The 144,179-nt window shown below is 43.1% G+C and overlaps 3 protein-coding genes across 8 annotated transcripts; 2 read left to right on the top strand and 1 right to left on the bottom strand.

Moving 5' to 3' along the window:
• The first annotated feature begins 948 nt into the window (after window positions 1-948).
• Window positions 949-67,654, top strand: golga1 (golgin A1). Of its 6 annotated transcripts, none has more exons than XM_070862665.1 (24): window positions 949-1,071; window positions 2,462-2,652; window positions 3,270-3,624; window positions 8,580-8,670; window positions 19,570-19,644; window positions 19,978-20,075; window positions 23,185-23,217; window positions 27,240-27,368; window positions 29,288-29,457; window positions 31,223-31,334; window positions 33,907-34,032; window positions 34,287-34,382; window positions 34,504-34,599; window positions 35,012-35,107; window positions 35,264-35,416; window positions 36,973-37,068; window positions 41,488-41,577; window positions 51,769-51,871; window positions 53,159-53,319; window positions 56,847-57,005; window positions 60,285-60,344; window positions 61,805-61,984; window positions 63,572-63,658; window positions 63,762-67,653. In XM_070862665.1, exons 3-24 carry the CDS (start codon window positions 3,493-3,495, stop codon window positions 63,843-63,845), a joined length of 2,427 nt encoding a protein of 808 aa, XP_070718766.1. In that variant the 5' UTR covers window positions 949-1,071; window positions 2,462-2,652; window positions 3,270-3,492; the 3' UTR covers window positions 63,846-67,653. The 6 variants fall into 6 exon arrangements, with proteins under 6 accessions (XP_070718766.1, XP_070718765.1, XP_070718771.1 ...); XM_070862666.1 differs by lacking the exon at window positions 949-1,071 and adding an exon at window positions 1,084-1,164; XM_070862664.1 differs by lacking the exon at window positions 2,462-2,652.
• A 394-nt stretch (window positions 67,655-68,048) lies between these two features.
• arpc5lb (actin related protein 2/3 complex, subunit 5-like, b) lies at window positions 68,049-73,439 on the bottom strand. Its single transcript, XM_070862674.1, has 4 exons — window positions 73,079-73,439; window positions 71,496-71,567; window positions 69,971-70,147; window positions 68,049-68,705 (listed from the first exon to the last, which is right to left on the bottom strand). The coding sequence occupies exons 1-4, from the start codon at window positions 73,217-73,219 to the stop codon at window positions 68,643-68,645; spliced, it is 453 nt and encodes a 150-aa protein (XP_070718775.1). The 5' UTR covers window positions 73,220-73,439; the 3' UTR covers window positions 68,049-68,642.
• A 436-nt stretch (window positions 73,440-73,875) lies between these two features.
• Window positions 73,876-82,307, top strand: LOC139232459 (large ribosomal subunit protein uL29). Its single transcript, XM_070862675.1, has 4 exons — window positions 73,876-73,902; window positions 76,457-76,593; window positions 79,144-79,225; window positions 82,120-82,307. Exons 1-4 carry the CDS (start codon window positions 73,888-73,890, stop codon window positions 82,267-82,269), a joined length of 384 nt encoding a protein of 127 aa, XP_070718776.1. The 5' UTR covers window positions 73,876-73,887; the 3' UTR covers window positions 82,270-82,307.
• The last annotated feature ends 61,872 nt before the right edge of the window (window positions 82,308-144,179 follow it).

Genomic DNA, 144,179 nt, shown 5'->3' on the forward strand with positions numbered 1-144,179 from the left:
TCCGCTGCCTGCGCTTGATTTCTGCACGCTCCCGGCGACGAGACTCCAAGTAATAGGATTGTCAACATTCAAAAGGGAGTTAGATGTGGCCTTTATGGCTAAAGGGATCGAGGGGTATGGCGAGAAAGCAGGAATGGGATACTGAAATTGCATGATCAGCCATGATCATAGTGAATGGTGGTGCAGGCTCAAAGGGCCGAATGTCCTACTCCTGCACCTATTTTCTATGTTTCTATGGAACTATTCTTGGAGGTGCCATCACATGATCTCCAGCCTCCAAATGTCCCACCAAGTCAAACACTCTCCCCCTCCCCCATCTCCAATATTTTTATAACTGCAGAGAGTTGTTGATGCCAGTTCATTGGATATATTCAAGAGGGAGTTAGATATGGCCTTTACGGCTAATGGGATCAAGGGGTATGGAGAGAAAGTAGGAAAGAGGTACTGAGGGAATGATGAACCATAATCTTATTGAATGGTGGTGCTGGCTCGAAGGGCCCAATGGCCTACTCCTGCACCTATTTTCTATGAAAATGTTCAGAGAAAACATCCAATATTTTTCTCCTTGGTTCCTTGCAGCAGTGGCGAGAGGGTGCATTCCTGGAGGTTCCAGGTCAATCTTGGAGAATTGACCATCTTAAATCTTGGAGAATTGACCATCTTAAATCATAGTGAGATGAATTAACTTGGGAAGCTGTGGAGGTTGGACCTCCCACTGCTCACAGCCTGGGGGCGCAGCAGAGCCTCGCGGTCGCCTCTTGACCACGGTCAGAAAGTTGTTGGCATCGCAGCGCGCAGCCGAACCCGCTCAGCCCTGCCTTTTGTTTTGATTGACTGAGCGACGGGCCAATCAGCGGCCGGATTGCATCAGCGAACGGCCCGAAAAACTGGCCGTCAGTCTAACGGCGGCTCCAATTGGTCGGGCTGCGCCTAGCAGCGCTCCGAAACCGCTGGAAACCCGGTGACGTTGCGGTGGCGGCCACATCGGCTGAAGTGAGGCGAGAAAGGCCGAGGGCGCGATGGAGCGGGTGGTTGGCGTCGCTCGGAACTGTGCCGCCGGCGCGCACTGAGGTACCCGGCTACTATTAAACCAAAAGCAATGCCCGCCTCGTCTGACCGGGGCCTTTCGGCAGCCCGCTGATTCTCTCCAGACTTTTGTTGTGGGTGAGAAAGCAGCTGACGCTTTTTAAAAATATTTTTTTAATATTTCTGTTAATAGCCCCCTTACCGCATTTTCGGCGAGTTCGCTCCATTGCTCAGCGGCGGCTGGCGCCGACTCTTTCCCAGCCGGCCCCCGGCAGCAGAGGCTAGGCCGCTCACCGGGCTGGTCCCCCTCCTCCTCCCGGCTGCCGATTGGCGCGCAGCTATGGCGGCTGTCCAATGAGATTACTGCTGGCAGCAGCGCGCTCGCTGATTGGTCCCTTGTCCTGACAGTCAAGGAGCTGTCAGCTGCTGTTCCCCGCCCCCCTGGAGGATTGTGACTTTTTTGAAGGGTAAAAATATACACACTTTTCCAGAAATTGTACACGCTTCATTACAATTGCACGATTCTTCGTGCACGATGCACGTTTTGCATCGTTCATGACATGACCTAAGCTCCCACTTCAAACAAAACTGATGCTACTTTTACCCCCGTGATGTTTGGAATTGAACAGCCTCTGTGCATGTTGTTTTTGTTCCTGGCTAAACGGATTCCCGTTGGCTTTTTTTGGTTTGAATAAAACGAAGATAATTTTTGCACAAGTCTTTCTTCATACCAAAGAAAAACTTTGGTAAAGACCCTTTCATATAAACCCCAAAGTGCTTTACAGCCAATTGAGTACTTTTGAAATGTAATCACTGATGTAATGTTTCAATGCACAACATCTATCCACCATGCTACTGACTTCCTCAAAAAGTTAAATTAGATTCGTCTCTGATCAGCTGATGCCTCTCCACGGGCTCAGTAACTATCTCAGATGATATGTTACATAGAAACATAGAAAATAGGTGCAGGAGTAGGCTATTCGGCCCTTCGAGCCTGCACTGCCATTCAATAAGATCATGGCTGATCATTCCCTCAGTACCCCTTTGCTGCTTTCTCTCCATACCCCTTGATCCCCTTAGCCGTAGGGGCCATATCTAACTCCCTCTTGAATATATCCAATGACGTGGCATCAACAACTCTCAGTAACCTCCCCACAATTGATGTTAAACTGACAGGTCTGTAGTTACCTGGTTTCTCCCTCCCTACCTTCTTTCCTTCTTAAATACTGGGGTGATATTTGCAATTTTCCAATCCAAATGCACAATTCCTGAATCTGGAGAGCTTTGTAAAATTCTGACTAATGCACCTGCAATTTCCTCACCTAATCTACTTCAAGTCCATTCAGTCATGATTTTTTTTTCAGTAAAGATAATGAGTACCTGTAGTAGTGTGATACAAAATGGTTAAATGTAAGGTTGTACCCACAATCATTAGATGACTTTGCAACTTCGGATTAAGATACATAACACCAGACAAAGTGCTTTCCCCAAGGGAAGACAAGTGAAAGAGCCCACCAAACAGACAAGCTCACCAGCAAAGGACGGTTTTGGCAGAGTTCTTGGAGCTGGACACCTATCTGCAATCTTTGATGGGAAATGGAATGTGAGAATGCAACACCAAAAAAGGCAAAGTTGTTATAACGATGTATAAACTTAAAATTATTTTGTCTGTACTTTTGTCCAATGTAAATTAAATGCAAAGTACCACTTACTGTGTGGTGCTGTTGCTGAGCTCAGGCGCAAACTTCCAGCAACTGCTTTCCTGCTTGTTTTTTTTACGGTTGCATGGCCTTATTTTATTGCATGGAACTTTCAAGATTGAGCCAGAGGTTGAGAGTTGAATCCCCATTCCAGAGACTTCACGCAATCTAGACTGACACTTCAGTGCAGTACAAGAGGGAAAGCTGCATTGTTGGAAGTGCCGTCTTTTACATGAGGCATTAAACCAAGGTTATCTCTGCCTTACAGGATAGCTCATCTTCGGGTCAAGTAGGGAAATGGTTTAGAAATGTTTCCCTCATTCCCTCCCCACACCCCCTTCCCCGTATTTATATACTTTCATGTAGTCATCAGCTTCCTGGCACCTACTAAAGCTTCACAGGGAGCAGAAATACAAATCTCATGGGCTTGTTGTAGAATTGCTGTGGATTTTGTAGTTGGATATGAAACTCCAGCTGTGCTTGTATGATTGCACTTGAAGATCAGTACTTTCCTGATCTAATGTATTTCTTTTTGCCTGACAGGTGCTTATTACGGATACAATGGAATTTTTTGCAGTGGGATGTAAAAGTGAGCCTTGCTAAGGAGCAGCTGAGCGCCAAACGGAGTGCATTATTTTATAAAGTACAGTGAAGTTCTTCCAAGTGCAAACCTCAAGCTCCAGATAAACTTAAAGCACTTGGTGTTTGAGGCAAACTTGTCATTGGATGATTTGGAACTCCCCTCACAAAGGATAGCTGTAAAACCATGTTTGCAAAACTGAAAAAGAAGATCGCTGAAGAGGCAGGTACCACCTCACGGCCTGGTATGGGCCGGATTCCAAGATCGGTCAGCAGAGATTCCATTACCTCAGTAGGAGCTGACTCGGGAGATGATATTGTACGTATGGTGATTTCTATAATTTCATAGATTATTGATGTCTAAGTAGGAGATCTTGGAAGAGGCTTTGTAGACGGGCAGGATGATTTCGTCAGGTTGCATCTTACATAAGAGCATAAGAAACAGGAGCAGGAGTAGGCCATTTGGCCCCTCGAGCCTGCTCCGCCATTGAATAAGATCCTGGCTAATCTGATCATGGACTCAGCTCCACTTCTCTGCCCACTCCCCATAACCCTTTACTCCCTTATCGCTCAAACATCTGTTTATCTCCGCCTTAAATATATTCAATGACCCAGCCTCCACAGCTCTCTGAGGCAGAGAATTCCATAGATTTACAACCCTCTGAGAGAAGAAATTTCTCCTCATCTCAGTTTTAAATGGGCGGACTCTTATCCTAAAACTATGTCCCCTAGTTTTAGTTTCCCCTATGAGTGGAAATATCCTCTCTGCATCCACCTTGTCAAGCCCCCTCATTATCTTATAAGTTTCACTGAGATCATCTCTCATTCTTCTGAACTCCAATGTGTATAGGCTCAACCTATCCTCATAAGTCAACCCCCTCATCTCCGGAATCAAACTAGTGAACCTTCTCTGAACAGCCTCCAATGCAAGTATATCCTTCCTTAAATACGGAGACCAAAACTGTATGCAGTATTCCAGGTGTGGCCTCACCAATACCCCTGTACAGTTGTAGCAGGATTTCTCTGCTTTTATACTCTATCCCCCTTGCAGTAAAGGCCAACATTCCATTTGCCTTCCTGATTACTTGCTGTACCTGCATACTCACTTTTTGTGTTTCATGCACAAGGAGCCCCAGGTCACTCTGTACTGCAGCACTTTGCAATTATTCTCCATTTAAATTATATTTTGCTTTTCTATTATTTGTGCCAAAGTGGATAACGTCACATTTTCCCACATGAAACGCCATCTGCCAAATTTGTGCCCACTCACTTAGTCTGTTTATATCTCTTTGCAGATTTTTGTGTCCTCCTCACAATTTGCTTTCCTACCCATCTTTGTATCATCAGCAAACTTGACTACATTACACTCAATCCCTTTATACACATCATTAATATAAATTATGAATAGTTGAAGACCCAGCACTGATCCCTGCGGCACCCCACTAGTCACTGTTTGCCAACCGGAAAATGACCCATTTATCCATGCTAATATATTACCCCCAACCCCGTGAACCTTTATCTTGTGCAGTAACCTTTTATGCGGCACCTTATCGAATGCCATCTGGAAATCCTAATATACCACATCCACTGGTTCCCCCTTATCCACCCTGCTCGTTACATCCTCAAAGAACTCCAGCAAATTTGTCAAACATGATTTCCCTTTCATAAAACCATGCTGACTCTGCTTGATTGAATCATGCTTTTCCAAATGTCTTGCTACTGCTTCTGTAATAATGGACTCCAGCATTTTCCCCAACGACAGATGTTAGGCTAACTGGTCTGTAGTTTCCTGCTTTTTGTCTGCCTCTTTTTTTTAAATGGAGGGGTTACATTTGTGGTTTTTCAATCTTCAGTTGCAGCTGCCTGCAGTCTGTTTGTCTGTTACTGCTATTCAAGTAGACTGTCGTAACATCTTTAATATGCTTTGTGAGGCATTTATTTTATATCTTTGTAGATTTTTAGAGTTGGAGACAGCAGTGTAAGAACATAGTTTTGTTAATGTTGCTTGTGAGTCTGCTGTGCTGTACAGTACAAGCTCTTATCTTTGAGCCTTGAAGGCTGTCTGAAGTGTAAACCTGTATGACACGGAGATGATGAAAAACAATTAAAGACATTCTATAAATCCATGTGCTTTCAGATACTTTCTATAAGGAGAAATATAAAGGGTATTAGAAAACAAACAGGGGGAGATAGCTCCTGTTGAAGAGCTAGCATCAGAACAGGCTGAACAGCCCCCTCTCTGTGCTGCTATGATTCTATAAGTGCCCAAACTTATCAAACAAAACACAGTTAACGATTGATAATTGCAGTATAATTTCAGCTTTACATACGCCAGAACACAGTGCAGGGTTTCAGACTGAAAGCAAGACTTTAGAAATAAACACATTCTATTAATTTATTTGGTACAATACTTTTATTTCCTGCAAGGACAAGGACAATGGATAGGGCAAGTGATTTTGGCATGATGCGACATCCTATGGCAAGTGAACAAATCCTGTACATTTCTACACTTGTGTAGTGGATTTGTTACCAAGTGTGCAATTTTGTGTAAGAAGTCCCACAGGCACAGAAAATGCATTTGTTTAAGTGGATCGGACTAATAACAAATCACTTGAGCTAATAATGGTGAATAGTTAACCAGCAATACCAACCGGGCCATTTAACGTCTGGAGAAAGATCATTTTCCAAAAACCTGTAGTACCTTGTAAATTTAGATTTTTTTCACATTTTGAAATAAAATGTTCTAACCAATCTAGCATGTTTTGAGCATATTTATATTTACAATATTAGCACATAGTTCCAACTGACAGCGAGTACTGGAATAATGAGACACCTCATTTTGAAACAAATTCAAGAACAGAGTCACAGAAGCAGATTATAATGAACTTCCCATTTCACAGATTTGTTGGGTCATTGATGGCCATTCAGGGCTCCTTTGGAAAAAGGAGGACCCTTGTACATGGACCACAACCAATCAGAAGTCTGTAAACACTTCAAAGCATAATCGAATTTTAATGGTTGGAAATCTCTGGCTGCACTCGGTGTGATTTAATGACATGAATTCAAACTTATACCAACAGGCTGTTAACATGAGTCATTCCAGTTATTATTTATAAATGAAGCTTGTGAATTGCTTTCCGTATCCAGTTTCAGTGCCCGTGGCTATTTTGTATATATTGAACTCTGGCCTTGAATCATAGTGAAAATCGCTCATTAATTGGAGAAACAGAATCACAATTAATGTTTGTATGTAAAGTTCTTACAGACATCTCAGTACCCTCTGCCTCCTCAATTTTATCCAACACCTGATGTAAATTGATAGCTTTACTCTGCTTTAATCAGTCAATATGGCATTTGAAACATGTTAGTATTTTGGAATTGATTCTTAAAGGGATTCTTTCTTTTCATGAGTACTCCTAAAATTGAAGTCATAAATTGCTAAATGCATGCCACAAGTCAGGAAAAACTACTTCTGTTTTTAGTATTCTGATTATGAGGGCCAATTAAAGCATTTATTTTTATTTATTCATGCTCTGAAACAAGAAGCTGAAATAGGCTTCACTTGCTTGAGGCATATTGCTTGACACACACGCATGTTTCGTTAGATTTTAATATCAGACTGCACTTGGTAACCCTGAACGACATAACCCTCACGTTTATTTGGTTTTCCATTTGGATTTGCAAGATTTCACATTAGTAGATTAAAAAAATATACGAATGTGGTATAGTTGTTCAGGCGACATTAGATAAAATAAGTTTCTGTGCCTACATTGCAACCTCTTGCTGGTCCGGATGCTGGATGGCATTGCTATATAATATTTGGAGGTGTTTTCCTGTGCTCGGACCCCAAATCATGGCTCTGTTATAATTGGATATAAACAACTTTTCCATGTCAGTGACATCTCCAGAGTGTCCTTAAGGCAAGGAAAATCAACATGGCTCTTTTGTTTGAATGAGGATTTTGATTATTTTTATTTTCTTTAAAACTGTAAACGGATATTTTCAAAAATGCATTAGAGACTCTCCTGTGGTCCTGCTCACATCGCTGCGATGTTTTGTAAAGTCAGGAGCATGACATCACGTGAAACAGAATGCGAGATATATATCTCCTAAAGGCTAGAATTGCTCTGCATTCATGAAACAAGTGGTGGGTTCACTTACAGATTGCAGATGAGAAGTCTGGGATGTTGTACAGATTAGATTACAAGTCGGAAACATTGTGGAACTGATATTTTCTTGGAGAGGGACCTGCGACAAACAGCATTTTGCGACTGAGAGGCAGCTGAGTGCAGGGGGTAGAAAGTGTAAATGATCCTAATTGTAAGAATCATTGTTTAAATGTTCTACATTTACACCTAGCGTGGAACTATTCAATTATTAGTTTATTTTTTCTTAATTATCTGGTCTGCTGCACTCATTTTAAAAAAAAAAGTGGTAGGTAGGTAGTCACGTGCAAAGCGTAACCCAGTTGGGTTTGGTAGAATAAATTTGCCTAGTTTAGAATAACCTTACCCATGATTGAATGATACAGAATCATTACAAGAAATGTTACACAACCATCATTGAGACCTAAAAAGGCCGTGTCTCTTAGCTGTGAAAATAATCGTGGGTTGTACTGCTGCTTGTTTTAGTGTTGGTCCAAATAAGTACCAGTTTTTATTGATTTTCACCCCCCAAATTTACCTGAGGGTTTTAAAGTCAATCATTTTTCCCTGTTTGCCAGTTTTTGATGCTAAAATTTGATAGCTGGAAGTCAAAACTGTCAGGTACCTGCTTTAATCTTCAAATATCAGTTCGCATGTTGCATTCACCATTAAATTAAAACACTTAAAAAAAATTTAAATTAGCAATAAAAAAAACTATGTTAATGATGCTTAATTATGCAGTAAGGTAGATCAGGAAAAAACCTGGATTCAACAGCTGCTGCCTTCAATGTTTGAGTCATCAATGACTGCAAGGCAAACTGTATGTTGAGGTGTGTGCAGCAGCCTAAAGTCAAGCAAGTAATGTTAACATTCGGTAAAGTATGAGTGACGCAACACGTGGAGCATTGTATCCAATAGTAGGCACTGTACTTACAAAAATATAGTAGAAAGGGATTAGAGTTTTAGATCACTGCATAGGGACTCGGGAAGTGAACCCGCTTCTAATTTGGGGAAAGTAAATGAAAGAGATCTGTATTTCTTAAAAGCACATAGTTTAAATGGGAGAAATATATGAACCAGATAATTTGTAATGATCCCAAATTTTTAACTTTTCCCCCTCTTTTGTAAGGCCTCTGACAGTAGCTGTTCTCGAGAGGATCTGTTGTCCCAGCTGCTACGCCGAAATGGCCAAGTTCGAAAGCTGGAAGTCAAACTGTCAGGTACCAGCTTTAATCTGTAAATATCACTTTGTATGTTGCATTCACCATTACATTTTATTTCTGCACTAACATTTCTCCTAAGATAAGAGAATGTAAAAATGGAGGAATACTTCTTGAAATTGCTTCACTAAGTTTACCTTTTTAAGAAGTAAGTGATTTTCTACAAATTTGGATGCATGCCACTGTTTAGAATGATTTGGTTGTAAAGCATTGTTTGAGGAATACCACAGCAGTGTGAGTTTTGACCTACATCTAATTTTGAAAATAAATTAAGATGCTGTATCTCCTTGTAGCTTATTGTCTAAATATGAACCAGATAATCTGTAATTATTCCAAATTCTTTTTGATCTTTTTCCCTCTTTTGTATGGCCTCTGATGGCAGTAAGTGTTAAAAACCTGTATTTGCTCTTCAGTGCAGTATTCTGTTTGTTTTGTCCATAATGTAGTTTAGGGTCAAAGACTATTTTCAAGTTTTTCTTTCATGTATATGTACATATTTTCCTCACTGGTGTGATATTGCTATCTTTGGTCACAATAATCACAGTCATGCCCATAGAATTACTATGTGCTGTGCTGCAGCTATAGTTAGTGATTGTATTTTTAGGCAAACGCCTAACATGCGTTCCCATTTGCCAGGTAGAACGTTATTTCTAAGCTTGTGTCTTTCTTTCTTGCCAGATATCTTAGAGTTGTGCTGTAAATTATATTCATCAAACAGTAGATTAGTGCGGGATCTTTCAGTACTAGATGCTTCTGCTTTGTGAAATAAATATTTTATTGTCAATTAGTTTGTGGCCCAGTCCAGTGAAATAGTATATTGGTGCCATGTATGGGTTGTGCCACTGAAGGGTGCTTGCCACAAAGAGAGGAATTCAGAGGCTGAGTGAACGTGCAGCATTCCAGAATTTCTCATTGTTCCTGGCTACATAGCGCAGGCAAATGCCTGGGAGCAGGTTACCCATCATTTTGTGCAAGAATTAAATCTCGACAGGTAGAGGAGATCAAAGGGTGGGGTGAATGGAAAAAAAATGAAACATTTTCAAACTGTGATGTAAGCATCCATTTCAATTTAAGATATCTTGATGATTTGACAAAAAAAATTTGAAGAATATATTCAAATAGAGACATATGAAATAACATTTTATCATTTCAATAGTCTTATATTCACATTATGGTCAGAAGCTTGTTTTTGTGCAAATTGATCTTAAATGTGCTTTGTTTACATGGGAGAGTCCAATTCAGTTCAGATCAACAGGTCACATATCTTGTGTTTATTATAAATGAACGAAGCCTGATAAATAATTCACAACAAAACAGCGAGGTAATTGTGAAGATCCTCCCTACACAAGTATAACAAAAGGCATATTCCAAGAGTAATGGATAATGGGTGATAATGTTGCCCATTACCCCTGTTTGAATAAAGTATCTGTTTATATAACCGATTAAATCTACTTTATAAGTCCTATCTAGATTGTGGCCTGTAATGACTTGTACAACATTCAATTTGATGTGACTTGTACACCAACAACAATATGCATTTATATAGCACCTTTAACATAGTAAAATATCCCAAAGCACTTCACAGGAACGATTATCAAACAAAATTTGACAGCAAGCCACAGATGTTAGAACAGATGACCAAAAGCTTGGTCAAAGAGGTAGATTTTAAGGAGCGTCTTAAATGATGGAGAAAGGTAGAGAGATTTATGCAGGGAATTCCAGAACTCGGAGCTTAGGCAGCTGAAGGCATGGCTGCCACTGGTGGGGCGATGGAAATTGGGGATGCGCAAGAGGCCAGAATTGGAGGATTGTAGGGCTGGAGGAGGTTACAGAGCTAGGGAAGGACGAGGCCATGGAGGGATTTGAAAATAAGGATGAGAATTTTAACTTTGAGGCGTTGCCAAACCAGGAGCCAATGTAGGTCAACGAGCACAGGGGTGATGGGTGAATGGGACTTGGTGTGGGTACAGGCAGCAAGGTTTTGGAGGAGCTGCAGTTTACAGAGATTCAAAGTGGAAGACTGGCCAAGAGAGCATTGGATAGTTGAGTCTGGAGATAACAAAGGCATGGATTCATTGTTATCTATTCTCCTCTGAACTATTATTAATTGCCCTCGTATCTGGATATGGGTTCCTTTCTTTGGTTGGAAAGGACTGGGGGAAACTGTTTTGGGCCCATTGCAGCAATGACAAATTGACTGTAGTGTAAGAGGTTAAGGACTATTGTAAACTCCAGAGAGGTTGGAAACTATGCTCACAGTGAAAGCGAAAGGTTAAAGGAGATGTAAATAAAGCTACGCCATCTTCCCCAGTTGCACACGGAACAATAATATTAGGAACAGGAGTAGGCCATTCAGCCTCTCAAGCTTGTTCCACCTTTCATTTAGATCATGGCTAATCTGTATCTTAACTTTATCTACCTGGAACTTTGTTTCCGTAACCCTTAATACCCTTGACTAACAAAAATCCATTATTCTTCGTTCTTAAATTTTAAATTGACCTCATCTCAACAGCTTTTTCGAGGTAGAGTTCAGACTTTCACTATCCTTTGTGTGAAGAAGTGTTTTCTGACATCACCTCTGAAATATCTTGCTCTAATGTTAAGGCAGTGCCCAGCACTGCACACAGTACTCCAGATGGGGTCTCACTAGAGCTCTGTGCAGCTGTAACATAACCGCCACCCCTTTGTGTTCCAGCCCTTTTGAGATACAGGCCAAAATTCCATTAGCCTTTTCAACAATTGATTGTACTTGTCCACGAACATTTTATGATTTCTGTACTTGGACCCCTAAATCACTCTGCTCATCCACAGCTCCTAGCTTCTTGCCATTTAGAAAATAACATTTTAAAACACAGGGGTTTCTTTATTGAAAGACTGTCTCAACTACCAGACATCCCAAACGTACTTTACAGCCAATGAAATATTTTTTGTAATGTAGGAAACGCAGCAGCCAATTTGTGCACAGCAAGCTCCCACAAACAGCAATGTGATGATGACCAGATAATCTGTGTTAGTGATGTTGATTGAGATATAAATATTGGCCAGGACACTGCGGATAACTCCCCTGCTCTTCGAAATAGTGCCTGGGGATATTTTACGTCCACCTGAGAGAGCAGACGACGCCTCAGTTTAATGTCTCGTCTGAAAGACAGCACCTCCGACAGTGCAGCACTCCCTCAGCACTGCACTGGGAGTGGCAGCCTAGATTGTTGTGTTCAGGTCTCTGGAGTTGGACTTAAACCCACAACCTTCTGACTCTGAGGTGAGAGTGGTTCCACTGAGCCACAGCTGACATAGTTGGAACTTTATAGTACTTGTCTCCTGAGGTAAATTTTGAGTCTATTTGAATGTTTGTGGTAAATTTATTGTATTGTTCTGTGAAAGAAATGAGGTATGTTGTGTATTTGCATTGCTGGAGGAGGTTATTAGCATTGCTAGAGTCCAAGAAAGCCGTTGACAAACCAATGAAAGATGTTATCAAATTCTCGGAAGCCATTTTGAAACTTTAGCTTTAGATGCTGCATTATTAATGCAGTCCAGGCCGGATCCATTTTTAATGTTAACATGTTCTTTCAAGAGGGGAGTATGTTTTGTGTTGGTGTGCCATCCATGAATTTGTGCCGAGAGAACTAGGAACTGTTGGCAGTTCATCTGCTGGATGTGTGTGGTGCTGCAGTCGTGAACTGTTATCTTAGTAATGAACTTGTCTGCTGTTTTGAAGGGGACAAAATGGTCAGATTGTTATCTAATTATATTCGTGATTTTCGTAACTCACTGGAACATGGTAACGTCTTGTTGCACAGGAAATCAAACATTTTTTGTCAGAGCGATGGTAAGGGTTATGTGATATACCTTGTACCATAAATCAAAGTACTTTACCTTGTGAAATGTCACCAATAAAATTAACTTTTCAAAATAGTTTTCTTAATACTTTCAAGGTTGTACTTGTCCTTGGAGCTTTGCATTAAAATGGCACAGTATGGTGAGTCAGGAACTCGAGATTAAAGTTTCAGGAGATGTTTTAATTTTTTTCCATTCGCTTTGAGGTATTTGCATCATGACGCGCTTCACCACTTATACAATATTCATTTAGGATTTGCTTAGACATAGGGTGCTACAATTAACTGACTGCTTTAGTTTGTTTTCAAATGCAAAGCAGCAATCTAAAAGGTTCAAATTATGTTGATAGACTACTTGGGTTTCTGCTTTATAGTATTATTGAACTTCCTCGAGTGGGTTTCAGCAACTCTCATCTCTGTAAAGTGTTTAGAGTGTTCCTCTTCACATGGACCTGACACCCTGCCAAACTGCTGTGACAGTGAAGCAACTTATAGTTTTTTGTTCATTTTCTGAAACTGATATGAAGTGGTCATTTTTCCAGTAAGGTGCATGTGTTTCTGGTTCTGCGAAGGATCAATATTGTCTTGATGCCACAAGAAGAATGCTGCAATATTATTCCACCATCAGCTTGGCGTACGGGTAGCAATATTAAAATAGATTTTTGTGCTTATCTTGTTCTGTTCAAGTGTTTTGTGCTCATTGTTGGTTGAATAAGATTTCACTTTTTTTCTGTGTGAAATGATATCCAAGCTGTCCAGTGATTGGGACACCAACGTTTGGTGCAGTGTTAGTGAAGTACACACCATTAAGTTGCTGTAGGGGAAGAACATAAGAATTAGGAGCAGGCGTAGGCCATATGGTCCCTCGAGCCTGTTCCGCCACTCAATAAGATCATGGCTGATCTTCGACTTCAACTCCACTTTCTCATATACCTTAATTCCTCAGAGTCCAAGAATCAGTTGATCTCAGCCTTGAATATATTCAACGACTGAGCATCCACAGCCCTTTGGGGCCGCGAATTCCAAAGATTCACAACCCTCTGAGTGAAGAAATTCCTCCTCATCTCAGTCTTAAAAGGCAGATCACTTATCCTGAGACTATGACACCTAGTTCTAGGCTCTCCAACCAGGGGAAACAACCCCTCCGCATCTATCTTGTCAGTCCCCTTCAGAATCTTGTATGTTTCAATGAGATCACCTTTCATTCTTCCAAACACCAGAGAGAATAGGCGCAATCTACTCAATCTCTCCTCCTAGGACAACCCTCTCATCCGAGAAATCTCTCCAGTGAACCTTCATTGCACCACCACTAAGGCAAGTATATCCTTCCTTGGATAAGGAGACCAAAACTGCGCACAGGACTCCAGGTGTGGTCTCATCAAAGCTCTGTACAATTGTGGCAAAATTTCCTTACTCTTGTACTCTAAAACTCTCGCAATAAAGGCCAACAGGTCATTTGCCTTCTGAATTGTTTGCTGTATCTGCATGCTAATTCTCTGTTTCTTGTACTAGGACACTTAAATCTCTCTGAACACCAACATTTAATAGATTCTCACCATTTCAAAAATAGTCTGTTTTTCTATTCTTCCCACCAAAGTGAATAACCTCACATTTCTCCATGTTGTACTCCATCTGCCACCTGTTGGCCACTCACTTAACCAGTCTATATCCCTTTGCAGGCTATTTGTGTCCTCCTCACAGCTTACATTTCCACCTAACCTTATATCGTCAGCAAACTTAGATACATTGCACTTGGTCCATTCATCTAATTCATAATACTGATTGTAAAGCTATAGAAATAGCTGAGGCCCAAGCACTGATCCTTGTGGCACCCACTAGTTACAGCCCAGCAATCTGAAAATGACCCGTTTATCCCTACTCTCTTTTCTGTCTGTTAACCAATCCTCTATCCATGCTAATACATTACCCCTAACCCCATGTGTCCTTTTTTTTGTGGCAGCTTATCGAATGGAATTCCAAATATACTACATCCAATGGTTCCCCTTTATCTACCGTGCTAGTTACATCCTCAAAAAAAACAAATACATTTGTCCATCACAATTTCCCTTTCATAAAACTATGTTGACGCTGCCTAATCATATGATTTTCTCAGTGTCCTGTTACCACTTCCTTAATAATGGATTCCAGCATTTTCCTGATGACTGATGTCAGCTAACTGACCTGCAGTTCCCTGTTTCCCTTCTCCTTTCTTGAATAACGGGATTATATTTGCTACCTTCCAATCCGCTGGGACCGTTCCTGAATCTAGGGAATTTTGGAAGATCACAACCAATGCATCCACTATCTCTGCAGCCACCTCTTTTAGAACCCTAGAATGTAGGCCATCAGGTCCAGAGGATTTGTCGACTTTTAGTCCCATGAGTTTCCCAAGTAATTTTTCTCTACTGATATTAATTATTTCAAGTTCCCCACTATTTTTTGTATAAATTTTGAGTCTTCTACTGTTTTTTTAATTCGTTCATGGGATGTGGGCGTTGCTGGCAAGGCCGGCATTTATTGCTCATCCCTAATTGCCCTCGAGAAGGTGGTGTGAGCCACCTTCATAAACCGCTGCAGTCCGTCTGGTGAAGGTACTCCCACAGTACTGTTAGAGAGGGATTTCCAGGATTTTGACCCAGCGATGATGAAGGAACGGCGATATACTTCCACGTCAGGATGGTGTATGACTTGGAGGGGAACATGGAGGTGGTGGTGTTCCCATGCGCCTACTGCCCTTGTCCTTCTAGTTGGTAAAGGTCGCGGGTTTGGGAGATGCTACCGAAGAAGCCTTGGCAAGTTGCTGCAGTGCATCTTGTAGATGGTATACACTGCAGCCACGGTGTGCCGGTGGTGGAGAGAGTGACTATTTAAGATGGTGGATGGGATGCCAATCAAGCGGTTGCTTTGTCCTGGATGGTGTTGAGCTTCTTGAGTGTTGTTGGAGCTGCACGCATCCAGGCAAGTGGAGAGTATTCCATCACACTCCTGACTTGTGCCTTGTAGATGGTGGAAAGACTTTCGGGAGTCAGGAGGTGAGACACTCGCCACAGAATAAAGTTTCTGGTTGATGGTGGGGGATTCGATGATGGTAATGCCATTTAATGTCCAGGGCGGTGGTTAGACTCTCGCTTGTTGGAGATAGTCATTGCTTGGCACTTGTGTGTCACAAATGTTACTTGTCGCTTACCAAACCAAGCCTGAATGTCGCCCAGATCTTGCAGCATGTGGGCATGGATGCTTCATTATCTGAGGAGTTGTAAATGGCACTGAACACTGCAGTTATCAGCGAACATCCCCACTTCTGACCTTATCATGGAGGGAAGATCATTGATAAAGCAGCTGAAGATGGTTGGGCCTAGCACACTGCCCTGAGGAACTCCTGCAGTGATGTCCTGGGCTGTGATGATTGACCTCCAACCACCACAGCCATCCTCCTTTGTGGTAGGTATGACTCCAGCCAGCGGAGAGCTTCCCCCCTGATTCCCATTGACCACTTTTACTAGGGCTCCTTGATACCACACTCAGTCAAATGCTGCCTTGATGTCAAGGGCAGTCACTCTCACTTCACCGCTGGGATTCAGCTCTGTTGTCCATGTTTGGACCAAGTCTGTAATGAGGTCTGGAGCCAAGTGGTCCTGGCGGAACCTAAACTGGGCAGTGCTGAGCAGGTTATCGATGAGCAAGTGCCACTTAATAGCACTGTTGACGACACCTTCCATCACTTTGTTGATGATTGAGAGTAGGCTGATGGGATGGTAATTGGTCAGATTGGATTGTCCTGCTTTTTATGAGCTGGACATACCTGGGCAGTTTCCCACATTGTTGGATAGATGCCAGTATTGTAGCTGTACTGGAACAACTTGGCGAGAGTTGCGGCTAGTTCTGGAACACAAGTATTCAGCACAACAGCTGGGATGTTTTCGCAGCCCATAGTCTTTGCTGTATTCAGTGCACTCAGTGGATATCACATGGAGTGAATCGAATTGGCTGAAGACTGGCTTCTGTGACGTTGGGGATCTCCGGAGAAGGCCAATATAGATTATCTACTCGGCACTTCTGGCTGAAGATGATTGTAAACGCTTCAGCCTTTACTGTTGTACTCACAAAGCCGGGCTCCGCCATCAGTAAGGATGGGGATATTCACAGAGCCTCCTCCTCTCGTTAGTTGTATAATTGTCCATCACCATTCATGATTGGATGTGACAGGACTGCAGAGCTTTGATCTGATCTGTTGATTATTGGTTCGCTCCCTGTCTATGGCAGGCTGCTTCCGCTGTTTAGCATGCATGTAGTCCTGTGTTGCAGCTTCCCCATGTTGGCACCTCATTTTTAGGTACGCCTGGCGCTGCTCCTGGCATGCTCTTCTACACTCCTCATTGAACCAGGGTTGTTCCCCTGGCGTAATGGTAGAGTGAGGGATATGCTGGGCCATGAGCTTCTCGATTATGATGGAATACCATTCTGCTGCTGAAGGCCCACAGTGCCTCACGGATGCCCAGCTTTGAGCTGCTAAATTTGTTCTGAATCTATCCCATTTAGCACGGTAGTGCCACATCACACGATGGAGGGTGTCCTCAGTGTGAATACAGGACTTCGTCTCCACAATGACTGTGCGGTGATCACTGCTACCAATGCTGTCATGGACAGATGCATCTGCGACAGGTAGATTGGTGAGGACAAGGTCAAATAGTTTTTCCCTTGTGTTGGTTCTCTCACCACCTGCCGCAGGCCCAGTCTGGCAGCTTTATCCTTCAGGGCTCGGTCAGTAATGGTGCTGCCGAGCCACTCTTTGTGATGGATACTGAAGTCCCCTACCCAGAGTACATTCTGTGTCCTTGCTACTCTCAATTCTTCTTCCAAGTGGTGTTCAACATGGAGGAGTACTGATTCGTCAGATGAGGGAGGGCGGTAGGTGGTAATCAGCAGGAGGTTTCCTTGCCCATGCTTGACCTGAAACCATGAGACTTCATGGGGTCCAGAGTCAATGTTGAAGACAGGTACAAAGTATTTGATTAAAGTCTCTGCCATTTCCTTGTTCCCCAATATAACTTCTCTCTCAGCCGCTAAGGGACCAATGTTTGCATTTACTACTCTCTTCCTTTTTACATACATGTAGTAGTTGTTACAATCTGTTTTTATATTTTTTGCTAATTTGCTCTCGTATTCTATTTTTTACCGTTTGTTTTGGTCACCCGTTGTTGGGGAGAGGGGCTAGTAGAGGTCAGGTGCTTCCTCACGGTGAGGGAAATCTAGGGACAAGTCATTCCTGTTTGTATTGCGTGCCTCCTTGTCAGCCAAGTCATCCTAGAGTAACAATTTTAGAAGAGGAACCACTCTCTTGACTGAGGTGGTAAGTGCTCCTTGGAGACTGGGACAGAATTTAGAGCTTATCATCATCGTCATTATAGGCAGTCCCTCGGAATCGAGGAAGACTTGCTTCCACTCCTGAAGTGAGTTCTTTGGTGGCTGAACAGTCCAATACGAGAGCCACAGACCCTGTCACCGGTGGGACAGATAATCGTTGAGGGAAGGGGTGAGTGGGAGGGACAGGTTTGCCACACGCTCTTTCTGCTGCCTGTGCTTGATTTCTGCACGCTCTCGGCGTTGAGACTCGAGGTGCTCAGCGCCCTCTCGGGCGGTCTTTGGCCAGGGTCTCCCAGGTATCAGTGGTGATGTCGCACTTTTTCGGGGAGACTTTGAGGGTGTCCTTGTAACGTTTCCGCTGCCCACCTTTTGGCTCGTTTGCCGTGAAGGAGCTCCGCATAGAACACTTGCTTCGGGAGTCTCGTGTCTGGCATGCGAACTATGTGGCCTGCCCAGCAAAGCTGATCGAGTGTGGTCAGTGCTTCAATACTGGGGATGTTAGCCTGGACGAGGACACTGATGTTAGTGCGCCTGTCCTCCCGGGGATTTGTAGGATCTTGCGGAGATACCGTTAACCAACAAGTGGAAACCAACCAGCAAGCAGCTACTATAGGCTATGTGGTAAATCTCTATGCATGTTGCTGTGATACAGATCATACTTGGGATACTAAACAAAAAAGATTGTAGGTCGTGTACCATTTGTAGTTTTCAAACCACACCTAGGTTAAAATAGTGTTTAATATTAACCTCTTAACAACTATAGTCACCATTTAACAGGTTTAAGAAAGTTTTTTTTATCATAGACAAAACTAATTGTTGGTGAAACTTAAATCTCCCTCCCCTGTCTATTTTGTTTTAATTGAGCCTTTTCATCAGAAAGTTTTCTTGTACAAAGCATTATTCAATGTTACAGTACAGGAACAGGCAATATAGACCAACTTGAATGATTGAGTTGTATGTGTCTTGTATCCAAACCTAATTAATTAACAGTAATTATTTGATAAATACCAGTTTTGTTTTCAGCGCAGAGTACATTGAATCCAATAACTAAGTTTGACTTTGTATTAAGATAAAGCTGCTAATGTTTAATGCTGACAGATTTAATTTTTAGAAGTGGGTTTGTTTTCACACTTTTGGCTTTACTAAAATACTTTTTTCCAAGTACTGTTTCATTCATTGTTTCTTTAATAGATTCAGTGAGGTGGTCGGTTAGATATTTTTGTTGGTTTTTAACTGTTCAAAGCTGTGAGAAATCTCTGGGGAACATGGTATGTGAGCACAGATTAAATCCATGTGAAATTTGCATGTTTTCTGAAAGTTTAATATTACAAGTTCAAATGATGACAACTGGTTGAAAAGACTGATAACATATGTTACACATGGATTACAGTGGTTTCTTCCAGTAGTTCAAACAGATGTTTCAATCCGATTCAGTCTTTAAACTCCACATGCTCCAGCATATATTCTAACACTTACTTCCCCTAATGTGCTATGTTTGTTAGTCCCAGAGTTGATCTTTCTGTTTACCATTAACAACATGTTAAGGGGAAGCCATCAACACATGTTCTCCTTAAAAGTAATGATTTTCTGTTGGGAGAAAATCATTTACATCCTTCACTCATGATTATCCTGTGTTTTGTTTTCTTTTTTGCCTGTTTTGAACTCCTGGCCTGCGTCCCTCCTCCCCTAACACAAGATTATGCTGAGCAGCTGCGAAATTTGCAGAAGACAAAAGAGAAGCTTGAGATTGCATTAGAAAAACATCAGGATTGTATGTACTTTACTCTATTGTTTCTATATTAGTCGTTCCATTTCATTGAGTTTTTCAGATGGTATTTCATTAATTACATGTAAAAAAAAAATTAAAGCCAAAAACCTTTCTTAATTATGTTATTTGCAACTGTGTCTTCGAAGTCATAGGTAACTGTTTTTATTGTAGAAAACTACAGAACAACATTTGAAAGAGACTTTTTCAAAAGAACCAAAATTAATTTTAGAATAGAAAGTGCATTGATAAATTAATTAAAGGACATTATAGTTAGATGTTTAGTGCAGTTTCATTTACTGCAAGGCAGTAATTTTTTGTATTTCAAATTTTAATCAGCCTCAATGAGGAAATTTCAAGAACAGAATGAGGCATATCAAGCCAACAGAGCAAAGATGGCAGAGGGAATGGCACAAGCCTTGGAAAAGAAGGATCAGGTAACCTATACTAATATTACAGAAGCAAGTTAACATTGTGCTGTGCTACACCTAATATTTAGTCTGAAGTGGCTATGCAGCATGGAATGTATGATGATAATTGCAGCTTTTAAAATCATTCTAGAATTCCTTGCAGATAAATTCTGCTCATTTTTTGGGAACAACCAGAAAAATACATTCTGCTTTCCGAAAGAATTACAAAAGGCATTTTTTTTTTTTTTAATTGATGTCTCGCTTTAATTTCTCCCCCAGAGCAACACCTCCATTCTACAGCTGATTTTTGCAATCCACTGCTTTGACCTTTGCAGTAAGAAGCACACAGGAATGGCACAGTTTGACACTTGCTCTAAACTAGCATAATTTTCTGCCCCTATGGAAAGCTTCTTCCTTCCACTGGTAGCATTTTCAGATGGAGCTGCTAAAATTGGGAATGTGTGTATACCCTACCAGTTCATGGCACAGTGATTCACAACACCAATGCACTGCCAAGAAATAAGTGTATGTTATACAGATCAGTCAAGAGACCCAACTTATAGATTTCCTAAATATCTTGTTAATTTATGTGCATTAATTTTATGGAGTGACTCCTGACAACGACTGGAAGCTGTGCAAATTAAAAAAAATAACAGGCAAATAAAAAAAATAACGTTCACAATGGTTCGTGTAGCTCTGTGGTGACAAAGCCACATTAGCTCTCAGTTAAAAGGCTTGTTACCGAAATCGAGAGCATCCAACCACCCTAGCTCCAGAGTTAAAAGGGGATGTGATATTTTTAGAATTGTAAAAATCTAAATGTTAATTTAAAGAGGCGAATAATTATTTTTGATAAAAGGGAACGTGAGGGGATACACCTGTTTAAATTGCTGCCATCACGCCAGACTGAAGTCAATTGAAGGGTTAATTTTGAACCGGCGCCCCTTCCACGTGTCAAATTCAACATGACGTGAGTCGCAACTGAGATCTGTATCACTTGTCAGGGCTGTCGATACGGGAGTGGTTAGACGAAATGTCTGATCATTATCACAATCCCCTTTCAAACATGTGGCCCATACCTGAATAAATTCTACAATTCACACAATTAATAAATTAAACGACAACTGGACAAGATTTTTTTTTATCCGCTTCTTAATTATTTTGGGAAGTCCGACGACGACATAGTAACATAGAAAATAGGTGCAGGAGTAGGCCATTCGGCCCTTCGAGCCTGCGCCACCATTCAATAAGATCACAGCTGATCATTCACCTCAGTACCCCTTTCCGGCTTTCTTTCCATACCCCTTGATCCCTTTAGCCGTCAGGGCCATATCTAACTCCCTCTTGAGTATATCCAACGAACTGGTCTCAACAACTTTCTGTGGTAGAGAATTCCACAGGTTAACAACTCTCTGAGTGAAGAAGTTTCTCCTCATCTCGGTCCTAAATGGCTTACCCCTTATCCTTAGACTGTGACCCTGGGTTCTGGACTTTCCCAACATTGGGAACATTCTTCCTGCATCTAACCTGTCCAGTCCCGTCATATTTTATATGTTTCTATGAGATCCCCTCTCTTCTAAACTGCAGTGACTACAGGCCCAGTCAATCCAGTCTCTCCTCATATGTCAGTCCTGCCATTCCAGGAATCAGTCTGGTGAACCTTCGCTGCACTCCCTCAATAAACTCCCTCAGATTAGAAGACTAAAACTGAACACAATATTCCAGGTGAGGCCTCACCAAGGCCCTGTACAACTGCAGTAAGACCTCCCTGCTCCTATACTCAAATCCTCTAGCTATGAAGGCCAACATGCCATTTGCCTTTTTCACCGCCTGCTGTACCTGCATGCCAACTTTCAATGACTGATGTACCATGACACCCAGGTCTCGTTGCACCTACCCTTTTCCGAATCTGCCGCCATTCAGATAATATTCTGCCTTCGTGTTTTTGCCACCAAAATGGATAACCTCACATTTATCCACATTATTCTGCATCTGCCATGCATTTGCCCACTCACCTAACCTGTCTAAGTCACCCTGCAGCCTCTTAGCGTCCTCCTCACAGCTCACACCACCACCCAGCTTAGTGTCATCTGCAAACTTGGCGATATTACACTCCGTTCCTTCATCTAAATCATTGATGTATATTGTAAATAGCTGGGGTTCCAGCTCTGAGCCCTGTGGCATCCCACTAGTCACTGCCTGTCATTCTAAAAAAGGACCTGTTTATCCCGACTGTCTGCTTCCTGTCTACCAACCAGTTCTCTATCCACGTCAATACATTACCCCCAATACCATGTGCTTTAATTTTGCACACCAATCTCTTGTGTGGGACCTTGTCAAAAGCCTTTTGAAAGTCCAAATACATCACATCCACTGGTTCTCCCTTGTCCACTCTACTAGTTACATCCTCAAAAAAATTCTAGAAGATTTGTCGAGCATGATTTCCTTTGGACCGATCCTGTCCCTGCTTTCCAAATGCGCTGCTATTTCATCTTTAATAATTGATTCCAACATTTTCCCCACCACTGATGTCAGGCTAACCTATAATTCCCCGTTTTCTCTCCCCCTCCTTTCTTAAAAAGTGGTGTTACATTAGCTACCCTCCAGTCCATAGGAACTGATCCAGAGTCGATAGACTGCTGGAAAATTACCACCGATGCATCCACTATTTCTAGGGCCACTTCCTTAATTACTTTGGGATGCAGCCTATCAGGCCCTGAGAATTTATCGGCCTTCAATCCCATCAATTTCCCTAACACAATTTCCTGACTAATAAGGATTTCCTTCAGTTCCTCCTTCTCACTAGACCCTCTGACCCCTAGTATTTCCGGAAGGTTATTTGTGTCTTCCTTAGTGAAGACGGAACCAAAGTACTTGTTCAGTTGGTCTGCCATTTCTTTGTTCCCCATTATAAATTCACCTGATTCTGACTGCAAGGGACCTATGTTTGTCTTGTCTTCACTAATCTTTTTCTCTTCACATCTATCGAAGCTTTTGCAGACAAACAAAAAAAACATAGAACTGCGCATGCGCAACTACTTCTGGTTCGTTGGTAGCAGTCAATATAAAGGGTTTGAAGTTTTTTTTGCAATTGCAATTTGGAAAAGAAAAAGATAATTGTCATTTTTATTTCCAGGACTGGATGGTGAAAGTTTCAATTCTTGAAAAGGTATTGCATTTTCTCAGCTCTTTTAGTATTGCCTATTATTATGAACTGCTCAATTAAATGAAAATGATAAACTGGCTGGTTGAAAAGAAATAAGAATGGTGATATTTAAACGTTCGATTTTTCTGATTATACATTCCGGGCCAGCATCTTGTCTGCTGTAAGAACCCATCAGGAAATGGTGTTTATGCACGCCACGATTTTCTGGCAGCCATTTTGTGCACAGCAAACAATGATTAGATGAATGATGGGTAATCTGTTTTCAATGGAATTGGATGAAGGAGGTCTGATGATGTAACGGGGCATTGCAGCTTCACCGTGACAACCCCAAGGTTGAAGGACTCCTAGATTGCATCCAAGTGGCCTTATGTGCTCCCTTTATCAATGCCATTACCAACATCAACAGGAAGGAATTCCACTTGTTTAATGCCCAGCTTGTCTGCACGCAGCAGTACCGCATCATGCATGCTTGCTTTCCTGATAGCTGTCATAATGTCTTCATTTTAAGACAGTCTACTGTGCCAACTTTCTTTCATTTATTATCTCATTATTATATCATGCGACTACCAGGATGGTAGAAGGCAAACTAGATAGACCCCGATGTTCCAGAAAAGCAATGACTTATATTTGCGTGCCTTCCCATGACAACAGCTAGCACTGGTATAATGTGGTCAATTCTGCCACCAGAGTCACCAAAGAGTACACCATTCCAATTTTGAACGTTCTTAACTTGAAACATAAGGTGCATGCTATTCAACTTTGTCTTACAAACAGGTCTCCTCTAAATACCTTGGAGGAAAAAAAACATCCAGAGGCAGCAGGGGGATCAGTCTGAGGAGCGGAAGAGGATTCAGAGGTCAATCTATTGATCACTGCAAGACAAATTCAAGCCAATCTTGTATTGTAGACCCTCACTTGATCACATTTGACCAATGCTTCAGCAGTACTGTCTAAATCTTACCTCTCTGCATCACAAAGATGCTACCATCTACACATCCTTCTCTTCGACTTAAACACATACTGCTTGCATTCAAGCTTTCTCATCAAAGCCACTGCCTAACCTTGACAAGGACAATGCCTGCATACACAATAATTTTTTATCATGTGCTTTCCCTTGGTGTTAGTTTGTGACATGTGAGCTACTAACATTCCTAGATGATGTCTGAATGGCAGGAGTGTCATCATCATCATAGGCGATCCCTCGAAATGAGGATGACTTGCTTCCACACTAAAAAAGGACGAGTTCACAGGTGTTTCAATGAAGGACCCGAACTATATCCTCAAGGGTGGAAGATGCCTGTGCGTGGATTTTTTTAACATGTGGTGGCTGTTGCACCACATGGGCCTGACAGAGCTAGGTCTTGGTCCAGTGGCAAAGATTACCCAAGATGACTGGAGACCAGCTCTGCTGCAGGGACCTAGTGCGTGCACACATCGCAGTGTGGGCTGGCCTGTGCTGCCCCTGGTCCTGCACTCGTGCCTCTCCTGGGCCCCGATCACGTTGCTTTGCAATCTCTCGCCTCTCCTTCGCCCCAATCTCACCGCTCCTGATGTATCTGCCCACGCTCCAATCACCAACCTGGACCTTGATGACATCACTCTTCGTTGCCGTCGCCCTCCTGCACCAGCTCGCATTGCTCCCTGGAGTAGTATGCCGCCACACTGCTCCCGGGCAGCTTGTCACTCCTTTTATGGCCCCGACCTGCCGCTGGTGTTCTCACTCAGGTCGGGGCAGGAGTGTATGAAATGGCCAGCTGCTGTGGGTCTAATTAAGCCTCTTTGAAACGAGGTGGCTTTTGTCTTCTGGAAGCTAAGTCCAAGATGAACCTGTAACTGGCCCTGCCTCCCTTCTACCACCTGTGCAGGTATTTTGTGAGGCATACTTAGAGAAGGAAGATAGGTTAGAACAGGTTGCTGAGGAACTCAGTTCACATGTCACTTTCAGGAGATGGAGTGACAGGAGGACTTTAGTTTGCTAACAGGTAATGCAATGTGCAATAAGATGAGGTAGGAGAGAACCCTTATAAAATCCTGATGAGCATGCAGTAGGCATCTGACCTGTTGTTCAAGTTTATGAGAGTCTTGGAACTCAGAACTGAGCCCTCTGAGTTGTCGGGTGTGATCTTTATTTGCTTGGTCAGTTTGCTTTTGATAATCAAAAATCCCAGCAACAGTTTGCATCACTTAATGTTACATAATTGTGTGTGCTGTTGTGTTATTTTTGTTGATTTTCTCACCATTTCTCCTGGTGGTGCAGGGGTACCTTGTTCTGGGGTGCACAGCCACAGATGCCAACAGCTATGTGATGCCTCCTTTGGGTGGCCATTCTTCAAACATGAACCTAGACAGGCAGTCTTACTATGGCAGCATCATATTTGATCCTGTCCTCTTCTGAAGTACACTCACACACACTTTCTAACAGGAGTCATTGGATATTGATCAGGAGTAACATTCCTGGGTAATTTTCCTCTCTCGAGAAGGCTAACTTTGTTCCCCCACCACCGACCCAGCTGAGATCAGCTAACAACTTAGACTAAGCACTAAAACTAGGACCACCTTTTCTGAGTTGTTGAGAAGCACCATGCATACGCCAACTGAGGCATTGGAGATGTCCTATATCTATATTTCTTATAAAGCCTGGATCACTCCTGTCATATGATATAAACTCCATGCATTCACTGGCATTAGGAAAGAAAATTAACCAATTGGGTTCACTCCATTTTTTATATATTGGTTGTGCTCTCATGGCATTGCACACAGGGAGTTCGGGCCAAATATATTCTTTATGTATTTGGACTAGCGTAGACTGGTATTATTCATCCACCATTTTAAAATCATACATTTTGTTCTCATATGCTATTATAAATTTGTATGCCCACATTTACAGTGGAAACGGCCTATGTAAATTTGTCATGCTATAATTTTTTGTTAATTCTCGGGATGTGGACATTGCTGGCAAAGCTGGCATTTATTGCCCATCCCTAGTTGCCCTGAGAAGGTATTGAATCACTTTCTTTGTAGAGGTTTGATGCAACTGAATGGCTTGCTAGGCTACTTTAGAGGGCATTTAAGAGTCAACCATGTTGGTGTGGGACTGGAGTCACATATAGGCCAGACTGGATAAGGACAGCAGACTTCCTTCCCTAAAGGATATTAGCGAACCAGCTGGGTTTTTACAACAATTTGACAACTGCATGGTCATTTTACTGATGTCAGCCTTTTTCTTCCACATTTAAAACACATTTCAATCCATAAATTCTCAAACTGCCAAAGTGGGATTGGAATGAACCATTCTCTGGATTATTAGTCCAGTAACATAACCACTATACCAGTGTACCCCGTACCATCATCCTGCCAGTGATGGCGCTACAGCATGTCCACTGGGAGCAGCATGTGGTTACAGGGTGACATCTTTACATAGGCAGTTTCCATTATAGATTTCTATGGCCCTGTTTATAATGGAAAACATTGACAGGAAGCACACTATTTAAATATATTTTATTTTTTTATATATATACACACAAAATATAACAACTTGTATTTATATAGCGCCTTTAACATAGTGAAACGTCCCAAGGCGCTTCACAGGAGTATTATGAGATAAAACAATTTGACACTGAGCCGCATAAGGAGAAATTAGCGCAAGTGACCAAAAGCTTGGTCGAAGAGGTAAGTTTTAAGGAACGCCTTGAAGGAGGAAAGAGAGGCGGAGAGGTTTAGGCAGGTATATATATTACGCACACATATACATAGGAATCCATGACGGGAGTATTTTGCCAAGCCTGAATCACAGATTGTCCTTCAGATATATTTTATATATCACAAGTTCATCTGAACTTCTCAATTGTGTTACATCCTTTTAAACACACCCACCGAGCTAGGTGTCTATGATCTATACAGAGACCTTATGAAAAATGTTTTTCATGATTGCTTGATGGCATTGATTTTTGGGATATAATTGTGTATATAAAAAAAGCATTTGTAAATTTTAATAGTCTTTCCTTTTCATTAATTACATTTCTTAGGAAAAAGCAATGTTTGAGAATCAGCTGAAGCAGATGAAGGATCACAGTTTGAACCTGTTCCAGAAACGAGATGAGCAGGATGAACTGGATGGATTTCAGCAGCAGGAACTTGCCAAAGTCAAACATATGGTACAAGAAATGGAATATAAACATTCTTGCAAGAAGATCTCATTGCTCTACTTGGTGGCTGTCTAGTTTGCAGTGGATGTATTTCATTTTCCTAAATAGGATTTGGAACTGGGCAATCTTTTGGAATTAATTATTTCAATTCTTAAACCAGGGACATTCTAGCTTATATGGATTAGTGCTAGTGTCTTTGTGGATGACATTGGTGCATATCCACCTATCGTCTAAATCCGTGCTCTGATTAATTTGCGTAAATCTCAAATTAATCATGGTGCTAATAGGTCAGGGGTGTCCAAATTGCAGCCCATGAGCCACTGGCAATCCAGCTCTTGAAGCCTGGGTAACTGATCTATTTGCACTTAAATGCCTTCTTCACTGGTTGTTCCGTTTGATTTTTGTGGGCTTGACTGTTTGGAAAGAGCTGTTCTTGGCATTGTTGCCTCACTGGTGGCTTAATCCTCAGACAGAACACCAAGATCTGTCAGTATCAGTAATTTGAGATTTACGCAAATTAATCAGAGCATGGATTTAGACTATATATGCATATGCACCTATATGATCCACAAAGACTAAACACAATGGACATCCCTACGCTATGCTATTATGAGAGCTGCAGGGTGACCTTTTTAATGTCATGGTACCTGGTCACGATACGTTGCCCAACATTCTAATACACTTGGTCCACTGTTTGCTTTCAACTTCTGCTAAGGATGCCAGGCTCATAATGAACAATATTTAACAACTTAAAAATGATGAGTGTATATTTTACATTGTAATAATCCAAGGCCTGAGTTGGTGTATGTCATCTCAATCTAAATACTGAATTATAGCTTTGAATTTATCGCTAATGCTATAAATATTAGCAGTGAATTCAAAGCTATAATTCAGTAGATTGAGGTGATATTCACAAACTGAGACCGTGGTTTATTAAATGCCTGAATCACACAAGTGAATTGCAGCCTGTTGTACAGTAGAATTACATCCACAAGGTTTGTTAAACCCTGTACAGGACTACAGTGTTTTTAACCACTACATTTTCTTTCTTGAAAACAGCAATCTTGTTATCAATATCCAGGTTTAAAATAAAATACATAATTTATCACGCATGTTCAGGAATCTTTATCTAAACCAAATGCCTGTAGTTAAACAAAGTATGATCTAGTCTTTCAGACATTCATTCTTCTGTACCTTTAATACTATGTTATTTTTGATTCACAAAGTATTCTTAAGTTGGAGTTGGAAGTAGACACTAGAGCAAAATTTGGCACAGTTGTTTTAACATGACACGGAACTTGCATCTTGAGAGTTATGTTTTAACCCAAGCCTCGATTGAAATTAATGCTTGCCTACTGTGATGGGGTTTTCCCCATTTTAGGTTCCAACCTCCATGTTGGAAATTGTTCCACGTTCCTGAACCTATGAGTGCAGAACGGCAATCTGTTCCCAGCTCTCTGCCAATGCCACACTATATCCACACACTGGAAGACACACAAGAGATCTGGGTCCTACCATGTGGGGATAACTGGTTTCAGCTGTCTGTCTATTGCCTTGATGTCCTGAATGAAATCTGAATGCTCCATGGAAGGAGTTATGCATGTGGAGCCTGCCTCATTACTTTCTATGATGGAGCAAGTTAATAAACCGATCTGCTGCTACACTGTGATTAACCAGGCTTTTAATAAATGTGACTGAATGGGAAGTGACTGTAAAGTGTGACAATTGTGAAAAAGTCGCTGTTCTGTTGCCTCTATCTTTTTTTTCTCTTTTCCTTAGACTATAAATTAATAACCTGGTTAATAAAAGTGAGTGCTGGGAATGAAGTGTGTTGTAATGTTTGAAACTTAACCTTATCTTAAATGGCATCTTTTAGTTTTTGAGCTAAAGCTAACCAATAAGAACTTGTTCTTTTGTCTGTTATATAGCTCCTGAGGAAAGAAGAGATGTTGTCCAATATTGAAAGAGAACTTGAAGAAAGGAAAACCGAGTTAGATCAAACCAAAGAGGAGCTGAAGATCTCCGATCAGAAACTCTCAAATCTAGACGAAAGGCTGCAGCAGCTCCAGTCACTAAATGCGGATATTAACGAGGAAAGGTATAGCAGGAAAAATTCAATAGTCGTGTTCCAAATCGTTTCCTCCCCTGTGATCTTTACAATTTTGTTTCGATTCAAAATGAACTGGTTATTTCTGACTTTCAAACTTGTTCTGGTTAGATATATTCTAAAATTGGACTGGTACAGATGCATTAGCAAGACAGATAACACACAAAATATTCTTTTTTTAAAGCTAAAACTTTCAGCAAAAGACAGATTAGGTAGAACGGTAAGTTTAATCCTGTTCACCAAAGCATTGTCTGTACAGCAGAGGTTATAGTAAAGGGTATACTGGGTGCACCCATTTTTTTTTATTTGGGAGGATAAGATATGAATGAGGATGAACTGTAAAGGTAGATTTTACAAATTCCCGCTCCTGATTCAATTCTTCATGCTCTGGAAATGCATATCATGAACTTGGTCATGGAGGTCAGTTGGCCCTACAGAACTTTTCATCCATTAAGATTAATGGATAGAAACTCCTGCAGGGCCCATGATTCCAAGCCCAAATTTCCGATATCTGCTCCCAGTGCGCAAATATGTACAATCTTCTCTATAGTGTGTTATGATTTGTCCTGATTAACATGTCCTCCACTTGCATATACATACTATATGTAATCATTATTACCATTAAACCTATTATGTATAGCCAATGATATACATCACTCCTGGCTCCAAAGCCACAAGGTAACAAATGCCACACGTCAAGGCGATGCGGGTAGCTATCTTATGATCCAGATTGTAAAACTTTGCTACTGTAACGCATCATTTTATGCAGTCTCTTATCAATGATTCTTTTTGAGACCAAAGCCTAGATATTAATACTTTTGGTAATATTAATAGTTGAATGTTTATCACATTTATATGAATTAATTTTTTTGCTATTGTATTGCCTGTGTTAAAGTAGCAGATGAGGGAGCGTCTTAACACGCATTGCTAATGGCAATTTCTACAGTCAGACAAGTATAGTGGTATTACGAGAAGCAAGAAGTGTAATTATGACAAAGCGATCAATGGTATACTTCTGACTTCAGGCTTTCAACCTTACAGTACATGTAACATTGTATACTTTTAAAAATAAAATTGAATTAAGCAAATACAGTAAAGAAAGACAGAAGTTGCATTTAAATAACACCTTTCATTACATCAGGACATACCAAAGTGCTTCACAGCCAATGAAGTACTATTGAAGTGTCATCACTGTTGTAATGTAGGAAAATGCAGCAGTCAATTTGCACACAGTAAGGTCCCATTGACGGCTATGAGATAAGTGACCTGATAATGTGTTTTGGTAATGTTGGTTGGTTGATAAATGCTGGCCAGCACAGTGCAAAAACTCCAGTGCTGCTCTCTGATTAGTATCATAGGATTTTCTACATCCACCTCTGAGGACAGGCAGGGCTATGGTTTATTGTTTATTTATAAAAAAAGATGACATCTCTGATAGCGCAGCACTCCCTCAATACTGCACTGAACAGTCAGCCTAGATTATGTGCTTAAGTCTCTGGTTCTACTGCACAATCAAAGTTTTATTTAAACAAACTGCATTGTGTGCAATGCAGGTATTCAGCTGCAGAGTACATTGTAGCAAGGCTATGTTTGTGTTATTGTGTGTGAAATGATGGTACATTTTATAACTGCTATGTTGTCTAAAAAGGCCATTGACCGACAGATAACTAGTGCTGATTGCTTACATATTTTTGCTGTCTGTAGTTCTTTGTTTTGCACTTCCGTTAAATCCTGTTGAATTTTCCTTGTTGCACAGAGAGGAATTTCTGGCTACAAAAAGAAGTGCAGAAGAGAAGATAACCGAGTTGGAACACAGAGCACGGGAATTACAGGATGTAATTCAACGACTCTCGGCTGATTTACATAAGGTACAAAAGCTTAGTGTTTTATTTCAAATGATAAAAGATTCAATAATCACCAGTAATGCACTTCTTTGTGCAACTTTATAAGCTGTTTTATTAGGTTGGAATTTGTAGCCAATTGGGTTTCAGTTACAGTAAAACAGCATCTGTTCATTTCTTGTTTGCTGGAACCTTGGATTAGTCACATATAAGTTTACATGTTTAAAAGCTATGAAAAATAGCTGTTGCATGTAGTAGCTGTAACCGGTACATATATTGTTATATAAAGTTTTACTTAACTCTCAGTGTTCAGTCTATGCAGCAAGTCCATGTCCTAATATATAGGGAAATAATTATGTACAGGGGCACCTCATTTAGAAAGTAAAAATAAGCGCTTTGAGATGTCCGGTGGTCGTGAAAGGCGCTATATGGGGATAAGGGGTTATGGGGAGCGGGCAGGGAAGTGGAGCTGAGTCCATGATCAGATCAGCCATGATCTTATTGAATGGCGGAGCAGGCTCGAGGGGCCGTATGGCCTACTCCTGTTCCTATTATGTTCTTGTATAAATCCAAGTATAAACCATATCATTAAAATATTTTGGTGTAGCATCAATCTTCTCTTGGTTTTAAACAAACATCTGAAGAAAGGTAGAGAAGGAGCAAATTAAGCTGCATAAATGAGCCATGTGCTTTGCGATACATCAGTCAATGAAATTGAATTCTGACAGGGTCCTGGGATGTTACTGAGAATGATCATAATTCTTAAAATCATAATGCACTCCACAGAGGGGTTCATTTCTCTTTGTGTTGAAAACTATTCCTTTATTTGGAAGTTGCTGAAGCAGTCAACTAGTTGAAAATCTGTAATGTGTTCCCTGTCTTCAATTATAATTTATTGGAGAAGAAGGGATAATACAGAAGTGAAATACTTGGAACTTGTAATATACCCTGGGCATTTTACTTGCTTTTTCTCCTGAAAAAGTAGGTTTCAAGCTTTTGGCTCCGAATGCAATGCCATCGAACTATTGAGAGCTTGGTGACTCGTTAATGTATTTTGCATAATTACCTTTTTGAAATACTTCATTGTTTTGACTTGGATGGCATGGTGCCACAGTGTACTGGTGCAGATCTCTCAATGGAATGGGCCGTTGTCCAAGCAAGCTATTGCCCTGGGATATTTTTAATGGATGTTCTGAGTTTAAGACGCTCAATGCCAGAAAAGTGGGGGGTTTTTTGACCAAGAAAAAAGGTTCATACACAATTACCTTTCTTTTGTCAATTCTCTGTCCTGTCCTAAAGCTTATAGTATGGATTCACAGAAACCTTCTGCCAAATTGCTCTGAAGGCATTTTTTTTATAAATGAGACACTGACCCGGAATTTGCGGTATGTAATAACAGCAAATGAACAGCATGCGCACTCTAACGCAGAAATCCTGAAGTTGTAATCAGTCATTCACTGCTCTCACACACCCCCCACCGCCCCCCCCCAAACCAGCACAATCAGCGTAATCTCTCAAATCATGGAAACTGACACAAACTTTGGCATTTCCACGGTAATACCGCCGTTAAATATCCCATTAAACGTTGGACCCATTTGGAAGGTTATGGCTCTGAAAAACTAATGTTAATTTTGTGGAGTGTCAAATTTATCTAATTTAATAAAAATTTACATTTTGAAGGAACTTAAATTTAAAAACAATGTTGTTCATCTTTATTTCAGATTTGCCTTTTCCTCATGTGAGAGTGCCCCAATCTTTGTCTTGCTCTCTAACATTTTTTAAAAGTTAGAATCATAGGATCTTACCCAGTTTCTGGTTCGCTGTCTGAGAATTCTGCGTTCTGATTGGCTGCTTAGACAGCTTGTTGACGTCACAGCAGCTCTTCGCTGGGAATCCCCATTAACTTGCATTGATTTCAATTACATGTCGGAAAAGCCGACCGTCTCGTCACCAAGATCGCGAGATCTTTGTGGGAAGCTTACTTCAGGGCCAGTGGTGAATGTCTTTGCTTTGCCGCTGACCACAAATTACCAGCCAGTGAGTTTTGCCAGGCTAACGGTAGCATTATGGTTGAGCCTAATTCTCTCCTCCTCTAACTTCACATTTTGTGCATTTTCCAGCCGGGGTTGCTGGGTTGGAAACATGCTGATCTTCCCCGCTCTGTCCTCGGAGTACAAGTGCCAATTGTAAAATTCCGACTTCCATCCCATATGAGATAAACTAACTCTTTCATTCTCACTGGCTTTTAGAAACAGTGGAAAATACAGTGCTACAGCTTATTGTGATTCTTACATACAGGCAACTCGCGATTATCCGCACACAGATCCAATGGGAAACCGTTGTAAACGGGATTTAAAATTTTGGCCCGGGAAAGCATCGGGCCGGTGCGTTCAGAGTCCTTTCAGTCCGGGAAGGCATCAGGTTTTAACTTTATAATGTTAATCGCTCTAATGGAAAAATCGTTTACCTGGCATAGCCCAATTCCCGAGGGACCCAGATAATGGAGAGTTGCCTGTACTAGCGAGTTAGCATTTTCAGTGGTTGTAAGCAGTCATTAGTTAACTTGGCTTCTCATTGTATCTATGTTCTTCTGAAATAGACATCTATAGAGACTGAGGAGAAGGGAAAGATTATTGAGCATCTGCAGGCAAAAGTATTTTCCCTAGAAAAAAGGATAGAGGGAAATTATTCGGATGACGAGCATGTACAGGAGCTGCTTAAAGAGGTATTAACGTAATGAAAATTGCTTAAATTACACACACTACTTCAGTAATTAAATGATTCAAGCTTTTCAACAGATTTTCTGTTGCTTGATTAGCTCTTTTTAAATAAATTGTCATACTTTGAGTACTACTGTAATTTTTTTCCTCAGCACTCAAATCTTTTTACTCCGTCTTTATTTAACATATTCAATAGCCATTAAAATGGAGTTGGAATCATGATTGTATTGTGTTGCTAACCAGTTACTGTGCTCTGCAGAAATCCTATCTGGAGCAGAAACTGGAAGAAACAAGGCATCATTTGTTGAAAGCTAAGACTGGCCACACTGAGGCTGTCAGCACTCTCGAAACGCAGGTACATACTTACTGCAGGCGGAAAGTTTAATATCAAATAATACATTTCAGCAATTCTTCTCACAAAAATCTGTTACATTTTTGTATTGTTTTTTTTAAATGGTTCCCCAAATTTGTTTTAGATAGGTAAACTAAACAATGAAGTGGCAAAAATCCAGACTTTGATGAAGCAAAAAGATAATGAGATGCAGACTTTCAAAGACAAGAATGCTAGTCAGGTAACTACTACCCCTTTGTGTATTACTGAACAGTGACAGTAGTCCAATTACTGAACCACTGTCGGCAACTTGTGGAATGGCTTAAATTTTTAACATGGCCTGACAATGAGTGTTTTAAAAAAAATTTTCTTGTGTATGATTGCAGGACACAAATAACAGCACCTGGTTGAATGAATGATAGTCATGTTCATTGATCTGATGTTTTCTTAATGTTGCCAATTTTAGTATAATAACCAGCAACTGTAAAGTTGAATAAACCATGCATTGTGGGCTCAGTTTACTCACGCAGAGAGTGTATACATAGTCTGTGTGCTAAAACCGCGTCTGTTGTATGACATGCCTTGGAGTCTTGTCGGCATCTGTTTGCTCTGGCCCTAGTCCATCTAGTTCTAATATTCTGATTGTTTCCCAGATCAGTGAACTTGAGCAACGGTTACATTCTACAAACGAAAAGCTAATGCAAAAAGAAAGTGATGTGAATGAAAAAGAAGTTCAAATAAAAAAGATAGTAAGAAAAATTAAAAGTATATCATTATTATGAATCCAAAATGTACATGAAAATCGACTTTTAGTTTTTAAAAATAATCTTTCAAATTTGATGTCGGTATTTGTATATGTAGTAAATTTCATTGAGGTTTTATTGATGAGAATGATTTTTCCTTAGCAAGGTGAAAGTGAAGCCGACAGCGATAGATTACATCATCAGATTGCTGCTTTAAGACATCAGCACACAGAAAGGACTAACCGAGTGGATGCCCAAGTAGCTGCCCTTGAAACTGCCCGTGAATTTGACAAAACAGCCTCGCAACACAAAATCGTAAGTATCGTACTATCAGTGTGGTTTTTTTAAATGAGGGTCAGAAACTACCTTTTTTTTAGTCCCCTTTTTATTCTTGGATCTCAGTGGGGCGTAAGCTTCCTACTGCCAAGGGGACAAGTGGGTAACTGCTTCAAGTCCTTCAGTAATGCTGCTGGGCTGTTCACTTTTAGCTGCTCAATGGTGACTCTCCCTCTGCATGGAGAACTGCTTGACCATTTGCTTCCTTTCTTCAGCTCAGTAGAATGGGAAGGGGTGCAATCCATGCCCTATCTCTCAGTGACTCCAGGTATTGGTGCTCCACTGTAACATGCTAAGATCCAGTGAAGTTTTACATTTTAATATTCCAGCAACTCAGAAAAGCAAACTAACCGGGAGAGTATGGAAAACAAAACCAAAGTCTCTTTCATGTGCATGATCTCCCAGCTGATATCCCTGCACACTTTGCTACCAGTGTGTTAAGAAACTGTCCTTTTATTTCTAGCACCTTGGTTTAAATTGATGAAATAGACTGCTTTTTGTGAGGGTTTTAGGAGGTGTTTAGGAAATTTCAACCCAGTTCCAAGTCGGTGAAAGCCCTTCGTGTAAAACTGCCTCAAATTTGGCAATCTTGATCAAAGAGACGGCACTGATTGCTGATGAAAGAGATTGAAAATGCTACTGCTGCAGGAGAGGTATTTTTCTGAGCTTGGGACTAAGACATGTTGGAGCAGAGAGAACATTATTCTGCACCTGCCTAATTTATACCTGACATGCAAGTGCTTCGTGCTGACTGAAATGAAAGTATTCTGTTTCTCAGCATGCTGAACATAAAAAGGAGTTTTTTAAGGCATTCATTTGCAATTATTTAAAAGAGAGGATGTCGCATAAAGTCGATCCATTTAGCATTGCAGCATTTTTAAATATTTTTGTAAAACTATGGTGTAAAGTGAAAACATGTCAGATTTCTATTTGCATATACAGGTTGAACCTCCCTTATCCGGAACCACCCCTTGTCCGGAACCATTGCCAGGTGGCGCATGCACAGAACTCCAACATGAACAAATTGAAGTCCTTCCTCGCTGACGACCCCCACAATTGCTGGCCTGACCCCACGATCCAACCCCTTCCATGATCTCTCTGCCGCACTCCCAGCCCCAAGCCATCTAGCCCCGATATCCCCATGCTCAGTACCTGTACCATCCAATTTAACATGACCACCCCTCATCCGGAAAAATCCCTTATCCGGAACAGGCCAGGTCCCGAGGGTTCCGGATAAGGGAGGTTCAACCTGTATTTTCATTATATTTACATCAGTATAATTGTGTGTGTGCGTGTGTGTGTGTGTATCGCTTTTTCTAGGTTTATAGGCTAGATTGGGCAATTCTTTGAAGTGTTTTCCCTCTTGGCCTACATCTTAACCTTGTGAACGTCTGTTATTTCCTGGTGTGTGTAAGACCATCATCCCAACCCTCCCTCCTCCTGGGAAATGTCTTGTAGCTGAGATTCAGTATATACAGCTTTGCAATAGCCTAATTGTGGAGCACAAGCATCTGTTTATCTTCATTTGTGCACAGAGCCAACTCCAACAGAAAAATGAGGATCTAAGTGACAGACTTAATGAAGCTGAAAATGCATTGCAGAATGTTGAGTGTGAACGTGAAAGGTCAAAGGTTAGTACCATATTCTAAAATTATATTCAAGAATGGTTATTTTTAAATTAATGTTTTAAGATATTTTCTTCCACTCCTTGCTATAAAGTCACTACCGATCCAGGCTGAGAAGGCAGGCCCAAGATTGCTTCACAACCTTTGCTGATCATGTTGTATGACCTGTTGCTGGGATGTATGAAAAGCACCCCATTCCAGAATCCTACCTTTTTTCAGCTTTTTTTTCTTGTTTCAGCTGTACGATCTTTCTCATTCCTTTCTTTTCACTTACAAGAGACCCCCTCTATGACACTGACTTTTAGAATGATACTAAAAACCTATTTGAAAAGGATTGATGTACATAGCTTTTAATATGTAAACATAGAAACATAGAAAATAGGTGCAGGAGTAGGCCATTCGGCCCTTCGAGCCTGCACCACCATTCAATGAGTTCATGGCTGAACATGCAACTTCAGTACCCCCTTCCTGCTTTCTCGCCATACCCCTTGATCCCCCTGGTAGTAAGGACTACATCTAACTTCTTTTTGAATATATTTAGTGAATTGGCCTCAACAACTTTCTGTGGTAGAGAATTCCACAGGTTCACCACTCTCTGGGTGAAGAAGTTTCTCCTCATCTCGGTCCTAAATGGCTTACCCCTTATCCTTAGACTGTGACCCCTGGTTCTGGACTTCCCCAACATTGGGAACATTCTTCCTGCATCTACCCTGTCTAAACCCGTCAGAATTTTAAATGTTTCTATGAGATCCCCTCTCATTCTTCTGAACTCCAGTGAATACAAGCCCAGTTGATCCAGTCTTTCTTGATATGTCAGTCCCGCCATCCCGGGAATCTGTCTGGTGAACCTTCGCTGTACTCCCTCAACAGCAAGAACGTCCTTCCTCAAGTTAGGAGACCAAAACTGTACACAATACTCCAGGTGTGGCCTCACCAAGGCCCTGTACAACTGTATTAACACCTCCCTGCCCCTGTACTTATATCCCCTCGCTATGAAGGCCAACATGCCATTTGCTTTCTTAACCGCCTGCTGTACCTGCATGCCAACCTTCAATGACTGATGTACCATGACACCCAGGTCTCGTTGCACCTCCCCTTTTCCTAATCTGTCACCATTCAGATAATAGTCTGTCTCTCTGTTTTTACCACCAAAGTGGATAACCTCACATTTATCCACATTATACTTCATCTGCCATGCATTTGCCCACTCACCTAACCTATCCAAGTCACTCTGCAGCCTCATAGCATCCTCCTTGCAGCTCACACTGCCACCCAACTTGGTGTCATCCGCAAATTTGGAGATACTACATTAAATCCCCTTGTCTAACTCATTAATGTACAATGTAAACAGCTGGGGCCCCAGCACAGAACCTTGCGGTATCCCACTAGTCACTGCCTGCCATTCTGAAAAGTACCCATTAACTCCTACTCTTTGCTTCCTGTCTGCCAAACCAGTTCTCAATCCACGTCAGCACACTACCCCCAATCCCATGTGCTTTAACTTTGCACATTAATCTCTTGTGTGGGACCTTGTCGAAAGCCTTCTGAAAGTCCAAATACACCACATCAACTGGTTCTCCCTTGTCCACTCTACTGGAAACATCCTCAAAAAATTCCAGAAGATTTGTCAAGCATGATTTCCCTTTCACAGGTCCAAGTCAGCATGGATTTATCATGTCACCTCGTTCCAAATGCGCTGCTATGACATCCTTAATAATTGATTCCATCATTTTACCCACTACCGATGTCAGGCTGACCGGTCTATAATTCCCTGTTTTCTCTCTCCTTTTTTTTAAAGTGGGGTTACATTGGCTACCCTCCACTCGATAGGAACTGATCCAGAGTCTATGGAATGTTGGAAAATGACTGTCAATGCATCCGCTATTTCCAAGACCACCTCCCTAAGTACTCTGGGATGCAGACCATCAGGCCCTGGGGATTTATCAGCCTTCAGTCCCATCAATTTCCCCAACACAATTTCCCGACTAATAAGGATTTCCCTCAGTTCCTCCTTCTGACTAGACCCTCTGACCCTTTTTAAATCTGGAAGGTTGTTTGTGTCCTCCTTAGTGAATACCGAACCAAAGTACTTGTTCAATTGGTCTGCCATTTCTTTGTTCCCCGTTATGACTTCCCCTGATTCTGACTGCAGGGGACCTACGTTTGTCTTGACTAACCTTTTTCTCTTTACATATCTATAGAAGCTTTTGCAGTCCATTTTAATGCTCCCTGCAAGCTTCTTCTCGCATTCTATTTTCCCTGCCCTAATCAAACCCTTCGTCCTCTTCTGCTGAGTTCTAAATTTCTCCCAGTCCCCGGGTTCACTGCTATTTCTGGCCAATTTGTATGCCACTTCCTTGGCTTTAACACTATCCCTGATTTTCCTTGATAGCCACGGTTGAGCCGCCTTCCCTTTTTTATTTTTACGCCAGACAGGGATGTACAATTGTTGTAGTTCATCCATGCGATCTCTAAATGTCTGTGCAGTTAATTCATCCATCTTATTCCGATTACTCCTCGCATTGAGGCACAGAGCCTTCAGGCTTGCCTTTTTAACACACTTTGGACCCTTTAGAATTTTGCTACAAAGTGGCCCTTTTTGTTTTTTGCCTTGGGTTTCTCTGCCCTCCACTTTTACTCATCTCCTTTCTGTCTTTTGCTTCTGTCTCCAATTTGTTTCCCTCTGTCTCCCTGCATTGGTTCCCATCCCCCTGCCATATTAGTTTAACTCCTCCCCAACAGCACTAGCAAATACTCCTCCTAGGACATTGGTTCCGGTCCTGCCTAGGTGCAGACCGTCCTGATTGTACTGGTCCCACCTCCCCCAGAACCGGTTCCAATGCCCCAGGAATTTGAATCCCTCCCTGCTGCACCACTGCTCAAGCCACATATTCACCTGAGCTATCCTGCGATTCCTACTCTGACTAGCACGTGGCACTGGTAGAAATCCCAAGATTACTACTTTTGAGGTCCTACTTTTTAAATTTAAATGGTTCTGTGCTTATATGTAAAACACATATGTCCGACTGTTCTAGTCACAACCATTGTAATATCTTTCCTACTCTTTCATGATTTGTATTTTCAACATATAACATTCTTCTTAAAGTGGTATTAGTATTTTTTTTCCCCCACCCTCATGCTGATAACGTTCTACAGCTGGGATGGTAGTGGGAAGCTTGCACAGCAGACCTCTCTCTCCGGCCATGTGGAAAGCGAGTAGTTGGAAAAGTTTTCCCTCTGTAAAGCGGCATGTTCCACTGCTTTGAAGCACTTATTGACCCAATCAAGAAACAGTAATCCTATCTAGTGCAGAGAGCAAACATAGAATAAAGAAACCTACAAAATCATTATAATAGGAAATGCCCCCTGTGCGAAAGGTTTCTGCTGTTTCCAATTATTTTATCATCATGGTTTTAACAAAATTATTTTGCAAAACACAGAATAGAGCAGGCAACCCCAATGGGAGGAAATATCCTTGGAGAAGTACAAACATCAAACATATTCTCCCTTGTACGCTTAATAATTTGTACTTAATCTATTTTAATTGAATTCATAAAAACACTATTCATTAACACTTCACTATTTCATCACAAATTCCTGAAACTTAGTTTGGATAGACGCTCTTAAAAAAAATACCCAACTGATGTCATTAACAGACCCTTCAGGTAAAAGTTCACATTTATTCAGTAGGATCAACATTCATCTGGTAATCTGATGTTGATTAGAAGTGTTCAGGCTAGTTGTGTAATGCTGAGCGCAATTCGATGGGTGTCAAATCTTTAAACATTGAAGTGAGTTGAGCACATTTGAGGGCCTCAATTTTACCTAAAATGGCAAGTCCCCAGAAAGATTCAGCAGTGTGTAATTAGCAATATTTCTTCTAGCATTTAAGAACTTAATAATAAAAACTGAAATGTGCACATAGAATCATAAAAATTTACAGCACAGAAGAAGGCCATTTGGCCCATTGTGTCTGTGCCGGCTGATAAAGAGCTATTCAGCCTAATCCCACTTTCCAGCTCTTGGTCCGTAGCCTTGTAGGCTACGACACTTCAAGTGTATATCCAAGTACTTTTTAAATGAAGATTTCTGCCTCTACCATTCTTTCAGGCAGTGAGTTCCAGGTCCAAGGGGCTGAGTACTTTCCATCCATCACTCCCTCACAGCACAGAACTTGAATACTCATATTAACCAGTCTACGAAATTTCAGCGACATTATTAACCTGCTCATTCTTTAGCACAAATCATAGTTACACAGGATAATTTGCTCCCCCATAATTAATAGGACCAGAAATATTTAATTTGTGTGTAACTTGTACATTAGATTTTACAGTATTAGAGATGTTGTAAACATAATTTGAGTGTGATCCTTGTGAATTTTTAATAGGGTAATTACACTAACAACATTCAAATGTTTGAATGCAGGAAGAATTAAACAGCAGAGAAACTGTAAGTGTTGAAATTGCCAAAGCGTTAGAAGAGACAAGAAAACAGAGGGAGGAATTGCAGCATAAGGTTTGTTCCAATCAATAGTGTTAAAGCTTCAGTATGTGGTATAAAACGGTTATTAAACAATTCAGAGTATTTTGTTTGACATTCTAGCTGATTTTCTTTGCCCACAGTAAGTCGGTAGGTAAAGATGTAGGAATCTGCAGCTTCTAAGGCTTATGAAGCTCCATCTTGTGGTAGAAGTGTTCAGCTGCCGGTGTGTCTGTGTCACAAAGGTGAAGCCTAATTAAAGGATGTGAAACTTACATAGCAAATTTAATATATTATAGATAGATGTCAACACTGTATCGTGCCAGATGCCATCTTGGTAAAGGATGGACAAGAGGCATCCTTTACCCACATCTGAAGCAGGCATTAGACCATTTACCTAAGAAATAAGAGGCCTAGCGCCTGCTTCTCGTCCCTGCTGCAACTTTGATTTGCCCTGAGGCAGCCAGTGGCGGGTAAACCAACGGTAAACACCACGTAAGTAATAATAGGTAAATACTGACCATAATCGCCGCTGCTCCTGGTCGCGAGACCTCATTTCCGACTCCGACTTCCAGGAGCCCCTGCCCCCAAAACAGTACTCCCAAGGTCTGCAATCTTCCTATCCGATCCCTGACAGCACTCCCAATTTCTCCCCCCCCCGCCCCAAACAGTACTCCCAAGGTCAGCGATCTTCCTACCGATCCCTCATCGCACCCGATCGCAGACTCCGAGGCCCACCCGTTCCTCCTCCAGACCCCACGCCATCCATCCCAAATACTTAACCTGGAAATTGTCTCCTACCGCAGCGCCATCTACATTATGATGAGTTCCGAGGCCCATAATGCAGAGCTCCTCGGACCTCTCCATTTCATCACGTGCTGTTCACACTGAGCGGGTTAGGTGCCCAAAATAGACGCACCCAAATTTCTAGGCCTAAGTGTTTGTGATTAAAAAAATATATTTTCTTTGTCTAGTTTTGATTCAGTAACCATCACTTTACATAGGATTACATTGGATATACGACACACAAACAGGCCATTCAGCTGTGGCTCAGTGGGTAGCACACTCGCCTCTGAGTCAGAAGGTTGTGGGTTCAAGTCCCACTCCAGAGACTTGAGCATAAAAATCTAGGCTGACACTCCAGTGCAGTGTTGAGGGAGCGCTGCACTGTCGGAGGTGCCGTCTTTCAGATGAGTTGTTAAACTGAGGCCCTGTCTGCCCTCTCAGGTGGATGTAAAAGACCCCATGGCACTATTTTGAAGAAGAGCAGGGGAGTTATCCCGGGTTTCCTGGGGCCAATATTTATCCCTCAATCAACATAACAAAACAGATTATCTGGTCATTATCACATTGCTGTTTGTGGGAGCTTGCTATGTGCAAATTGGCTGCTGTATTTCCCACACAACAACAGTGACTACACTCCAAAATGTACTTCATTGGCTGTAAAGCGCTTTGAGTCGTCCGGTGGTTGTGCAAGGCACTATATAAAATGTAAGTCTTTACTTGCTGTCATTCGACCCAACCAGTCCATGCCGGTGTTTATGCTCCACTCAAGCCTCCTCCCGTCTTTCCTCATCTAAATCTATCAGCATAACCCTCGATTCTCTTCTCCCTCATACACTTGTCTAGCCTCCCCTTAAATGCATCTATATTATTCACTTCAACCACTCCCTGTGGTAGCGAGTTTCACATTCTCACCACTCTTTGGGTAAAGAATTTTCTTCTGAATTCCCTGTTGGATTTCTTGGTGACTATCTGCTCTTTCCCACAATTGAAATATTCTCTCTCTATCCACTCTATCAAAACCTTTCAAAATTTTAGGTCACCTCTCAGCCTTCCTTTTTTCAATAGAAAAGAGACCCAACAAGTACATCCTTTCCTGATATGTATATTCTCGCATTTCAGGTATCATCCTTGTAAATCATCTCTGCGCCCTCTCCAGTGCCTTTGTACCCTTTTTATAATATAGCAACCAGAACTGCACGCAGTAGTCTGTGTGGTCTAACCAAGGTTCGATACTGGTTTAGAATAACTTCTCTACTTATCAATTCTATACCTCTAGAAATAAACCCTAGTGCTTGGTTAGCTTTTTATGGCCTTGTTAACCTGTTTTGTAACTTTTAGTGATTTGTGTATTTGTACTCCGAGATCCCTTTGTTCCTCAACCTCGCACCTTCCAAGTAATAAGTGACCTCCCTATTCTTCCTAACAAAATGTAATACCTTACATTTATCTCTGCTGAACTTCATTTGTCAATTATATGCCCATTCTGCAAGTGTATTACTGTCCTCCTGTAATTTGTTGCAGTCCTCCTCAATATTGACTATTGCCCCCAATTTGATGCCGTCTGCAAATTTAGAAATTGTGTTTTTGATTCCAAAGTCTAGATTGTGAATATACATTGTGAACAACAGTGATCCCAGCATTGATCCTTGTGGAACACCACCCCCCACCTTCTGCCACTGTGAATAGCTACCTTTTATCCCCACTCTCTGCTTTCTGTCTTGAAGCCAGCTAGCTATCCATTCTGCTACTTGTCCCCTGACTCCGCATTCTCTGACCTTGTTCATCAGTCTATTATGGGGTACCTTATCGAAGGCCTTTTGAAAATCTAGATAAATTACATCGACTGCATTACCATTGTCTACTCTCTCTGCTACCTCTTCCAAAAAATTCAATGAGGTTGGTCAAGCAAGACTTTCCCTTTTGAAATCCATGTTGACTATTCGTTATTATATTTTTTGTTTCTAGATGTTCTTCTATTTTCTCCTTTAGTAAGGATTTCATTATTTTTCCTACCACCAATGTTAAGCTGACTGGTCTATAATTCCCTGGACGTGTTCTATCCCCCTTCTTAATTTGCATTGGAGGCTGTTCAGAGAAGGTTCAGTAGGTTGATTCCGGAGATGAAGGGGTTGACTTATCAAGATAGGTTGCAGCTCAGAAGAATGAGAGGTGATCGTATCGAAATATATAAGATAATGAGAGGGCTTGACAAGGTGGATGCAGAGAGGATATTTCCACTCATAGGAGAAACTAAAACGAGGGGACATCGTCTCAGCATAAGGGGCCGCCCATTTAAAACTGAGATGAGGAGGAATTTCTTCTCTGAGGGTTGTAAATCTGTAGAATTCTCTGCCCCAGAGAGCTGTGGAGGCTGGTTCATTGAATATATTTAAGGCGAAGATAGACAGATTTTTGAGCGATAAGGGAATAAAGGGTTATGGGGAGCGGACAGGGAAGTGGAGTTGAGTCCATGATCAGATAATTAAATGGCGGAGTAGGCTCGAGGGGCCAAATGGCCTAGACTTGCTCCTATTTATGTTCTTAAATATCGGTATTACATTAACTATCCACCAGTCCTCTGGCACTATACCTTTTTCTAACATTATTAAATATGAGTAGTAATGCATCTGCTATCTCTTCCCTAAATTCTTTTAAAATGTGTAAATGCAATCCATCCGGACCGAGGGTTTTATCTAATATATCCCCTCTTTTTTTATTTTAAATGTACTTATCTCATTACTAATCTCATCATCCAATGTCATGTCCACCTGTTCTATCTCCCTGGTAAATGCTGAAGCAAAATAATTATTTAATATTTCTGCCACCTATTTATTCCTTAATGGCCCTATTCCCATCCCAACCTTCCCTTTTTAGTGATGTGCCTGTAAAATATTTTACTATTTTGTTTTATGTTCCTTGATAACTTAATTTCATAGTTTCTCTTTGCCTTCCTAATTGTTTTTTTGACTTCTTTCCTAATCTTTTAGTATTCTCCCTTATCCTTAGTACACTCCCTTGCTGTCTATGTACTTAATTTATGCCTCTTTCCTTCCCCTTAATTGTTCCCTTATGGCTTTATTCATCCATGGAGTCTCATTCGTGTTTAGTTTGTTCTTTCCCTTTAGCGGAATATATTGTTCCTGCACTTTGAACACTGTTTTAAATGTTTCCTATTGCTGTTATACATCGGTTTTTGCCAATATTGTTGCCCATTTTATTTTCCCGAGTTCTACTCTCAAAATCAGCTTTTTTCCAGTCTATTACCCTGTTTTTGTCATACTTATGTTCTTCTCAATTATCATCTTAAAGCGTATTACATTATGCTCACTATTGCCTAAATGTTCCCCTACTTTTACTTCTCTTATCTGCTCTGGTTCATTTCCAATTACTAGATCCACTAGCGAATCCCCCTTTGTTGGGTTAGAAAGGAGTCCTATACACATTGTAGGAATTCCATTCCCTTTTCCCCTTTACCTACCTCTTCTGTCCAATTAATATCAGGGTAGTTGAATCCCCTGATTATTCTATGGGCTGGATTTTCCCTTTAAATCGCCCCCGCCCGATCCTCAGCGGTATTCCGGCAGTTGCGTCTTTTTCTACCACCGGAATGCCGCTTGTGTATCCTCCCACGGTTTTCGGGTGCTCCATGGCAGCGAAGTGGAGCGGGCGGTGTGTGGCAGAGGAGGCCTAACGACTCGGGAATCTTCGGCTCCCAAGTTGCGTGGCTGTCAAGCTCCGCCCCCCCCCCCCCCCCCCCCTAGAGGCACCGCGAGAGGTCAGAGATTGCCGGCCTGAGATTGCTGGGGTGGGGGGGGGGGGGGGGGGGAAGAGAGAGAGATTGCTGTGGGGAGGGAGGGGGGAGAGAATTATCGCTGTGGGGTGAAGGGGGTGAAACAGACTGGCGGGGGCGAGGGGGAGAGACTGGGGGGGGTGAGATGGGGGTACTGGGGGGAGTGAGGGGGAGAGACTGGGGGGGGATGAGGGGGAGAGAGATGGGTGAGTGAGACTAATGTGAGTGAGACTAGTGAGTGAGAGAGGCTAAAGGAGTAACTAAAGCTTTGTTAGACCATTTATATTATTGCCTCACACTAGAAAATACTACAATCCATTTAAAAATGCATCAAACTGTGGAGAACTATAAAGATCTGTGTAATATCAAACAAATCTGTCAGATCTGTGTCTATACCGCCCACTTAAGATCCAGTAAGACTTGCTTTTTCAGGACGGTGTTAAGGTCCGGAGGCAAATGGATCTTAATGATGAAACTTCCAATTTGGGTGGTAATATATGGGCGGACAGTATCGAATACCGCCCGGCGGTAATGACTGGAATTTATTTGATTTGAGAGGAAACTCTAGCCCAATATTTTTTACTTATTTCCCTAATTTGTCTACATATTTCTTCTTCCACCTCCCCTCCACTATTAGGTGGTCTGTCGACTACACCTATTAGTGTGATTGATCCTTCATTATCTTTTATCTCTGTCCATATGGATTCTATTTTTGTGTTGCAGACAGCTGTCTCACTTTTTTCTACTGCAACTGCACTTCCCCTTTTTCCCCCTCTCTCTTTTCTAAATATGTTATACCCTGCAATGTTTAAATCCCAGACCTGATTTTTCTGTAGCCATGTCTCAGTAATCCCTACTATGTCTGGTTCTTTGCAACACATGATTGCCTCTAGCTCCGCTGTTTTATTACAGACTTTATATGCATTGCTGTACAGATAATTTAGCTCATTTTTAATAGGATTTCCTCTCACTTTATGTTTAACAATCTTTTTAGACTGCTGTTCTATAACTCTATTTGTTCCTTTGCTGTCAATGCTCTCAATGTCCTCCCTTTATTCTTTCTTATGCTCTCTTTTCCTGTTTTGTTTATATTTAGGCTGGTTACGTTTCTTGTAGTTCCCTCCCCTCATCTCATTAGTTTTAACGTCTTTGCCACTTCCCTATTTACCTTTCCAATGCGACACGAGTCCCATCCCGGTGATCTGTCTGCTTCTATGCCACTTTGCATGTGGCTCGGGCAATAATCCAGAGATTATTACCCTCGAGGTCCTGCTTTTTAATTTAGAGCCTTACTCCTGATACTATTTCAGCAAGACCTCCTCTGTGTTCCGACCTATGTTGTTTGTTCCAACACGGACCACGACAACTGGATTTACCCCCTCCCATTCCAAGTTCCTCTCCAGCTGCCATGAGATATCCCTTACCCTGGCACCGGTTAGGCAACAACCCTTCGTGATTCTCATTCTTGGCTGCAGAGGACGCTATCTATCCCCCTAATTATAGAGTCATCTATCACTACCACATTTCTATTCTGCTCTTCCCTCCCTCGGACAGCCTTCTGAGCCAAGGTGCCTTGGTCTGCATTGTGGCTGTCCTCCCCGCAGTCTGTCTCCTTGTCCTCACAGTAGCGAGTACATCATACCTGTTGGACAGGATCAGTGTCTGCAGCACCTCCTTCTCAACCTCTCCTAAATCCCCGCTATACGGCTCCCTGACAGTCATACCCTCCCTTTCCTGAACCTGTGTTTTCCTCTGGGGTGTGACTGTTTTCTGGATAAAACTGTCCAGAAATTCCTCCCTCTCCCTTATGTGTCGGAGTGTCTCCAACTCTCAATCCAGCTCAGTTGCTCTGAGCCGGAGAGATTCGAGATGGAGACATCTCCTGCAGACGTGTTTGCTCGGGGCAGTCTCGACACACAACCTGCTCTGCCATTTTAGTCTAGCCTTATTTTATTTATTTAATTAGTTAAAGACTTTATTCAATGATTATTTATAATTATATTAATTAGTTTAACTAAGTTAATTTATAAGTTCAATACAGTACTTTTATAGTTTCCCGCACCTAGTTTAAATCACAGTCCTAGGTTAGTGAGAAAAGAGAAATAAAAAACCTCAATACTCACCCACCAATCACCTACCTGCTGTCCTTGATTTTGGGGGAAATTGTCGAAGGTTCCACCGCTGCTGATGCCTCCTTCAATTAGGTCCTTCCTCCTCTTCTCCGAATTCCCACTCTTGCCAAATTCCCAAACAAAATACTCTGGTTAAATGCACTCCAGTTAAGACATTCTGGGCAGATCTAGTTACAATACATAAGTAGTTTAAAACAGGACTGCAGTTTAGATCTCTCTCAAATTTATTTTGATAGTGTTACTTGTTTGGTCAGTTACAGGCTAGAAAAAAATAACACAAACAATGCTATTTCAATATGATGTATATTGGTTCAGTTTGTATATGACTGACAGTTGCTGCTTAAATTTGAGTGGAATATTAAAAATCCAGGATATCTTTCTCGGATGCAGAAAGGGCTATTTTGTTGGCAAAGTGTTTATTTGAAAATCCTGGAGTCGAGGAAAATCAGTTTGAATTTTCAAGCAAGACTTTACATTAATTAAACTCCCACAGTGCTCAGAAGTTCCAGGAAATTAAACACTGTAATATTAAAAGTAACTTGCAAAGTATGGGCTTAGTTCTTAGAGTTACGGTCTTATTATTTTGCCCACTTGAATAATTAGGCAGAAAGATGTGTACTGTAAATATATAACAATTATATTACATGACTGATACTTTAAGTGCATGAACATCTTTTGCTAAATTTAATTTGTTTGATATATTAAAGTTGATGTGATGTTCTACTGTGTTCAAAGACTGGAGTGGGATCTTCTGGAGGCAAAGGTTAAGTCCAGTAGCTAAAACAATTACCAGACACAGTTTGCTGTCCATTTCCTGGACACATTGCAGAAACCTTGCCTCGATGTCAAGGAAAAGATAGACAGTCCTGAAGGTAGGGTGAGTTGGGACAATCCAATGAGATTGATCTAAGATATGAAAGCTAAAATAATGTAGGGTAAGAAGATTAGAAAAGATCCAAAATGTAACATGGAACTAAAAGAAAACTTGATTAATACAAGAACTGGATGAATATCTAGTTAGGAACAGAAAGGATAGCTGTAAGGATAAATTGAGATGAGGAGGATCAAATACTAACTACACAGATCATGGAAATATATTGTCAAGGATGTAGAAGGCCATAGATGGATATTGTAATTTGTAAGGTTAGACATAGGTTTTGGATTTCCACTTAATTTAATAGAGTGGGGATGTGATAAAAATTGAAGAATCTTTTCACATGCAGGGAAATGGAGCTGAGTCCATGATCAGATCAGCCATGATCTTATTGAATGGCGGAGCAGGCTCGAGGGGCCAAATTGCCTACACCTGCTCCTATTTCTTAAGTGACTTGGATAGCATCTACAATAGAATAAACCACATAAAATTTCTGGCGGTAATGGGCTTCGATGAAGCAAATGTCGCCTCCTTACTTCATGCTTGTTCTTACAATATGATAACCTGTGTCTGCTACAGCCATGCATAAGTAACATCAGAACAATATTTTAAAAACTATAATGTGGAATTTAAACAAAATTGTTTTTCCACAAATAAAAGGTTTAAAATATTGGCCTGGAAATTGCGGTCGGAAGCTTGCTGCCCGCGAAAGCCTCTGAACCAAAAGAAACCTGCATGCTTCCCTGGTGTCTCCAGGGCTTCAGACTGTTCTGGTCCTGGGTCTGCAAGTGCATGCGGTTCGCAAGCATCCCTGGGTTCACGTGGGCCAGGCTAACCAATGACAAAGGGCGATTCCTATAGTGCTTACCGAGATTTCATTTACGAACGGAATCCCCATAAATGTAATAGAAATCACCTAATAAATAAAATTTCACACCACTTCAATAAAAATAAATGATCACCAGTTCAAAATTAATTAAAATACCCTTTAATTGAACATTTAAAATTAAAATTAAAATTTTTTTGAAAAATAAATTTAAACCATTTTAAACGGGACAAAACTTGCCTCAACTAATTTTAAATGTAAGTGAATATTTAAATCATTTAAAAAATGTTATTTTAAGATTTATTTTAATCCTTGCACTGGCAAAAGATGGCCATACGCCTGCTTTTACCAGACGTAAGGGTTTTGTGGGTAGCCCAACGTTGCGCCTGCGAAAGTGAATTTACAGCGGATGCGGACGATCTATCGATGAGAAACATGACTGATCGCAAGTTCCGGGATTTTGCACATACACATCGCATGCGGAAACCCCAAACTTGAGGGGCCATTCACATCACTTACGCCATCATAGGCCCCATAAATTCCAGGCCATTGCATTTCAAACAACTGTATTTTTAATTGCTCTTTTTGAGCAAAAACCCTTTGCTTTACACCACTACAATGTTTAATGTTCAGTAGAATTAAGAAAAGTATTCTCTGGGTATGCCAAAAATAACATTGTGTTTTCTTTATATCAAAAAAAGGTCTGTCTTCCTGAACTACGTGAGAGAACCAGAGTAAATTGAGAGTAGCGTATCTAATCACAATATAAACGTGATCCCTGGAGGGCTAATTTCTTACAATCCTTGTAAGGTATAAAGAGGAAAGCTTGTGCCTTTATAAAGTTTGGTTGCTCTGGTTTTCAAATTGGACAACTACAAGTTTTTAAATGTAATTGTAACAACTTCAGTAGTCAAATTTTATATAAAATTTAACAACTATATTATACCAGACAACTAATTATGGTGGTGCAGGCTGGAAGGGCCAAATGGCCTACTCCTGCACCTACTTTCTACGTTTCTATATAAATAGTCTCTCCTGTCTTTATTTTTTGAAACACATCCGATACTTTTTAGCCATCCATTGTCCTAAAATGTGTCCCAAGTCAACCGGGGTTTCCTCATGTCTCCTTTTCCACCATCTTACATTTTCTGTACATGTAAGACCATTGAGAGGATATAGCTTTAGTTGGCACCCTAGGTACCCTACGTAAGAAAGTATTTTTAATTGTGGAATTACAACTTGTTTCATTGTACACTAGAGCACTTTTTTAAAAAAAACATCCATGCATAATAATTAAAACCTAATATATTTCAAGCTTCTAAGGTTGGGCTAGCTTTGATGTCAAACACATTCTAACTAAAAGCTCATTAACTAATATCGCAAAAAATTCATAAACCAGAGTCTGATGTACATTGCAAGTATGCTGTTTATTAGGATATGTAGGCGCTTAAACGGTTAGGTTACCAATGTCGTCCAACACCTCAGTCAGAAACCACCAGAAATTATAAAAAGAGTTTATTTTCAAAGTTAGCATTAGTCTTAATTTTGGCCATTGACTGCAGAATGATCCTGCATTGACATGACACTGCCACCATGTGTTTTATCAATGGATTACTGTCTGAGAGTCCATAGTATCAGGGATTTGTAACCATACCACTTCATATTAGAAAAGCCTGTAGTTTCTGGAGAGAGGGGGGCTTTGTGATCATGATGCTTGTTTTTATTGTACCACTGTGCTAACCCATTGCCTAAGGTAGGTACAGTTGCACCAAGAAGTGTAAACACGAGTTGAATTTGTTTAAACTTTTCGCACTGATAGGTGTTAAAATTGACAGAAACGCTGGATGAAAAAAATGCTTCAGTCTTGCAGAAAGATAAAGAATTAATCAAAATGGAAGAAGATTTCAAGAAACTTAAGCAAGGTTTGAAAATATATAATTTATTTAAGATCAAATAATATTTGAAGGAAAACTGAAGAAAAATGAAAATCAACCAGACAGTTAAAAAAATAAATAAACCTTGAACTACATTTTAAGGTCTAAGTAGGGGAACAGTTTATTTTTTAGCTTTAGCCTCTGGAAAACGTTGATGTGATAATATAAGCTTTGTTTGATCATTTCACTTCAACGAAAAATGTTTTAATCCACATATGAATAAAACAGATCAGAATAGACGCAAAGTCAGTGCATGCATCACAATTATTAAAATACCAATTTGGTTGCAGGCAACTTTGTTCTTCTCAGGGTTGTGCTAAATCAGGTATTGCCCAAAATGTTCACTTATTTTAAAAAAAAAGCTTTCTTGGTGAGTTTATGATCAGAGCCATGTCTTTGGGAAAAGGTGCTGAGCAAAGATTAGATGCTTGCCTACAGTAATGCAGTGAAGTTACATTGTGGTTTGCCCTGATTGCTCATGTGTACCCTCTAGTAGCTAATTACAAAACAGCAAAAGCCGAGGCCTGCTTGCCATGTGGGGTGGGCTATGGAATTGTAGGATATGGAGGAGCGGCAAGGTCAGGGCGAAGGAGCGGCGAGAGATTGTAGAGCGACGTGATCAGGGCCCAGGAGAGATGTGAGTTCGAGGCCCAGAAGAGGCGAGGGCCCAGGGGCAGCACAGACCAGCCCACACTGTAATATGTGTGCGCACTAGGTCTGTGCAGCAGAGCTGGTCTCCAGTCGTCTTGGTTAATCCTTCCCACTGGAACAAGACCTAGCTCTGTCAGGCCCGTGTGGTGGCTGGTGTACAACAGCCACCACACGTTTACAAAATCCGCGCACAGTCATCTTCCACCCTCCAAGATGTAGTTCGAGACCTGGAATGTCGGGTCCTTCATTGAAACACCTGTGAACTCATCCCTTTTTGGCGTGGAAGCAAGTCATCCTCGATACGAGGGACCGCCTAAAGAGGAGGAAGGATGATATGGAATACTAAAAGAGATTAGAAGATACACTTATTCAATTGTGGATCAAAGCTTTGGCTTTTCAGAGACACATGGTACATATTTTCTGTATTTGTGTCTGTAGTGGAATATACTGAGCAGTATGAGAAAGATGAATCTTCATAGATCTTTTTTGTCCCCAAAGTGTTTTATGGTTGTTTCAATGTTATGATTGAGTAGTGCTTCACTTGTGGAAGTGATAAATGGTTCTTAATTGCATATATTTAATTACATTCCATTTTTTAGAAAATCTTTTTTAACATTCCTCTAGACAATGAAGCTGTAATGTCACAACTGCATCAGCTACAAATGGAAAATGAAACTTGTAAAAGTTCAACAGCGGAAAGAGAGGGGACAGTGCAGAGCCAGTTGAGTGATCTCAAGTTGCAGATGATTGAGAGGCAGGAATTGCTGGAGGCCAGTCAAAGGATGGTAGGTTATTTTCTTTCTCAGCCATGTGTACAATTTCTGTACAGTGTGTTACTGTAAGTGGCTGGATGGACTTGACTTTAACGCCACCATGGCTCAAGCTTTTTGTTTCTTGGTGGTTCTGTGTGAAGTTACCTGTCATTATTGTTTCTGGATCAGTATGAATTCAATATGAATTCAGTCATTTAATGAGAGCACGCTATAGAGTGATGTTTCACACATTTTATTTTTGGAAAGTTTTTATGATCCTATCTACACATCTGTTACAAAAAGAATGTTGTGGTAGAGACTACACAAAGGACTATCCTGCAATATGCCATAGTGTAACAGCACTGGCTTATTGAGAGTCAAATTTAATGTTGTTAACCGAGGCACCACCAGTTGACGTCTACAAAATGACATGTCATAATTCAACGAGCAAATTGACCTCCTGGTCCAAATAGTGGGGGTCGACCCCAATGCCAGCATTACTGCAGCCAAATAACAAGATGTCTCTGACTCTTCAAGGAGATGTGTGCATCGTCTTCTGTTTCCTTGGAAGAGGAGGTAATCAGTGAAATTAAGACTGGATTGCCATTCCTTGAAGGAATCAGGCAAGAAACCCTGGCCACAGCACTCGCCTTGGCACATGTTTGATTTCATAAAATGTTTGCTGTTTATACATATGCTGCTCAAAATAGCGGATGGGATAGCAGCTCCCTAGAGAGCACTCCCCGAACAAATCTTCCTCTGGCAATCTGCTGCCATCCTTCACCTCTCTCTCCCTCAACCTCCCCACCCCCCCACCATCGGCCCTAACTTTGACCCCCCCCAAAGTATTTATCCTATCCTAAAACTCGTGCTGCAAGGGCCCACTGCCCATCCTCCAATCTCGACTTGTCTTCCAGGTCGACCTCCCTGCTGGCAAGTCCCTCCAACTGGACCCTCGCTTTTCATCCCCTCGGCCGACTCTGCTGTTCCAGAGACCCCGGGCGATCTAAATAGCGGTGAGCCTCCAACCACAGGTTTGGGCCCTACCTCCACTTACTCGCCTTCACGAGCCTTCCCTCCATCCCTCTGGCGACGTTCAGGCCGCCATCCCTCCGGCGACATCCTGGCCTTTATTCCAACGACGATGTTCTGGCCTCCCACCAGCTGCTGGCCCCATTCAATGTCGAGCACGTGGTGTGCACAGTGGCCATTGTCTGACTTATTTGACCTCTCCTCCTTCCACGGTGGACCTCTGACCATCCCAATGTTTGCCCTCAGCCAGACCTCGGTTTTCTCACCACCTCACCGAAGGGCGCTGCTCAGCACCGAACTTACGGCTCGCATCTCGCCGTAGGCAACTAGGTCCATACAGCAGTGCCTGGTCTCCACTCGTCTTGGACCCACTTGCCACTGGACCGACCTTGCTCAGCTAAGCCCGTGTGGTTGCCGGTGTGCAACGACCACCCCACGTTAAAAGAACTCACGCACAGGCATCTTCCACTCTTCAAAATGAAGTTCGGGACCTGGAACGTCAGGACCCTCATGGACAACTCCAACAGCGACAGACCGGAACGCCGCACCGCCATCATTGCCCGGGAGCTTAGACACTTCGATGTCGACATCGCCGCCCTAAGCGAGACCCGGCGGGCAGGGGAATGCCAGCTCAAAGAACAAGGTGGAGGTTACACCTTCTGGAAAGGCAAACCAGAGGAAGAATGCCGCCTCCACGGAGTCGGTTTCGCCATCAAGAACGAGCTGATCAACCGCCTCAGAGACTCCCCCGCGGGATTAGCAAACGTCTCATGATTCTCCGACTCACCCTAGCTTGGAACCAGTGTGCCACAGTTATCAGTGCATACGCCCCAACACTCGACGCAACAGATGAGGCCATAGAGGGATTTTACTCCAGCCTCGAACAATCCCTGTCCCGCGTCCCTACGGACGACTAATTGATCCTCTTCGGTGACTTCAACGCCAGAGTCGGCAAGGACACAGACCTCTGGGGAGACGTGATCGGCAGAGATGGGGGTAGGGAAAACCAACTCCTGCAGTACACTGCTCCTGACAAAATGCCTAGAATACAACCTTGTCATCACCAACACCTTGTTCCGCCAGAGGGACAAGTACAAGGCATCGTGGCAACACCCTCGCTCCAAGCATTGGTACCTGCTCGACCATCATCGTTCGAGCATGGGATCGCAAGGAAGTGTGCATCACCTGAGCCATGACAAGAGCTGACAACTACTGGACGGATCACTGCCTAATCCGTTCCATCATCAACATCAAATCCACATTCTTGCACTTGGCATCAAAATTATTCCAGAGATCATGGGGTCGGCTACTTCTGATGAGTGTTTAAAACTTGGCAGATTTTATGTCTTTTCCCAACCTTCACCCTTGTTTCTCCAGAAGGAGTTTGACTATGGAATATGGTACTGTAGCCCAGACATCGAACAATACTTTGCCCAAGCGGCCATTCTTCATATGTGAGTCAGGACTTACACCAGGAGTGGCTGGGCAGTGATCAGGAACACTGGGCAGTTTCCCTAACCCAGCGATGTTGCAGCCAATTGTGGCATCGCTACCTCTGCTCTAGATGATATCAGCTGACCCAGCATAGATGGGGACTTCATTATTTTTAATTTAAAAAAAAAATACTTAGAACTCACTTTTTTTTTTTAAAAAGAGAATTAGATTTGGAGCAATTTGCAGTGGTGATGTGGATCGAAGAGATCCCCTTTTTCCTCCAGTAAGAATGTGTATTCAGTGTTTGCATTTATTTATTGTCTTCTCTGCTTTTATCAAATTGTGTATTTGTATCCAGGCCAACACAGTAAATTGCAGCCTCTCTGGGTGCGTACGATGTGCCCGAAGAGGCCTCGCAAGTGCCGGTTGTCGGCGCACAATGCACATACAGCGACAACCGGCACTTGCGACTGTCAATTTCTTTTGACAGATCAAACGCATCCCCAGGAGAAGGACATTCGCGGAGATTTGGGCATATAGCCTGGTTTTACCAGCGTAAGAGTTTTAAAAGATAGAAAAATTAAATTTTATCACTCATTTTTTATAGTAAAAACCCTGACCATTAAGGTAAGTTTATTTTTACCGCTATTAAAATATGGATGTTTTTGTCTAAAACAATTAATTAAATTCAATTTCAATTAATTTTAAATATGTGAGGTGTTTTTTTTAATTTATTCTGTCGTGTTTCTGTGTTTTTTGGGGATATTCTCATTGATAGTAATGGGAGTTTGTACAAACGGAACTCACCATTATTATCAATGAGAATACTCTCATGTTCACTGGTGGTCCTGGCCCACTTGATCCTGGGTTGCGCTTACTTTCCTGGAATGCGTGGGCCCATATGCTGGACTGTGAACGGCCGCCTCGGACCGCAAGTCCACGTTCCTCCGGGACCACCAGGTACTTTCGTAAAAAAAATTCTGGTTAGAGGCATCCGCCGCAGGAAGCCACCAACTGCTATTTCTGGACGTTTTTGTTTCTGTGAATCGCAATCTTTAAGAGTCCCACTAAAGAAATGCAACTTGCTCTGGCAGGTTAAGGATCTAGAAGCAGAAGTGACGGCCCTGAATAGACAGTTACATCCTCCAGAAAATGATGAGAAAGAGCAAAATGGAGATGTGGCAATTGCAGATACCTTGCAGCTTCAGCAGGACAACCAAGATTTAGAGCAGCAGTTGATCGAGAAAAACAAGGTTAGCTACACAGGAAATGTATACATCAGCGTGGTTTAGAAGCTGCATCTCTTTATCTTACAACCTCTCCACCTGTTAGAAGGCTCACATGCAGAGGATGGCTTGGGTTTTTATAATGTTTGAACAGGTTACTTTCCAGATTGATGCTTGTTCTTGCCATTAGCCAGTTAAAATATGTGCATTTTTCTATCCACCATCTACACCTTGGGTTTCTACCGTTTGTTGGTTTCATTATGATTCATGTAACATCACAGTTTCCTTCCCAAAGCTGATAAACTGCAACGGTGTTTTATCACTTTGAGTCACTGGCTTGCTCTGCAATGTGCATCATCAACCTCAAAGAATTTAAGAATTCAGTTTTTAAATCGTCTCACAATATTTAAGCTTTATTAAATAGAAATTTGGCCGTGTTTTTAAATATATGTTTAGTGTTCCTATATCATGTTGCATTAAATCCAATAAGAAGTGTCGAAAGATGAGGGCTGCTTTTGATTGCAATTGATAAGAATTTATCAGGATATTGTGCTGAAAGAAGTAATATGTTATAAAACAGGATATTGTGCTTTGAAAATGTTGGTTTCTAAATAGATACCAATTTGCTTGAAAACACTTCATGCCACTATCAAATAAATGTCACCTAATCTGCCCCTATTTCCTAGGCATAAATTATATATCAAATGAGAAAGATCTTTTTTTCCCCTTTGAATGTTTCCTCGTGTTATTTGTTATTCCCTGACTGAGAAGGCAGATGATCTGTTTAAGGCCTGACATTCTTCGGTAAGATTAAGCAGGCTGCAGCTCTTTTCTTTGGAAAAGCGAAGACCTGACAGAATTCTTAAAAATTATAAAGGGGTTCGATAGGGTGGATGTGGAGAAGCTGCTTCCACTTGTGGATGAGTCCAGAACAAGCCAGCTTAAATATAAGATGACCACAAACAGATCAAATAATTTATGAGGAATTTCTTTACACAGTGATAAGAATGTGGAGCTTGCTGCCACATGGAGTGGTTGAAATGGATCGCATTGACAGATTTAAGGGGAGGCTCAATGCACACACAAGGGGGAAGGGAATAGAGGAATATAGGGGCACGGTGCGAAGAGGTAATTGGAGGCTCGTGTGGGGTATGAGCACCAGCTTTAACCAGTTGGACTGAATGGCTTGCTTCTGTGCAGTAGATTCTAGGGGCCCAAGTTTCGGCCTCAGTTGCTCCTGATTTTTTGGAGCAACTGGTGTAGAACGGAGTATCTTAGAAATTCAAATTCTCGGCATTTAGTTTGCTCCAGTTCTAGTCAGTTAGAACAGTTTCACTTTGGAACAGAATTTTTTTTTCAAAAGGGGGCGTGTCCGGCCACTTATGCCTGTTTTCAAAGTTTCGTCAGTGAAAACTTACTCCAAACTAACTTAGAATGGAGTAAGTGAAGATTTTTGTACGCTCGAAAAAACCTTGTCTACACTTTAGAAAATCAGGCGTAGGGAATGGAGGGAGGGGGGGGGGGTTTAAAGGGAAGTTTACAAACATTAAACACTTCAGTTTTACAAATAGAGCCATCATCAATAATAAATGATAAATACATCAATAAATCAACCAATAAATCAATAAAAAAAAATTAATAAGATATAATTTTTTTTTTTTAATCAATAAATAAAACATTTTCTACTTACCGACTGCAGCACCGGGAGCCCTCCAACAGCGTGCTGGGATGCCCCCCCCCCCCCCTGCCCAGTGTGTCTCTGTCAGTGTCTCTATCTCTCTGTCTGTCTGTCTGTGTGTGTCTCTCACGCTCTGTCTGTCAGTGTCTGTGTTTCTGACAGCGAGGGGTGGAGGGGAGGATGGGGAGGGGGGGTGGAGGGGAGAAGAGGGGATGGGCGGGGAGGGGGGTGACAAGTGAGGGGAGGGAAGGCGGGGGGGGGTGAGAAAGGAGGGAGGAGAGGAGGGGAAGAGAAGGGAGGGAAGGAGGAAGGGAGGGAGGGGAGGGGGAAGAGAGAGAAGGGAGAGAGAGAGAGAGAAAGAAAGGAGAGGGAGGCTGAACCGGCCGGGCCCAAGACTTCGAGCTTAGACTTACCGGATTGACAGGTAGGTGGCGTCATGATCGGGGGGAGCGCGTCGGTGGGACGGAGATCGGTCGGGGGGGGGGAGGAGATCGGTCGGGAGCGGAGGTCGGTCGGGGAGGGGGGAGAGGTCGGTAGGGAGCGGGGGAAGCGGAGGTCGGGGTGGGGGGGGTGGGAGCGGGAGTCAAGTCGGGTCGGGTCCGGAGGAAGCAGGAGCTGGGCGTGGGGAGGAGCCTTATTCACGCAGCCCCAGTAAGGCCATTCGGCCAGGGCTAGGGGCTGCGTGCTTCGGGCCCCTCCCACACAGTTTTGGGCGCCTGTGTAATTCTCTGTAAAATGGTGGCTGAGAGCAGCTAAGGATTCTTTCCCCTCTGACTTTTTCAAGTAGGACCATTTAGGTAATCCATATAGGATCGAAATGAGAAGAAACTTCTTCACTCAGAGAATTGTGAACCTGTGGAATTCTCTACCACAGAAAGTTGTTGAGGCCAGTTCGTTAGATATATTCAAAAGGGAGTTAGATGTGGCCCTTACGGCTAAAGGGATCAAGGGGTATGGAGAGAAGGCAGTAATGGGGTACTGAAGTTGCATGATCAGCCATGATCATATTGAATGGTGGTGCAGGTTCGAAGGGCCGAATGGCCTAGTCCTGCACCTATTTTCTATGTTTCTATCACTGGTTTCTATCACATCTTCCCAGCTCTGGTGGCTGGGATGGCCAAGGCGAACTATACTCACAGGGACCATTGCTTACTTAACCTCCCTATGATGAGGCACCTGCTCAATTTCTTGTTTACTGTACAGCAATTTATTCCAGTGCCGTGATGCTAGAGGAGCCTCCTCGCATCAGTGAGGATCATTGTGCTGTGGGACACCGCCCAGTTGGAGGAAATCATGTTGACAATGCGGCTAGACAAATTCCTATAAAGATAATCCCTTTCCTGCTGTAAAGGCAGAGAGTTATTATGTTTCCCCTGCCCGTCACCATTTAATTTTGCTGAAACTCCTTGCTTGAGGTGAGGATGCGACAGACCTGTTTCTTCTCTCATTGTCAGAGCCCGTAATCACGCAACCTACCTCCACCAGTGATCCAACACATTTGGAATGTATGCTTATAAGTTCTTTGGTATTGTATGGTAAAATTTTAAATCAAAATTGTTTTATCAAATGATTTAAGTGTATACAGCATCACTAGATTTTATATTTTAAATCTCTTTCCTCCATCAAAGACTATTAAACAACTACTGCAGAGGCTAGCAGAACTGAAAAAGACACTACAAAAAGAACTGGTAAGGCTCTTGCATTAAATTAAGTTACTTCAAGTTTTTTTCCTTTTTCAATGGATCAAATCAGAAAATGGGTCAGAAAGATGACACAAATAGTTTGCACATGTGTCGTGTGGTAGATACCCAACGCCTGCAGCTTAACATGTGTAACCTGATACTGAAATAATGTCGTCTGGAGAATTGTTCCCAGAATACTTTCCTATGACTTTCATTGACCTAGTTTTAATTCAAGTAATAGCACTAATTCATGGAGTTTATCTTTTTGTTTGACAAACCCATTGTAATTCCTGTTTTTTTTTTACTCCTTGCTTTTAGCATCTTTCACTTGTGGTTTAAATTGATGGTCGTGATGTTTTTCCATTTTAAACTGTTCACTGTCTTGGATCTGCTGAATCTGAACCAACTTGCTTTGTTTTCATTTTTTTTAAATCTTTTCAAGCGGTTGAAGGAAGTTTTTGGTTTGATGAAGTGAATTTTGTGGTTTACTATCAATGTGGGCAATATTAGAAGTGCATTAAAGGGCACTAGCTCTGGCATATCTTGTTTGTAATTTATTTGAGAGTTTTTATAAAATAATCTTATTCACTTAAGCAGAATTGCTTTGTCCTCGTTCTTCATTTGAGAGTCTAGGCAGTGAGTGCATTCTGTACTAATAAGCTGCAGTTTTAGTTAAATTCCAGCAGTTGCATTTCTATAGCACTTTTCATGGCCATCGGACGTCCCAAAGTGCTTTACAGCCAATGAAGTACAGGATCTGCGGCAGCCAATTTGGGCAAAGCAAGGTCCCACAAACAACAATGTGATGATTTGTTTTAGTGATGTTGAGAGATAAATATTGGCCCTCAGTACTGCACTGGCATATCAGCATTCCTGGAGTGGGACTTGAACACACAACCTTCTGACTCAGAGACGAGAGTGCTACCCACTGAGCCACGGCTGATACTGTTCACAGAGCAGTAGCCTTGTACACACCTGAGGGTCACTAGGCCTTGGCTCTGTTTTGGCGTGCATACAATCTCTGGATTTTAGTAAATGGGGTATGTCCCTATCAGGCAAACAGAAATTCTACATGTATAGATTTCTTAATAGCTCAAGTTAGAAACTCATAAACATGGTGATGGGTTTCCGTACGTCATACCAAATTTTTTAAAAATAGCAATACCAAAGCAAAATACTGCAGTGCTGGAATCTGACATAAAAACAGAAAATGCTGGAAATCTCAGCATCTGTGGAGAGAGAAATAAAGTTAACATTTCAGGTCGATGAAGTTCAGGTTCTGATGAACGGTCATCAACCTGAAATGTTAAGTCTCTTTCTCCACAGATGCTGCCTGACCCACTGAGTATTTCCAGCATTTTCTGTTTTTATATAGAAAAAATAGCAATATTGACAGCTCAAGGAAGTTCTTTTGATTTTGTAATATGGCATTATGATTGACGCATACTAAATCTTTTCAATTAAAGAAAATGAAACCAGAAATGGAGCCTGCTGAAGTCCGAGAGAGATCTTACTTTGAGCCACCAGCTAGCATCAATAATTCCGGCACAGTTGTAAACAATTCAGACCTGAATGACTCCAGGGAGATAAATTTTGAGTATCTTAAACACGTTCTCCTCAAATTCATGTCTGTACGAGAATCTGAGGTGAGTTAATAATAATTGCAGTAATCTACAAGTAATCAATAGAAAGCCTTTATTTGTGTTTGCTAAAGAAAGACTTGGATTTATATTACGCCTTTCATGACCACCAGACATCTCGAAGCACCCAATGAAGTACCTTTTGAAGTGCAGTCACTGATGTAATGTAGAAAAGTTAATGTTAGATAGATGTTAACATGTAGATCTGTTGCAGTCATTTTAAATGATGATGCAGAACAGTGCTGCAGTGGTTTGGTGATTAACCTGACAGATGTGGTATTCAGAGATGTGATTCTCCACTATCAATCCCATCCTGACCTGCCGCAACCTACATACACCATCAACTGCATCACACTGCCCCTCCCCAATAGTCATGCAACTTGCTGGGAGAAATGAAGAAAAACCCTCGACCAATTTAGGGAAAAACTCTGGGTAATTTCTCCTTTTTGAAAACTTGCAGTGAATCCACACTCACTAACAACCTATTCCAGAGGTCACTGATTCTCTGAGAAGATAAGTACTTCCTAGCATCTAACCAATGTCTCAGTCCTCCCCAGCCTATGTAGCTCAGCCTAGTCCCTTCATTATTTATAGACCTCAATCATATCTCCTCGAAGTCTAAACTTTTTCAAAGTAAAATGCCCCAATTGTTTAAGCCTATGCTAATAATTATGGGCCCTTAAAATAGGTGTTAATCGAGTGACCCTACTCAATACCTTTTCCAGGGACTTAAAATCGCTTACCACATGAGGGGAACAAAACTGGACACACTATTTTAGATGTGACCAGTGAAGGCCATGTACAAGGAAAGGATTGTGCATGGAGGGGGGAAAGTGGGAGAGTTAATGCTCTGCTTAAACTACATATTTGGCATTGATGCAGTGTGATCATTTGCACTGCAATGATCTGAAACTTGCAGTTTGATGTCTTGCGAGACCGAGAAGAGGTGGTCTCACATCACTAGTGATGTGCTTAACTGCAGTTACAGCCAACATTTTAAAACTTAAAACACAAAGTTTGAGAAGCACATATGTGACTTGTTGTACTGCCTTTTAAAATTTTGTTTCTGAACGAGCTTGCCATTCTGTCACCTAATTTAGCAAATGGCCATTTGCATCAATCATAGCCTCAGAAAAACATCCCGGTCTAAAAATTCCATAGGAAGTTCCACTGGTGGGAGCAAAGGCTAGGCACAAGGATGCTGTTTTTTGGTGGCTGGCTTCGGTAATATAAAAAGATGGTGGCTAGGATCAGGAAGCCAGGTGCCACATGGCAAGTAATTTTCGAACGGACGAGCATTTTCAGAAAAATGCTCAATGATGGGGCCATGTATCCTGGAATACTACTTTAATGAATTTTAACTTCCAAAAATTTTAGGGAAGATTTCTTGAAACATTGAAAAAAAAATCTGTTTTGAATCGTAACATACTGAAACTGTGCATTCAAATTGATTTGTGAGTTACAGCAATCTTTTAGTTTTTAATTTTCTTTGCTGATATGTGGGTAGTTTTTTTCTTGTAGAAAATTGCATGACAATTTTCAATGGTCTAATAAATGGGGAAAAAATTGATTACAATAAGTGTTTTGTTGCAGGCCTATCAACTGGTGAAAGCAGTATCCATGCTACTTAACTTTACACGTGACGAAGAGAACATGTTAAAGGAATCCTTAGAATATAAGGTCATCATCCGTTTCTACTCAATTTACTGAATCTTAACCATTGCCATTCTTTTAATGAATATCTTCGAGTGGTTTGCTAAATATTATTCTGTTTACATTGCAGATGTCTTGGTTTGGGACAAAACCTGCTCCTAAAGGCATTGTACGTCCATCAATATCTGGTCAACCTCCCCCTCCCTGGCAATAAACCGAGTGCAACGTCTGGAACGTGCACATTGAAAGAACTGTCAGCATTACTCATTGGATGAACACTACAGTTATTGATAATAAGATATCCTTATTAGTGGTTTCAGTCACTGTTATGACAGTGTTTTTAATACAGGACTACAAGTTTTCCAGCTGTTTACAAATATTTAATAGTACTGGTACTTTATATTAATGCATCTTTTAAATGCAGATGAAGACATTCTCCTATGGGGAATGAAATTCATTGAAAAAAGTAGACTGTGGACAGATATTATGGGTTTGAAATTCTGTAGTTTCTAAACGTGCAAGAGGGACAATTCTTTTTGGTCCTTTAGCATTATTACGGTCCTGAACTGATTTGAATGAAACACTGTTTGAAGTGACATGCTCTTATATCCTTGTATATGTGCAGGCAGACATTAATGAATGCTTACAAAAATCTGTTTTTTTTTAAGTTATAATTTTCTTTCTTGCTGTTAGAACATAAGGATGGGAATAAAATTTGAGCAAAATGACAAAAGTCATGCTCGTTCCCCCACTGTTAGAGGAGGACGCCAGCAGTGCTGTCTGGAACTGCTTTTGAACTCGGTATCATGGTCCAAATAGAACATCTGTCTTTCTTTTTTTTAATTGCCTTTACATGTTTACAGTTGAATCATTTGGTGTCATTTGGATTAATAAAAACTGGAAACCTGCAAGGCAGAAATTGCACCAATGAAAGATGATGATCAGAAAACTAGCGACCAAGTTAAATATTGCAACTGGTTTTCCTCTTATTGATCCGAGAATACTACTGTAACCCTTTTTCAAATTTATTTCTCTCAGATACTCTAATAATTGTACAACATGCTGTTATTGATTCATTACACCATTTAGATCCCTTTCATGTGTTGTTGCTATTTAATGGTGATCATGTGGTTTTATTGGAGTGTAAGAATGCAGTAGTGTTGCGTGAAAATGGTGCTGGGACAACCAGAAACCAGGGATTGAATGCTTGATATAAACAGTAGGGCAAGGAGAAGGTACAGCTAGTTCTTATATACCCGGGCTAATGCAAAAGAGAAAAAAAACATTCCAAGAGGAGTCTTTGTAAAGGGAACTCTGTATTGTGTATAGAAACTGGAACAAGGTTGTAACACACGAGATGTAAAAAATGGATGCATAAATTATTTACAGCCTTTGAGGCAGAAAGCATTGCTGTTGTAATAATCCATCAGTATTTTCTTCACCCTGCCATTGTTGTGAAACCAGGAATTCTTGTTGAAAGCAAGAGCAAACATGTGTGTGTATATATAATATAATATATTATATATGTTATATATGAACTAATGCACTTTTATTTGTATAAAAATATGCTGTGGCGTGTAATCTTTGTACATGCATTGATTGGCCTTGGAGACTAATTTCTCTCTCTTGGTGTTGTAAACCTGGATTGGATACAGCAATTGACACACCATGTGACCAGTGTTTGCTTGGGAATAATTTGTAGGTGCAATACTTTCCAATTAAAATTCCTTTAGACTTGCTGAAATTGTGGTTGAATTCATTGATTAGCAGGTGAAACTTTAGTTGTTGATTTCCTGTTGCAATTATTTGTCACGGGACTTATGGAAAGTATACTGGGAGTTGAAGTTTGCAGTAAAATTTCAGCCTCTCTTGATGGGTTAGCTTGAAAGATTTAACACTGGGCAGCATAAATTGTAATTCAAAGTGTGCATTTGTGTTCTCACTTGTTGGGATTGGCTGCTACCATTGTCAGTTGGCAGGACTAACCTTTATTTTGTCTTTTTAAGGTCTGAAATGTGATGAAGATATCCAATGGGTGTCTAATATTTTATCTTACAAGAATGAGCAGACATTGACAGTCATCGTAGGAAAAAAATCAGACCCTGAGGGTTCCACTGATGTAGCTATTCAGTGCACAAATGGCAAACTTCCAAATGTTTCACTGGGGTGAATTTTGTTAACAATTAAATAAAAATACAGGATGATAAATTCCAACTTCTTTCTGGTAGTTGAATTTGATCTGAGCAACAGAATGGCATATTCCTTAAATATGCTGTTTCCCTGTGATTGGTCATAATTTTTTAAGTGACCATGATATCTTGAATTAAAACAAGTAACCGTTTATGCCACTTTATTGTCCAGCTTCCTAGGTGTCATTTTTCTTTCCAAATTCAATTTGGTCTGTTAATTGCATCTTGTTGGATGTGGAATTTCTGGCTGCTGCTGCAGCTGCTGTCTTGTATATTTTTAAAAAAATATTCAAATCCCAATTGCAAAGAATGGAATGGATATGAGAAAATAACATATGACAGAACAGAGAGGTCAGTTTGTGCTGAGTTAGCTGATATTACAGGGCATGATTTGGGCATTTTCAGTCCAATTGTAAAAATATTAGTTTACAGCAATGTTGGACGAGTATGTAGTTAATCTAGACTGGATTTAAGTGACAGATTGGTAGCTGCATTAATATTTTTTAATAGTCAGATTTTAATTATTAAATCACGTAATTTGAAATAAATGGGCTAAATGATATACTTCCAAGAACATGCATTTATATATTGTATTTCACTACCGCGGGGGGAAATATGTGGAAGTAAAACCCTGAAAATGCAATGTTTAGTCACCTTTCTCAAATCAAATACATAATAACTGGTATGAGGTGGGTTTATCCCAGGGCCACGATTTGATTTTACCAAATTAGGCTTATGGTCCATGTGGCGTGCATCTGAAGTGAATTTTACATTTCTAAATTCGGACTTTTAAGTGCTATCACTCTAGTTATTAAATGTTAAGTGTGTTTGGTTCAGCTATTATAGCAGGTAGAATATGGTTCAAAAAAAATTAAGCTACAGACAGCATTTCATTACATTAGCTAATTTATAAAAACAGGACTTGTATTTTCTATTAATCCATGGTGTTCTGGGTAACTTCGTTTCACGAGCAGTCTGATCAGAAAAATACAGAAAAGGTTTATCTTTTGAGGTGAGTTGTGGATTGTAGTCTTTAGATGTAGACATGACCTACAAAATCTGTGTTAATACACTGGCAAACTGAGCACAAGTTTCAACTATGACAACAACATTCATTTATATAGTGCCTTTAATGTAGAAAGATGACCCAAGGTGCTTCATAGGTGTAATCTGACAAAAAAAAAACAAATACCAAGCCAAAGCAGTTTAAGAGTGATCAAAAGTTTGGATTGTAAAGTGAGGCAAAGAGGTTTAAGGAGGGAACTCATGATGGTACTGCTGCTAATGATGAGGCAGCACTTGACTCTGGCATTCTCAAACCAGATTTCTGGGGAATTTTGTATTTTGGCTGAAAGATACCCTGAACCACTACTGTACTTAAGGGCAGCAAATTTTTTTTTTTTTTAAATTGTAACAAAAAAGGGATCTATGTCAAGGTATGCATGGCCTTGAAACCAGTCCAGCTGGTTTAACTGTTTGTGTAAAACAGTAGTTTACTACTCCTCACTGAGTGAGTGTGAAACAGTTTAAAATCAAAGTTTACCATAGAAGACAGCTGATACTTTTTTTAGGTTAAATGCATAGCCAATTTGTAATGTAATGTAAACAGGGTAGCTGGAATTAAAAGACTTGAACAGAGGAAATAAAAATGTAAAGGCCAGTACCCTCTCTGTGTAGACTTCATAATTTTTCTTATTAAAACTATGAATTGGTTGAAATGTATACTAAGTCTTTGAAACAACAATGACATGCCTACAAATACAATGTTACATACTGAAGCAAATCTGCATAAATAAATTCTCAGTCATTAAAACACACTAATAAATGTTTTTGCTCAAGTGGGGAATGGAAATAATTGTCCCGCAATTACTTCTACTCTGAAAGCTGTTGAGTAGGATCAAAGCAATCGTACTATAGCAGGGTAACATTTCCATTTCCCAGCTCAGCCAGTGCTCTGAGCTAAACTCCTTAGTGCCAGTTATATGCATAATTAGCTCTGAACTGACAGCCATTATGAATTAGTTTAACTTAAAACTATGACTTTGTACATTTCAAGCTCCATATAGGTTTCTGGTGATACTCCAACAGTGTATTTACTTTAGCACAGGTTTTATTAAATTTTACTTGAGATTGCACCGAGTAGGCATTTCCTTACTGCTTCCCTTGGACAAGTTGCAAATCCAATGTGAAAATTTTTGATATAATACAACAAAAAGCTGTCCACGAAAAAGGATCGACGAGCTTTATTTTGCAGCAGGCACTTTACAATAATTTCTTCCCTGGTAGTTCAGCTACTACTATTGCCATATGTACCATACTACATCTACCAATAACTGTACAAAAACAAAGTATGAAAGTGACCCAAAGAAATAAAACAAATTATAATACTGTATGTACTGACCCTGAAGTTTTGTAAGTCCATCAGTACTCAACATGGCACAAACAATTCTGGGTAAAACACCCAATGCTTTGAACACAACAGCACAATGTCATATCATTGCTTTTCCATCATGTGAATGTGTGTTTTAGTCACACTATTTGGTTTCTCAAAACAGATTTCAAAAAGGTAAAAACAAAAATGGTACGGGAACTGAAGATGTGCAAGTTCTTGCATGTCATACTTGGCCAAAACATACAGTAATACAAACTTTCCACCACAACCTATTAAGATAAAAAGAGCATTCCAACATAGTTTTTCAAAATAATTTCATTTAATATGAATTAATCTTTTGAGGATGGGTTCAAATATTTCCCTTTCGCTGTTGCTTCCTCATATACTTTCCAACAGCTTTCTGTTCATCAGGTCAGCGTGTAGTAACTTTTCAAACAGTTTTTCTTGCAGTGAGAACTCGTACTATGCAACCTACTCCACCCACTGCTAATGCCTGAGGGGACAGAAGGAAAAAGTTCTCAAATCATTTAAAAGTTTTCCTTTAAATTAAAAAAACAATCCTCAACTACACATTCAAAACACTTTTACATTTTTTAGCAGTGCAAATTAAGTATTTACCAGTTTAGTCCCTTGATACATTAAATCTACATGCAAAGAACCTGCATTGATATAGCACCTTAGTACATCCTCAAAGTGATTCATAGCCCTGAATTACTTTTTGAAGTAAGCAGTCAATTTGTGCACAGCAATGTTGTACAAGTGAATAAATCATCAGATAATCTCTCTTTGGTGGTGCTAGTGTAAGGAGAAACAGTGGACAGATTAGAACTCCTCTTTGTCTAAGATCCCATGATACTATGCAAAGACTTATGTTTAACAACTCATGTGAAAGACTGAAGTGTTGGTCTGGTTTATGTGCTTCATAGTGACACAGCCAACACAAACCCACAGCCTTCTAACTTAAGAGTGCTACAGATTAAGCCAAGCTGAGTTAATTTTACATATCCAGCAATTGATCATAGTGAAACAGTAACAGTATGCCTGTCAAATTTCTAAATATAACAGGCCAGATATTTTATGAGTGAGTCTTGAATGCCCATCACCCTCCCAGCATTGGTAGATGTGGAATCAGATCACGCACCTGTCTTCCTCCTTAACATAGAAAATAAGTGCAGGAGTAGGCCATTTGGCCCTTCGAGCCTGCACCACCATTCAATAAGATCATGGCTGGTTATGCAACTTCAGTATCCCATTCCTGCTTTCTCTCCATACCCCTTGATCCTTTTAGCCATAAGGGCCACATCTAACAAATTGGCCTCAACAACTTTCTGTGGTAGAGAATTCCACAGGTTCACAATTCTGAGTGAAGAAGTTTCTCCTCATTTCGGTCCTAAATGGCTTACCCTTATCCTTAGACTGTGACCCCTGGTTCTGGACTTCCCCAACATCGGGAACATTCTTCCTGCATCTAACCTGTCCAGTCCCGTCAGAATTTTATATGAGATTCCCTCTCATTCTTCTAAATTCCAATGAATATAAGCCTAGTCGATCCAGTCTTTCTTCCTGTGTCAGTCCTGCCATCCCGGGAATCAGTCTGGTGAACCTTCACTGCACTCCCTTAATAGCAAGAATGTCCTTCCTCAGATTAGGAGACCAAAACTGCACACAATATTCAAGGTGTGGCATCACCAAGGCCTTGTACAACTGCAGTATCATGGCAAAAGCAGAATAATTAAAGACAAAAAGAAACTCCATTACCTTTTCATGCCACTGCAGTAATATCGCACTGCTGTTTTCTGTGGGTTTTTCAAAACCTTTATAAATGTACTTCATTAAAAGGTCAATACCATTTCTATCTAATGTCTTAACAGCCTGTTCTATCTCACTACTTTTAAAGGATGTAAGGACTTTGAGAACTATTCCCTGTGCCCGCTCCTGTGAATTGAAAGAAAAGGTGAAGTTAGTGTGTTTTACATGTTTCAAATGTGAAGAAAAAAGCTGCACATGCACAACGATTAAATGATTTCTAGTCCGAATATTGCAAGATTAAATTACAGGAAATTAAAATGACATTTTATTAGCAATTATTTGAATATATTGCCTTCCATTTTCCTCAGCCTTTTTGTTCAGCTGACTGACTAGTATCAACAATAACTTGTATTTATATAGTGAAGCACTTCATAGGAGTATTGTGAGACCAAAATAGTTGATACCGAGCCACACAAGGAGAAATTCTAGGGCAGACCAAAAGGCAGAGAGGCTTGGGCAACAGGAGACATGGCCACCAATGGTTGAGCGATTATAATCAGGGATGCTCAAGAGGGCAAAATTAGAGGAGCGCAGACATCTCGGGGGGGGGGGGGGGGGAGCGGCTGGAGGAGATGAGAGAGATAGGGAAGGGCGAGGCCATGGAGAGATTTGAAAACGATGAGAATTTTGAAATCGAGGCGTTGCTTAACCAGGAGCCAATGTCGGTCAGCGAGCTCAAGGGTGATGGGGACTTGGTGCGAGTTAGGACATGGGCAGCCAGGTTTTGGATCACCTCTAGTTTATGTAGGATAGAATGTGGGAGGCTAACCAGGAGAGCGTTGAGGGCTTCAGCAGCGGATGAGCTGAGGCAGGGGCGGAGACGGGCGATATTACAGAGGTGGAAATAGGCGGTCTTAGTTATGCTGCAGATGTGGTCAAAAGCTCATTTCAGGATCAAACATGACACCAAGGTTGCAAACCGTCTGGTTCAGTTGGGGAGAGGGATGGAGTCAGTGGCTAGGGAATGGATTTTGTGGCAGGGACCAAAAACTACCTGGTTAGTAGAATTTTTCACAATACAACAAACTTAAGAATTTTCCCTGAAGGTGCTAGAAATTGTGAAAGTACTGTTGGTCTATGTTTTGAATAGATTTATACCATATCCAGCAATAGTTAAAAAAAGAGATTACAACAAATCAAATATTAAAGGCTTATACCCAATAAAGCGATTACAAGAGGATACCATGGTCACTTAAATGGATAATCAAAAGACCATTAACTGAAATCCGGCAAAACGCTCTGAACTGTGAGGTGATATGACCCCTTCAATTAATGTAGCAAAACCAGAAAAGCCATTGTATTAATCTCATCAAACAGCGACAGGAAATGAATCTTTGTGCAGATAGAAGAGATCTGGTAAATGTTTTTGCTCAAGATAGTCAGATGCATTCTTGGAGACAAGCTACGCATTTGTGCACAGTTCAGACATTTCAAATAATTTTTTTTGAAGAACGAGGTTGATTTCATTAAATACCTTAACTGCTTGATTCTTCATGTTGACTGGAGGGTTCCTTAATGCTGCATGGAATGCACTAAGCATGTCACCTGTACATTACAGGTTAAGGAATATTACAAACATTTTTTTCAAGCATTTAAACCTGTAAGAACTTGTGTTCTGTAAGTTACAGGTTCATACACAGCTAAACATAGTTTTGGACATGACGTGGCTGCTATTTCAGTTATACACCTTAGCAATTAGCTTTTAGACATACTGTATTTCACTCATATCCTTCACATCACAAGGAAAGTCAACAACCAGGTCATATGGTGCTCAACAGTTTTAGAAATTAGGATTTTAGACTTAGATACTCTGGATTCTTAAAATTGAAAAATACCAATATATCATCATTACCCATACCACTACACTCGATGGGCTTGCTACAAATCTATGCCAGTTATATAGAACAGAACAAGATCTCCTGAAAAATTGACAACCAAAAGATGATTTATGTAGGGTAGATTATATACCAGCAAAGCCAGATATATTGATCCAGAAATGGCTGGAATGGTGCATTTTGCGACAAGGGATGCGAGCTGGACCTTTTTACTCACCCTTCAGATCGCACTATATTTGCACTGCAAGTTGCTGGAAATGTGAACATGATACTGATGCAGTGATGTCAATGTTGCATCAAGGACCTCATGCTCAATGGTCTATCTCTATAACCAATTAAATGAAAGGATAGAGAAAAAAAGCAAACAACAGAAGGAAAGAGTAAATTTTATATATAAAAAGAGGGGGAAAGTGGATTGAGACACGAATATATATTTAAAATACCTCTAGATACAATTTACTACCTGCGGGGGTGAGACCGCTCAGTTTCATTGTTCACTCTCTGGGCCACAAATCAGTCATTAACGGGGTCCTCACAACATAAATCCAGCAATTTCATGACACAATTAACTTCAATGGGGAGGCTCACGGCGCGATTATAATGTTTTCAGTTTTAGCTAACGCTGGAGTTAATCTTCCAGCAGTTTATGGAGGTGGAATTCATGGCATGTCTGTCATAAATTGATGATTCTACACACAAACTAAATGGTGTGCGCCATGAATTCGTCATTATTTTCTGAAGACGAAAAGCAAGGGTTAGTACAGTGCACCCATTTCAGGGGTGCATCGGGATCTGGTTCGAAACGCTGAAACTAATCTGTGGTGGTATTTTTAACGTTACGACTGAAAACAACGACTCCCTCGTTTCCAACTTCGCGGAGATTAAAAAGGTCTTTGAACAAATCTTACACAAGATTGGCATACATGAGCAACAGAGTACGGGGGTGGGGTGGGGGGAGTGTGTGGCCAATGAAGCGACCAACAGCAACCGATATGAAACAATCCATTGAGAGTGTATTAGTGCAAGCGGCTGCCTGGGGACCGACTGCAGCCCGGCCGGTAAACACTCGCAAACCCAGCCGCCGTTTGTGGGCGGAATGAGGGGGTGGGCGCGCGGTTGCCAGGGTAACGAGCTGTCACCTTGCGGTCCACCCCCACCCGCTCCCAGGCCACCCGCTCCCGCTCCCGCTCCCGCTCCCGGGCCGCCCTCTCCCTGAAGGATATTGCCTGATCAAACTGTCCACTTCCACCGAGTCGGGGCCCTGCTGCTCCACCGCCTCCTCCTGCTCGTCCACAAACTTGTTCTCGTCGTACTCGTCAATGTCGACTTTCCGGAACCGGTTGGAGAGCGTGTTTCTCGCCATTTGCCTACTTCCCCCCCTCCCACCCCCGGCTTCGGCTTCGGCTTTTAAAATGAAAAAATAAAAAAACCAAAGGCCAATCGGGATGGTAATCGCTCGCTTTCCAAATCCACCCTGCCCTTCCCCTCCTTCCCCCACAGCTCCTACTTAAGCGGAGGCTGCACTCAAAATCCCGGCCGCCGCCGAGTCCCACTGCCTGCACTCCCTCAGACCCGGGCCTGCTGCAACCTCGCCCCGGAACCGGAAACAACCTCCGCAATACACTGTGTGAGAGAGGGGGGGGGGGGGGTGCTCACACAAACAAAACCCAATAAAGTCTGCACACCGTCTTCGTTCCCATTCTAATCGTACGGTCGTAAAAATATTATATTAACAGCTTTTAAAGTGCAATGATGTGAGTTTAAATTTCAATATTTGAATAATCAGTGATCATCTCTTCCGTCACCCCCCCCCCTTTCGGTGAGGCGCTGGTGATAGAGCTGGTCACATGGAAATACTGGCCCCGCCCCCTCGCTAGCCCTTTTCCTGCGCTTGCCCCGAGAAAATGGTAGGATATGTGAGTGGCTGCCGGCGCAATCCGCATCAATCCTAACAAACTATCGGCGGCGGAGCGACAGTAACTCGCTGCCGCTCGGCCCCAAGCCCCGCTCTCCCGGCTGCCGCCGTTATTTATGATGGTTTGTGGGGTATTTGTTTGTAAAATTATGAATTATTTGGTGGAGGCTGCGGCTTGGCTTCCCGGCTTTTCTTTGCAAATGGCGGCGCTCGGGGGGTTGCGGGGGGCTCTTTCGGCCCGCTGGCGGGTCTGTGATCCTGCTGGCTTTGTGTCGGGGAGCGATCGTCTCAGGCTTTTTAACCGGAGGCCCAGACTTCGGCTTGTGGTGAACCGCCGCCGGGCCCTGTCCGCCTCAGGCCCTGGGGTAACATGGGTCTGTGCGGTCCATGTAACTGGGCCTTTGAGCTGCAGGGGAAAGGCATTAAAACCAAACACCTAATGGTGCTGGCGGACCTCCCGTTGCTCAGTTCTCCCCCCCCCCCCCACACACAATCTTGCTTCATTACAAATTGTGCAGCAATGTGGGTGAAGATGGCGAGGCAGCTCTTTTTATTGCCCACCCTATGCCACTCTGAACAGGTGATGGGTTTTGTACCCTGCTGCAGTTCTTTTTAGTAACCGTGCTCCCATAATGGTATTGGGTAGGGTATTTGGGGACTTTGCTGGTATATTACAAAGGGGATGGAGTATAAAAGCAGGGAAGTCTTGCTACAGTTATATAAGGTATCGGTGAGGCCACACCTGGAATACTGTGTGCAGTTTTGGTTTCCATATTTACGAAAGGATATACTTGCTTTGGCGGCAGTTCATTTGGCAGGTGGCGTATAGTGTTGGAAAGTGTGAGGTCATGCACTTTGGCAAAAAAAATCAAAGAGCAAGTTATTATTTAAATGGAGAAAGATTGCAAAGTGCTGCAGTACAGTGGGACCTGGGGGTACTTGTGCATGAAACACTAAAGGATAGTATGCAAGTGATCAGGAAGGCCAATGGAATCTTGGTCTTTATTGCAAAGGGGATGGAGTATAAAAGCAGGGAAGTCTTGCTAGATCTATACAGGGTATTGGTTAGGCCACACCTGGAATACTGCGTACAGTCTTTGTTTCCATATTTCCGAAAGGATATACTTGCTTTGGAAGCAGTTCAGAGAAGGTTCACTAGGTTGATTCTGGACATGAGGGTTGACTTATGATGAAAGGTTGAGTAGGTTGGGCCTCTACTCATTGGAATTCAGAAGAAAGGTGATCTTATCGAAACGTATAAGATTATGAGAGGGCTTGACAAGGTGGATGCAGAGAGGATGTTTCCACTGATGGGAGAGACTAGAACTAGAGGGCACGATCTTAGAATAAGGGGCCGCGCATTTAAAACACAATGAGAAATTTCTTCTCTGAGGGTTGTAAAATTGGAATTCGCTGCCTCAGAGAGCTGTGGAAACTGGACATTGAATAAATTTAAGACAGAAATAGACAGTTTCTTAAATGATAAAAGGTTATGGGGAGTGGGTGGCGAAGTGGAGCAGAGTCCATGATCTTATTGAATGGCAGAGCAGGCTGTTCCTATTTCTTATGTTCTTGTGACCAAGTCAGCATGGCACGTGACTTCGGAGGGAAACTTGGAGTTGGTGGTGGTTCAATCATTTCTCTGCTCGTCCAGCTTAGTGATAGAGATCCCAGGGCTAGGCAGTAAACTTGGTGAGTTGCTGCATTGAATCCTGTGGATATTGATGTACAATGCTGGTATTAGTTATAGAGTTCAATGGCAGTAGTGCTGATCAAGTTTGTCATGGATGTGTCAAACTTCTTCAATGTTATGGCTGAACCTATCCAGACAAGTAGTGACTATTCCACCATGCTGCTGACTTGAGCTGTGTAAATGGTCGAGGCTTTGAGGGGTCAGGAGGTGAGTGGCTTATTGCAGAGTATGTGCTCTTGTCGTCATGGCGTGGCGTTGGTCCAGTTGATTCAGATAGGCTTCTGATCATCTGTGACAATGTAGATGGTGAGGACTTTGGTGTTGATAGTGCTAATAGAAAGTTGGCTGGCATCTCCAAAAGGAGGGAAATTATACAGTGCCTTGGTCAGACCACACCTGGAGTGCTGCGTTCAGTTTTAGGTACCGCACCTTGGATGGTGCGAATACAGTGTCGATTCACCAGAATGGTACTGGGGCTTTAAAGATTAAATTGAGGGCAGGCTGTGTAAACACGTGAGGTTGAAGGGTGATCTAATTAAAATCTTTAGATGATAAAGGGATTCGTTAGGGTGGAGAAATATTCTTATGGGGCAATCCAAAACAAGGAGGCATAATCTTAAAATTAAGCTTTTGCTAGGTAGGAGTAATGGAAATCATAGAATGATACAGTACAGAAGGAGGCCATTTGATCCACTGCCTGTGCCAGAATAAATCTGGAACTCCCCAGAAAAGCTGTAGATGCTGGGTCAATTGAAATTTTCAATACTGAGAGAGATTTTTGTATATTGTGTGTGGATTGAAGACTGGTAAATGGATTTGAGGTACAGAATCAACCATGATCTAACTGAATGGTGGTGGAGGCTCACTACTCTCACTGAGTAGCATTTGCAGTGACTTGTATTGTCTGGAGTTTTTGCATGTGGAATATCAATTGTCTCCGGTTGGAGGATTGGTTTGTGTAACAGTAACAGGGTGGCTCTTTTTAAACATAGGCAAAAATCAAGGCACGTGATCTGCGTGGCAAGAAGAAGGAGGAGCTACTGAAGCAGTTGGATGACCTCAAGGTGGAACTCTCTCAGCTCCGTGTTGCTAAGGTAACTGGAGGAGCTGCATCCAAGCTTTCCAAGATGTAAGTATGGGCTGTAGAACTTAAAGAAGGGTAACTTTGAAGGTATGAGGCGTGAATTGGCTAGGATAGATTGGCGAATGATACTTAAGGGGTTGACTGTGGATGGGCAATGGCAGACATTTAGAGACCGCATGGATGAACTACAACAATTGTACACTCCTGTCTGACGTAAAAATAAAAAAGGGAAGGTGGCTCAACCGTGGCTATCAAGGGAGATCAGGGATAGTATTAAAGCCAAGGAAGTGGCATACAAATTGGCCAGAAATAGCAGCGAACCCGGGGACTGGGAGAAATTTAGAACTCAGCAGAGGAGGACAAAGGGTTTGATTAGGGCAGGGAAAATGGAGTACGAGAAGAAGCTTGCAGGGAACATTAAGGCGGATTGCAAAAGTTTCTATAGGTATGTAAAGAGAAAAAGGTTAGTAAAGACAAACGTAGGTCCCCTGCAGTCAGAATCAGGGGAAGTCATAACGGGGAACAAAGAAATGGCAGACCAGTTGAACAAGTACTTTGGTTCGGTATTCACTAAGGAGGACACCAACAACCTTCCGGATATAAAAGGGGTCAGAGGGTCTAGTAAGGAGGAGGAACTGAGGGAAATCTTTATTAGTCGGGAAATTGTGTTGGGGAAATTGATGGGATTGAAGGCCGATAAATCCCCAGGGCCTGATGGACTGCATCCCAGAGTACTTGAGGTGGCCTTGGAAATAGTGGATGTATTGACAGTCATTTTCCAACATTCCATTGACTCTGGATCAGTTCCTATCGAGTGGAGGGTAGCCAATGTAACCCCACTTTTTAAAAAAAGGAGGGAGAGAGAAAACACGGAACTGTAGACCGGTCAGCCTGACCTCAGTAGTGGGTAAAATGATGGAATCAATTATTAAGGATGTCATAGCAGTGCATTTGGAAAATGGTGACATGATAGGTCCAAGTCAGCATGGATTTGTGAAAGGGAAATCATGCTTGACAAATCTTCTGGAATTTTTTGAGGATGTTTCCAGTAAAGTGGACAAGGGAGAACCAGTTGATGTGGTATATTTGGACTTTCAGAAGGCTTTTGACAAGGTCCCACACAAGAGATTAATGTGCAAAGTTAAAGCACATGGGATTGGGGGTAGTGTGCTGATGTGGATTGAGAAATGGTTGTCAGACAGGAAGCAAAGAGTAGGAGTAAATGGGTACTTTTCAGAATGGCAGGCAGTGACTAGTGGGGTACCGCAAGGTTCTGTGCTGGGGCCCCAGCTGTTTACATTGTACATTAATGATTTAGACGAGGGGATTAAATGTAGTATCTCCAAATTTGCGGATGACACTAAGTTGGGTGGCAGTGTGAGCTGCGAGGAGGATGCTATGAGGCTGCAGAGTGACTTGGATAGGTTAGGTGAGTGGGCAAATGCATGGCAGATGAAGTATAATGTGGATAAATGTGAGGTTATCCACTTTGGTGGTAAAAACAGAGACAGACTATTATCTGAATGGTGACAGATTAGGAAAAGGGGAGGTGCTACGAGACCTGGGTGTCATGGTACATCAGTCATTGAAGGTTGGCATGCAGGTACAGCAGGTGGTTAAGAAAGCAAATGGCATGTTGGCCTTCATAGCGAGGAGATTTGAGTACAGGGGCAGGTAGGTGTTGCTACAGTTATACAGGGCCTTGGTGAGGCCACACCTGGAGTATTGTGTACAGTTTTGGTCTCCTAACTTGAGGAAGGACATTCTTGCTATTGAGGGAGTGCAGCGAAGGTTCACCAGACTGATTCCCGGGATGGTGGGACTGACCTATCAAGAAAGACTGGATCAACTGGGCTTGTATTCACTGGAGTTCAGAAGAATGAGAGGGGATCGCATAGAAACGTTTAAAATTCTGACGGGTTTAGACAGGTTAGATGCAGGAAGAATGTTCCCAATGTTGGGGAAGTCCAGAACCAGGGGTCACAGTCTAAGGATAAGAGGTCAGCCATTTAGGACCGAGATGAGGAGAAACTTCTTCACCCAGAGAGTGGTGAACCTGTGGAATTCTCTACCACAGAAAGTAGTTGAGGCCAATTCACTAAATATATTCAAAAGGGAGTTAGATGAAGTCCTTACTACTCGGGGGATCAAGGGGTATGGCGAGAAAGCAGGAAGGGGGTACTGAAGTTGCATGTTCAGCCATGAACTCATTGAATGCAGGCTAGAAGGGCTGAATTGCCTACTCCTGCACCTATTTTCTATGTTTCTATTGAACACGCCAGTTATTAAAATTGCCCTTTGTAGAAGTGACAGGCTGTGGAGCCTTGCTTAAATTGTGGGTTAACTGTGTACTGAAGGTTTCAATGATTTAGCTGCTGGCATGAAGTAGATGCCCTAATGGGATCACTGCTTTCTAATGCTTGGAGGTTACAACACAGAACCATGTCATTCGGCCCAACCAGTCCATATCGGTATTCGCACTCCCATGTGAGATAAAGTGGTACACTTTTTTTTTGATAACTGCTTTCCTTGTTCTTGATGATTGGCAAAATTTGTGAATGGCTGTAATGATATTTTTCCTTCCCCCCACTTTAGCCGTGTCGTGCGCAAGTCCATTGCTAGAGTCCTTACTGTCATCAATCAGACGCAGAAAGAGAACTTGAGAAAATTCTACAAAGTAAGTTCAAGCTTTTATGCAATGCATTTTTGTAATGTGTGCAATTCCACAGCAGAACCTGGGATGGTGTTTATAGCAACTGCAAGAAAATGCTGGTAATTTGAAGCATTACTATTGCACAGTGTGCATTTTTTTTAACAAAGGACTTATTTGTACTCATTTGTCCACTGTATAAATTGCAATCTATTGCAACGGTAGAGGTGTTGCTATATTCCAAATATGGAGTCAGCAAGGACTGGGGAGCTCAGAGTAGGGAGGATTGGCCATGCTTGCATTACTATTAATGCATTCGGTTTGAGCAGTCCTGGTTTTTGATGTTTACCTGATTAGATGAACTGCCCCTCCAAGATAAGTGGAGCCTGGTGTACTTTGCAGAAAGGTTCAGCAACAATGGGATTCAATACATATTTCATGCACCAAGCAAATAGCGCTTATTCCACAGTGGATTGCGGTAATTATCATTCATAGCCTCACTGCCATTCTAAATATTTCAGATTTATTTCCTGATTTCTCTGAGCTGATAGTTCTCAAATTTGGCTTCAGTTTTGTGTATAGTCTCCATTTTTGCCAGTTTTTCATGCTTCTCTTTCTATATGGCCATCTCTCGCCCCTCTAGCTATCCAATGGTCATATGTCTTTGTTTTCTCTCATTGCACCTCCAATTGCCTTGTGCTAATATCACTTGTGCCATTTAACCATCTCCTGTTCGCCACTTAGACACAGGTCGTTCTATTTCTACTCCTGTTTTTTTTTCCTTTTCCCAGGTTCTTTTCCTTTTGAAATGATCATTGGTAGTAATGTCTTGCAGTTTTGGGGAGGGTCTATACCCGAAACAGCTTGTCTGTTCGCCATAAATACTGCCTGGCCTGCTGAGGTGTTTTCAGTATTTTGGTGACTTTGGATATAGTGAATCTTGCCTAGGCCCTAAACTCTGGAATTCCCTCCCGAAACCTCCCTACCCCTCCCCCCGTTTAAGGTGCTCCTTAAAACCTCCCTCTTTGACGAAGTCTGTCCTAATATCTCCTTATATGGCTCAGTGTCAAATTTTGTTTGATAATGCCTTGAAGCATTAAATGCGCTATATAAATACAAGTTTTGTGTTTTAGATTTCCAGTTGTCTCTTCCACTTGGATCTGCATGGGTTGCTGGTGACTTTGGATGTAGTGAATTTTCACTTGACCTGGATAATATGCCTGTTAACCCAAGTAGGCTGCCCCACTAATTAGAATTATGGAGAAAAACTTAGCCTAAATGGGTATCGTGCCTGGGCTACCCTCTGCACTCCTAGTGGCACAGACGTGCAGTGGGAAATTGATATATGGATCTGTGATCTGGTCCCATATTCTGCTCCTGTCTCCTTTACCATCCATTCAACTCAAAGTTACCTAATTGAAATGATCTGATGAGATATATCTTCAACACTAAATAGCCTGATTCCAACCTCGCTGCTCCTGGGCTATCGAGAGAAAAGCAGCCACTCTTGATTGTCGTTTCCTGTTGGAGGTTTTGAAAATTGGGTGCAGAAGTGGAGTTTGAACAAAGCATGTTTCTAGTGAAGAATCTTTCAATTGTACCACAAGTCCAAACACACACTTGCTTTCTGCGATGGTCTATAAATTAGTTTAATTTTTGTGGGATGTCACTCAGAAAATAAGAGTTTCTTACAATGATCCTGAAAGGGTGAATGTGCGATTCCAATCATTTATGCGGTACTACTGAAATTGTTACAATTGGGTGAAATTATCCATTTTTACTGATTTCTAAAAGTAACTTTAGATTCTTGGGAATGGGGTCGTGCCTTGTATAGTAGAGCATGTAACTGCTGGGCGGTAAACTTGAATTTGGATCTTGTCTGTTTGCAGCAGTCTGTGCTTATTCTGCAAAGTTTCTAGTATTTATTTGAAGGCGGGCTTGTCTGGGAGCATGGTTCTGCCTTTCTGGGCTATGTTTCTGGTCAGCTATGCACCAGTGCCAAGAGTGTGCTGATGTGGTAGAACTCTCTTGTGTTCTGATTTTAGGAAGCTGTCCTGTTCACCCCCCCCCGCCAATTTAAATTCTTTCTCTTGCAACACCTGGTTCAAGCGAGCCAGAATAATGCAGAACTTTGCTTAGGAAAAGGTACAATTTTTTGTTGCTGTGTTTCCACTTCTCTCCTGAGTCTCAACTCTTGCTCTGCTTGTCCACTCGGGCGTCTCTCTACTGCTTGTTCTTGTGTCGTTTTAATCATGTTCATTGGTGTGTGGACACGCATGTGACTTTCATTTCTATTGAAAGTGTGATGCACAGATCTTTCCATCTCGTATGTGTGTGTATACACAAATATTTGATCTCCCTTTAGTTCACCATCCAGAGCAGGCTAGAAGGATGAGTTCGCTTTCTGCTGGTTGTGTCCTTTTTATTGGCGGGTGAGCATTCTGAACAGAGTTAGTGGGCAAAAGCCCACAGCATACAAAAATGCCTGCTATTTGGTACTGAATTGGTCTTCTGGGACGAGGCATGAAGGAAGGGTCGGTGGGGTGTAGAGCATTGTCGAAGGTGTTCTAGTTGAGCACTTTGGGAGAGGAGGAACTGGGTGATGCAGTTGGGTTAATGCATTGTTGTTTTGCCTCTGGGCCCTGGATTTGAACTCACTGGAACAAAAAAATCTCTTTGCTGGCTTAGAGTTCTGTGTGATGAGTCTCAAACCTAGGCCTCGTGGATGTGAGCCTCGAGCACAAAATTTAATAATTTGGTAATATGGTTATGTTACTGGACTAGTAATCCAAGGACTTGGACTAATGAAGCAGAGACAATGAGCTCAATCCCACTGTGGCAGTTTGAGAATTTGAATTCAGTTTGTGAGCTACAAAATGTTTAGCTCACTGTGCTGATCAAAGTTTACTTCTATGTTTTAGGGCAAGAAGTACAAGCCTTTGGATCTGCGACCCAAGAAGACCCGTGCCATGCGTCGCCGACTAAACAAATATGAGGAGAGTTTGAAGACCAAGAAAATGCAACGGAAAGAGCGCCTGTACCCCATGCGCAAATTTGCTGTGAAAGCATAAATGTTCTCCTACAGAAGTTATTAAATTTAAGAAAAGGCTTGTGGTTTTTGATTTGTTTTATTGCCATGTTTAGGGTTGATACATTTTCCCAATAAAACAAGTCCAAACAAATTCGAGGGGATGTAAGAAATGCTGCGATTATCTTGCACCCTCTTGTCAAAACTTGTCTATCTGAGTGACCTGTTTTTATAGTAATTCATTTCTGGGACGGCTTGTGGACAGGAATCATTGTATGTTCCCACAGACTTACGAATTCTCAAGAATCTAAGCAAATTCCCAATTAAATAAACCTGATTGGCTTTTTAAAACTGGCCTACGTGGTGTTTTTAGTTGGAATGCCTTGTAAAATGAAGTGACATTAAAAACCTCGACAAACGAGATTTGGATACTGCAGGGGAAGATGGTGTATAGTATGCTGACAATTGGTGCATGTACAGTGACACATCCTGTTATTTACACTAAAACTGACGAGTCTGAATTTGGTAAACTCTTCAATCTGTGCAACATCGCTGAAGTTTAGTTCCATTGCAAGTAGGTAGAGTGAAATGCTGCCATCAACCTTTACTGCAGAGTGCTTGCCCTTTAAAGTCCACATCGACGCTGATATCTATTTATTTAAACTTAGTAATTCGTCATTTTAACTGAGTAAAACAACAAAAAATTGTGTTACCCATCTGTTTTGGCTCAAACTAAATTTGTGATTTTGTAACTTGTGTAGCTTATTTAAAATGCTAAACTAAACTGGTAGGCTGTTCTGTTAACATTGTTCCGTTAACATTGTTAACTGCTTACAATTGCTTTGCATTGACATTGGTTTATCAAAATCTGAACAAGAACATCAAATCGAAGTTTGGTCCAAACTCTGTCCAATGTCAGAGATCCATCCTGCCCAGTTATGATTGGAGCACATTGTTGGCCTATATGTGCAGACTGAGCTCAAAGCATCAACTACCTGATTGAATTGGCAGACCGAAGGCACCCATTAAGCTTTGCTATTGGAAGCAAATGGTGACATTTGGAAGCAAATGGTGACATTTGCTTCTGAGAGGTTTTTGTGTCCAATGGCACTGGCATCTATAGGGTCTATCTCTGAGGTTTATATTTGCTGAAAACCCAGAGGTAAAGAAACTATTCACACACTGATGTATTTGCAGAAGGATTGTTGAATGGGATGCAGGGACACGTGGTAGGCTATGGTAGAGTTGGTTGATTTTAGAAAAGGATATGAATGTGATGACCAGGTTTTCAGACTGCTCATTGAAAAATGCTTGGAGTATAGATTTTTGGGGGAAAGAATAGCAAAGTAGATAAGGGTGCAGCAGATGGATTACAAAATGGACTTGGTGATGTGCCACTTAAAGTGGTTGTGAAAATATAGGGCCTGTGGCATCATATTGCGTGTGGAGGAAAGAGATGGTTGACAGGCAGACAGCCTTGAGGTGGGTAAATGGACTGGCAGGATAGTGGGACGCCTGAAGGATTAATGTTGGAACAACTTTTGTTCTATTATATTAATACAGGTATATCTATCTGAACTTTGTCATATATGGATAGATGTCAAAGTATACTTCCAAATTGGGTATCAAGCTGTCGGGAAGAATGGAGGGATATGTGAATGGGCAGATAACAAGCTGCTGTATTTAATCCAAAAATGGGTATACATTTTGTCAATGGTAAAATACTGTTTAAATGGTAAATTTTTTCATGCATTGAGGGAGCAGTGGAATTCAAGTTTGCATATGTATAAATCTGATTATGGTTTTCTTTTTAAAAGCAAATGGGCTTTTGGGGAAAATATTGAGCATGCATGGTTAGACCACATCTGAAATATTGTGTTCAGTTTTGGACTCTGCCATTAGCAGGGCCTGGAAAAAAAGCAATACAGATTTACTGAGGATGGCAAGTGGGAGATGGGAAAGAGTAGAGTGACTAGGGCTATGTTCCCTCAAATTGTGACGACTGAATGAGACATGTGAAATGATCAAAAAGGAAAGGCATAACGGGGTAAATCAAAGGTGAGAGGCAGTGATCTCAAAACACACGAGATATGTAAAGGGGGAGTTTCAAAGAAACTGGTTCATGTAGAAAAGCATCAATGTGGATTGCTTTTCCCTAGTGGTTGCCAAATGAATTACTGCAGTGTAAAGGTACTGGATAATTATTTAAATATGAAAGGGGTATTCCAAGAAAGCAGGAATATGGTGCTGTAAAATTCGCCTGGAGAGCTGCCTAAATTTATCTCAGGTGAGAAGAGATGGAGGGGAGGGCCCTCGGTGAACTATTGGCTTGCACAGAAGGTAAACACTGGCACGGGTTGTTTGGGGCAAATGGACTGATTTTGTGTTGTAACTTCTATATTGGAGTTAGATGTAGTCCTTACTACTAGGGGGATCAAGGGGTATGGCGAGAAAGCAGGAATGGAGTACTGAAGTTGCATGTTCAGCCATGAACTCATTGAATGGTGGTGCAGGCTCGAAGGGCCGAATGGCCTATTCATGCACCTATTTTCTATGTTTCTATATGTATTTGTATACTTAAATTGATTCCACTATTCACAAAACTTGTGGCATTTGCTTATGGTAAATTAGGAGATCATTTCTCTTGTCGTGTTTATCTTGCTGTTTTTTTTACTCTTGATATTGTGTTCTCTACGCCTGTTTCTCGTTCTTCCTTCCCTGTCTCCTTTCCTTTTGGGTGGGGGTGGGGGGGGGCGGCAATGAAACTGCATTTTTCAACAGCGGGCTTGGGGAAATAATTGCTTGATGGCTTTGGTGTCTTGCATTATATCATTTTACTCTGTTACATTTCCCACCCCTTATTCTGATTGGCTTGCATATTTCTTCCATTCCCCTTGCCACTACGTCCTTATGTAGAACGTGGCCTTGACCCCTCTTTGCACTATGTCCTGACTCAACTTGTCTTCCGTAACCTGCCGCTGTCTTGTCGCTTCTTGTGCTACTAGTCCCTCCACCGCCTTGTCCTTCAGCAGCAATCCTTTCCTCTCGCCCACCGTTGACTGGCTCCCTTCTATTCAATCTGATGACTTGTCCCATGCTTCTATTACGTATTCCCTCGCCTCCCCATTGTGTATCCTTATGGGGTGCTGAGTAGGGACCAGTAGTAGTGGGACAGGCATAAGATAAGAGATAGAATTGGAGAGTTGGGGGCAGGGGGATGATTTATAAAAGAATGTCGATGAAATGTTTACAAAAAACACAAACTTGTGAAAAAGAAAATAGCAGATGGGCCTTGATGGAGACAGGTGGGAAACTTGGTGCCGCCTAATGGCCAAAGCATGCAACCAAAGGAAAAGACTTGCAATTATATAGTGCCCTTCACAACCTCAGGATGTTACAAAGTGTTTTACAGGCAATGAGGTATTTTGTTGAAGTGTACACACTTATAATGCAGGGAAACATGGCAGGTAATTTCTGCACAGTAAAATCCATTACATAAAGTAAAATCAAGGAAAACCCAAAGATGTTTTGGAATTACATAGCCAAGCAAATAACTATAGAACGAGTAGGGCCTATTAGAGACCAAAAAGGAAAATGTGGAGCTGGAATATGTGGGTATTGTTCTTAATGAATACTTTGCACCTGCCTTTACAAAAGAGGGATGATGCAGACATGATAGTTGAGGGGTGTGAAATATTAGATGAGATGAGCAGTGAGAGGAAGTATTAAGGGGTTTAGCATCTTTGAAGGCAGATAAATCACCAATCCTGGGTGAAATATATCCCAGGCTGTTCATAAAAGCAAGGAAGGAAAGAGCAGAGACTCTGACCATTTTTTAATCCTCTCTGGCTACAGGTGTGGTGCCGGAGAACTGCGAAAGGGATATCTGAGTAATTATAGGCCAGTCAGCCTAACCTAGGTGTTGGGCAAATTGTTGGAAAAAATTCTGAGTGACAGTATTTATTGTTGTTTAGAAAGGCACCGATTAATCAAGGTCAGCAAGCATAGATATGTTAAGGGGAGATCATATCTGACTAACTTGATTGAATCTTTTGAGGCGGTAACAAGGAGGCTTGGTAGTGCTTTTGATGCAGTTGACGTGGATTTTAGCAAGGCTTTTGACAAGTTCCCACATGGCAGGCTGATCAGAAAAGTAAAAGCCCATGGGTTCCAAGAGAAAGTGGCAAGTTGGATCCAAAATTGGCTCAGTGGCAGGAAGCAAAGGGTAATGGTCGCCAGATGTTTTTGTGACTGGAAAGCTGTTTCCAGTGGTCTGCAGGGCTCAGTACTCGGTCTCTTGCTTTTTATGGTATATATCAATGATTGTGACTTCAATGTAGAGGGCATGATTAAGAAGTTTAAATGATACAAGAATTGGCCGTACGGTTGATAAGGAAGAAAGCAATAGAGTGGTCAGGTGGGCAGAAAAGTGGCAAATGGAATTCAATCCAGAGAAGTGTGAGGTATTGCATTTGGGATGGGCTAACAAGGCAAGGCAATACCTTGTAGGATATTGAAAAGTATAGAGAAACAGGGACCTTGGAGCGGGCAGGGAAGTGGAGCTGATGATCAGATCAGCCATGATCTTATTGAATGGCAGAGCAGGCTCGAAGGACCAAATGGCCTACTCCTATTATGTCCACCGATCCTTGAAGGTAGCAGAACAGGTAGATAAAATGGTTAAGAAGGTATGCAGATACATTCCTTTATTAGCCAGATCATATCCGTTGTGTCCCGTAGTGGACAGAATCCGCGCTGTGATTCCGGGAGGAGCTCCTTGGCCACAGGGAGAAGATGGTTGAGGAGGATTCTAGGGATCACCTTCCTAGTGGCTGCTAACAGGGAGATTCCTCTGTAGTTGCCATAGTCGGACTTGTCACTTTTAAAGATGGTCACGATTACTGCATCTCCGATCTCCCGGCATGCTCTCCTTCCAAATGAGAGAGATGAGGTTGTGCCAATAGTGCCTCTCTGCCATACTTTAGTGACTCAGCGGGGATTCCATCCATTGCTGCCTTGTTCTTGAGCTGACGGATGGCCTTTTTTACCTCGTGCAGGGCTGGGGTTTTGCTGAGATGGTGGCGGGTAGCATGTTGCGAGATGGAGTTAAGGACACTCGAGTCAGAGCTTCGAAGTGCTCCTTCCAGCGGGTCCTGACTGCCTCGGTGTCCTTGATTTGTGTCTCCCCGTTCTTGGCCAGTACTTTACATTACCTTGGGAGCCTATTATTAGCAAGGGTAGGCATTGACGACGAGGTTCAACATAGCCTCCAGTGCGTCAGCGCAGCCTGAGGAAGAGAGTTTTCTCTCTGGCACCAAGCTCATGGTCTACAGGGCTGTAGTGATACCCGCCCTCCTGTATGGCTCAGAGACGCGGACCATATACAGTACAGCTCAAATCGCTGGAGATATACCACCAACGATGTCTCCGCAAGACCCTGCAAATCCCTTGGGAGGACAGGTGCACCAACGTTAGTGTCCTCGAACAGGCCAGCATCAAAGCACTGACCACACTCAATCAGCTCCATTGGGTGGGCCACGTTGTGAGCATGCCTGACGCAAGACTTCCAAATCAAGCGCTCTACTCGGAACTCCTACATGGCAAGCGAGCCCTAGGTGGGCAGAGGAAACATTTCAAGGACACCTTCAAAGCCTCCTTGATAAAATGCAACATCCCCACTGGCACCTGGGAGTTCCTGGCCAAAGACCGCCTTAAGTGGAGGAAGAGCAGCGGGGAGGGTGCTGAGCACATAGGCGAAAATAAGTGCAGGCAGTGGAAGGAGCGTGCAGCAAATCGGACTGCCCACCCACCCTTCCCTTCAACGACTGTCTGTCCCACCTGTGACAGACTGTAATTCCTGTATTGGACTACAGTCACCTGTGAACTCACTTTTAGAATGGAAACAAGTCTTCCTCGATTTTGAGGAACTGCTTATGATGATGATTATTAGCCAAGGCATAGAACACAATAGCAGGGACGTTATGCTTGAACTGTATAAAACACTAGTTAGGCCACAGCGAGAGTACTGTGTACAGTTCTGGTCACCACATTACAGGAAAGATGTGATTACACGAGAGGGTACAGAGGAGATTTACGAGGATGTTGCCAGGACTGGAGAATTTTAGCTATGATGTAAGATTGGATGGACTGGGCTTGTTTTCCTTGGAATAGAGCAGGCTGAGAAGAGACTTGATTGAAAGACATAGAAACATAGAAAATAGGTGCAGCAGTAGGCCATTCGGCCCTTCGAGCCTGCACCACCATTCAATATGATCATGGCTGATCATGCAACTTCAGTACCCCATTCCTGCTTTCTCTCCATACCCCTTGATTATTGAGGTATATAAAATCGAGGGATCTAGAGAGAGTGGAATAGGAAGGACCTATTCCCTTAGCAGGGAGGTCAATAACTAGGGGGCATAGATTTAAAGTCATTGGTAGAAGGATTAGAGGGGAATTGAGAACTTTATTCCACCCAGAGGGTAGTGGGGGGTCTGAAACTCACTGCCTGAAAGAGTGGTTGAGGCAGAAATGCTCAGCACATTTAAAAAGTACTTGGATGTGCACTACGGATCAAGAGCTGGAAAGTGGGATTAGGCTAGATAGCTCTTTTTCTAGTCAGCACAGATACAATGGGTCGAATGACCTCCTTCTGTGCCATAAATTTCTATGATCCAACAAACAGCAATGTGATTGAATCAGAATGATACAGAACAGAAGGAGGCCCACTGTGCCTGTGCCGGCTCTCGTAGAGCTTTCGAATTAATCCCACTCTTGATATTTTGTCATAGCCCTATAATTCTTTTCCCTTCAAGTATTTATCCAATTCTCTTTTGCATGTTATTATTGAATAATCTTCCACCACCCTTTCAGGTGGTGCAATCCAGACCATAACATGTTAAAAATTATTTCCTGATGTCTCCTCTGGTTCTTTTGCCAAACACCTTAAATCTGTGTCCCCTGGTTATTGGCCTTTCTGCCACTGGAAAGAGTTTATCCTTATCAAAACCATAAATGATTTTGAACACCTCTGTCAAATGTCCTCTTAACCTTCTCTGCTTTAAGGAGAACAACCCCAGCTTCTCCAGTCTCTCCACATGATTAAAGTCCCTCATCTGTGGTATCAACCTAGTAAATCTCTTCTGCACCTTCTCCAAGGTTTTGACATAATTCCTAAAGTGTGGTGCCCAGAATTTAACATAATACTCCAGCACTTCCTCAGTACGGTATTGAGGTGTCAACCTAGAATATGTGCTCAAGTCTCTGGAGTGGGACTGGAACCCACAACCTTCTGACTTAGAGACGAGACATTGAAAAACAAAATTGCATCATAAATGTTCGCATTAAAGTATAACCAAAAGTCATGACAAGGTAAGATTTGTGAATAGGGAGTGTGTGCTATACACAAGATTTTTTTTCATTTGTATATGAGAGGTGCCCACTTAAACCGTTCTAATTTTCCTACACTCCACACTGCTTCTCCACAGCACCACTGATGAAATCATAAATTTCCCCTGTACGGGTTTAGAATATCAAACAAGCCCTGTTGTGATATTCTATGGATTTACACTTGTAGCTGAATCACTTCATAGAAAATATATTTTAATTCTGATGTCAATACATATTTTTGTATCTTTAACACTAAAGTGGTGTGCTTGAGTAACTATTAACATATTCTTTAAGAAGGATCAGGTTCCTTTTGAAACCTCTTGGTGTTGGGTGGGTGCTATATTATCTATGTTGACACTAGGTTCAATATTCCTTTGTTACTGTCACTATGTAATCAGAAGTTCCTGCTGTCAGAAGTGTATCAGAAGGAGAAAACTGGCAAATAGAGATGATGTCCATCTTCCCCTAGGGGAAAAAAAGAAAAAGTAATTCATCTTCAAAGAAGACAGTCTATTGGTTAGATCGGATGATTACAAGATTTAAAAAGATCTGTTTTCTGTACAGATCTAATGATTGAAGGTTCACTTTTTTGGAGGTACGCACGTGGATTGAGAATTTTCAAGGATTCTATCATAACAATCTTAAACTAAGATATAGATCTCATTTAAAATGTTTGTTCCAACAATTAGTTGTCATCATGTTAACCTACGCTTTGAATATCTAAATGGTGTAACTACTCATCATTATTGTTGTGTCCTTAAATGCTCTAATAATGACTCCACAAGGCGATGTGTTGTACTTGAACTGTAGTGACCTTAGTCCTTTATTTGTTAACTCCAGAGTGAGGATCACACCTGGTGGCCTGCCTTTTACACTAGGCCAGGTACACCTATACAGGTAACCTACAAGTCTCCCACTGCTGTGCCCTCTGGTGGCACACCTTGTGATAGTACCAACAGTAGCCGTGTAGGATACATGACAATTATCATATCAAATAGATACACTAAAGATTGGGGACATTTTACCTTAAGGATCTTCTTACATTCTCCATTTTCACAATCCCACACACGAATCTATGAGAACACATGAGGAGAATAAGTCAGGCTTGCAGCCGTTGGAACACAAGAATTTCAATTCCAAATGAATCCCTTTGCGTTATACCGTTTTATCTTTTGCTGCTGTCACCAGTAGAATTCCATCCAGAGAAAATGAGAGGGCCATCAACTGGTCAAAGTGCTCCTCCAGGAGAAAGATCAGATGCCCAGTCTTTGGATTCCATACACGTATAGTCTTGTCCCAGGAACCTGAAGCCTATGAAACAATCAGAAGAGCTACATCTGACAGAATTGGTGTTTTGAGTAATACTTTGTTGGTCTGTAGATGACATGTTTTCTACAGATTTTACATATTTTTAAAATCTAATTCCCCTTCCTGAAGGCACTGACTCATGTGGATTGGTTATCATCATCATCATAGGCAGTCCCTTGAAACAAGGATGATTTGCTTCTAGCCCAAAAGAGATGAGTTCACAGGTGTTTATGAAGGACCTAATATTCTAGATCCCGAACTACATCTTAAAGGGCGGAAGATACCTGTGTGTGGATTTTTTTAACGTGTGGTGGCCATTGCACACTAGCCACCAGGATTGGTTATACCAGTAACTTCAGTGCATTTCCCAATAGACCATCATTCATTTGTAAGGCTATGGAGGTGCCTTGCATCCTAGAGTCTTAAAAGAAGTGGCTGCAGAGATAGTGGATGTATTGGTTGTAATCTACCAAAATTCCCTGGATTCTGGGGCGGTCCCAGCGGATTGGAAAACCGCAAATGTAACACCCCTATTTTAAAAAGGCAGACAGAAAACAGGAAACTATAGCCTAACATCTGTCGTTGGGAAAATGCTGGAGTCCACTACTAAGGAACATAGAAAATAGGTGCAGGAGTAGGCCATTCGGCCCTTCGAGCCTGCACCACCATTCAATAAGATCATAGCTGATCATTCACCTCAGTACCCCTTTCCTGCTTTCACTCCATACCCCTTGATCCCTTTAGCCATAAGGGCCATATCTAATTCCCTCTTGAATATATCCAATGAACTGGCATCAACAACTCTCTGCGGTAGGGAATTCCACAGGTTAACAACTCTTAGTGAAGAAGTTTCTCCTCATCTCAGTCCTAAATGGCTTACCCCTTATCCTTAGACTGTGATCCCTGGTTCTGGACTTCCCCCAACATCGGGAACCTTCTTCCTGCATCTAACCTGTCCAGTCCCATCAGAATTTTATATGTTTTTATGAGATCCCCCTCTCATCCTTCTAAACTCCAGTGAATATAGGCCCAGTCGATCCAGTCTCTCCTCATATGTCAGTCCAGCCATCCCGGGAATTAGTCTGGTGAACCTTTGCTGCACTCCCTCAATAGCAAGAACGTCCTTCCTCAGATTAGGAGACCAAAACTGAACACAATATTCCAGGTGAGGCCTCACCAAGGCCCTGTACAACTGCAGTAAGACCTCCCTGCTCCTATACTCAAAACCCCTAGCTATGAAGGCTAACATACCATTTGCCTTCTTCACCGCCTGCTGTACCTGCATGCCAACTTTCAATGACTTGATTTACCTTGACACCGTTGCAGCTCCCCTTTTCCTAATCTGCCGCCATTCAGATAATATTCTGCCTTCGTGTTTTTGCCCCCAAAGTGGATAACCTCACATTTATCCACAATATACTGCATCTGCCATGCATTTGCCCACTCACCTAACCTGTCCAAGTCACCCTGCAGCCTCTTAGCGTCCTCCTCGCAGCTTACACCTTCACCCAGTTTAGTAGCAGGATATTTGGAAAAGCATAATTTAGTCAAGCAGAGTCAGCATGGTTTTATGAAAGGGAAATCATGTTTGACAAATTTTCTGGAGTTCTTTGAGGATGTAACGATCAGAGTGGATAAGGTGGAACCAGTGGATGTGGTGTATTTAGATTCCAGAAGGCATTTGATAAGGTGCCACATAAAAGCTTACTGCACAAGATGAAAGTTCACGGGGTTGGGGATAATATATTAGCATGGATAGAGGATTGGCTAACTAATAGAATACAGAGAGTCGGAATGAATGGGTCATTTTCCGGTTGGCAAACAGTAACTAGTGGGGTACCACAGGGATCGGTGCTGGGGCCTCAACTATTTACAATCTATGTTAATGATTTGGATGAAGGGACCGAGTGTAATGTAGCCAGGTTTGCTGATGATACAAAGATGGGTGGGAACGCAAGTTGTGAGGAGGACACAAAAAATCTGCAAAGTGATATAGACAGGCTGAGTGAGTGGGCAAAAAAATTGGCAGATGTAGTATAATGTGGGGAAGTGTGAGGTTATCCACTTTGGTAGAATAAATAAAAAAGCAAATTATTATTTAAATGGAGAAAAATTATAAAATGCTGCAGTACAGAGGTACCTGGGGGTCCTTGTGCATGAAACACAAAAAGGTATTATGTAGGTACAGCAAGTAATCAGGAAGGCAAATAGAATGTTGGCCTTTATTGCAAGGGGGATAGAGTATAAAAACAGAGAAGACCTATAACTGTACAGGGTATTGGTGAGGCCACACTTACAGTACTGCTTACAGTTTTGGTTTCCGTATTTAAGGAGGGATATACTTGCATTGGAGATAGTTCAGAGAAGGTTGATTCCTGAGATGAAGGGGTTGACTTATGAAGAAAGATTGAGCAGGTTGGGTCTGTAGTCATTGGAGTTCAGAAGAATGAGAGCTGATCTTACTGAGACATATAAGATAATGAGAGGGCTCGACAAGGTAGATACAGAGAGGATGTTTCCACTCATGAAGGAAACTAGAACTAGTTTTAGAATAAGAGGTTGCCTTATAGAATAAGGGAATGAGGATCTCAGAGGGTTGTAAATCTGTGGAATTCTCTGCCCCAGACTGCTGTGGAGGCTGGGTCATTGAATATATTTAAGATGGAGATAGACAGATTTTTGAGCGATAGGTTATGGGGAGCGGGCAGGGAAGTGGAGCTGAGCCCAAGATCAGATCAGTCATGATCTTATTGAATGGCGGAGCAGACTCGAGGGGCCAAATGGCCTACTCCTGCTCCTATTTCTTATGTTCTTATTATAGCCTGATCCTGTTTCCACCTGGTGTTTACACATACACTTTCCAACTTGTCATTAGAAGTCGGAACCAAACTGACTTCCTTCACTAGCCCAGCAGCACCGAGGAGAATTGCAGGGCCCCCTCTGTCATCCTGGCTAACATAGCTTAGGCCAGAGACTTTCCTAGTCTGTATGGCTCAGTACCACACCACACGTTGGATTAGCCACTGAGCCAGAGAGGGTGCCCTGGCCATTTTTTATACCCCAGTTTCTATTTAATTTTACCACTCTGCTTACCAGCATTCCAATTGTAGAAAACGCAACACAGCTCACGTTGCCTGTGTGACCTTGCAAGGTCCTTCTTCGGTCCATGTTTTGTAAATACCACACCACTACTTTAAAATCCCAGGATCCGGTGGCCTGTACAAAAAAAACAACTGCTTACTCGAAGCAAACTCTAAGATCCAGCACTGAAAGACATGGCTTGGCAGGTTTTACAAGAACCCATGCAGTTTGTAAATATGTTTACTTCCAAAGAGATTCAACAGATTCATCAAAAATATTACCATTCCGTCTTTCAGATGTGCCATCTAATGTACTTTAATCATTTACTTTATTGAATTGTAACTTTTTTCATATAATTGCTTTTGCCTGCTGCCAATCCTCTGAGGCCCTGGGGTGCGGACTCCCGCCACCCATTCTTCATGGGCGAGCAAAGACAGCGGGTGTTGCTCGGCCCTTTGGTTGGATTACCAAATGTGGTCACTGGAGAACATTGAGGAGTGGGAGCTCTGGCTCATTCTTTCTAGTAGTTTTAAGTCCATTACTTAAACCTCCACTTCTCTCTCCACCTTAAAACACCTCCGAATCCATCTATTTGAGCAAGCTTTCACACAGCTTTCCTAAACCCTGCACCATGGTTCAGCATCCATGCCTTTATTCCTTTTATCTATTTTTAATCTTCTTTTCCAACCCCTCCCACTATTTAAAATTCCTTGGGACTTCCTCTATGTTAAAAGGTGCTTTATAAATGTATGTAGTAAATATGTAATGCTCTGTGCACTGGGTATAATTGGAGTTACAGTATAACAGTGAAGTAAAACGAGTTACCAAATATAGGCCATTGAATGAAAAGGCACTGGTTGTGATGACACTCTGATGTCCAAGGAATGACGTCCTGATGTCGCCTGACTGTTTAAAACAAAAGATGACTTTAACTGGCTTAGAGTTATACATCGACTGGTACAGGAGCAGTGAAAGAATAGACTCCACAAGTATTTATGTCCCATACATAAAATGGCAACTAGGCTAATTTATACTTTTGTCACAAAATCATAACTATAATTTTTAACATCACTGTCCTCCCTGAATTGATTGAATAATCAATTCCATTGGCTTGTGGTTTTAAAAGGAATGGAATTGGAGTATTCAATTCCCAAATTCCCGAGGTAAAAGTCCCAGGATCTCGTTTAATAAAAATACAATTTTGACTTACTCGGTCACAATAAACCCTAACTAAACAGAATGGAAGGTTTTATTCATCCAGGCAACTTTTACCAACTCTTACCAATCATGTATTTAGTTTCAAGACTAAATACATGATTACATTACAATGCACTGAAGCAGTGCTATTCCCCTCCATCAGTCAGTAACAGTACAAGGTGACGCACTATTACTGCTCTTCAGTTGTCGAAGCCTGGCCCATTGTTATCTTCCACTGACACCCCGTTGGTCTGGACCAGTTTCAAAGCCCATCACTTTCCCACAGAAAAGGCTGTGTGGAGGAGAGGGATCTTATGGGGAGTGAAAACAAAGGAATAAATCAGTAAAATACTCATTCCAAAGTGTTTCAGCCCCAATGTAGGTAGGGTACATCCTATGGGGAGACAGCTTGTGTTGTTTATCAGGCAAACAGAAAATCTATGATACTGATTGCTCAGTTGTTCGGTTTGGAATCTGTTAAGTGTAATAATTGTATTCTGTGCATCCCTGACATCCCACTAGCCAAAAAAATATCCGCTCACCTCGTAAATGCAACTGAGCCATCATCACCAAACTTTTAGTAATGAAATATATTGTTGAATTATAATTCAGGGAATAACTTGCTCTTTCTATCTTTTCACTGGGAAAATTAAAGCGTTTTGAAATTCATTGCAGAAACTGACAAACAACAAGGTTTCTTTGCGTTTGTATTGTAAAACAGCTAGTGATTGCTATGTCATCAGTGGAGGCCTAGGGTTCCTGTCCACAACAATACTGGAGGTCCTGGGCGACTGCCTGATTTCTACTGACTTTTGACTGGTACCCAAAATATTGAACAGCTCTACCTGCATTTTAACTCTTTCAACATATATTTTAGGATTGAATTTTAAAGAAGAATGTAGCATTTAAATGAACAAGTAATTTTCAATCAGACCTCTGTCATCTAAAATAAAAGCAGATGGTCCTGACTGGCAGCATATGGTGCACAGAGAGCAGGTAAACAATAAGGCTGGGACAGGAACACCATTGTCGTGTGGGGGGGGGGGGGGGGAGGGGATGACAGGGGAATACAATCACCAAATATAATTAAATTAAAAGGCCTACAGCTAACCTGTGGATCCCACAGAATAACTGTATAATCCCAGCCTGCAGACGCGAGCAGACTTGAATCATGGTTGAAGCAAACGGTCTCCACACTCTTCCTGTGTCCTATTGATAACAACAACGCAGCTTATTAGACCATGCTAGAAAATAGTGTTAAGAGAACATCAATGAAATGGTGTTTGTTGTGTGGGTTAGAGCATATTAGAATCAGTTTTCGTACAAAGACAAACTGAATACTGAAATTAAAATTCGTCGGCTAAAACCTAAATCAGTAAATAATATTGAATTAATTATTGTCATCAAATTCTGGAAATGTGGCTTTTCATTTATTTGTCTGATCTAATCTTCATAGTAGCAGCCCTGATACTAATGAAGATTCAGAGAATGTGTGGTTATTTACAGGAGAAATTAATATTGTTTTCAAAGATACTGAAGAAACAATCAAGAAATAGTTGATCTCCATCGGCAAAACAAACCCGAGGCTCTCGTCTTGTAACTGTCTCTCTGTTTGTCTCCCACCTTCCAATTTCTTCTGCTTTCCTCTTTCTGTCGTTCTCTTGTCATTCACTCTTTTTGAACTATATCCAGTAAACCACATGCTTGATATAATTTGCTGCAATGATCTCATGATGGATCATTAGCACCTTGAGCATTGTGTCCAATTTTGGTCACCGAGGCTCAACATACAAGCCCTAGAGGCAGTGCAGAGGAGAGCCATAAAATTCCGAGCATCAGAATTGAATTATGTGGATCATCTGGAAAAACTGGGGGTGCTAAATTGCCATGTGCCCCATTTGGGGCGCACAATTTGAATTAAGTGAAGATTTAGTGCCTGGCGAGATGGACTGCTAAATCTTGCTGAATGGAGCACTTAGAAAGAGAAAAGGTTGCAGGCCGGTATCAGAGGCGGGAATGGCCTCCGTGCAGGCACTGCCATGTGCGCCCCTGCTAGGAGAAAAAGGTACGGGGCGTGGTGCAAACCCGTTTTTGCCTACAGAATTCCAGGGGCAATTCCAGGGGGCGCCCTCTGGCCACCGGCCCCAGGCAATAAAACATTAGAGCCCCGTTAGCGCTAATGGGTCTTTCCCAAAAGGGAAATTTCACCCCCTGGGGCTCTTCAGTCTTGAATGATGATGAGAGGTGACCTTAAAGAGCCAAGTAAGATAGTAACTAGGTAAACCTGGAGTACAAGTTCAAGGTAAGTTATGACAGAACAAGGGAGCATAGAATAAAAGGTCAATGATGGAAAGTCAAATTACAACTGAGTTCAGGAACATTTCTTCACACAGTGATCTACATGTGGAATGATCTTGCAGTAGGTTCGCCCTCAGTTTCTTTCAAGATCCATCTGGATGATATGACAGGGAGACCACGTTTCTTCCCCAGGTTGGTGAGATAAGATGACATCCTTCGTCTGTATTTATCGTGTGATCTTATAGTATTATGACAATGAGAGGAGTAACGTGTGACAAGCTACATCCAATAATCTAGCTTTTACAGATCTAGAAACTGATTACAAAGAGAGATCATTCTAGATTGATCCATTTCATTAAATTCTGGTGATTTGATTCATTTATATATCTCATTGCAAAGTTACACCACTTACAAACTTCTCTTCGGACAACAAGTTAAGCCAATCTTGACTCAGAACGTTCACTGTTTAACTCAAATTCCGTGGACCACTATGTCATGTATGTACATGCTGTTTGTAGCCACCAGATGGAGTCATTGTTGGAGGCCACTGAGCAGCACGCATATGGTGCTGCTCTGGTATAAAAGGCCAGCCATTTTATGAGTCAGGTACTTTGGGACTAAATAAAGCAGAAGCAAGGTTGTACCTTGCTTAGTTAAACAGTATTCAGTTTGAACCTTTATTGCATACATAACACACTAAATATGGATGTTAAATTGGGGCTAGAAGCTCTGTAGGTGAATCTTTTATTCGTAATGCTTAATCATTCAGAGACCTGAAGGTTCACTTATACAAAGCTTTGAATTGGGAACGACAAGTTGATGCAGCTGTTAAAAAAGCATATGGCTTCCCAAAAGAAGCATAGAGTACAAAAGCAAGGAAGTTATACAAGTCCTTTTATAAATCACTGGTTAGACCTCAGCTAAAGTATTGTATCCAATTCTGGGCACCACACTTGAGGAAATATGGCAAGACCTTGGAAAGGGTGTAGAGGAGATTTATCAAAATGATACCAGGGATGAAAGACTTCAGTTACGTGGAGAGTCTAGAGAAGCCAGGATTGTTTTCATTTTGACATTTTGGCTTTTGACGAGGTCCCACGTGGCAGGCTAATCAAAAAAGTAATAGCCCATGGCAGAGCGGCAAATTGGATCCAAAATTGGCTCAGTGGCAGGCAGCACACGGTAATGGCTGAGGGGAGCTTTTGTGACTGGAGGCTGTTTCCAGTGGGGTTCCTCAGGGCTCAGTGCCAGGAGAGGTGTGAATCTGGGGCCTAGAAGAGGCGAGGGCCCAGGGGCAGCACGGGCCAGCCCACACTACGATATGTGTGCGCACTAGGTCTGTGCAGCAGAGCAAGTCTCCAGTCGTCTTGGTTAACCCTTGCCACTGGACCAAGACCTAGCTCTGTCAAGCCCGTGTGGTGGCTGGTGTGGAACGGCCACCACACGTTAAAAAAAATCCACGCACAGGCATCTTCCACCCTTCAGGATGTAGTTCGGGACCTGGAATATTAGGTCCTTCATTGAAACACCTGTGAACTCATCCCTTTTTGACGTGGAAGCAGTCATCCTCGCTCGAGGGGCTGCCTATGATGATGATGTTCTCATTAGAGCAGAGATGGTAAAGCGGAGAATTAATAGAGGTGTTCAAAATTATGAAAGGTTTTGATGGACTAAATAAGGGAAAACTATTTCCACTGGTGCAAGGGTCCATAACCAAAGGACACAGTTTTAAGATAATTCGCAAAAGAAGCAGAGGGGAGATGAGAATCATTTTCTTTACGCCGAGACTTGTTATGATCTGGAATGTACAGCCTGAAACGGTGGTGGAAACAGATTCAATAGTAACTTTCAAAAGGGAATTGTATATATACTTCAAAACAAAAAAACTGAGGACTTTAAGGAAAGAGTGGGGGGTTGAGAATAATTAGATGTCTCTTTCAAAGAGCGGGCACAGGCACAAGGGGCTGCATGGGCTCCTTCTATACTGCAAGATTCTATGATTCATTTAGTCATTCCAAAAAAAATTAACACAGATGTCTGAACTGTCTAACTGTCTCTTGGATAATCGGAATATGTGGGAAATGGCTTGTTGCATTGGATTATATTCATTGGGAATGGCTTTGTCCATTGGAACTATACAACAAGAAGGATGGAAAATGATTCAGTTGGTTGAAAGTTTAGGGTTGGATTACTCATGGGTTCATCTGCATTCTGTGTATTAGGACAGGGCAGTGAAATAATGGTCTTAATGCTTTCTCTGTTGACGCCAGATTCTTCAAAATTAGAAGCACTCCCTTTATTTAAATTCCCTCCACACCAAGTACAAAGAGTATCCACGCTTTTGTCATAACATCACAGGCGGTCCCTCGAACAAGGATGACTTGCTTCCACACCAAAAGGGATGAGTTCACAGATGTTTCAATGGAGGACGCGATATTCCAGTCCTGAACTCCAGGGGTGGAAGATGCCTGGGCGTGGATTTTTTTTAACGTGTGGTGACCGTTGCACATCAGCCACCACACTGGCTTGACAGAGCTCGGCCTTTATCCAGTGGCAAGAGTTAACCAGGGCGACTGGAGACCTGCTCTGCTGCACGGACCTAGTGCGCACGGAGTACTCTAGGTGTGGCCTCACCAATACCCGGTACAGTTGTAGCAGGACTTCTCTGTTTTTATACTCTATCGCCTTGCAATAAAGGCCAACAGTCCCTTTGCCTTCCTGATTACTTGCTGTACTTGCATACTAACTTTTCGTATTTCATGCATGGAGCCCTGGGGAACACAGATAGATGTTTAAATCCATGTTTCATGAGTGGCCAGGATTGAATGGTTAGGAAGGATCTATTTCCCTTAGCAGAGGGGTCAATTAGCAGGGGGCATAGCTTTAAAGTAATTGGTAGAAGGATGAGAGGGGATTTGAGGGGAAATGTTTTCACCCAGAGGGCGGTGGGGATCTGGAACTCACTGCCTGAAAGGGTGGTCGAGGCAGAAATCCTCACCATATTTAAAAAGTACCTGGATGTGCACTTGAAGTGCCGTAACATACAAGGCTACGGACCAAAAGCTGGAAAGTGGGATTAGGCTGAATAGCTCTTTGTTGGCCGGCACGGACACGATGGGGCGAAATGGCCTCTTTCCGTGCTGCAAATTTTTATAATTCTATGATTCCATTTCATTAATCAATATATATGGCAAGCTGCTGATAATAACAGATTTGAGAGCTGTGATTTAGGATTTATCCATCAATGAAGCAACAAATCAGAGAACATCATCATCATCATCATCGCAGGCGGTCCCTTAAAACAAGGATGACTTGCTTCCACGCCAAAAAGGGATGAGTTCATAGGTGTTTCAATGAAGGACCTAATATTCCAGGTCCCGAACTACATCTTGAATGTTGGAAGATGCCTGTGTGTGGATTTTTTTAACATGTGGTGGCCGTTCCACATCAGCCACCAAACGGGCTGGACAAAGCTAGGTCTTTGTCCAGTGGCAAGGATTACCCAAGACGATTGGAGACCAGCTCTGCTGCACGGACCGAGCACGCACACCTATCGCAGTGTGGGCTGGCCCGTGCTGCCCCTGGGCCCTCGCCTCTTCTGTTAGAGGGAGCAATGTGCGGCCTCATGCCACAGAGAACAGCAGAATTGATAGATACCTGATCAAACATGAGAAGGGAAACAGAAAGCAAAACAGAGACCAGCCCTTCCCAAACCCCCAGACTCGCAAAATGCAAACAGAACAAACCAGAAAATTTAGTGGGGCTGGCACCCATCTAATGTGGAACTGGACAAACCAGTTTTAGAGTTTGCAGCCCAATAATTTTGATATTTGAAAATTGGATAGTAGAAGTTTGGTTCTATGCCTGTTTTGTAGAATGCTAATAGTGGCCTTGTTAACACAACAAACTCCAACCTTGCCCTAGTCTGGAGTCCAGTCCTCTGCCCTACCCTACCCTACCCTGTATTAGTCTGAGCAAAGACACCATGTTGGGTAAGAGTACTTCCTGTCTCTGTTGTGATCAGGCTATGTTCTCACACACGTACCTTTCAGAATGTGCAGACACTCTGCTATTGTTGTGTTCCACACTCTTACAGTGCAATCAGAGGACCCACTGGCGAAGAGCTTAGAGTCAGTTGAGAACACACAAGCCTTCACTGGGCCTGTAGAGTCGAAGCAACATACAGAATCTGTTCATACAGTATTATTACACAGTGTGCAGCATTACACAGCCAAGCAAACTCACAATTTCAAACAATTCTGATATAATCGCAGCGCTAGAAAAATGGACCCGATTTTGCTAACAACGCATTAATTAGCAAACCCAAATAATGAGCCATTCCTAATCTGAGCATTTCTGTTGATGGCTCTCATCTATCAACAGTAAATGTGGTTACAGCAAACTGTTTTAAATTGGATCATATTATTTTTACGTGTTTAAAAATGTCATTGGAAGAGTTTGTTTTCCTCACTACCTTTTGAAAAATCCAAGCATGTTAACATTGCTAAGGGCATTGCACTGAATGAGAATATTTTGGCATCTGGAATAAATGACGATCTTCACTTGTTCAGCAAGCCGAATAATCGTCCAACCGCACCACTCCTCCCAACTGCACATATATATGTTCCGGAGCCATAGAAATAAAACCATGCGACTCAAGTACCATCACAGTTGCCATCGTAGTGTGTCAGCTATGGCTCAGTGGGCAGCGCACTCGCATCTGAGTCAGAAGGTTGTGGGTTCAAGTCCCACTCCAGGGCTACTTGAGCACATAAATCTAGGCTGACACTCCCAGTGCAGTGCTGAGGGAGTGCTGCACTGTCGGAGGTGCCGTCTTTCGGATGAGATGTTAAACTGTCTGCTCTCTCAGGTGGACATAAAAAGATCCCATGGCACTATTTTGAAGAAGAGCAGGGGAGTTATCCCCGGTGTCCTGGCCAATATTTATCCCTCAATCAACATAACATAAACAGATTAATTGGTCATTATCATATTGCTGTTTGTGGGAGCTTGTTGTGCGCAGATTGGCTGCCGCGTTTCCCACATTACAACAGTGACCACACTTTATAAAAGTACTTCCTTGACTAAAGCGCTTTGAGATGTCCGGTGGTCATGAAAGGCGCTATATAAATGAAAGTCTTCCCTTTCGTTTACTGTCCAAAATGTGATGTGTCTTTCATTCTTGTGGTACCTCCCACAGTGATTGCCATTTCTGACAGTCCGTGGGAGTTGGGCTGCACTCCCTGGTGTTAGTCTTGGTATCTCTCGGTGCAATCCCTATTGTAGAAGCCTGTGACGTGGCTGGCGGATGTGTGCTTCCGAGAGGCTCCTGTGATTGAGGTGCTGCTTGACCGCTGAGAGCACAAGCCCGAGACGGGTCAGCTGCAGGATGCAGCACCTCGGCACACTGCCGGTTCTGTGGCACAAGAGATGCCATCAGAGAAGGGTGGAGGTTGCGGTGGAATGGTGGTGATCATTACATGAGAGACAACAACACCATCCATTGTCATTACATGCCCGCCCCAGCTACTGGGCTCATTGTTACTGTGCCCGCTGATCCACGGGCAAATGGACCAATAACAGCAAGGACATTATTGAGTCTCCCAACAAGTGTTGCTGACATTGACATGATCAGCCAACTCCTGCCAAGTCCTCCGACCCAGCTGTTGCAATGCCCCACTCAGGTAGGAAACAGGACATCCCTTCTGTGCTGCAACTACTGCCGCCAGCTTGCTGTGGGCTCCTTCCTGAGCTGCGGTGCCACAACTGGCTATTTTCCAGAGCTTGTAGAAGCACACCAGCAGCGAGATTCTCTCCAGGACCTGCAGTAGCGCTCGAATTCCCACCCGTAAAGATCAGTCATCAAAGTACAAGGCGTTTATCACAGCCGGTACTCTGTGCTGGTTGGCTGAACCTAGAAGTTTAAAAAAATTCGTTCCGGGATGTGGGCGTCACTGGCAAGGCCGGCATTTATTGCCCATCCCTAATTGCCCTTGAGAAAAGGGTGGTGGTGAGCCGCCTTCTTGAACCGCTGCAGTCCGTGTGGTGAAGGTGCTCCCACAGTGCTGTTAGGGAGGGAGTTCCAGGATTTTGACCCAGCGACAATGAAGAAAGGGCGATATATTTCCATGTTAGGATGGTATGCAACTTGGAGGGGAACTTGCAGGTGATGGTGTTCCCATGCGCCTGCTGCCCTTGTCCTTCTAGGTGGTAGAGGTCGCGGGTTTGGGAGATGCTGCCGAAGAAGCCTTGGCAGGTTGCTACAGTGCATCTTGCAGATGGTACACACTGCAGCCATGGTGCACCGGTGGTGGAGGGAGTGAATGTTTAAGGTGCTGGATGGGGTGCCAATCAAGCGGCCTGCTTTGTCCTGGATGGTGTCGAGCTTCTTGAGTGTTGTTGGAGCTGCACTCATCCAGGCAAATGGAGAGTATTCCAACTAGTACCAGGTTCAGCAATATGCAAACTATGTAACCGCCAACAACTCTGGGCCGAGATGAAAATCAGCCTAATATCTTTCGTCCCATTTAGAAATCTTGAGGAAAGATTTCTCAGCTTGCTGCGTATTAGTGGCGTCTAAACAAAATTACAGCTTTTTATTCTGTTTACCACTTTAGCAAAATTGTACGTATGTTCTAAAAGAATGATTGTATTAGAAATAGCAACCAGAGCAAATCTTCCCCCGTGATATTAATGTGGCTTGTGCATTTTAAATGAAGTAATTCACCAGCAAAGGAATCAGACAAGAACATTACTGATGACAAACAATCATTTAAATAATATTCACTGAGCGACAAAGTACAAGCAGCTCAGACAGTATTAAACCATTGATTAAGAACATAAGAAATAGGCCATCTGGCCCCTTGAGCCTGCTCCGCCATTCAATAAAATCATGGCTGAACTGATCTTGGCCTCAACTCCACTTCCCTGCCCACTCCCCATAACCCTTGACTCCCTTATCGTTCAAAAATCTGGCTATCTCAATGACCCAATCTCCACAGCTCTCTGGGGCAGAGAATTCCAAAGATTCACGACCCTCTGAGAGAAGAAATTCATCCTCATTTCCGTTTTAAATGGACGACCCCTTATTCTGAGACTATGCCCTCTAGTTCTGGATTCCCCCACGAGGGGAAACATCCTCACTGCATCTACCCTGTCAAGCCCCCTCAGAATCTTACACGTTTCAATAAGATCACCTCTCAGTCTTCTAAACTCCAATGAGTACAGGCCCAACCTGCTCAATCTTTCTTCATAATGACAACCCTGCATCTCAGGAATAAACCTCTGAACTGCCTCCAATGCAAGGATATCCCTCCTCAAATAAGGAGACCAATACTGTATGCAGTACTCCAGCTGTAGCAGGACTTTCTTACTTTTAAACTCCATCCCCCTTGCAATAAAGGCCAACATCCCATTTGCTTTCCTAATTACTTGCTGTGCCTGCATGCTAACTTTTTGAGTTTCATGCACAAGGACCCCCAGGTCCCTCTGTACTGCAGCATTTTGTAATCTCTCCCCATTTAAATAATAATCTGCTTTTTTTATTTTTCCTACCAAAGTGGATAACGTCACATTTTCTCACATTATACTCCATCTGCCAAACTGATAAACTGAAGATCACAAAAATACATCCAATAATATACAGGGTTGAGCAATTATGCAAGGCCAGGGCTGCTGTGAAATCCCAGATTATGGGTAGCTGTCAAACCACAAATGTGTACAGAATACCTACAAGTGGGTGAAAGGTGTCACTGAAATTGCTTACCTGTGTGACCTTCTACTTTAAAGAGAAGTTTTTCATTTTCAATATTCCAGACACAAAGGTTACAGTCGTCTGAACCTGTTAATAGGAGTCGGCCTTTATGAGAGAACGTGCACATGTTCACCTGCACAAAACAGAGCATTTCATAACCAAGTACCAAGATCAGTTCTGCTTCATGTAGTCACGGTAGATTTCCAAACACTAATAGTCCATTTATTGTGCTTTGTCACAAAACTAGACTGACGGGCTGCACAGCAAGTTAGTTCTAGCTTTACAAGAGTTAGCTTACCAAGATTCTCCCTGCAATAGTCCCAGCATTCCTCTTTTTGCCACCTGAATCTCTTAAGGAAGATATGGCTCTGTGAGTGACAGAAATTTCTCACCACAGCTACCTTCTTTTCAGCTGATGATGAAACAAGCAAATCCACACGGGCTTTAGGAATGGACTCCCCAACGTCAATGCCTGTTAGCCCTCACTAACTAATCAGTGGGCTCAAAATTCGAGGTCTTACCGCTGGCCCGTTAATGCCCGACTCAGGATAAAAATGGTGGCTGCTGCGCTTTTGCCAGCGGGTTCCGCAGTCTTCGCCATTTTCAGGAGGTTGCCAGTGCTGCTGTTGCCTACGCTCGCCGAAAATATTGCAATTAGTCGAAGCGTGATGTCAATCAGCATGCAACGCCGATTGACACCCGCTGCCCGACCTGCTGAGATTTCCAGCATTTTCTGTTCTTATTTCAGATTCCAGCATCCGTAGTATTTTGCTTTTACATCCATTTTGGATATCGCCGCTCCTCTCTTGCTGCCCTCTCTAAAGCACACCCGCGCGTGCAGCCGGTTAAATCGCTTCAGCAGCGTAAACAGCCATGAGGATGTTTCAACCGACAAATGTTAGACAGCCAGGGCTTTCCACGGAGCAGGGTTTATATTATTCACAAGCCTGGGTCTTCTCAGGTAACCCTTGAGATTTGTAGGTACAGTTTATTTTTTTTTCCCGGTGGTTTGCTTATTTGAAATTGTACTGTCTGAGGTTGTAATACTGAATGTGACAAATGGGAAGATGCAGAATATTGCAGATTGCTTCTGAGTGATTGGAAGAGCGAGCTTGAGGTTAGCATTAGGAATCACCTTTCACTCTCTGAAATTTGAAGTGTGAATTCGAATTGTTTAAATGATCAGATATGAGTACTCTGTCCTCAGCATGGCATAATAAAACACCCTCAATTGTCAGACCCTCCTAAGCCAGTGACTAAAATGATCTCAGCATATCAATGAAATTATGACTACAGTGCTGGGGCCTCAACTATTTACAATCTATATTAATGACTTGGATGAAAGGACCGAGTGTAATGTAACCAAATTTGCTGATGATACAAAGATGGGTGGGAAAGCAAGTTGTGAGGAGGACGCAAAGAGTCTGCAAAGGGATATAGACAGGCTAAGTGAGTGGGCAAACATTTGGCAGATAGAGTATAATGTGGGAACGTGTGAGGTCATCCACTTTGGTAGGAAAAATAAAAAAGCAAATTATTATTGAAATGGAGAGATATTACAAAATGCTGTGCTACAGAGGGATCTGGGGGTCTTTGTATATGAAACACAAAAAGTGAGTATGCAGGTACAGCAAGTAATTAGGGAGGCAAATGGAATGTTGACCTTTATTGCAAGGAGGATAGAGTTTAAAAGCAGAGAAGTCCTGCTACAACTGTACAGGGTATTGGTGAGACCACACCTGGAGTACTGCATACAGTTTTGGACTCCGTATTTAAGGAGGGATATACTTGCATTGGAAGCAGTGCAAAGAAGGTTAACGAGGTTGATTTCTGAGATGAAAGAGTTGTCTTATGAAGAAAGGTTGAGTAGGTTGGGCCTGTACTCATTGGAGTTCAGAAGAATGTGATCTTATTGAGACATATAAGATAATGAGTGGGCTTGACAGGGTAGATGCAGAGAAGATGTTTCCCCTCGTGGGGGAATCTAAAAATAGGGGGCGTAGTTTCAGAATAAGGGATCGCCCATTTGAAATCCAAATGAGGAGGAATTTCTTCCCTCAGAGAGTTGTGAATCTTTGGAATTCTTTACCTCAGAGAGCTGTGGAGGCTGGGTCATTGAAAGTCCTTAAGGTGGAGATAAACAGATTTTTGAACAATAAGGGAATCAAGTGTTGAGGGGAATGGGCGGTGAAATGAAGTTGAGGCCAGGATCAGATCAGCCATGACCTTATTGAATGGCAGAGCAGGCTCAAGGGATCAGATGGCCTACTCCTGCTCCTATTTCTTCTGTTTTTATTCTTGAGGGGGCTTGACAGGGTAGATGCAGAGAGGATGTTTCCCCACATGGGGGAATCTAGAACTAGGGGGCATAGTTTCAGAATAAGGGGTCGCCCACTTGAAATGCAAATGAGGAGGAATTTCTTCTCTCAGAGGGCCGTGAATCTTTGGAATTCTCTACCCGAGAGAGTTGTGGAGGCTGGATCATTGAATATATTTAAAGCGGAGGTAGACAGATTTTTGAACAATAAGGGAGTCAAGGGTTAGGGAGAGCGGGCAGGGAAGTGGAGTTGAGGCCAAGATCAGATCACCATGATCTTATTGAATGGTGGAGCAGGCTCGAGGGGCCAAATGGCCGACTCCTGCTCCTATTTCTTATGTTCTTATGTTTCAAAAATGACAAAGCACTGGATTTTATTGCTGCTATCTTGTGTCTTTTTCTTCCTGCTACATGAAAATTTAAACACGCATTTAAAATAAAGCACTTGGCTTAGTCTCTATTGCTTTAGAATGAGATGTGTGGGTAAAGTGATTGGGGATAGTGCTTGAAAGCATTACATGGGCCATCTTGACTCAATGCCAAAAAAAATTACCTGTGGTCCCTTTCAACAACACTGAATGCTATACGCCTTCTTCAGCGCTATGTTGTAGACTGACACCCTACCACTCTATCCTCCAATCCCATAAAACCCGAAGTCCGATCAAAGCACAGACTTCCCCGGTGCAGTCGTAACGTTGATTACTAAGCGGGTGGCAGGTAATATTGTTGTCACAAATACATACATGGTTCCATACATGGCCCACAGGTTCCTCATTTCTTCCTTGTTTTCCTTCACTGCAAGCGGGACACAGACGCGATCTTCGGCCTCCTGCTGAGCTTAGCGCCGGAAAAAGCATGTTACACCACAAATTCCCTGTTATATATGCAGACTACAGATATACTCTCTGTGTAGTCACTGTATAGTTGCATAAGATGGAGACTTGTTACCTGATGTACCATCAATAAGGTTTACACTGTGTATATACTATGCTGGCACCACTAGAGGGTGCAACTGGTGGAGACCGGGGTTTCCTGCCCCTGTGGCAGAGGCTGTCCGCCAGAGGGCACTGCAGTGGGAGACCTGAGGGTTGCTTGCATAGGTGTGCAGGGCACAGTATAAAAGGCTGCTCACCATGCTTGTGCCTCACTCTGGAGTTACGAATAAAGGACCAAGGTCACTACAGTTTGAGTACAACACATTGCCTCGTGGAGTCATTCATAAGTGCATTACAGACATAACATTCCCCACACTGCTGATGTTAATTCACTCCTGTGAAGCATCTTGGGACGTTTTACTATGTTAAAGGCGCTATATAAATACAAGTTGGTGTGGTTGCTGAATCCCAATATATATCTGATAGATGAATAATTTCAAGAAATCTAGCATAACGATCAATAACAATGAGGTCTTCTTGTCCTCTGAGCTCACACAAGATCAAAATAATCTCCTGCCAAGGTCTCTCTGGTAATGGTGTCATCGTCAAAGGGTCCTCTCTTTGAGTTGATTTGATAACTTGACAAAACTTGTTATATATGTAAGCCCTTGTTTAACCACCAGAGGGCTCATCCCCTGGAGTCCCAAGGGATCCCACAATCCCTTGGGAGCACCTGTACAGGTGGCCTCACAGGCTGGAGAGGCACTCTGGAGACCTGCAATAAAAGACTACGGTCACACTTTACCTTGAGCTGTCAGTATCTGGTCAGACTCTTTATTCATACACTACAACTGGCGACGAGATACAGATATCAAACCCCACCGCAACGATGCAGAGAACAGTGGGCATCCTGAAGAAATTTTTGAAGGGAGATGATTGGGAACCCTTCGTGGAGCGACTCGACCAATACTTCGTGGCCAATGAGCTGGAAGGCGAAGCGAACGCTGCCAAACGAAGGGCGATTCTCCTCACCGTTTGCGGGGCACCAACATATGGCCTCATGAAAAATCTGCTTGCTCCAGCGAAACCCACAGAGAAACGTATGATGATTTGTGCACACTGGTCCGGGAGCATCTTAACCCGAAGGAAAGTGTTCTGATGGCGAGGTACCGGCTCTACACGTGCAAGAGGTCTGAAGGCCAGGAAGTGGCGAGCTATGTCGCGACATTGCGAATTTGAAGGACATTTGGAGCACTCAGGGACTTCTTTGTACTTGGCGTTGGCCATGAAGTAATACTTTGCAAACTTTTGACTATAGGGACCCCAACCTTGAGTAAAGCCATAGCGATAGCCCAGGTTTTCATCGCCACCAGTGACAATACCAAGCAAATCTCTCAGCACACAAGTGCTGCTACAAGTACTGTGAACAAAGTAATGTTGTTTGCGAATCGTAACGTACAGGGCAGGACTCACATACCTGCAGCTGCACGTCCACGGATGTCTCACAGTCCACCATCAAGGGTGATGAATGCTAGGTCATTAACGCCTTGTTGGCGCTGCGGGGGTGATCATTGTTTCCATTCATGCCGCTTCAAAGGATACGTTTGCAAGGGCTGTGGAATAATGGGACACCTCCAACATATGTGCAAGCGAGCTGCAAACACTGCTAATCCTGCAAACCACCATGTTGCAGAGGAGGACAGATCCACGGATGATCACGACGAACCAGAGCCTCAGACCAAGGAAGCAGAGGTATATGGGGTGCACACATTTACCACAAAGTGTCCCCGATAATGCTGAAGGATGAATTAAATGGACCCCCAGTGTCAATGGAGCTGGACACGGGCGCGAGCCAGTCCATTATGAGCAAAAAAAACTTTCGATAAATTGTGGTGCAGCAAGGCCTCAAGGCCAGTCCTGACTCCCATTCGCACTAAACTGAGAACTTACACAAAGGAACTGATTCCTGTAATCGGCAGTGCTACCATAAAGGTCTCCTACGATGGAGCGGTGCACAAGTTACCAATCTGGGTGGTACTGGGAGATGGCCCAACGCTGCTCGGCAGGAGCTGGCTGGGGAAGATACGCTGGAACAGGGACAACGCCCCAGCGCACTCGCCCGTCGACGGCACTTCGTGTGCCCAGGTCTTAAACAAGTTCCCCTCGCTGTTCGAACCAGGCATCAGGAAGTTCCAAGAAGCAAAAGAGCAGATCTATCTAATTCCGGGGGCGCGACCCATCCATCACAAGGCGAGAGCAATACAGTACATGATGCGAGAGAGGGTGGAGATCGAGCTGGACCGGCTGCAATGAGAGGGCATCATTTTGCCAATCGAATTCAATGAGTGGGCCAGTCCAATTGTTACAGTCCTCAAGGGAGACAGCACCATCAGAATCTGTGGTGATTACAAAGTAACTATCAATCGTTTCCCCCTGCAGGATCAATACCCACTACCAAAGACAGACGACCTTTTTGCGATGCTGGCAGGAGGAAAGACGTTCACGAAGCAGGACTTGACCTCGGCCTACATGACGCAGGAGCTGGGGGAATCATCGAAAGGCCTCACCTGCATCAACACGCACAAAGGTCTCTTCATTTACAACAGATGCCCGTTTGGGATTCGATCAGCCGCGGCGATATTTCAGAGAAACATGGAAAGCTTACTGAAGTTGGTCCCACGCACCGTGGTCTTCCAGGACGACATCTTGGTTACAGGTCGGGACACAGTTGAGCATCTGTAGAACCTGGAGGAGGTTCTTAGTTGGCTTAATCGTGCGGGGCTCAGGTTAAAATGCTCGAAGTGCGTTTTCCTGGCGCCTGAAGTGGAGTTCCTGGGGAGAAGAATCGCGGCGGACGGCATCAGGCCCACCGATTCGAAAATGGAGGCAATCGAGAACGCACCGAGGCCACAGAACGTGACGGAGCTCCGGTCGTTTCTAGGACTCCTGAACTACTTTGGTAACTTCTTACCGGGTCTCAGCACACTGTTAGAACCACTGCCGCTTTACTGCATAAAGGAGACGAATGGGTATGGGGTAAAAGCCAAGAAAATGCCTTTGTAAAAGCTAGAAAACTGTTATGCTCAAACAAATTGCTTGTGCTGTATGATCCATGTAAGCGCTTGATACTAGCATGTGATGCGTCGTCATACGGTGTCGGGTGTGTATTGCAATAAGCTAATGAATTTGGGAAATTGCAACCGGTTGCTTATGCATCCAGAAGTTTCTCTAAGGCTGAGAGGGCCTACAGCCTGATTGAAAAAGAAGCATTAGCGTGTGTTTATGGGGTAAAGAAAATGCATCAATATCTGTTTGGGCTCAAATTTGAATTGGAAACTGGCCATAAACCACTGATATCCCTCTTTTCTGAAAGTAAGGAGCTAAATATGAATGCATCGGCCCACATCCAGAGATGGGCGCTCACGTTGTCCACATACAATTACGCCATCTGCCATAGCCAGGCACAGAAAACTGTGCCGATGCTCTCAGTAGGCTGCCATTGCCCACCACGGGGGTGGAAATGGCACAGTCCGCAGATTTAGTTATGGTAATGGAAGCATTCGAGAGTGAGCAATCACCTGTTACCGCCCGATAGATTAGAACCTGGACGAGCCAGGACCACTTACTATCCTTAGTAAAAAAGCTGTGTGCTTCACGGGAGCTGGTCCAGTGTCCAATTAGAAATGCAGGAAGAAATAAAGCCGTACCAGCGCAAAGATGAAATGTCTTTACAGGTAGACTGCCTTCTGTGGGGTAATCAGGTAATGGTACCCAAAAAGGGCAGCGACACTTTCATTAGTGATCTCCAGACATTGTAATGATGAAAGCAATAGCCAGATCCCACGTGTGGTGGCCCGATATCGATACGGACTTAGAGTCCTGCGTGCACAAATGTAACACATGTTCACAGTTAAGCAATGCACCCAGGGAGGCGCCACTAAGTTTATGGTCTTGGCCCTCCAAACCGTGGTCTAGGGTCCATGTCGACTATGCAGGCCCGTTCTTGGGAAAAATATTCCTAGTGGCTGTAGATGCGTACTCCAAATTGATTGAAAGTGAGATAATATCGGCAAGCACGTCCGCTGCCACCACTGAAAGCCTGCGGGCCATGTTTGCCACGCACGGCCTGCCTGATGTCCTTGTGAGTGACAACGGGCCGTGTTTCACTAGTGCCGAGTTCAAACCCGCAATGGGATCAAACATGTCACATCTGCCCCGTTCAAACGAGCATCCAATGGTCAGGCAGGGAGAGCAGTGCAAACAATCAAACAGAGCTTGAAGAGAGTAACTGAAGGCTCACTGCAGACTCGCCTATCCCGAGTCCTGCTTAGTTAACGCACGAGACCCCACTCGCTCACTGGGATTCCACCCGCTGAACTGCTCATGAAAAGGACAATTAAGGCAAGGCTCTCGTTAGTCCACTCTGATCTACATGAACAGGTAAAGAGCAGGTGGCTTCACCAAAGCACATATCATGTTGGTGCAAATGTGTCACGCGAAATTGAGATTAATGTTCCTGTATTTGTGTTGAACTATGGACAAGGTCCCAAGTGGCTTCCCGGCACCGTCGTGGCCAAAGAGGGGATGAGGGTGTTTCGGGTAAAACTTTTAAATGGACTCATCTACAGGAAACGCTTTGACCAAACCAAACTCAGATTCACGGACTATCCAGAGCAACCCACAATAGACTCTATCTTTTCTTGACCCTCCCAACACACTCACCAGTGGCAACCGACACAGCGGTTGACCACGAAGCAGAACCCATCACCCGCAGCAGCCCAGCAGGACTCTCCATACCAGGCAGCCCAGCAAGACCAGCTGCACAGCAGCCCAGTGAGGGTCCAACAAACGACTCACCAAAACCAGCATTTACACCAGGACAATCAACCAGGGAAAGAAAGGCCCCAGATCGACTCACCTTGTAAATAGTTACACTATTGACTTTGGCGGGGGTGGGGGGAGTGTTGTTATGTATGTAAACGTGTAAATACCGTGTTTAATCACCAGAGGGCTCATCCTCTGGAGTCCCAAGGGATCCCACAATCCCTTGGGAGCACCTGTACTTAAGGAGGCCCCACAGGCTGGAGAGGCACTCTGGAGACCTGCAATAAAAGACTAAGGTCACACTTGACTTTGAGCTCACAGTATCTGGTCAGACTCTTTATTCATACACTACAAAACTCACGTGAAGATACTTTCTCTCTGATGATACCCTTGCTACTGCCTGGCCACCACACTGATATCTTTGTCTACTCGGCATTTCACCAGCTCCAGATGGCCCCCATGCATTCTGTCAAGAATCTCTCTCCTCGTTGTAGGAGGGATAATAATCCTGTTGCGGTACAACAACCACAACTCCTTTGTTACTGAGAGTTCTCCCTGTACACTGTGACATTCTATCAATTCATCAGGGAGATCTTTAATATATTTTAGCCATCCTTCTCTACTATACTGATAGTGTTGAAAGTTTTCTGTCTGCCAGAGTTGCGTTTCTTACAGGTGTATCTCTGTACCTGGACATTATTCCACTGGCCTTTACTGCGTAATGCATCTGTATCTTCAGTGGGATTCCTGGCTAATCTATCAGCTCCATGTTACATTCCCTGGTACATACTCTGCCTTTCCATTAAACATCTGGAGTCTCTTCCGAAGATGTTGACATCTTAGTGAGACTGTATCCAAATCCTAAAGGGGCAGTGACTGACAGAAACTTCTTTTAACATGCCTGTTGAACTGTTTCGAATGAAACTGCTGGCTTTAAAGGTGTGCATGTCTGAAATTATCCTTCGAATTCTGAAGCAATGGCTGTAATTGGATAGTTATCCTGTTAGTATCCAGGGAAGGGGTAAAGATTTTGTCTGGACAGGCTGTAACCGCGAGGAAAGATTTTATTTTAATATGCAACTCTTTGTACTTTTTTATTGCACACCGCATGTGTGCAAGGAACTCGGTTTCAGTGTATAAGTGTATGTTGAATCTATACATATCATTCATTAGGCTGCAGTTAGAGTACAGGTACAACGTCCCGAATCCGGAATTCCAAAAACTGGAATTGTCCGAACACCGGACATTTTTGATATCGGGCGGCGAGGGACGTGAATACCGGTAAAAAAAAAACGCAGCACCGGGGGGCCGCAGGCGGCGAGAATCGGTGGGCGGCGAGGAGCGGAGGATTGGCAGGCGGCGAGGAGCAGAGGATCGGTGGGAATCGGCGGATGGCGAGGAGCGGAGGATCGGCAGGCGGCGAGGAGCGGATGAGTGGTGGGAATCGGCGGATGGCGAGGAGCGGAGGATCGGCAGGTGGCGAGGAGCAGAGGATCGGTGGGAATCGGCGGATGGCGAGGAGCGGAGGATCGGTGGGAATCGGCGGATGGCGAGGAGCGGAGGATCGGCAGGTGGCGAGGAGCGGGGAATCAGCGGGCGGCGAGGAGCGCTAACCATGAGGTCCGAAATCCGTCAAAACCCGAAAACTCGGACTCGGCCCCGATGTTGCCGGATTTCAGATGTATTGTGTCCTGTTTTGGGTGCTCTCATTCAGAAAGGATGCCAAGGCCACAGAGGGGTTACAGAAGATAATCCCACGAATGAGAGGCTTTAGTTATGAGGCGAGGCTAAAGAAACTGAGGTTCTAGAAGATTAAGAGAAGAACTGATGGAGGTGTTGAAAATTATGAGCGGCTTTGATTAAGTAATTTGGGGAAACCTAAAGACCTAAATTTAAGATCATCACCAAAAGAATGAAAAGGGGTGGTTTGGGGAAACTTTTTTTACACGGAGGAGATGGAATGCCCCAACAAACTTGGAGGTGGAAGCAAATCCATACTGGCTTTTAAAAGAGAAATGGATAAATATTTGAAAAATAAAATTTTTGGAAGGCACGGGAATGAGATTGGATAGCTCAGGGAGCTGGCTTCCTTGATGTAAAATATTATGTTTCAATGAGTGTCTGTCATTCTATAGCTGCTATTCTGTATGACTACCAGTGTCATTGTTTTATTCAGTATATATTTCCTCTGATGCATCTGTATATGTCCCTGTGTGGGCCAGTGTACTTGACATTAGTCATGGTTATACATTGTGCATGGTTCACTGTGTATGCACAGTGTTCACACTGTACATGGTATATACATGCATAATGAATATGTAGACTGTATATATTTGAAACGTGTTACTGTATATCTAAATGTTGTATATCTATGTATGCATTACTGTGTATTTTGAGCTAGGCTTTTCATCGGGTTCGCCCCACTAACGCCCATTTAACCGCGAAGATTTAGTCTAACGCCCATATCTGATTAAAAATGGAAACTAACATCCAATTATCGCCCATTTATCACCAGCGTTAATTTCGGCATAAAGTTAACGGCGAGAATTAGCTGAACCGCCCGCCCATACTTTAAAAAAAAATTATGACATCAGCAATTGTGCACCACCCAGAAGACTGTTTATAATGGAAACTACCGCCCAGAATATCGGCGAGCATTACTTTCGGCACCTCGCCCACATATCGCCCAAAAAATTGATCCAAAAAAGCTGCACCCACCTGACCTTAACGCCATTTGTAAATCGGAGGACTTTTCATAAAAGGCTGTTCCAAGTTCATGGAAGCTTTGAAGTAATTCGTGAGTGCTTTTAAGGTAGTTTTAAAATCTCGACAACCATCTATCATATTGTGGAGAATTTGCATTTTTTAATGAGTTTTTAAGAGGACAATTTAATAATTCTGAGTACACATAAATAGGACATTTAGTAATTGTAATGGGGCCTGTAAGTTCTCAGCCGTATTGATGACCACTCACATGCTGCAGACTAGAGATGGGAGAAGGTACATCAAAGAGCATTATGTGCCCAATCAAAGAGGTGGCAGACTGCTGAGGAGGAGATTTTACACCCGACGCATTTACAGGGATAAGCGGTCATACCTGAACTTACCCGAAAACACGAGGCCGCGCATCGGAAAGGAAGTCATCAGTGAGATATGCCAGCTCATTAAAGGAGATCTGCAGCCTAACAGCACCACCAGGACCGCACTGCTTGTTGAACACAAGAACATAAGAACATAGGAGCAGGAGTAGGCCATATGGCCCCTCGAGCCTGCTCCGGCATTCAACACGATCATGGCTGATCCGATCATGGATTCAGGTCCACTTCCCTGCCCGCACTCCAGGGCAAGGTTACTGCGGCACTTTCCTTCTACACATCGGGCTCCTTTCAGGCCACAGCTGGTGACATTTGCGGTATATCTCAGCACGCCACAAATTGCTGCATTCGACAGGTGACTGAAGCTCTTTACAAACGCAGGATGGACTTTATAAGCTTCCCTATGACAAGGGAGGCTTTGGGTTTCTCGAGAATAGCAAACTTCCCCAAGGTGCAGGGAGCAATAGACTATACGCACATCGCCATGCAGGATGCAGAGGTGTTTCGGAACCGAAAGGGATTCTACTCCCTGAATGTGCAACTCGTTGTCGACCACAAGCAAATAATTATGTCAGTAAATGTTAATTTTCCGGGGAGTATCCATGATGCGCATATCCTGCATGAGAGCACTGTGTCTGACCTGTTTAAGACTCAGTTACAAGGTCACGGTTGGATGCTGGGAGATAAAGGTTATGGGCTAGATTTTCCATTATTTTTGCATGCATAATGCCCACTTAACATCCATTTTAATGCTGAAATGAGGTGTAACGCCCAGATATCATCCATTTAGCCACAAAATGGAAACTGATGCCCATTTTTAGGTCACATCGCTGAGCGTTACTTTCTGCATGTGCATAACGCTGAGAAAAAATAATGCCGCCCGCCCACTTTTTTGGAGCGGAATCATCAGAATGGGCGATCCCAACGCCCATAATATCGCCCAGCGTTATTTTCGGCATGTAATTAACGCCGAGATTTAATAATATCACCCAGCCACTGTTTTTTGTCGTAAAGTTCACATTTGCCGAAACTAACGGCCAGTATATCGTCCATCCTTACTTTCGGCACCTCACACACATCTCGCCGACAATATCACTTGCCGAAAAAACCGCTGTGAAAAAGTTGAACTCGCCGGAACTAATCACAGCGGTATGGACGCCATGTTCTAAATCACATGTCGCATCATTTAAAAGGCTGCTCTGCTTCAACCTCGGGGGAGTTCGGATGTACTCTGGAGGTATTTGGAGGTGATGTGAACATCTGAACAAACATCTTATATTACTGTGGACAATTGGAATTTACTAGTGGGGACATTCATTCTTTGTGAACAATCGGTGGAAAACAGATAGCTATTGGAATAGAGCCTATCCTTTCTCACCCTCTCTTGATGACCACTCACATGCTGCAGACTCAAGATGGCAGAAGGTACGCTCGACAGCATCATGTGCCCAACGTAAGACGTGACAGACTGATGAGGAGCACCAGACGTTACACCCCCCGCAAGTACAGGGAGAAGCAGTCTTACCTCAACTTGTGCAACACCACCTGCCTTCAGAGACTGCCTTCCACAAAGAGGTTATCACTGAGACATGCCAGCTCATAAGGGGAGATCTGCAGCCTGCCAGCGCCATCAGTACTGCACTATCCATTGAGGTCAAGGTCCCTGTGGCACTGTTGTTCTATGCGTCAGGTTCTTTTCAGGCCTCAGCTGGTGACATTTGCGGTATATCTCACTCATTACTGCATTTGACAGGTCACTGAAGCCCTGTACGCACGCAGGATGAACTTTATCAGCTTCCCTATGACCAGGGAGGCTCAGACTGAGAAGGCTTTAGAATTCTACCGAATTGCTAACTTCCCCAAGGTACAGGGAGCAATAGACTGTATGCACATCGTGATGCAGGCACCTTTTCAGGATGTAGAGGTTTTCAGGAACCGCAAGGGATTCCACTCCCTGAATGTGCAACTCGTTGTCGACCACCAGCAAATTATTATGGCAGTGAATGCTAAATTTCCGGGCAGCATCCATGATGCTCGCATCCTGCGTGAGAGCACTGTATCTGACTTTTTAACAATCAGCCACAAGGTCAATGCTGGATGCTTGGTGACAAAGGATATGGCCTTGCCAACTGGCTGATGACCCCCCCGCCCCCAGCGTAACACCCACACCGAAGCCAAGAGGCGATACAACGAGAGTCACAAATCCGCTCACAATATCGTCGAGAAAAGCATTGGAGTACTTAAGCAGCGCTTTAGATGCCTGGACCACTCAGGAGGCGAGCTCCAATACCACCCTGAGCAGGTAGCTCAATTCATGGTGGTGTGCTGCATGCTGCACAACTTGGCTATCAGGTGGGGACAAGAATTGCCAGAAGGGTCTGACGTTCCACCTCAGGAGAGAGAGGAAGAGGAGGACGAGGAGATGGATGCTGACCTCGGGCCAGACAATCAGGCTGACGCTGAAGCCGTGCCCCCGCCCCACTGTAGACTGCAGGAAAGGGCTCGTGGTGGCATCATAGCTGCAAGATTCTTACATCAGGAGCTCATCAATGATCGCTTTGCTTGAAAGAACTTTGGTGGTATTGACAAGGCTGACACACTGCTGGGTGTGCAGCTCATACATCAATGGTGTGCATCACCTTGGTGACAATTATACTTTAAATTGATTCAAGTTAAGTGTAATTATACCTTTTGATGTTAAGGAATCACCAATGTGTAACGGTGCAGCTATCTGAGCCAATGCGCAACAAGGTTATGTTAAATAAAAAACATTTAATCCGACCATTTGTCTGAAATCTTAAGTATATCTGTAAAAACCACCCCACCCCCGCCCCAGGCCACAACAAATTTATCACATTTACATCATTACAATGGTCCCCATTTCCCGCAATACAGAACACAAATGCAAAACAACAAGGTAGCCTCCTCGCCCCTTGCCTCGACCCTCCCACCACAATAGCAGCAGAAATATGCTCCAGATAACACCTGCGGGCCATGCACCTCACTTTCCTTCCCCCGCTCCCGCTATTGTGTACAGTTTTGGTCTCCTAACTTGAGGAAGGACATTCTTGCTATTGAGGAAGTGCAACGAAGGTTTACCAGACAGATTCCCGGGATGGCGGGACTGACCTATCAAGAAAGACTGGATCAACTGGGCTTGTATTCATTGGAGTTCAGAACAATGAGAGGGGATCTCATAGAAACGTTTAAAGTTCTGACGGATTTAGACTGGTTAGATGCAGGAAGAATGTTCCCAATGTTGGGGAAGTCCAGAACCAGGGGTCACAGTCTAAGGATAAGGGGTAAGCCATTTAGGACCAAGATGAGGAGAAACTTCTTCACCCAGAGAGTGGTGAACCTGTGGAATTCTCTACCAGAGAAAGTTGTTGAGGCCAATTGTCTAAATATATTTAAAAAGGAGTTAGATGTAGTCCTTACTACTAGGGGGATCAAGGGGTATGGCGAGAAAGCAGGAATGGGGTACTGAAGTTGCATGTTCAGCCATGAACTCATTGAATGGCGGTGCAGGCTAGAAGGGCCGAATGGCCTACTACTGCACCTATTTTCTATGTTTCTATGTTAACAGCTGCAGGGCTTCCTCCATCCCTTCCATGTTATGTACTACTTGTTGGACAAAAACTCGGTGCCAACTATGTTCTTGGTGCTTCGGAGGCTTTTTGCTGCTGGTGAATCTCCCTCGTGCCTCCCACAACAGCCAAACAAGCACAGAGCACACCCACAACACGCCTTCAGTCCCTCTCTGCTCCCTCTCTCTTTGTCTCCTTTTTTGCGCATGTAATGATGACCTCTGACCTCCTGAATCACGGGAAACGAGTGTTACCATGCCGTTGCTAAGGATAGCGACACTATACGGCAGAAGGTCAGAGAGATTTAATGCTAACGCCCATCTCAGATCGCTCGCGGTAATGCCCAATTTTTAAAATGGGGTCTAGGAGCTTTGAAAATGGGCGACTAACCGACGATCTGAAAACCCATTTTTACCGCCCACGCCGGAAATAACACCCATTTTTAGGCGGTTGCACAAAAGTGTAAAATCTAGCCCATGGCCTTGCCAGCTGGCTCATGACCCCCCTGCGTAAGACCCAGATGGAAGCCGAGAAGCGCTACAACGAATGCCGCATAGCTGCATGCAATATCGTCGCAAAGTGTGAGTGCTTAAGCAGCACTTCAGATGCCTGGACCACTCAGGAGGCGAATTACAATACCACCCTGGGCAAGTCGCTCAGTTCATTGTGGTGTGCAGCATGTTGCATAACCTAGCTATCAGAAGGGGACAGGAATTGCCAGATGGGACCGCCGGTCAACCTCAGGAGAGAGGAGAGGCGGAAGAGGAGGATGAAGAGGCGGATGATGACCTCGGGGAGGACAATCAGGCTGGCGATGAAACCATGCCCCCACCCCACCCTGGACTGTAGGAAAAGCCTCGTGTTGGTTACGCAGCTGCAAGACTGTTGCGTCCGCAGCTCATAAATGAACACTTTACGTTACGTTGGCGACAGTTACAGTTACAGTTGTGTTATGTTACATTTCAGCTTTGCCTTTCCTGGCCTGGCTTCGCCAGTGTTTGGAAACTTTTTATATGCTTAACGTTTCAGCTATTTGAAGACACTGCACAACAATGTTAAGTTAATTTTATAACATTTAATGTTATAAAAGTGTTAAATAATTTTTTTAAAAAACAAACACCATTAAAAGTTAGCACCCAGGTACCCCACCCCCACACCAACAGTGAACATTTTATAAAGAAAAACAAATAACAATAAAAACCACAGCAACAACATACTTTAAAAAACCATTATAAATATAACACCCACCCACCCAAAACATTCAACAATTTTTTTTAACAACAACAAGAACAACAACAACTTTAGAATAATCCCCACCCTCCCTACCTGCGGCCACGCCCCCTTGTTTTAACCACACCTCTTCACCTTCTCCTACCAACAACACCAAGCCGCCTTGTAGCAGGGCACCTCGAGCACTGCTGCTGTGTGGGGCTGACGGCAGATGAACGGATTGGGCTGGAGATGGAGAGGATGTTTCCAGGGAAAAGTCCTCCGAGTCAGAAGCAAGAACTTCCTCCTGACCCGCATGTATCATTTGCAATGGCGCTACGGCACCTTGGGGTGCAGTGCTGTATTCCAGGACCACTGGCGGCCCTCTGGCATCTGTGGACTCGGCTATCCTCTCCATCGCCACTACCATCCGCGACATCTGCTGAGAGATGATCGCGGTTAGTGCGGCAACGTGATCAGTTAGCATGCCCATTGCCTGGAGGAGCTTTCGACCTATGTCAACACTTTTCCTAGACAGGTTGACCATGTCCACACTCAAATCTGCCAATCCTGGAGCAGACCGACCTCGCCGAACCAACCTCCGCGGGGTCGGCGCAGGCATGGAACCACTCGGGGTGCTCTGCTGTAAGGAGCTTGGCCCCACTAACTCCTCGGTTGAAGAGGACGTGGCCACAGGAACACAGGACAAAAGGGCTACAGGCTCCTCCTCCACCTCCTCACTATCCTCAGTGGATAGGAGGACCTGCAGAAGAACAGGCTTGTGCCTCCTCGCGTCCGGAGACAACCACGGGAACCTGGGGATCGTGTGCAGGCTGACGAGCCTGGGGAACCTGGAAAGCCTGTGCAATCTGGTGACCTAGAAAACATAAATGAGGTTAGTAGAAGAGAAGGGAATGCTAGGGACACATGAGAATGCTTACGCTACACAGGCATATGCACGAGGGGCAACACGACTGCTATAAATATACTGACAGACATCACATATAATTAACATCATGATAATATAGAATCTGCGTTGCATTACAATGATATTTCATGATCCCATCATTAATTACATAACATTACAAAACATTACATCAATCATTTTTTATATAGAAATGGCATTAAATTACTTTAAATCATGTGGCGTGAGAATGGGTTCAGTACCACCACAGGTGGCCGACCGGTTGTGGACCCCCGCCAAGTTCAACGCCCGCTCTTCCATATCTCCTGGCCCGCCACCTATGCGCCGCTGCTCGGCATGATTCTTCGAAAGCTTCTTCTGCAAAGTGACAAGAGCATGGCATGGCATAAGATCATTTCCGAGGTACTATTACAGATATGACAGATATCAGATTACTGACAGATATATTATTATTATTATTACTATTACACAACACAACACACAGACAATCCACAATTAGTCATCCCATGCTAATCATTGTCACCATTAACGTTATATGCTATTATGCTTCACCTGCAATTAAATGCATGGTTATATCTACCATCTGAAAATAACTTGAATAAGATTGAGGTTAGGATTAAACGCATGACACCAAGATTATCAACCTAACTACACTACATCAGATCTGCATTTAAATTAATCATTGCATCATTACAATTTATTAAATAAATAAATGTAATACTTACTCTGCCGGAACCAACGAGATCGTTCCAGCGCTTGTGATACTGGTGGGGGTCTTTCACCTCGTGTCGTCTGGATCAGTTCCAATGGACTGGAGGGTAGCTAATGTAACACCACTTTTTAAAAAAGGAGGGAGAGAGGAAACGGGTAATTACAGACCGGTTAGCCTGACATCAGTACTGGGTAAAATGTTGGAATCAATCATTAAGGATGAAATAGCAGCGCATTTGGAAATTAGTGACAGGATCGGTCCAAGTCAGCATAGATTTATGAAAGGGAAATCATGCTTGACGAATCTTCTGGAATTTTTTGAGGATGTAACTAGTAGAGTGGACAAGGGAGAACAGTGGATGTGGTGTATTTGGACTTTCAAAAGGCTTTTGACAAGGTCCCACACAAGAGATTGGTGTGCAAAATTAAAGCACATGGTATTGGGGGTAATGTACTGACGTGGATAGAGAACTGGTTGGCAGACAGGAATCAGAGAGTCGGGATAAACGGGTCCTTTTCAGAATGGCAGACAGTGACTAGTGGAGTGCCGCAGGGCTCAGTGCTGGGACTCCAGCTACTTACAATATACATCAATGATTTAGATGAAGGAATTGAGTGTAATATCTCCAAGTTTGCAGATGACACGAAACTGGATGGTGGTGTGAGCTGTGAGGAGGACTCTAAGAGACTGCAGGGTGACTTGGACAGGTTAGGTGAGTGGGCAAATGATGCAGTATAATGTGGATAAATGTGAGGTTATCCTCTTTGGGGGCAAAAACACGAAGGCAGAATATTATCTGAATGGCGGCAGATTAGAAAAAGGGGAGGTGCAACGAGACCTGGGTGTCATGGTTCATCAGTCATTGAAAGTTGGCATGCAGGTACAGCAGGCGATGAAGAAGGCAAATGGTATGTTGGCCTTCATAGCTAGGGGATTTGAGTATAGGAGCAGGGAGGTCTTACTGCAGTTGTACAGGGCCTTGGTGAGGCCTCACCTGGAATATTGTGTTCAGTTTTGGTCACCCAAGGACGTTCTTGCTATTGAGGGAATGCAGCGAAGGTTCACCACACTGATTCCCAGGATGGCTGGACTGACAAATGAGGAGAGACTGGATCAACTGGCCCTTTATACACTGGAGTTTAGAAGGATGAGAGGGGATCTCATAGAAGCATATAAGATTCTGATGGGACTGGACAGGTTAGATGCGGCAAGAATGTTCCTGATGTTGGGGAAGTCCAGAACCAGGGGACATAGTCTTAGGATAAGGGGTAGGTCATTTAGGACCGAGATGAGGAGAAACTTCTTCACTCAGAGAGTTGTTAACCTGTGGAATTCCCTGCCACAAAGAGTTGTTGATGCCAGTTCATTGGATATATTCAAGAGGGAGTTAGATATGGCCCTTACGGCTAAAGGGATCAAGGGGTATGGAGAGAAAGCAGGAAAGGGGTACTGAGGGAATGATCAGCCATGATCTTATTGACTGGTGGTGCAGGCTCGAAGGGCCGAATGGCCTACTCCTGCATCTATTTTTCTATGTTTCTATGATATGACGTCTGCGATCCCGGCCCAGATGTGTTGGTACACCCTGGGGGATGGTTTTCCACGACCACCCCGGGTCAATTGGGCCCATCGGTTCTCCACTTCAGAGACCAAGGCAGCATTGGCCTCCTCGGTGAAGCGCTTTGCGTGCCTTCGTCCTCCCATCTCTCCCACTTCGGCCACTTCCTCCTCATCTTCACTCACAACTACCTCCTCTTCCATAACTTCAATATTCTCCATTTTTCCAAAAACTGAACAAATTTACTAATGACAATGCAAAAACTCCAATAATCTCTCCACCAGCTTTCTCCTCTCTCTCTCTCTCTCTCTCTCTCTCCTCCTTCATTCTCTTCTGCGCATGTGCAGATGACCCCTAACCTCCTGAAACGTGGGAAAAGACCATTGCTATGGAAGCCAGCCTTACACGACTGAATAAATCGCTAACGGTCATTTCACATCGCTATGGCTAACGCCCAAATTAAAAAGTGGAAACTAGCGGGTTTTAAAATGGGCGATATTCCGGCGATCACCAAAATATATATAATCGCTAACGCCGGAAATACCGCCCACTTTTGGGCGATCTAGACACAAATACAAACTCTAGCCCATGGTGTTAATAAACTCATGTGACTGGGGTAATTACAGAGGAGTTTCCCTGCTGTCTGCCGCAAGGAAAATCATCGCAAGAATCCACCTCAATCGTCTTCTCCCAGTGGCTGAAGAACTCCTCCCAGAGTCGCAATGTGGATTCCGCCCACTAAGTGGCATAACGGACATGATCTTCACCGCGCAACAAATCCAAGAAAAATGTAGGGAGCAGCACCAACCTCTGTACATGGCTTTCTTTGACTTCACAAAGGCCTTTGACTCTGTCAACCATGAGGGATTATAGAGTGCTCTTCTCAAATTCGGCTGTCCTCAAAGATTCTGGTCACCATCCTCCACCTGCTTCTGGATGAAATGCGAGCCGTGATTCTTACCAATGGATCCACCACAGACCCAATACAAGTGCAGACCGGGGTCAAGCAAGGCTGTGTCATCGCACCAACGTTCTTCTCAATGTTCCTCGCTGCAGTGCCTCATCTGACCCTTAACAAGCTCCTCACTGGAGTGGAGTTAATCTACAGGGCAAGCAGGAAATTGTTCAACCTCCGATGCCTCCAGTCCAGATCCAAGGTTGCTCCATCCCCTGTCATTGAATTACAATATGCAGATGATGCTTGCATTTGTGCACACTCGGAGTCCGAACTCCAAACCATCCTCGACATCTGCACTGAAGTGTACGAGAGTCTGGGCCTCACATTAAACATCAGTAAGGCAAAGGTCCTCTACCAACCTGCCCCCATCACACAGTACTGCTCCCCGGTTATCAAGATCCATGATGAGACCTTGGACAATCTGGACCACTTCCCATACCTTGGAGCCTACTATCCGCAAGGGCAGATATCGATGACTAAGTCCAACACCGCCTTCAGTGTGCCAGTGCAGCCTTCGGTCACCTGAAGAAAAGAGTGTTCTAAGACCAGGATCTCAAACCCGGCACCAAGCTCATGGTCTACAGAGCATTAGGGGTATCTGTTATGTCTGTAATGTACTTATGAATGACTCCATGAAGTAATGTGTTGTACTCAAGCTGTAGTTACCTTGGTCCTTTATTCGTAACTCCAGAGTGAGGCACAAGCATGGTGGGCAGCCTTTTATACAGCCCCTGCCACCAGGGCAGGAAACCCCAGGCTCCACCAGTTGCACCCTCTCGTGGTGCCAGCATAGTATATACACAGTGTAAACCTTATTGATAGTACATCAGGTAAACAAGTCTCCATCTTATGCATCTATACAGTGACTACACAGAGAGTATAACTATAGTCTGCATATATAACATCATCCGCCCTCCTATATACTTCAGAGACATGGACTATGTACAGTAGACACCGCAAAGCACTGGAGAAGTACCACCAACTCTGCCTCCACAAAATCCTGAAAATTCATTGGCAGGATAGACACACCAACGTCAGCGTTCTCTCTCAGGCCAACATCCCCAGCATCGAGGCATTGACCACGCTCGACCAGCTTCGGTGGGCGAGCCACATTGTCCGCATGCCCGATGCTAGACTCCCGAAACAAGCACTCTACTCTAAGCTATGTCACAGCAAGCGAGCCCCAGGAGGGCAGAGAAAATGTTTCAAGGACACGCTCGAAGCCTCCTTGAAAAAATGCAACATCCCCACCAACACCTGGGAATCCCTGGCCCAAGACCGCTCAAAGTGGAGAAGAAGCCTCTGAGAAGGCGCCGAACACTTCGAGTCTCTTTGCTAGAAGCACGCGGAAGCCAAGTGCAAAAAGCGGAAGGAGCGTACAACAAATCAAGCACCCCACCCACCCGTCCCTCCAACCACCGTCTGCCACCGGTGACAGAGACTTGGTCTCATCAGTCACCTTGGAACTCATTTTAGTATAGAAGCAAGTAATCCTTGAGTCCAGGAGACTATCTAAGAAGAAGGGTTACTGTGTATACATTATTGTGTATGTCCATGGTGTATGTGAAAACATGTGTTACGTTTTCTACTTGTGTCCATACACGGTGTATATGTGCATAAGTATGGCTTTAGTGGTAGGGGATTCTATTGTAAGGGAAATAGATAGGCATTTCTGCGGCCGCAATCGAGACTCCAGGATGGTATGTTGCCTCCCTGGTAAAAGGGTCAAGGATGTCTCGGAACGGCTGCAGGACATTTTGGAGGGGGACGGCAAACAGCCAGTTGTCGTGGTGCATATAGGTATCAACGATATGGATAAAAAATGGGATGAGGTCCTACAAGCTGAATTTAGAGAGCTAGGAGTTAAATTAAAAAGCAGGACCTCAAAGGTAGTAATCTCAGGATTGCTACCAGTGCCACGAGCTAGTCAGAGTAGGAATTGCAGAATAGCTAAGATGAATACGTGGCTTGAGGAGTGGTGCAGGAGGGAGGGATTCAAATTCCTGGGACATTGGAACCGGTTCTGGGGGAGGTGGGACTAGTACAAACCGGACAGTCTGCATCTGGGCAGGACCGGAATCAATGTCCTCGGGGGAGTGTTTGCTAGTGCTGTTGGGGGGGGGGGTTAAACTAATATGGCAGGGGATGGGAATCTATGCAGGGAGACAGAGGGAAGTAAAATAGGGGCAGAAGCAAAAGATAGAAAGAAGAAAAGTAAAAGTGGAGGGCAGAGAAACCCAAGGCAAAAATCAAAAAGGGCCACATTACAGCAAAAGTCTAAAGGGACAAAGTGTGTTAAAAAGACAAGCCTAAAGGCTCTGTGCCTCAATGTGAGGAGTATTTGTAATGAGGTGGACGAATTAACTGCGCAGGCAGCTATTAACGAATATGATATAATTGGGATTACGGAGACATGGCTCCAGGGTGACCAAGGCTGGGAACTCAACATCCAGTGGTATAGAAACATAGAAACATAGAAAATAGGTGCAGGAGTAGGCCATTCGGCCCTTCTAGCCTGCACCGCCATTCAATGAGTTCATGGCTGAACATTCAACTTCAGTACCCCATTCCTGCTTTCTCGCCATACCCCTGGATCCCCCTAGCAGTAAGGACCTCATCTAACTCCTTTTTGAATATATTTAGTGAATTGGCCTCAACAACTTTCTGTGGTAGAGAATTCCACAGGTTCACCACTCTCTGGGTGAAGAAGTTCCTCCGCATCTCGGTCCTAAATGGCTTACCCCTTATCCTTAGACTGTGACCCCTGGTTCTGGACTTCCCCAACATTGGGAACATTCTTCCTGCATCTAACCTGTCTAACCCCGTCAGAATTTTATATGTTTCTATGAGGTCCCCTCTCATTCTTCTGAACTCCAGTGAATACAAGCCCAGTTGATCCAGTCTTTCTTGATAGGTCTGTCCCGCCATCCCGGGAATCAGTCTGGTGAACCTTCGCTGCACTCCCTCAATAGCAAGAATGTCCTTCCTCAGGTTAGGAGACCAAAACTGTACACAATACTCCAGGTGTGGCCTCACCAATGCCCTGTACAACTGTAGCAACACCTCCCTGCCCCTGTACTCAAATCCCCTTGCTATGAAGGCCAACATGCCATTTGCTTTCTTAACCGCCTGCTGCACCTGCATGCCAACCTTCAATGACTGATGTACCATGACACCCAGGTCTCTTTGCACCTCCCCTTTTCCTAATCTGTCACCATTCAGATAATAGTCTGTCTCTCTGTTTTTACCACCAAAGTGGATAACCTCACATTTATCCACATTATACTTCATCTGCCATGCATTTGCCCACTCACCTAACCTATCCAAGTCGCTCTGCAGCCTCACAGCATCCTCCTCGCAGCTCACACTGCCACCCAACTTAGTGTCATCCGCAAATTTGGAGATACTACATTTAATCCCCTCATCTAAATCATTAATGTACAGTGTAAACAGCTGGGGCCCCAGCACAGAACCTTGCGGTACCCCACTAGTCACTGCCTGCCATTCTGAAAAGTACCCATTTACTCCTACTCTTTGCTTCCTGTCTGACAACCAGTTCTCAATCCATGTCAGTACACTACCCCCAATCCCATGTGCTCTAACTTTGCACATCAATCTCTTGTGTGGGACCTTGTCGAACGCCTTCTGAAAGTCCAAATATACCACATCAACTGGTTCTCCCTTATCCACTCTACTGGAAACATCCTCAAAAAATTCCAGAAGATTTGTCAAGCATGATTTCCCTTTCACAAATCCATGCTGACTTGGACCTATCATGTCACCTCTTTCCAAATGCACTGCTATGACATCCTTAATAATTGATTCCATCATTTTACCCACTACCGATGTCAGGCTGACCGGTCTATAATTCCCTGTTTTCTCTCTCCCTCCTTTTTTAAAAAGTGGGGTTACATTGGCTACCCTCCACTCCATAGGAACTGATCCAGAGTCAATGGAATGTTGGAAAATGACTGTCAACGCATCCACTATTTCCAAGGCCACCTCCTTAAGTACTCTGGGATGCAGTCCATCAGGCCCTGGGGATTTATCGGCCTTCAATCCCATCAATTTCCCCAACACAATTTCCCGGCTAATAAGGATTTCCCTCAGTTCCTCCTCCTTACTAGACCCCCCGACCCCTTTTATAACCGGAAGGTTGTTCGTGTCCTCCTTCGTGAATAAACGAACCAAAGTACTTGTTCAATTGGTCCGCCATTTCTTTGTTCCCCGTTATGACTTCCCCTGATTCTGACTGCAGGGGACCTACATTTGTCTTTACTAACCTTTTTCTCTTTACATATCTATAGAAACTTTTGCAATCCGTCTTAATGTTCCCTGCAAGCTTCTTCTCATACTCCATTTTCCCTGCCCTAATCAAACCCTTTGTCCTCCTCTGCTGAGTTCTAAATTTCTCCCAGTCCCCAGGTTCGCTGCTATTTCTGGCCAATTTGTATGCCACTTCCTTGGCTTTAATACTATCCCTGATTTCCCTTGATAGCCACGGTTGAGCCACCTTCCCTTTTTTATTTCTATGCCAGACAGGAATGTACAATTGTTGTAGTTCATCCATGCGGTCTCTAAATGTCTGCCATTGCCCATCCACAGTCAACCCCTTAAGTATCATTCGCCAATCCATCTCAGCCAACATTCAGGAAGGATAGACAGAAAGGAAAAGGAGGTGGGATAGCGTTGCTGGTTAGAGAAGAAATTAATGCAATAGTAAGGAAGGACAGTAGCTTGGATGATGTGGAATCTATATGGGTAGAGCTGCGGAATACCAAAGGGCAGAAAACACTAGTGGGAGTTGTGTACAGACCACCAAACAGTAGTAGTGAGGTTGGGGACAGCATCAAACAAGAAATTAGGGATGTGTGCAATAAAGATACAGCAGTTATCATGGGCGACTTTAATTTGCATATAGATTTGGCTAACCAAACTGGTAGTAAAACAGTGGCGGAAGATTTCCTGGAGTGTATTAGGGATGGTTTTCTAAACCAATATGTCGAGGAACCAACTAGAGGGCTGGCCATCCTAGACTGGGTGATGTGTAATGAGAAAGGATTAATTAGCAATCTTGTTGTGCGAGGCCCCTTGGGGAAGAGTGACCATAATATGGTAAAATTCTTTATTAAGATGGAAAGTGACACAGTTAATTCAGAGATTGGGTCCTGAACCTAAGGAAAGGTAACTTCGATGGTATGAGACATGAATTGGGTAGAATAGACTGGCGAATGATACTTAAAAGGTTGACGGTGGATAGGCAATGGCAAACATTTAAAGAGCACATGGATGAACTTCAACAATTGTACATCCCTCTCTGGAGTAAAAATAAAACAGGGAAGGTGGCTCAACCGTGGCTAACAAGGGAAATTAGGAATAGTGTTAAATCCAAGGAAGAGGCATATAAATTGGCCAGAAAAAGCAGCAAACCTGAAGACTGGGAGAAATTTAGAATTCAGCAGGGGAGGACAAAGGGATTAATTAAGAGGGGCAAAATAGAGTATGAGAGGAAGCTTGCTGGGAACATAAAAACTGACTGCAAAAGCTTCTATAGATATGTGAAGAGAAAAAGATTAATAAAGACAAACGTAGGTCCCTTACAATCAGAATCAGGTGAATTTATAATGGGGAACAAAGAAATGGCAGACCAATTGAACAAATATTTTGGTTCTGTCTTCACGAAGGAAGACACAAATAACCTTCCAGAAATACTAGGGGACCGAGGGTCTAGAGAGAAGGAGGAACTGAAGGAAATCATTTTTTAATCATGAAATTGTGTTAGGGAAATTGATGGGATTGAAGGCCGATAATTCCCCAGGGCCTGATAGTCTGCATCCCAGAGTACTTAAGTAAATGGCCCTAGAAATAGTGGATGCATTGGTGATCATTTTCCAACAATCTATCGACTCTGGATCGGTTCCTATGGTCTGGAGGGTAGCTAATGTAACACCACTTTTTAAAAAAGGAGGGAGAGAATAAACGGGGAATTATAGACCAGTTAGCCTGACATCAGTAGTGGGGAAAAGTTGGAATCAATTATTAAAGATTAAATAGCAGCACATTTGGAAAACAGGATCAGTCCAAGTCAGCATAGATTTATGAAAGAGAAATCATGCTTGACAAATCTTCTAAAATTTTTTGAGGATGTAACTAGTAGAGTGGACAAGGGAGAACCAGTGGATGTGGTGTATTCGGACTTTCAAAAGGCTTTTGACAAGGTCCCACACAAGAGATTGGTGTGCAAAATTAAAGCACATGGTATTGGGGGTAATGTATTGACGTGGATAGAGAACTGATTGGCAGACAGGAAGCAGAGAATCGGTATAAACGGGTCCCTTTCAGAATGGCAGACAGTGACTAGTGGAGTGCAGCAGGGCTCGGTGCTGGGACCCCAGCTATTTACAATATACATCAATGATTTAGATGAAGGAATTGAGAGTAATATCTCCAAGTTTGCAGATGACACTAAGCTGGGAGATGCAGTATAATGTGGATAAGTGTGAGGTTATCCACTGTGGGGGCAAAAACACAAAGGCAGAATATTATCTGAATGGCAGCAGATTAGGAAAAGGGGAGATGCAATGAGACATGGGTGACATGGTACATCAGTCAGTGAAGGTTGGCATGCAGGTGCAGTAGGTGGTGAAGAAGGCAAATGGTACGTTGGCCTTCATAGCTAGGGTATTTGAGTATAGGAGCAGGGAAGTCTTACTGCAGTTGTACAGGGCCTTGGTGAGGCCTCACCTGGAATATTGTGTTCTGTTTTGGTCTCCTAATCTGAGGAAGGATGTTCGTGCTATTGAGGGAGTGCAGTGAAGGTCCACCAGACTGATTTCCGGGATGGCAGGACTGACATATGAGGAGAGACTGGATCAACTGGGCTTGTATTCACTGGAGTTTAGAAGAATGAGAGGGGATCTCATAGAAACATATAAAATTCCGACGGGACTGGACAGGTTAGATGCGGGAAGAATGTTCCTGATGTTGGGGGAGTCAAGAACCAGGGGTCACAGTCTAAGGATAAGGGGTAAGCCATTTAGGACTGAGATGAGGATAAACGTCTTCACTCAGAGAGTTGTTAACCTATGGAATTCTCTTCCGCAGAGAGTTGTTGATACCAGGTCGTTAGATATATTCAAGAGGGAGTTGGATATGGCCTTTACCGCTAAAGGGATCAAGGGGTATGGAGAGAAAGCAGGAAAGGGGTACTGAGGTGAATGATCAGCCATGATCTTATTGAATGGTGCAGGTTCGAAGGGCCGAAACGCCTACTCCTGCACCTATTTTTCAATGTTTTCTAAGTTTCTATGTTTATATGGACACAGTATATATCTGTGTCTGTATTACTATTTATTTACACAGTGTACATATGTCTATGTATTACTATGCACATATGTCACTTTAGGACATCCTGAGACATAAAAGGCACGATTAATAAAAGTTTTTTCTTTATACACAAAGTGCATGTGCTTCATGTCGTGTACCGAGAGAATCACCTGCAATGCCTTCTCTTCCCGCTCCTGCACCATTACTTAAACTGCTCCGCCTCGCTACATCTCTCTCCTCCTTTAGGATGCCTCTTTGACCAAGCTTTTGGTCATCTATCCTAATATCTCCTTATGTGGCTCCGTGTAAAATTTTGTTTGCTAACATTCATGTGAAGCGCCTTGGGACATTTTAATACATTAAAGGCACTATATAAATACAAATTGTTGTTGTACAGGAATTACACATTGGGCCAGGATTTAATAAGAACATAGGAACATAAGAAATAGGAGCAGGAGTAGGCCATATGGCCCCTCGAGCCTGCTCCGCCATTCAATAAGATCATGGCTGATCCGATCATGGACTCAGCTCCACTTCCCCGCTCGCTCCCCATAACCCCTTATCGTTTAAGAAACTGCCTATTTCTGTCTTAAATTTATTCAATGTCCCAGCATCCACAGCTCTCTGAGGCAGCAAATTCCACAAATTTACAACCCTCTGATAAGAAATTTCTCCTCATCTCTGTTTTAAATAGGCGGACCCTTATTCTAAGATCGTGCCCTCTAGTTCTAGTCTCCCCCATCAGTGGAAACATTCTCTTTGCATCCACCTTGTCAAGCCTCCTCATAATCTTATACGTTTCGATAAGATCACCTCTCATTCTTCTGAATTCGAATGAGTAGAGGCCCAACCTACTCAACCTTTCCTCATAAGTCAACCCCCTCGTCCCAGGAATCAACCTAGTGAAACTTCTCTGAACTGCCTTCAACGCAAGTATATCCTTTCGTAAATATGGAAACCAAAACTGCACGCAGTATTCCAGATGTGGCCTCACCAACACCTTATATAGCTGTGGTGGGTGTACGCCGCCATACTGCCTTTGAAATGGACAGCAAGCTTGGGATTTCTGCGCTAAATCCTGAACTTACAATTTGTCAAGTTCCACCTTAATCCACACCGAGGGGGAAATCCTCCTTGCTGCCGCAGATTCGGGCTAATTGCCCACCGACTGCCCAGCAATTCCATGTGAAAATTTTACAGCTGATGCAAACAGGCTCATGGGCATGCTTACATCAGAGTAAGGGGATATCTCAAAAGATCCAAAGCATTATTCGGCATGTTTTAACATTATTTAGCTCACATAAAAGTGAAGTTGGAACATTACAACAGATGGAAGCACCTGAGCTCAGTTTGAATAATTTAGCCTTGAACTTCGTAGAATAGCCCAGAGCTTTCTTTGTTAGTTTGTTTTAGTGTCTGTGTGTGCTTCCGTTCAATAAAGTTGTCAGAATAAGTCTCACTCTACGGAGAGTAATAAAGCAGCTTATCAATTGCTTCAATTTTGTTGTGGACACTCGCACTGGCTCCGAACCGAGACCAGAGGAGGAAGGGGAACTCAGCGCTTCCGCTGATTAGTGCCCCTGGGATCCGTGGGCCATTGGGCTGCCCGCTACTGTGCAGCATCAAACAGCAAATTCGCGAAGGAGGGTCCCCATGGGGTAAGTGCGCATTCTATTCGGGTGCTGGCGCCATTCTCTGTAGGTATGCTGCCGATCGCAAACTTCAGTCCAATGATTCCTTTTTCGTGGCTATAGAATGATTTGGGGTTTCAGTCCTCTCTCAGTTTGCACTGAAGTATCAGCACAGATTCTGCGGAATTAGGCTGGATAGCTCTTTGTCGGCAGGCGAGGACACGATGGGCCAAAATGGCCTCCTTCCGCTCCAAGTCCTGGAGTTGGACCACAACCCTTTGACTCGGAGGCAGGAGAGCTACACCTGAAGTGAGTGGACACTTGAAGAGCGCGCATATAGGGATGAATTTCCTTGCCATTTCCGGCATATTTCTGGCTTGTAACCGGGGCAAGCAACTTTTTGTGGCAGGAAAATATACAATAATTATTCCAAATATACAATAGATTTCGCAAAGTCTGAGGTTACGTTGCCACCTACCTCTGCTTGGTGTGCAGAGAAGTATTTCACAGAGACGTTGTTCAAGTGTGAAACCAATTTCTTCCACATGGTCAGTTGATGCAGCACATTCTTTTCTTTTTGTTTTCACCGGTGTCACCGGATCAGATTCGGCAAGTTCTTGGCTGGCTGTGTGCGGTAGTTACATTCCTGCTGTAAATTATGAGACTCAATTCTTTAGCGGAGAATAGGGGACATAGATTCTGGGGAGCTTCAGTTACCTGTGGGCTCACTGTGTGGTATGAAGAGTAAGGGGTGTGACTGAATTCAATATTCTCTGCCTTCCTCTGTATGTTTGATATTATCAAAAGATCTCAAGGAAATGTCAAGTTACTTGTTAATCAGTAGTTTGACCCAATTTGCCAAATATATTACTTTTATAAACCATTGGTGGAGGAGATCAGAACAAGGGGCATAACCGTAAAATTCTAGCTAAACAATTCAGGGGTGATGTCAGGAAGCACTTCATCACACAAAGCCATTGCCGGACAGGGAGCCAATGTAGGCCAGCGATACAGGGGCGATGGGTGAACGGGACTTGGTGCAAGTAAGACTATGGGCAGCAGACATTTGTACGGAGGAGGGGGGCGCGACCGCCTCCCGGGAAATTGCCCCAGAGTTTGCGGAGGTGTTGCCGTGGCAGTGTCGCGCCCTGTGGTTAGTGCCCCAGAACACCACGCAACCAGCGATGATGTCATCGCCCTGCGCGGCGACCCCTTAACTCCCCACGGGAGAAGTTGCATCATGGGCCGCAAGGCTAGCGTGAGCAGAGGTCAACACCAGCTATGCGGGTCGTGAAGCTGGCCGACCTCTGCTCTCGGGGCACTAACCAGAGCTCCGGGCCGCCATCTCTTTTGTCGGCCAACTCTCGGGTCGGCTCAACGATGGCGGCCTTAGCATGGTCCATGCCGCACTCTGTTTTGGGTGGCCTCGTGGAGGCCATCAGAGGCCTTGCAGAGTGTGCAGCGGCCCTCCCCTTTACTTGAAGAGGAGGGGCGTTGAAGTATGCGAGCACTACGCGGATCATCCGCGTAGCGCTTCCTTCAGCGCCCAGTCGCGCCTCGGTTACCACCCCCAAAGGAAATGGAGCAGACGCGATCGTGCTCCGCTTCCTTTGCGGGGCAGTAAGGACAATTCCGCAACTTCTGTGCTGGTCAATATCAGCTTCCTTATTAATGCGCAGTATGTTTCTGCGCAGCTTCCGATCATTGGCAGCAGTCACTCTGTAATATTAATTTTCATAAAGGTTCCATAATTGGTAGTAAATTGGTATTACATAAGAACGTAAGAAATAGGAGCAGGAGTAGGCCATTTGGCCCCTCGAACCTGCTCCACCATTCAATAAGATCATGGCTGATCTGATCAAGGGCTCAGCTCCATTTCCCTCCCCACTCCCCTTAACCCTGTATTCCCTTATCGCTCAAAAATCTGTCTATCTCCAGTTTAAATATATTCAGTGACCCATCCTCCACAGCTCTCTTACCTTGTCTCTTCATTGTAATATTTGAGGGACTGTGTTTCAAAGTAAAATGTAACAGTGACTATGATGTCACAAGTGATGGTGCCTGTGGCAATGATACAATGTCATTGGGAGCCACTCACGTCACACGGTTATGGCCATGTGATGGATGTAAACTCTTAATGATGTGATAAACTTATGATCTAAATCCAAAACAACAGCCAGCATAAAACACTGGACAATTGGGCAAGGTGCGAGTGACTGCCCTTGACATCAAGGCAGCACTTGACCAAGTGTGGCACCAGAGAGTCCTGCTAAAGTTGAAATCAGTGGGATCAGGGGGTAAGCTCTCCACTGGCTGGAGTCATACTTAGCACAAAGGAAAATGGTTGTGGTTGTTGGAGGTCAATTTTCTCAGCCCGAGGACATTGCTGCAGGAGTTCCTCAGGGCAGTGTCCTAGAACCAATCTTCTTCCGCTCTTCATGAATGATCATCCCTCCATCATGTCAAGAATGGGGATATTTGCTGGAGAATGCACAGTGTTCAGTTCCATTTTGCAATTCCTCAGTTGATGAAGCAGTCCATCAGCAAGATCTGGACAACATTCAGGCTTGAGCTGATAACATTCATGCCACACAAGTGCCAGGCAATGACCATCTCCAATAATAGTTAAAGGAATTACCATTGCCGAAACCCCGCCATTAACATCCTGGGGGGGGTCTTCATTTACCAGAAACTTAACTGGACCAGCCACATAATTACTTTGGCTACAAGAACGGGTCAGAGGCTGGGTATTCTGAGGCAAGTGGCTCACCTCCTGACTCCACAAAGTCTTTCCAGCATCTACATGGCACAAATCAGGAGTGTGATGGAATACTCTCCACTTGCCTGGATAAGTGCAGCTCCACTACCACTCCAGAAGCTCAGCACCATCCAGGACAAAGCAGCCTGATTGATCGGCACCTCATCCACCACTTTAAACATTCACTCCCTCCACCACTAGTATAACGTGGCTACCGTATGTACCACTTACATGATGCACTGCAGCAACTCGCCAAGGCTCCTCAACAGTACCTCCCAAACCCGTGACCTCTACCAGGTAGAAGTACAAGGGCAGCAGGCGCATGGTAACATGACCTCCTCCAAGTCACACACCATCCTGACTTAGAAATATATCGCTGTTCCTTCATCATCGCTGGGTCAAAATCCTGGAACTCCCTCCCTGACAGCAGTTCAGAAGGCAGCTCACCATGACCTTCTCAGGTGCAATTAGTGATGAGCAATTAATGCTGGCCTAACCGGCGATGCCCACATCGAGTGAATGAATAAAATAAAAATGAGGAAGGTATTGAGCTGTTCCACAGGCAGGAAGAAACCAAGCACACTTCAGTGACAAGCTCACGTTAAACATTGTTGGGTCTGTTGACTTCTGTGGTCGTGGAATAAATCAGTTTTTACAGTGTGGCAATACCTGGCACTTTGATTTTTATTATCAGTCATTTCCTGATGGCGCAGTCGATTAACTAACTGTTCTTTTTGTCATGTATGTAGACCATGTATACTAACTGTATAGTCACATAAGGTGTACCACCAGAGGGCACTGCAGTGGGAGACCTGAGGGTCACCTGCATAGGTGTGCAGGGCCCAGTATAAAAGGCTGCCCACCATGCTTGTGCCTCACTCTGGAGTTACAATAAATGGGACTAAGGTCACAACAGCTCAAGTACAATACTAGACCTCGTGGAGTCATTCATAAGAGTATTAAAGACATAACACTTTCTCCTTCGCATTTGCTTCTGAACCCAGCCCAGAATTATGGGATGAGAGTCTCCTTTCAATGCTGGCTGTCAGAATGCTTAAGTAAAATTAACTCTGTCCTCCCCAGCCTAGATACAAATGGGATCCAACCCCATAGCACAAAACTGCCTTTACTCTGGTACCGATCAATGGTGGGCCCCTAATCACTTGATATGGAGAAGGTCCTATCCCAGGCTATTCTACTATCCAGGCTGAAGGAGAATATGAGAGCTTAGGAGGACCGTTTACAGACCAACACAATCTCGGCTGAACCAAGAACAGCCATGCCTCAGTCAAAACTGAACAAAAGGTGGGTTGTGTAATGTACTCTTCCCTCTGAATGGGGTACCCACTGTGCAGGTGAAATACATTTGTGGCCTTCAAAATCACTGCAGATGTGGTTAAATCCTATTGGTGGTTTAAACTATAAGCCCATCGTTGCCAGGCTCTGGGGAAGCTTTGGGATTTTCAGGTATGTCAAACTGCAAATGGCTCATGGTGAACTATTATTATCATTGGTAAACTACAAAGCCCTAAAATAAACCAGTCAAGTTATTAATCTCACTTTATCATGTGTTAATATTAAAGTATATAAATCACAAGTCTTCGTTATTTCAAAAAAGGAGTTAAAAGTGTGTGGTTGAGGAGTGGGGGAGGTGGTAACAGGAGACAGGCAATGCAATAACAATTCACACTTTTATTGATTCATTAACATAACAAACCATCCTGAGAAGCTTCACAGGTTCAGGGCAGATCCGAGGAGGGGCAGGAGTTTGGGGAGGTGTGTTTTATGCTGCAGCCAATTCACTCACAAAGTGCTGACAATAAAGTGATTGGAGGATTGTGTCGTGTTGCAGGTCCAACTGTTCAGCAGCTCACGACTCAGAGTCTGGAACAAATCCTTTTTCTAATGGAAGTAAATCATAGAAATTTGCCTTTTCTGAAACAGGTTCAAATGCTTCTTTAAAGGAGTCAGATTGAAGTGCAGAATGGGAAACAATTTGACCTGTATCCATGGCAACTCCTCTCTCTGACCAGCTGTCTTGTTACAGCAGCAGCACCAACTACCCTACTCCAGGCTTGGGCCTTGCAAATGAGGCCACCCTGCCTCCTGCCCCCATTCTCTGATTGTCTCTGCTGTGTGCAGCTGGCTCTCCTCAACCTCCATCTCCCAGGGTCACGCACTGCTTACCCGAGGAGGCTTCTTGCACCACTCTGATACAACCGTGGCATCCCATTCAAAAATATAAACTGAAGTAGCCACATTCGTTAAGGCTGCAGTTCGAGTATTGCGTCCAGTTTTGGGCACTCTCATTTCGAAAGGATGCCAAGGCCACGGAGCGGGTACAGCAGATAATCCCAGGATTGAGAGGTTTTAGTTATGAGGCGAGGCTAAAGAAACAGGGGCTGTTTGCAGAACCAGAGAATAACTGATGGAGGTGATCAAAGTTATGAGGATCCTTGATAAAGTAATTTGGGGAATCCTATTTCCACTGGTCTGTGAGCCAATAACAATAGATCTAAATTTAAGATCATCACCAAAAGAACGAAAGGTGGTGGCTAGGGGAAACATTTTTACAGGGAGGTTCTTAGGAGATGGACTGCTCCAACAACCTTGATCGTGGAAGCAAATCCAGAATGGCTTTTAAAAGAGAAATGGATAAATAGTTGGAAAAGAAAAATTTTAAATGACTGTGGGTAGCTCAGGGAGGTTCCTTCCTAGATGTAAAATACTATGATTCATGAGTGTCTATCATTCTATAGCTGTTATTCTGTATACTAGTACCACTGTTTTATTTAATGGGTATTTCACCTGATGCATCTGTAAATGTCCCTGTTTGTGCCCATGTACTTGACATTAGTGCATGCGGCATGTATGGTTATGTATGTACATTGTGTATTTGTCACTGTGTGTACCTCCATAAACTCGAGCTCATCCAAAACACTGCTGCCCATATCTGTGATATCTTCAAGAGCGCACTTAACACACAGCCTGTACGATGGCTGCAGGCCCGGAACTTCCTGTGGAAGCATCCTTCCTGTCAGGTGACCTGACTGTTTATTAAACAGCACGAGCTGCAGTAACACAATACGTCCACAGTGTGGCGCTACATATATTACACTTTCTCCCTCCTTAATGAAGAAGTCATTATAACAAACAATCATCATACATAATTTGCATGGTTATACATAACAAAAGATATGGACTTATTTTGCCATATTTACAAATCAAGCTTAACCACTTGTTTTCTGTTTTGAAGAGGATACCTTCGCTCTCGAACAGAACCAAACAGAACCTTAAACAGCACTAGCTGCAGTAACACAATACGTCCACAGTGTGGAGCTACATACATTACAATATCCTACATCACATCAAGTCCCGTTCCCCCAGCACCTCGATGGCTCCTGGTCCCGTAATGCCTCCATTTTAAAATTCTCATCCTTGTTTTCAAATCCCTGCATGGCCTCAGCCATCCCTATCTCTACAACTGTCTCTAGCCTTACAACCCTCCGAGATCTTTACGCTCCCCCAATTCTGGCCTCTTGTGCATCGTCTATTTAAATCGCTCCACCATTGGTGACCGTGCCTTCAGCTGCCTCGGCCCTAAGCTCTGGAACTCCCTCCCTAAACCCCTCTGCCTCACTACCTCTCTCTCCTCCTTCAAGACACATTACCTCTTTGATCTGTCCTTATGTGGCTCGGTGTCAAATCTTGTTTGATGACACTCCTGTGAAGCGCCTTGGGCTGCTTTACTACATGAAAGGTGCTATATAAATGCAAGCTGTAGTTTAGATTCAATTTGTCCTGAGGCCTGGTTCCATTCAACATGGCTCATTCCCTTTCTCATTAACTGCCCAATATTTTATGCTGGCTGAAGTTTTGGATTGGCATCATGAGTTTAGAACATCTTTCAGAGTTCACATCCATCACATGGCCATAACCATGTGACATGAGTGTCTCCCAATGACTTTGTATCATTGCCACAGGCACCATCACGTGTGACATCATAATCACCGTTGAACATTTAACTTTGAAATTCAGCCTCTCAAATATTACAATGATGAGACAAGGTAATACCAATTTAATATACAAATGATGGAACCTTTGTTAAATTATTATTAATAATAATATTAAGGTGCTGTGAGTTGGGACATTGTCGACTCACCTCCTGGACCCGGGACCTCGGGCCTGAATCCAGTCCGGACAAATAAGGGCAAGCTCTCTTCTCTCTGCTGGCTTCAACAATTCTTGTTCCGAGTGGACTTTGAGCCACACCACAAAATGGTCTGTAAATCGGCATTCTCACTCAGAGAGGTCTCAGCAATGTAGAACATGCTGCTCATCTGAGGTTGGGGAGCAATGGAGGGGTTTTTACTCCACATCTAACCACAATAAATACAACCTGTGATTGCTTCTACTTTCCATGTTTATTCTCTCTTCTGAAGACTCTGGGGTTACGATTTCACGATGTCAGCCACCCTCCACTACCTTATCTAAGTAGCCATTTTTGATGTGTGAGCCAGGATACTGAGGGTCAGCAGGCTATCAGATCACGATATCAATCTTGTCCTTATCTAACATCTGCACATACATGTTTTCCAGCAGGGACCAGTATACAGGAGTCACGATTCCTGGCTGATATTTCTCCTGGCTGGCCTAGGGCACCGACGCCCTAAATGTTGCCCTGGCTGAGATGAGTTGAGAAGGAAAACAGAATGATTTGTATTGATTTAGTGCCTTCTTATGTCTCAAAGTGTTTCACATACAGTGAGTTACTCTGAAGTGCAACAACTATTGGTATTTGGCAAAACCTGGTACAGATGAATAATGAACCTGGGATTTTCTGGTCTCGCCACAAACTCCGTTCCCTTACCACCGACTCCACCCCCCTCCCTGGCCACTGTCTGAGGCTGAACCAGACTGTCCGCAACCTCGGCATTGTATTTGTCCCTGAGCTGAGCTTCTGACCCCATATCCTCACCGTCACCGACTTCAAATTCTGTAATATTGCTCATCTCCGCCTCTGAGATGCTGAAACCCTCATCCATGCATTTGTTACCTCCAAACGCAACTATACCAGTGCTCTCCTGGCCAGCCTCCGGCCTTGTAACATCCATAAACTTCAGCTCATCCAAATATCTGCTGTCTGTAGCCTTACTTGCCCAAGTCCCATTCACCCATCACCCTTGTGCTCGCTGGTTTACATTGGCTCCAATAACGCCTTTGTGTGAAGAAGTGCTTCCTCACATCACCTCTGAACCTCAACCTCTGTCATCGAGCTACAGTACGTGGACAACACAGTCAGAGGATGAACGCCAGGACATAGTCGATATATTTACTGAGGCGTACGAAAGCATGGGCCTTACACTAAACATCCGTAAGACAAAGGTCCTCCACCAGGCTGTCCTCGCCGCACAGCACTGTCCCCCAGTCATCAAGAGCCACGGCGCAGCCCTGGACAACGTGAATCATTTCCCATACCTCGGGAGCCTTTTATCAACAAAAGCAGACATTGATGAGGAGATTCAACACCGCCTCCAGTGCGCCAGCACAGCTTTTGACCACCTGAGGAAAAGAGTGTTTGAAGACCACGCCCTCAAATCTACCATCAAGCTCATGGTCTACAGGGCTGTAGTAATACCCGCCCTCCTGTATGGCTCAGAGACATGGACTGTGTACAGTAGTCACCTCAAGTTGCTAGAGAAATATCACCAATGATGCCTCCGCAAGATCCTACAAATCCCCAAGGAGGACAGATGCACCAACATTAGTGTCCTTATCCAGGCCAACATCCCCAGCATTGAAGCACTGACCACACTTGATTAGCTCCGCTGGGCAGGCCACATTGTCTGCATGCCAGACACGAGACTCCCAAAGCAAGCGCTCTACTCGGAACTCCTTCACAGCAAACGAGCCAAAGATGGGCAGCGGAAACGTTACAGGAACACCCTCAAAGCCTCCCTGATAAAGTGCGACATCCCCACTGACACCTGGGAGTCTCTGGCCAAAGACCGCCCTAAGTGGAGGAAGTGCATCCGGGAGGGCGCTGAGCGCCTCGAGTCTCATCGGTGAGAGCATGCAGAAATCAAGCGCAGGCAGTGGAAAGAACGTGTGGCAAACCAGTCCCACCCACCCCTTCCCTCAACGACTATCTGTCCCACCTGTGGCAGGGACTGTGGCTCTCATATTGGACTGTTCAGCCACCTAAGGACTCATTCTAAGAGTGGAAGCAAGTCTTCCTCGATTCCAAGGGACTGCCTATGATAATGATGAATTACCTAGACATAGTTTTAAGGCTATGACCATTGTTTTGGACTTCCCCATCAATGTTTTATGAAAGTAATTTATTTGGCAAATTGGGTCCAACTGCTGATTAACAGGTAACTTGACATTTCCTTGACATCTTTTGGTAATCTTCCGTCTTCCTCTGTTTGTTTGTTATTATTAAATGCAGTCATATCCCTTACTTTGGGCTGCCCACAGGCAACTGAAGCTACTCAGAATCTATATTCCCCATTCTTCGCTAAAGAATTGCTTCTTATAATTCACAGCAGGCACGTAATGACCAACCACAGCCAGCCAAGAATCTGCCGAATCTTCTTGTCATCAGATCGATGACAACGGTGATAACATTACGCAAAAATAAAAAAATCAGCTGTATCAACTGATCATGTGGAGGAAATTGGGTTCAAGTTTGAAATACTTCTCTGTGAAATACTTTCCGTCACACGTAGCAGAGGTAGGTGGCAAAGCAACTGTCTATTAACCTTAGAATTTGGAAAACTTATTGTATATTTGGAATATTAAGATTGTATATTCCCTGCTACAAGAAGTTGCTTGCCCCAGTTATACACTAGAAATTTGCTGGAAATGGCAACGAAATTCACCCCCAACGTGCGTGCTCTTCAAGCGTCAGCTCACTTCAGGTGCAGCTCTCTTGCCTCAGAGTCAAAAGGTTGTGTCCATTTCCAGGACTTGAACACAAAATCTGTGCTGATACGCCAGTGCATACTGAGGAAGCACTGTATTGTCGGAGGGGCTCTTTTTTGGATGAGATGATAAACTGAGGCCTTGTCTTCCTGCTCAGCTGGACATAAAAGATCCCATGGCACCAATCAAAGAAGAGCAGGGAAGTTCTTCATGTTTTCATTTATC

This window comes from Pristiophorus japonicus, chromosome 20 (genome assembly GCF_044704955.1).
Source record: "Pristiophorus japonicus isolate sPriJap1 chromosome 20, sPriJap1.hap1, whole genome shotgun sequence".
In the NCBI taxonomy this organism is placed as follows: domain Eukaryota; kingdom Metazoa; phylum Chordata; class Chondrichthyes; family Pristiophoridae; genus Pristiophorus; species Pristiophorus japonicus.

Coding starts and splice junctions, on each gene's coding strand:
- arpc5lb (XM_070862674.1), bottom strand. CDS start 73,219: ATGGCGAGAAACACGCTCTCCAACCGGTTCCGGAAAGTCGACATTGAC. Junction 70,148..71,495: donor TGAAGAATCAAGCAGTTAAG/GTATTTAATGAA, acceptor TTCAATTCACAG/GAGCGGGCACAGGGAATAGT. Junction 68,706..69,970: donor TACTGCAGTGGCATGAAAAG/GTAATGGAGTTT, acceptor CTGTCCCCTCAG/GCATTAGCAGTGGGTGGAGT.
- golga1 (XM_070862665.1), top strand. CDS start 3,493: ATGTTTGCAAAACTGAAAAAGAAGATCGCTGAAGAGGCAGGTACCACC. Junction 31,335..33,906: donor TCTCGGCTGATTTACATAAG/GTACAAAAGCTT, acceptor CTTCTGAAATAG/ACATCTATAGAGACTGAGGA. Junction 34,383..34,503: donor TCAGCACTCTCGAAACGCAG/GTACATACTTAC, acceptor AATTTGTTTTAG/ATAGGTAAACTAAACAATGA.
- LOC139232459 (XM_070862675.1), top strand. Junction 76,594..79,143: donor GCATCCAAGCTTTCCAAGAT/GTAAGTATGGGC, acceptor CCCCCACTTTAG/CCGTGTCGTGCGCAAGTCCA. Junction 79,226..82,119: donor ACTTGAGAAAATTCTACAAA/GTAAGTTCAAGC, acceptor TCTATGTTTTAG/GGCAAGAAGTACAAGCCTTT.